Genomic DNA, 125,239 nt, shown 5'->3' with positions numbered 1-125,239 from the left:
AATTCTTTGTAGACCAGGCTGGCCTAGAGCTCATAAAGATCCACTTGCCTCTGCCTCCAGAGTGCTAGGATTAAAGGCCTGTGCCCCCACCAACCAGCAGGCATTTTTTTTGAGACATTTCATTTTATTATATAGCTCTGCACGACTGACCAGGAACCGACCATACTGGTATTGAACTCACTGAGATCCACCTACCTCTACACCCAGCTATGGAGAAAATTATGCACACGGTGAGAAACAGAAACAACATTGCTAAACAGGACCTCAGACCTGTATTGGTACAGTCCTCAATCTGAAACAGAAAGGTGTCAGCTCAGGTGGAAACCAGCACAGACACAGCTCTGAGCCCACAAGGTGTGGCTTCTCCAGCTCAGGGCCAGTGCCTTTGGGGTGTTTTCAAGAGCTAAGGTCCTGTAAGTTACACTTTGACAGTGTCTCATCCTACTGCCTCTACCTCCTAAGTGTTGAGACCACTGGCTTGTTTCACCATGTCCAAACCTCAGGTCCTGTACACAAGAGGCAAATGCCTGTATCAGTACCCTTCGCTCCAAATGGGGCTGGAAGAGTGAGTGCCCTCAGCTCCATCCCCATTTGAGAGGAACAAGGGGAGCAGACCCCCAAGGAAACAGTAATCCACCTGATGTGAGACGTCAGAGGGCCATGGCGGGTGCAGCCCTCACCTGTGCTCACCTGTCAACATGGATGTGGTGCTCCAGCAGAAATCAGCCGCCTCCAGGGCTCCTCCTAGCAGAGCTCAGAAGCCCGGGTAACATGGATGAACAAGACCCCTTCCCTTTTCTTAAGTGGACCTAGACCTTTGGGAGGTCAGTCTCAGATGTCCTCTTGGGGATGGTTTATATGTTTTACCTTCCTCAGATTCTCTAGTCTAGATTTACTCCACCAAGATCTGTTAAGGAATAAACTCTTGGGGCACGAAACAGACCTAGAGGACCTAGGTCCAATCCCCAGCATCCACATGGCAGCTTGCAACGGTCCCTGACTCCTGTTTCAGGGAATATGACTCCCTCACACATGCAGGCAAAACACCAATATACATAAAAGAAAAACAATTTAAAAAAAGAGAGTTTTTCTTGATTTGCAGAGGACCAGAGTTCACACCTGCACACATGCACGCATGCACGCACAAAAGCATTTGCCTGGTGTACGGTTTGGACGTGGTGAAACAAGCCCATGATCTCAGTACTCAGGAGGTAGAGACAGTAGGATGAGACTTTCAAAGCCATCCTTGGCTACATAGGGAGTCTAAGGCCAGCCTGGGCTACATGAGGCCCCCATCGTAAAAAATCAAAATGAATTTGGCTTAGCTCTGGTCATCCAGCAAACACAAGTGCGTGACATGGTCTTTATATCCCCATGCCAGTTGACCCTGCTTCTGGCAGTTTTGAACTTGAAACAAGCTGGAAAAAACTCCTAAGTTGCTTCAAATCCAGCAGCCTTGGGAGTTGGTAGTCATTTTATGAAAAGGAGGCTCATCCAGATGAGGAGGGGGTAACCTAGTTATCTTATTAGGAGCCGGGTGTAGCGCAATCCCAGGACTCGAGAGGCTGAAGCAGGACAGACAATAAGTCCCTAGCTGGGCTGTGCCACATAGCAAGACCCACTTGAAAAAACACAAAAGAGCATCGGGCAATGAGGGGTGCAGGCTGAAGAGCAAGGAGGAGCACCTTAGAAACCCAATAGAAACCCAACCGTAGCTCTCCCGCGCCTGCCTTACCCTTAGGAGTAAGCGAGCTGACCATCGTCTACAGTTAGGAGGTGGAGAGGCGGCTTACCTCATGTTCCAAGGGAAAATAGGATTTATACGATCAATAACTTATCTGACATCTTTCTTTCATGCATAGACAATGCACCCAGTAAGGAGAATGAGGGAAGAGGGGGAGGAGGGGAGCGAGGAGAGAGAGAATATTACTATAAATAAAAGCCTGCATTTTGGCTTTTCTTTAGGATATGGCTAGAACTGGAGGCCAGATGTTTGAACAATGCCCCTCATGCACAGAAGGGAAAGAAACCTGTCACTCCTAAGCACACTCAAGTGACAGGGCCGTTGAAGCTATTACCTTATTGTTGCCTGCTACTCCATCTGACTTATATAATTAGGAAATGAGCTATAAATACCTTCCCAATCTGAGGAGGGAGGCTCCTCCTCACAGCTTATCAATGTCACAGATCCAGCGTGCCAATGAAGTAGCCTACATGTGTCTGAGCGGCGCTGAGCTGACTACACCATCCCCTCCAGTCTGGTCCCCATCCACAGTGCAGGCTTTCAGCTACAAAAATGGTCTCGACTCCTCCATGTTAAGCATTCTCATGTCCTTGAGCCTGTCTCAGAATAAGCCTTCCGAGGCACCTTTCTCTGACACACCATCTAATGAACCTGCAGCCCCAGGTCCTTGGTGGTTTGATCCATGTGTGGACACCATGAAGGCTGCAGGAGCCAAGCGCCTTACTTGTCAGTACGTACACACTGCTGTCACCCTCAAATTATGCGTCTATGAACCTTCAGTGGCAGCCAGGGGCACAATCTGTTTACCAGGGATCCTAACAATATGGAGAGGGGCAGGCCAGCGAGGGAACCCTTGGGACTGGAGGAACTGTGCTAGTGTCTTGTTGAAGGGATAGGACTTGGGCTGGTGACACTGACAGGTCCCCAGTACACTAATTCTTCTCTAGGTATTTTACACAAGTGGCTGCAGATATTTTATGCCCCTTTTCACCGTGGGGATAGCTCTGCAAGCTTGTATTTGTGACACCTTTGAGCAAAGATCCAAGAACCAGTTGCATAAAACCCTTGCCCATGAGGATTTCTCAGCAGCTGCCCTGACTTCATTTCTTCTGTAAAGTTTCATGCACTTTGGTTGCCTTTTCCTCTGGAGTCAAGCGGAACGGACCCGGTTCCCTTTGCACAGCTTGGTAGGAGCTGCCTTCTAAGAACTGCTGAGAGGCAGCAGAGAGCAGAGGCTTTGGAAGGGGACAGCAGGCACCAGCACAGAATCCTGAAACGCCTTTCTGTAGTGTGAGGAGATAAGCCTAATTGATTACAATTCACCTACACATTCCCGAGCAGGTGTCAGCTCTTGTTATGAAGCTGGCGACTGACTTCCATCTAAGCCGTTTCATTGGCAGGAGGAGTTAGCTGTGTGGATGCTTGCATGCAAGTTGCAAAGACACATGATAATTTCCCATGTTATTTGTGAGTGGTGTTATGTGTGTGCACGTGCACGCGAGAGTGTGGCTATTAATCAAACCCAGGGCCTTACACAGGGCCGGAGGGATGACTCAGTGGTTAAAGTGTTTGCTGCTCTGTTGTGCAGACTGGTACCCATGTCAGGTGGCTTAGAGATGCCTGGAACTTCAGTCTCAGGGGATCTAGTGCCACCAGCCTCCACGGGCACCAGCTTGTTCTCTCACGGATGCACATTAATTAAAAATTAATCTTCCAGCTTTTCTTCTGGTTTTTTTGTTTGTTTGTTTGTTTTGTTTTGTTTTTTTCAAGCTGGGCTTTCTCTCTGTACCCCTGGCTGTCCTGGAACTCGCTCTGTCGGCCAGGTTAACCTCAGATTCAGAGATCTTCCTGCCTCTGCCTCCTAAGTGCTGGGACTAAAGGTGTGCTCCACCATACCCAGTTTAAAATCTTAAAAAATTAACTAAGACCCCATTCCTTTAAATCTAAGCACTCTGAAGGCAGGAACAGCAAGATTTCGGTGAGTTCAAAGTCAGCTAGGCTCATTCATAGTAAACACCAGGCCAGTGCGTGAGTGATATACAGTGAGACAGACCTTGCCTCCAAAAATACAAACAAGAAACAAACTTTGGGATCTGAAGAGATCCTCAGTGGTTGAAAGCATTTGTTACTCTAATAGAGGACCCGAGCTTGGTCTCAGCACCCAGGTGAGGCAGCTCACAAACACTTCTAAGGCCAACTCCAGGGGCTCGAACCCCTTTTAGCTTCTATAGGCATCCACCTATATGAAAATGAACTTAGTGAACTTAATAATTTATTATTGCATTGGGGTTTATCACCTTATATCTCTCTCCATATTCTCTGTATTTTGAATGGAAGTTCGGCAATATGGAGGAAGCCCTTTAACACGACGATCTCTAAGTCACTGTGTCTCATAAGACTGCTTCTTTCTTTGCTTGCAAACGGAATTCCTTTTTTTTTTTTTTTTTTTCCCGGAGCTGGGGACCGAACCCAGGGCCTTGCGCTTCCTAGGTAAGCGCTCTACCACTGAGCTAAATCCCCAGCCCGCAAACGGAATTCCTATCGAATCCCATCCTGGATGGTACTCTCTAGATTATTTTGAAAGTTAGGAGAAAGACGCTTCCTATTACAGACAGCAATGAGTATTCCAAATGTGCCAGGCACTGTACAAAGCTCCTTATAGAACTCGTTTGCCTGCCTACAGAACCACCCACAAGGAAGCAGAACACGGCCTTATCTCCACAAACCAGGTGAGGGGGCAGAGAGGTGGGTGAGGGAGCAGAGAGGTGGGTGAGAAACAGAGGTGTATGAGGCAACAAGGGGCAGAACTGAGCCCTCCTTTGCCATTCACCGCCATTGTTTCTTCAGACCACAGAACTGTATTACAACACTGGTGTGGACCCAGGGACTAAGAATAACAATGGTAAAGGAGCCTGGGAAGACAGCTCTGTCCATATCAGCAATGTTTAATTAGCGTTGGGACCAGGGGGATGCAGAATCTGGAAGGAGCCAATGCCAGGAAGACAGGAAAACAGAAGATAAGTGAGAAGTTAGGACATTCTAGAAACTTCAAACAAAACCTCACAAGATCATTCTGTATAGAGAGGTAGAGCCTAGGGACTTAGCAGTCAACTAGCAAACATTTGCTGAGCCCATGGACCGGAAAGGCCCACATAAGGGGGTGCCACATTCTTGAGGACCTGAAATGGATTCAGCATAGATGTCTATTACCAGAACGGATAATTAAAATGTGGTACATACAGAAAACAAAATTGTATCCAGCCATAAAAGAAAATGAAATTATGAAAATGGATCATTAAATTAAGTGAGTTATCCTAGGCTCAGAAGACAATGGTGGCTTATTCACTGCTGCATGCAGAGTCTAGCTTCTGTTAAATAGGTATATCCAGGTGGGAGGAAACAGGAGCAAAGTCAGGAACCTAGAAAGGGGCCCATGGGAGAGGGAAGGGGTGGTAATAGCAAGATAGAAGGGGGAAAAAGATTGCGGGGGAAAAAGATTGCGGGGGAAAATCAACCAAAAGAAGTGCACACAGACACACACAGACAGACACACACACCCCAGTAACAAAAACCAATAGCACTAAGGCAATGGTTCAAATGGGTCAAATGGGAATCCCAAATATGTCAAGACAAACTTTCATACAAGAATCAGCAGTCCCTCTGTGGAGTTCAGTCAGACAGGAAGGTAAGAAACAGGAAAGCAAGTCTACCTCCCCGCCCCCTTAAACAACAGATCACAAGTGCCTCTTGCTTCTTTAGCCCCAACCCTGACACATCCATTGGATAGATGGCCAGGGTCGACATTCTACTATTGTATCTAGGTCTACCAATGTCACAGTGTACGTTTCAACACCAAAGTAGCAAAATTATTTCATTTATTCTGTGGACTTTTACTATGTAAATAGGCATGATTTATGTTAATTTATACATGATCTGAATTAAGGCTATGAAAGGCTTTAGAGAAACTTCCACTATTTCTGAAGCTCTTCAGGGCAGGCACAGACTTTCAAGACTTCTCTGCACACTTCCTCAGTGGGCCTGAACAGACACTGGCCAGACAGAGTAGCCTCTTGGAGATGGAAGATCTGGAAAGAAAAGCAGAATGAATGAATGAATGAATGAATGAATGAATGAATGAATGAATGAGTGAGTGTTTTCTCTAAGCATAGCAGTTTCCTCTCTCCTTCCACACTTCATCATTTTCCAGCTACATCTCAAAGCTGTTCACACGTACAGCCTTCCCTCTGGGCGAATCTTCCAGGGCCTGTCCACATATGAACTTGAGAACAACCCAGAGTGTGATGGTTGTGTGAGCACTGCTAGATGGAGCAGAGAGCTGGGACCATGTCCTAGAGTACACTAACCCTGTGCCGGAAGTGCTTCCCTACACCAAGTGCTCTTCTTACTCTCCTCACGTGGTCAGAATGAAGGCCACGGCTGGCCTCCTGGATCTCCACTTTCTCAGGGCAGGAGGTTACCTTATTATTACCCTGTAGCACCCACTTCCCAGCTCCTTTCAGTCTTCCTGCCTGCTCTGTACTAGACCAGAAACTCATAGCCATGCACTCTTGTCAGACCACTGGCCCCATTTGCTACTGTCCAAATCCGTTGCCCTAAAATTCATACCTTCCCCTTGCTTTAGTTCCTCATTTTGCTGGAGTAGATTATATCGTTAAATAGCCTCCTAGCAGAAGTGGGGGTGGCAACCCTTTACCTTGGCAGATTTGGCCAGGGGTAAACACAGGATGAAAGTTATCTTCCCCTCACACATTTAGAGACATTCCTCTGCTGTCTAAAAGCTCCTTGTTGCTGATAAGACAGGCATTCTGTTCTCTTCTCATTCCATGGCCCTGACTGCACCAGATAGGCTGGTCACATCTCATTCTTCCACTGACAGGCTGTTTTTTAATTCCTTGGAGAGGAATGTTGAGGATTTTCCTGCTTGACATTTTTGAGATCTGAATTAAATGTGTCACTGTGGTGAGTACATAGGGTCCAAGAACTCCAGAATTGGTTCTCTTTTCTTCTCTGCTTTCTGGAAGACTAGCCAACTTCTGTCTCTGTGAGTGTATGAGTGCTTTCCTGGGCACTGAATGTGGCTTACACAGGCTGCTCCACCATCATTTATACCCCAGCCTAACTCCTGCCTTCTGTCCTTCTGTCCTTCCTTCCGTCCGTCCGTCCATCCTTCCTTCCTTCCTCCCTCCCATTTTTGTGAGGCAGGGTTTCTGTGTGTAGTCTTGGCTGTCCTAGAACTCACTCTGTACACCAGGATGTCCACATGGCTTTGCTCCGAGTGCTGAGATTAAGGTGTGTGCCACCACCACCCGGGCTCTGTCTTTTCAAGGCACAGATGGACTTGGGGCCACTCCTGCCTCTACTACATCACCACCTCTGAGCCTCCTGGGGATGCTGCAGGGGGAAGCTAACACCCGCTGCAGGCCTCCATAGTGGCCAGGCTGTCCACTTTCTCCCTGCACTGCCATGGGCATTGGAGCCCTCCTCTTCCAGACTGGAACGTGGGTGTTTAATTCACTGATTATTGTCAAGTATCTTTCCTGATTACCACTGATTCCTTCTCAATGAATCTGGTAGGAAATATTTGATACACTTTCTGCAGGGCAGGCAAGACTGCCGGCACCGAACCAGTAATCTCAGGACTCCTCTGACCTCAACACATACCCTCCCCACCACATACCCCTCTCTGTTCCCATAAAATCAACAAATACACAAATGTAAAAATAAAGGCAAACAAGAAAACCCCAGTAATAGCTCACCTGTTTAAAACAATCCATTCACTTGTTCAGTTTCAGGGTCCAAATCGATATCATAAAAACAGGGTCGAGTAGGGAGTCCAGGCATTGTGCTCATCTATGAGGCAAAACAGCATTACAAAGGAACTCAGGGGACCAGCAGGATGGATCAGTGGCTTTTATTTTTGCCACTAAGCCTGACCAACCTGAGTTTGATTCCTGGGACCCACAGAGTAAAAGGCAAGAATCAACTGTTACAAGTCATCTGTGAGCTCTACACATTCAAAACACACAGACACACACACACAGACACACAGACACACAGACACACACACACACACACACACACACACACACACACACACACACACACACACCCTGTAATAATTATTGACCTTCCCTTTGTGCCTTGCAGCAGCCACAGGACCAGACACACCTTTTAAGCCATCAATGCAGGGGTATTCTTCTTCTTACATATTAAAAACCCAGTCACCGATCCAGAGATGAACTCAACAAGAAACCCTCACATCCCTCTTCAAGCCAAAGCCCAGGCCTCACTCTGACCTTGCACGGACAGTGAGGGCTGACGTGGACACGGTCCTGCACCTGCACGGCACTGTCAGATGCTGGAGAAGCCGGGAAGCTCACCACTCACTTCCCTATGCTTCACTCGACCAAAGGGAGCTGGGACGCCCTGTGTTCCCAGCACTGGGGAGGCTCAGGGAGGACTGCTGGGAGTTTCAGACCAGCCTGGGTTAACACAGACCAGGGCTACCTAGCAAAACCACCTCTCAAAACAGCTACACAAAGCACCAAGAAGAGGCACAGCACTGGTCTGCTTTTGAATTTTCCTTCAGTGATTTTGCTTGCATAGAAGCCCATGTGATTTCTGTTGCAGTGACTTGACATTGCGATTCATATCCTTTAAGTCGGCCAAGACATTTCTACATTTAGCCTGGACGGACTGATGGTCTCTATTCTTATGATCGCAGGCTTCTGAAGCTAAACTTGACGCTTCGCGCTATGCTTGTGCTTGCCTCTTTTCTGAACACTTGGCTCTGTCATTTACCAGCAAATTCGCATGGCTTGTAACTGAGAATGTGGTACATGTTTTCTGTCACACTGCCTATATAATGAACATATACACGCTCCAGACCAGACCCAGGAAGGAAGACAGCTCAGACTCCAGTTCTAAAACTTCACTATACAAATGTCACAAAACAGATGAGTCATTTTCTGTAGCAAAACATCAATATTTGGGAAAAACCTAAGCCTGACATCTGAGCACACCGATCAATACACTCTGAGGTGGTACACGGATCCAACAACTGGCTTCTGTCAAAGCATTCTGTAGGAAGGAGGGGACAGAGGGGAAAGGAAAGAACTGGTCTTCAGAATAGCCTGGAAGTCAGCATCACACAGGCAAAAGCTGGACGCCACTGAGCCAAAAATGCATGCGTGTGCTAGCACAAACTTCTAGATGCGGCTGCCAAAGCAGCAATGGGTAGGACTTTCAGTGGTTTTATTCTTTCTCAAAGAGAAAGACCTGCCCCTGTAAACACTGGTCACCGAGAAGCAGGAAATCAAATGAGCAATGGCATGTATACTTACACACAAACCTAGATATGAAACTCTGAAAAGCCACCACACGCTGAAGTATCGCTCACCTAACTCTGCCAAGATCCCAATAGCAAGCAGGAGTCGCTAAGGTTGTTTGACTTTGGTTGTTTTTTGCTAGACCGAGATCGAACCCAGGTCCTTGGGCATACCAGGCAGTGAGTTATATCCCCAGACTCCAGCAAGTATTAGAATACAGTTATTAAGAATAATTAAGGTGGGCCACATATGCCTTTAATCTATGCACTCTGGAGGCAGAGGCAGGCTGTGCTCACAGAGGATCTCTGTGAGTTCAAGGCCAGCCTGGCCTACAAGTCCAGGTACACAGAGAAATGCTGTCCTGAAAAAAAAAATTAAGGTGACTCTTGAAAACCTGTGTCATTCTGAGACTGTGACAACCAAAGTTATGTTTTAATGACTGTGCCTAAGAGCTCCATGAAACAAAAATGCCCCTAACCCGGAAGCCCAAGAACAATGGTTCCCGGGATGCTGGAGGCTGTTGTTTATGGAGACAACAGTCCATGTTTTTACTCCCCTAGCAAGTCTGTTTGACCCAACTGCAGCCAATGTAGACCACGTATAGGCTGGAGGTATGCAGACAGAACTACATCGCTTGCTGACTGGACCTGACAGGAAATACAGTGGCTTCATGGGTGCCTTTGCAAGCCTCTGCAAAATGTCATTTGTTATCGTTTTCTGGGAACCCAGGAATAGAACTGGCTAAAGTCCATGATCCTGGCCAGTATTAAATTAAAGCTTGATTTATATTAAAGCTTGCTTGAAATTTGGTTCAAAATTATGATAATTAGTCTTAATCTCACCTGGTGGGATTAACAGCAAAATACTGCCCCTTTCCTATTCTTTCTTTCTCTTTGCTTTTTTTTTTTTTTTTTTAGAATTTTTCTTTTTTTATTTATTTTACGCATATGAGTACACTGTCGCTGTTTTCAGACACACCAGAAGAGGGCATCGGATCTCATTACAGATGGTTGTGAGCCACCATGTGGTTGCTGGGATTTGAACTCAGGACCTCTGGAAGAGCAGTCAGTGCTCTTAACCGCTGAGCCATCTCTCCAGCCCTCTTTCTTTCTCTTAATGTCCATATTTAAATCTATAATCTATAAATAAAAAAAAAGTAATATATTTAGTCAGCCAGGCATGTTGGCATTTTGGAATTTGGTTTCTTTTAAAAGAAACAAACAAACCAAACCCAGGAATATAGAAAGAACTACTTCTGTTTAATCCCAGGTGTGCAGATATGGGTCACTTTGGACTGCAGTGGCTGAGTGTGATTTGCCCTGTGCTCTAGCTGAGGCATAATTTTGCCAGCTGTAGATGGTTTCTGAGACTGTGTAATGTTTGGAATTCTAGGAACTTTTCAGAAGATATAAATGCCAGAACCCTGAGAGGCAGGGTTGTTGGTGGTCAGTTGTTCAAGGGGTTTAGCTGTGGTTTGTTAGCAGTTGTACTCAAAGAAGAAAGCAGAAGAAAAAAATTAAATTCAAGGAACTCCCCTCCCCCAATCCTTTTACTTTCCCACGCCTATCTAGTGATAGGAGTTGAAACCAGGGTATAAAGGGTGGGAAAAAGAAGAACCCACATAGTAGCAAAGACTAGCTACACTAACCTTTTTGGGTACCAGGTACACAAATGATACACAGATATACATGCTGGCAAAATAACCACACACACACATTAAAAAACCAAAAAGAAAAGGCTGTAAGTCTATCAGGGAGATGCTGGATGGCACAGGCTCTGATCTTAGTCCTGGGGCTGCAGGGAGGATCTATGTAACATGCTCAGTAAACAAAACCGTGAGGATAGGCTAATATGGCCATAGCCTATGCACAGCTGTATACTTCAAATCACCTCTGGACAACTTGTAACACCCAACACGATGTAAACACTATATGAACAGTCATTGCAGGACATTATTTAGAAAACAGTGAATCTATAAATACTCAATACAGGCACTCTTTTTTTTTCCCCCATAGCAATGTTGTTTTGGAAACCAAGTTAGAAGTTTTACTAAAGATGCTTCAGTATAGGCCTGAGCAAGAGCACTGAATGGAAAGGAGAGGCCGAGATAAGAAAAGGGCATATGGGTGGTGAACTTCTCAGAGAGTAGCAGCAGTACACATACCCGAAGGTGGGCACTGGCTCTTTAAGGGAGAGTTGCTGGTTTTGTTTGAGACAGGGTCTCACTATGTATGCAGCCTTGGCTGACCTAGAACCCATTAAGAACACTACAATAGCCTCAAACTAACAACAGACCTCCTGCCTCTGCACCCCAGGATTACAGGCGTGTGCCACCATACCCAACTCCCATTATCAACCCACAGACAACTGAATCAGGGGATGCTGAAGCCATGTACACAGAGAGCAGACTGAGTTTTGGCATTATCCGAGTCCAATTAGACCCATGCTGGATTTAAGCAAGAGCAAACTGTCACTGGGAAATAAGAGTCTTACTCAACAGAGGTAGGAGCAGTGTTGTTACTGCATGGTCCATATCAAGACCAGGATTAATCAAGACAGGCCTGGTTACACCTTTCTCCTACACAAGGACAGTCTGGCACCTTCTGACAGCCTGACACATTCCAGAGGAGAAAGCAATGAACAGGTTCTAAGTGCAGCCTCCACTTACCGTTCCTACTAAAGGGTACAGGAAACCAGCCCCAACGCTGGCCCGGATGTCCCGGATGGGCAGAACGAAGCCAGTAGGCACCCCTTTTTGCTCTGGGTTGTGAGATAAAGACAAGTGTGTTTTGGCCATGCAGATGGGTAGATTCCCAAAGCCCTGGGTGGGAAAAAGGAAACATGGGTGTGACTACACAATGAAGAACATCTAGATGTCGTCCTGAGACTGAGATGGCGATCTCCCTGCACACCACCCCTGCCTTACTAACTATCCTCCAGCTTAGTTACTGCAGACCAAAACAAAAGAGAATCCCTGTACGGGAAGGCGGGAAGTACGTAACTATAGTCTACAAATGACTGTTTGACTTCCATCCAGATAATCACGCCCAGTACATCCCAGAGTTGTCTTAATATTCCAGAAAGACATTCTGTAATTCCTCCCAGCTTTTCTAGATGCTCATATACACTTACAGGTAAATACAGAATTTAGAACCTCTAACTCATACCCAGCATTCTGGGAGAGGAGGTTGCAATCTGGAGGGTTACCGTGTAGGAAGTCAAAAGACTGGGGAAGTTCAGGGTCCAGGCCTCAGGTACGAACACCTACCTGCTTTGTGTAGATTTCTGCTTTGTTTTGTGCTTCAGGGAGCAATTCGATGTCATCGGCCCCGTAGATCTTCTGTGCAATAATCCTGATTTTATCTTCAACTGAGAGCTGGTGTACAAGAGAGAGGGGGACTGTGACTGGACGCATGTGAGGATTCATGGCAAGGACATTCTAGATCAGTGCCCCCAAAAGGGACACAATGCATTTTATGTGCTACAGGAGTGCAAATAACTTCAGAGTTTTTGGGAGTCAAAACGTTTAGCTAATTTGACTATTGGAGGTGATGAGGATAAAACCCAAGGCTTCGCATAGTCTAGAGTAACACTAGCCCTAAGCTAGAGGCATAGCTTAGGGCTAGAAACATTTTCTTATAATTAAAAACAAACAAATAACCTACTTACTGCCTGTGTATAGGCACGTGGGAATGCATTTCCCATTGCTCCTGTGCCAAGACCAGAGGATAATTTGGAAAAGTCAGTTCTCTTTCAACAGTGTGGGTTCTGGGGATTGAACCCAGGTCATCCAGTTTGCTGCAAGTGCCTTTATGTGATAAGCTATCTTGCCAGCCCAGAACCACTTTATACAAAGTTCCAGATTTGGTAAGTGGAAAATATCTCACAGATGAAAAGAGCAAAGTTGTACCTATAAAATACAAACTTTACTTTTTACTAAACAGTGACTGCTTGGGGGTGGGGGGAGCTTCAGAAAGTGGAGACAGAAGTTCGCTCTCAGTAGTGGCTTTAGAAAGATGCAATGACGTTCATATGCGTCTTATAATTGCAACTTCTTAAATGCCAAGGCACATTTAGAACTTCAGAAGCAAAACCACTCTGGCTGAGGGGTGATTTAAGACTCACAGATGTTGAATAATACAAAGTGGCAGCCTCCCGTTTCCAGAACAGAGAAGAGCTCCCAGAGAAGTGGGTCCTATTCTCTCCCCTTTTCAGGTCACCTGCCAGTCCTGAAGGTCTAGGGCTCCTGACTCTGGACAGTGGCTTGGAGAAGGGCCTTCCAAGTGCTTCTTACTTGTGTGTATTTATGTTTATAGCATTTTCTAGAACGGTGACTGTTCGAATAAATTTCCAAAGCCATTTACAAAACCAAAGCTCAATCGGAGAATGTCATCACCAACAGAAGTATGCTAAGAAAGTCTCCATGTATTATGCAAATGTATGTGCACAGCGTAGAGAACAGACATGTTATTAAAGCTGCAGAATAGGGCTGGAGAGATGGCTCAGTGGTTAAGAGCCCCGACTGCGCTTCCAGATGTCCTGAGTTCAATTCCCAGCAACCACATGGTGGCTCGCAACCATCTGTAAGGAGATCCGATGCCCTCTTCTGGTGTGTCAGAAGATAGCTACAGTGTACTTGTATATAATAAATGAATAAATCTTTAAAAAAAAAAGCTGCAGAATAATAGGATTTCTTCCTTCTAAGTGTGTGTGTGCGTGTGTGTGTGTGTATGTGTGTGTGAACAGAGAGAGGCTTCAGGATAACCTTGGGTTATCCCCCTTATCCCCCTTCACCTTGTTTTTTTGTGTCAGGGTCTCCCTGAACCTGCAGCTCACTGATTTGGCAACACTGGCTGGCAGTTACCTCGACAGATACCAGCTCTGGAGCTCACAGACATAAACCACTGCATCTGGTTCTTACATGTATGTGGTGCTGGGGATCTGAACTCAGGTCCATCCCATGCTTATGTGACACTTTAGTGACTGACTCATCTAATCCAGGCTCCAACCTTTCTTTGTGGCTATTTCCCAAAGTCTTTGAAAAACCATGCCAAAATGTAGCCTAGAGAATACCAGAACTCTAATGTACACCTCAGGGTCCAAACAAAGTTTCTAATTACTGTTGACAGGCTAACACCCTGTCAAATCCTGAAATGCAACTTCATGTTAGTAACGGCATTCTCTGAGCTAACTGTAATGTGCCACGGGACAATCTGCTTCTTCTGTAAGGCCAGATGCGAGCTACCGGACTTGGTGATGGGGAGTATGATGAAGCCCGTGGAGGTGCTTTGGTTTAGGTACTGGGGTTTTTCTGAACTTGAGGCAACATGATACCAGGAAGCATTATTGAGAAGTGGTCAGAAAATTTTCCAGAGCCAGATATAGCCAGCCCCTTGTCAATTTTTTACTACTTGGCTGATGTGGTTGTGAAAGGCTTCAATGTAGTGAGTCACATGGTTGGCTCCACCCACGAGGGATGTATATATTATAAACTTTACAGAGTTAGGATGTGAGGTCATCTGTGTTTTGAGGTCTTGAGCTCAGAGTCCAGGCTGTGGTTGTGGGTGACTCACCTGTGAGGAACTCAGACTGGTAAGGCTACCAGTAGCTGTGTGCAAGTTCCACACTTGAGGCATTTTGCACTCAGAGTTCACTCCGGTTTGGTTCTGTTTGCATAGAGGGAGCAACCCACCTTGAGGTCATAGAGGAGCTGGAAGCTGCTGGGGGCCTGTGAAGCTCTCTGGACAGCCTGAGCCAGGGCTAAGGCTCCCTGGCCCCCTTCTGCCCAGTGGGTGCACTTGACAGCATCGAAAGCCCCATGCTCTCTGGAGAGGCGGCCGATGAGGTCCAGCTCAGCATCTGTATCTGTCCTGTACAGGAGGGCTTCATGTTAAGGAATGGAAGGGCTGGGCAGGGAGAGCATGTCTAGCTTATGCCACTAAAGCCCACAAGGATTACTGCCTGAGCAGTGGACACTATCCAGTCCTGCCTGCTTTACTCAGCTCTCTGACCTTTGGCCAGTTATATTATCTGTTCTTATTTGGTTCCTACAAAGGAAAAATGGAAAGAGTCACAGCAGTGCCACCCAGGGATGCTAGGAGGCTTAGACAGGAATGCGTTTAAAGTATGAGGAGCAATCCCAGTGCACCACTGGGAATCGGTAAACACTAGCTTTAAAGATTGCTGCTTCCCAGCGCGCTGCGTTGAGGCATTATTGTGCAACCCTAGACAGCGCTGAACGACCCACGCAGCTCCCGCACGAACACTTCAGGCTCAGTGCACTCAACTCTCAACACAACGTCCCACCTGACCCAGAGAAATGAAGACGTTCTGCAGGCTGTGCTCTCCTGTAAGCACAAAGGGCCTTGGAACAACCAAAAAGAACATTTCTTGTCGAGCCTGCGAGTTCTTCCCATTGCCAGTAAAGAGGGCCGTCAGGAGCAATTCTGACTTCTGGACCTCAGTGGTGAGGCAGCTAACGTGTGTCTGCTGTGACACGCATGGTCCCTGTCACACATCAAGCAGTAACCAAAGGCAGTAAGTGAAGAGCTAAACAGAGCTGAAAGCAGCATGGCACTCACTACGGGAGCTATTGTCTGGGATTTTCTACGCTCCTCCTTTCTCTGCATTTTGCACTTACTTGAATGCATTCATGGCCACCACGACAGGCACTCCAAACATTCTAGCATTTTCTATCTGTTTCCTCAAGTTACTGAAGCCCTTTTCCACCAGGTCCAGGTCCTGTAAAACAATAGCAGACCCTGTAAGGTCCAAGCTGACCTGAAAATAGCTGCTGCCTCCGGTTAAGACACAGCCTTTCCCCGGGGCCTGGAAGGCGCACTGCAATCCCAGCATTCAGCAGGCTGAGGCTGGAGGATAGACAAGTTGAGATTAGACTGGGTACACATTGAGTCTTGCCTCAAATTAAATAAATAAATAAAAAATAAATAAATAAATAAATAAGATAAGATAAAAAAATAAAAACAGGACAGGGTGTCTTTGAGCTGGAAGTGCAAGAAGGGTGAACACCAGGAGGGCCAGCGATGCATACCCCGCATGCTGCTGGTGGAGGAAGGAGAAGCAACCCCTGTCTACAGTACCGGACTGAAGCTGTGCTGTCTCCCTACACCTCGAGTACAGGCAATGGCCTCTTTGCTCTTTGACGAGTTTAATGCCTCTGCTTAAATTACATCCACAGCTTGTGTGTTTACACAGCAGATTAACTCCCAAGGTGCGTGACAAAACGGTGAGACTCTTCTCAGCGGGAACCATTTGATGCTGACAGAGCCCAGCACAGGACCCAGCAGCCATAAATCCTGTCATGCAGTAAGCCAGTGAAGTTTCAGAGGACTTAATGAACTCAACCATGAGCCTTCCCGAGGCTAATAAAATAAGGAAATGCTATTTGGATTGAGCAGGACCGATAACTCAGTGGTTAAATGTATACTTCCTCTCCTTCCACAGGAAATGAGTTTGGATCAAACGCCCAAGTCAGGCAACTCACAACACCCTGTAACTCCAGGTCTACGGCTCATCCTCCTTTGGTCTCTTCAGACACCCCTCCCCCCACCCCATGTATGTGGTTGATTTCTTCAGACGTCCCCACTCCATGTATGTGCTTGCACACAGAGACACATGAATAAAAATAAGCTTAAAGGAAAAGCCGGGGCTGGAGAGATGGCTCGGCAATTCAGGGCACTGACTGTTCTTACAAGGGGCCCTAAAAACCACCTATAATTCCAGTTCCAGGAGATCAGATGCCCTCTTCTGCTTCTGAGGGAGCCAGACATGCATATGGTACACATGATCCAAGTAGGTACTTCCCACATACATGTAAAAAACAGAGGTTAAAAAAAAAAACACACAGTGAAAATGATTGTTAGAGGATGAGGCTATAGCAGAGTTGGCAGAATACTGGCTTAGCATGAAGCCCTGAGTGTGACCTCAGCACTCATTAACCGGCTGTGGGGGCACATGCCCATGACGAAGGAGGACCGAAGGATACAGAAGCAAGCAAAATATTCCTGCACATAAAGCAGTCTTGGAAATGAGTTTGTTCTGGCTGCGCACTGGTATTCTCATGCCACTCCCTACAAGTACCCCACAAAACTATAAAATCTAAAATATAAAGGGAATAAGTGAAAGAAACTAGCAGAAATATTACTTATTTAATTAGGAAAACCTCTTATTTGTGCATTGGTGTTCTGCATGTCTGTGTGTGAGGGTGCCCCATCCCCTGGAACCGAGTTACAGATAGTTGTTGAGCTGCCGTGTGGGTGCTGGGAAATAAACTCAGGTTCTGGGAAGAGCAGCCAGCGCTCTTAACCACCGAGCCATTTCTCTAGGTCCCTACTTATTTCCTCATGAGACCTTACTATATTTTCTGGGCTCTTGTGATCCTCCTGCCTCACCCTCTTAAATGTGGGGATTATAGGAGTGTGCCACCATTCTTGTCCTTGAAGTATACCTTAAGGTATACTTTTTTTCTTTCTTTTTTTTTTTTTTTCACTATGTAGCCCTGGCTATCCTGAAACTCACTATGTAGATCAGACTGGCCTTGAACTCAGAGATCTGCATCCCAAGTGCTTGCATTAAAGAAAGCCTGTGCCATCAAGCATTGCTACTTGTTATTTTCAAATTACATTTATTTGTGTGTGTCCCCCACTGTTGCTTGTACCATGGCATTGAGTGTGGAGATCAAAGGTCAGTTTGTAGGGACTGGTTCTCTCCTTCCACTAGGTATATCCCCAAAATTTAACTATCTATTTATAGATAGATGGATGGATAGATAGATAGGTAGAGGGGGCTGGAGAGATGGCTCAGCAGTTAAGAGCACTGACTGCTCTTCCAGACGTCCTGAGTTCAATTCCCAGCAACCACATGGTGGCTCACAACCATCTGTAAAGAGATCCGATGCCCTCTTCTGTATCTGAAGACAGCGACAGTATACTTATATATAATAAATGAATAAATCTTAAAAAAAAAGATAGGTAGATAGATAGACAGTGGTATATAGATTGATGGATGGAAAGGTATAGGGTCTCACGTTGCCCAGGCCTTCCTCTGACTTGCAATATAGTCAAGATGACCTCACGTTTTGGATTCCATTCCTTCTACTTTCCAAGTGTGCCAACACTGACACTCATGCACTAGCTTGGCTGGCCTTGTGAGGTAGTAGGGATTAAACCCAAAGCTTCGTGTGTGCTTGACAATCATACAACTAGCCAAGCTACTTCCCCAGTCTAAAGAATATGTACTAACTGTTAAAGGAAACCCATTTAAAAAATATTCTTATAGTGCCTATTTTTTTTTTTTAAAAAGGGCATACCACTTAAAAATTTTAGGTAGCATGCATGAGATCTATTTAGTGTTGGGTCTCATCCCAGTACTAAATCAAAATTAAAAAAGTAATTGTAACATCAAAGTATGAGTATTTTTTTTTTTTTTTGGTTCTTTTATTCGGAGCTGGGGACCGAACCCAGGGCCTTGCACTTCCTAGGCAAGCGCTCTACCACTGAGCTAAATCCCCAACCCCAAAGTATGAGTATTTTTAAAAATAAAAAATATGGCCAGGTATAGTGACACCACCTTTAATCCCAGCCCTCAGGCAGAAGAGGCAAGCGTATATATCTGGGAGTTCAAGGCCAGTCTGGGCTGCAGAGTGAGTTCCAGATTAGTCAGAGCTATAATGTGAGACCATGTCTTAAGAAAAACCAATAAATAATAAAAACATGGTTGTCTTCATAGAAACATGTTGGATCACGAGAATAAGTTAGCACTATGATTTGGTGCTTAGATGCCTGAAATGTGGGGAAGGAAGGAAGGAAGGAAGGAAGGAAGGAAGGAAGGAAGGAAGGAAGGAAGGAGGGAGGGAGGGAGGGAGGGAGGGCGGGCAGGCAGGCAGGCAGGCGGGCAGGCAGGCAGGCAGCATGGAACAAGCACCCTGTGATTCCCCTTTACTGTTATCTGAGACTAGACTCATCTGATGGTGTAAAACACACTCGTGTTCTTACCACTAGGCACATAAGAAACAATTAATATATAAGACCGGCTGAGAACAGTTTTAAATAAGCTGAATTTCTTAAATGAAGACACCAGCTGGGCCAGTTCGGGGCAGTCACTGTAATTAGACACAGGAAAGGCTGTGGGATAGCAGGAGGGCCAGAGCTGTGAATTCCCCTCCTACGCTTGAATCACACAGATGACCATAAAAGGCAAATCACAGTTCAGAAGACAGGCAGACTCAAGGCACCAACCATTTTTTTTTTCCCAGTCAATTTTGCAAACTTCATTTGGGGGCTGTACACTGACCCTGCACCGCCTGATAATGTAAGAGCCTCCAGGAGGACAGAGAAATTGAATCACCAGGGACAACAGCTGACCCTGCATCTTATCCCCGTCGGTTATGTAATCACTCACAGTGGCCCTAGGGAAGTTTCTCTGATGGTAAATGATATCAGTATGAAGAAGAAAAAAAGAGCTCAGAACTGTTCCTTGAGCTCCTGCCCAATAGACCAAATCCATTTCCAGAAGATGGCCTCCAACCCAACCAGGACACTTACTGGCTCTACCCCAGGTCTTTAATTTGGGTTTGCAGAGAGAAGGTTATTTCTAAAGCTCTCTTCTTGCTAGATTTAAATGGCATTTAGGCCTTCTGCGTGACAGAATGGGTAGGGCTTCGTAACTCCAGTACTACTGTCATTTTTATTACTGGGGTGGGGGTGCCTTACGCACCCCGGCTGTTTAACAACCATCCTGTCTTCTACATAGCAGATGCCAGTATCACTTCTGGAAGCAGTTTTAACAATCGGAAAGGACTCTCTCCAGCTCGGTATGGGGGCCTGTAATCCTAGTCCTGGAGTTCAAGGCCAGTCTAGACTACGGAACAAGACCCCATCTCTCACAAACGGCAGCGAGCGAGCTTCCAGATGCAGACTTGTTCCCCAGGAGCAAACTGCCCATGACTCAAGACTGGTCTAGGGCAATGGCTTTCCGCCCTCCTGTGAGCCAATTTTACTCACTGCTACTCCCTAATGTGATTTTCAGTGCACTGCAGGCTTTGTCTCCGGCACCCCTAGACCTGTCTCCTCTGTCTTCCAGATGAAGACGTGCTGATTGGGGAACGGTTTCCTAGGACAACTGATCAGAGATAATGGTAGTTACCTCTTCTGTGTAAGCCTTGGGAAGAGGCAGTCCAGCGGTGACCTGGAAGAAAGGAAAGAAAGTCAGGTGTGCTTCCTGTTTACTGGTTGAGCTAAGGTGACACTCATGGCACAGAGACAGGCAAGTGGCTGCACGCTCCAGAGGATAAATGGCAGCAGTGTGAAGCTGTTTCCTGCCCCAAGGACTTGGAGCGTGAGACCGTAGAGCCGTGAGTAGTCAGGCGGTTCTTCGTGAGGTGAGATGAAGGCCAAGGTAGACAGAAATATGCTTGGGGCAAGACACACAACAGTGGAATGGAAGGTGAGTGTGGGGAAGAGACAGCCACCTCCCTGAAAGTCACCATGGATGTCTAAGGTCAGGCCTGGAAGGCGCATGGCAGCTCAGGCCTTGGCGGGAGGGGCGGGGGCTGAGCTGTTGAGACAGAAAACAATAGAGCCAATGTGTGCCTGGACCCCTGGGTGACAGCAGGAGAACACCACAAGCTCCTCATCAACACACAGTTGGAGGCCAGCCTGAGCCCAAGAAAGGGGCTTGGGGCACGATGGCGAGACTTTCTTCCTCTGAGGTAGCGCAGACTTAGAGGTATAAAGCAGTTAGACGAAGGGCCTGTCCTGATCTGGGAAGCTGGCTCAACCCCATTACATGGTACAAGCAAATGGCTCAAGGCTGACCCAGTGGTCACTGTAGGCAACAGTGATTCAAAAGCCTCCAGCTGGGACTTCTACTCTTCAGGAAGACTGAGGCCCGCATGTCCTGTCTATGGTGTTGAGATGCTTGAAGGCCATGTCGAGGATAAACAGGAAGCAGTGGCCTTCCACACAACTTCCCACAGGTCTGGCTCCGGAACAGCGGCGGACATGCACAGTGGCGGACATGCAAAGCCTCCTTTCAGGACTGCCAGGATAGGGGCTCAGACTCCCAGACAGGTCCAACCGTTTCACTTTTCAACATAATATTGTCACCTACACAGTTCACACTCAAAACTGCACAAGTGAGTTTAAAAAAAAATTTCTCCTCCCCTAAGGGTTCATTGTTTTCAGTGAGTTTAAGGCTTCACTCACAGCTGCCCTTGGTCACGCTATGGTGTGAGGATGCTGACTGAAGTGTATTTGAGACAGGAATGCTGGGTAGAATCAGAGGAACACAGTCCATCTAGCATTCCTAGCAGAAAGGGGTGTCCGAGGTTGGGAAAGTCAGGGCAACTGGCTAAGGGGCGCCAGATGTGATGGTGGGGATTAGGAAAGTGCCTTCACAGTGTGGTGAGGGGACCCAAGCCCTCCAGGGGGCCTGGGGCCAAAGCTCTTTCCCCAATGGAGCCTTCACTTTCTCACTGAGTGGGCTATGATCTCTGCAAGGGCTACGTGCAGAAGAAAAATCCACTGTTTCTAGTGAACCAGACAGGAAAGATGGGAAGAGTGAACAGTGCCTATGTTTTGTTTCAGAAAATACAGTAGCTTTTCATTTAAAGAGCTTTTTATGTCAATGTGGAACTTAGTTCTAATTTCAAATATATTAAATATTAAACACCATAAATAAAAACTTCTTTGGCCTTCAATAATTCTTAAGTATACAAAGATGCGTTGTAAGGGCATATAAGTAAATATTTTTCAGGCACGTGCAAAGCTGCAGGCTTAATCGCCAGTGTAATACCTGCTTCCCCCAGACAGTGAAATACTTGTCGGGCACGTGCAAAGCTGTGGATCCAATCGCCAATGTAACCTGGAGTACAGGTACAGGCCTCCACAGACTCTCCTGTTAAACGCTTGACCACAGGAAATGGCCCTATTAGGAGGTGTGGCCTTGTCGGAGGAAGTGTGTCACTGTAGAGGTGGGCTTTGAGGTCATTCATGCTGAAAGTCTCCTGCTGCCAGTGGATTAAGATGTAGAACTCTCAGCTCCTTTTCCAGCACCATGTCTGTCTGCATGCCACCGTGTCTGTCCCACCATGGTGATAACAGACTGACCCTCTGAAACTGTTAGCCAGCTCCAATTAAATATTTTCCTTTATAAGAGTTGCTGTGGTCATGGTGTCCCTCTCTTCACAGCAATAGAACCCAACTAAGACATCCCCCTATCCTGAAAACAAAGAAAAAAAAATCTAAAACACTCAGGAATTGCTATGAGAACAAGTGTGTGCCACCGAACCAGAAAATAGATTCTGTTCTGTAGGAAAGGGAGGCCTTGTTCCCTAAGTTACAATACCAAAGCCTAGAGGACAGAAATGTAACAACAGTTTACCCAACTTTGCATGCTGGTCTGAAGGAAAGATGTGAAGCCAGGTGTGCTGCTACATTTAACCCCAGCACTCAGGAGGCAGACATGGGAGGAGGAGGGGTTCTGTAAGGTGGAGTGAGGCTAGCCTGGTCTACATAGTGAGTTCTGGGACAGGCAGGGATACACAGAGAAACCCCGTCTCAAAAGGCAAGCAGACAAACAAAAAAAGAAGAGATTACTATAGGTGTAATTTCTAAGCAGCGAGAGTTCAGGAGAACATACAAAGTGCAGGTTGGAGCGAGCAAGCCCTCCCTTTGCCTGTACCAACCGGAGGTCCTGTCATTCATTCTTCACAGCCTCTGTCTGGCAGCCACATCAACTTACTGCAGGCTCTTAGAGCCCTGTCAGCCAGGACTGCTACTCACAAGCTGACTTCTGCTTCAGCTCAGTGCTTGGCTGGCTGCCTGCCAACGTCAATATTAAGAAGGAAAATTGGATTTGGATTTATAAATAGCTGGTTGACACTGTTTTTTTTTTTTTTTTTTAAATATCAACAGAGCCAAGCACAAGCCCTTCGAGGGGGTTAGATAGGTAGTCAAAGACAGTTTGCATCTCCTCAAAATGCCTCAAGGGGCTCTGTCCCTGAGGGTGAGGTGGCCTGTATATAGCCACCCCTGGCCCTTGGCACCCTGTCCAGCGTGAGGATAAGTAAGAGCAGTGGAATGCAGGCAGACCCAGAGACAAGTCATGACATCTCCTTCCCAGTCCTTGGTCCTCACCGTGGGGCCACCCCCGTGCATCTTAAGAGCCCTGACAGTGGCAACAAGAACCACCACATGAGGCTGGAGACCAGAATACCGGCACTTGATGTTGAAGAACTTTTCCATTCCTATGTCTGCTCCGAATCCTGCTTCTGTCACTGCAAGGAAGAGGAACAACTGTAAAATCACCACGGCCACTGTGTGATATAAGATAAAGACACGGCCGCCCACTGAGGATGCACGGGAACCTACCTACAAAGCCCTCAGGGCCAACCAGCTTGAGTGCAATCCGGTCTGCAATGATGGAGGAATTCCCATGTGCAATGTTGGCAAAAGGCCCAGCATGGACAAATACCGGCGTGCCCTGTGGAGACCGTGACATCATGAGCAAAAGCTTCACAATGGGGTCACATAGGCCAAAGGGCTAGAATTTAGCTGGAATTTGGGGAAGAAAAACTCCAAAAACACCACCCCCTTTCCATGGCAGTGCTGGGAGTCAAATCCAGGGCTTTTTGCGTAGCAGGTAAATGCTGTCACTGACCTACACCTCTAGCTCCAAAGGCATACACCCTGTCACCCCAGCTACAATAAGAAAAGAAGGAAAGAGATGAGCAATAGAAAAAGTTTCTACGGGATGACAAGACGGCTCAGTGAATAAAGGAGATAGCCTCGCAAGCTTGGAGACCGGAGTTCAAATCCCAAAGTCCACGTCAAAGTGCCAGGAGAACACTGGCTCTATGAAGTTGTCCTGTGACTTCTACATGCATGCTGTGGCACACGCACGCAATGCTCCCATAACAAACTGACTTTGGAGAACCTTTCAAAAAAGGCGTCTGGTTCTGCAAGGAAAGGTTGGGCTATAATAACTCCGGACCCGGGAGGTTCCCTGCTCACCTCTAAGGTCTGCATGAGATTGGGCTTGATCGCATCCTTCATGAGCACCGTCAGCGCCCCGCTCACGCCCTGCAAGACAATCCCATGAAGCATCAGCTAGTGCGAGCAGAAATCCAATCTCCGGAAACCAAAACTCAGCACTCCGGGGCTTCTCATTCACTTTAACCATCTTGGAGCAATTAGTGCTCACACCTAATCTCAGCCATTCATCTTTAGTTCTTATTCTTCCTGGCTGTACTAGGAAGCCACCAGTTATCTTAGCAGGGAGAGGAAGCAGAATGAAAACGGCTTTTGCATACGATTTTCTGAAAAAGCATGTGGCGGTGAAAACAAGCGCCCAATCAAGCTCTGCTGCCGGCTGATGTGGGGAATCCATTCAGACCAGTTTAGAGTGGATGGCACTTCCAGCAGCAAGGAGTTATTTATAACTGTGGTATCCAAGCAGAAATGGTATATAAATCAAATTCAATGTATGTTTCCCAAAGCGGAAGCCAGAATACTAGCCAGAAGTCTAATTTCAACTCCAAAATCCAGCTCCCTCTTTTAAGGCATCTAATCATGGCTGAACAGAACCAGTGGTGAGGTAAAACGGAGCAGTGGTTCTCATTTAAACTCAACATTGATGCAGTTCTAAATCTAAGGTCTGGGTGTTAAAATTTAAAAAGCAAATTAACTGTGAGAGCAAAGTTAATATTTCCCTCCTTTCCTAAATTTGTCTGCCATCACGCCAGCTATACCGCGGTGTGTTGATACAAACAGTCCTTTAAATTTTGACCTACATACAACAGGTGCGGTGGGTGGCACGTGCTGATTTAGGATTCATAGGTTCTCGACTTGAGCGTGATGACCCCTTGGCAAACCTCTATCTCTAAAAAATATAACACGATTCATAACAGTAACAAAATTACAGTTATAAAGTAGTAACAAAAATAATTTTATGGTTAGGGGTCACCACAATGTGAGCAACTGTATCAGAGGACGGCAGCATTAGGAGACTGAGAACCATTGTTATAATCCCAGGCCTCGGGCTGGGGGCCTAAACTAGGAAGGTTGCTACTGATTAGGGAGTAGCCTGGGCTACAAGGGTATAGTGGCCGACACTTTTAATCTCAGCACGTGGGAGGAACTCTGTGAGGTTCAGGCCAGCCTAGTGTACATTAGTCACACACACACACACACATAGTGTTTGTTCTAGGACAGCCAGACATATATATAAGAGAACCTGTCTAAAGAAACAACAACAACAAAAACAGAACACCAAACGAACAAAACAGAAAGAGGTTCACTAGAAGACTATTGGCCACACTGGCCAATGAGTCCTCCCAAGCCAAATGTTCTGGGAAGGCACCAAGGGTGACAGTAAACACTTGGACTCTAGGTGTCATCAAACTTTGGTCAGGGCTTGCTCAGGAATCTCCCTTGATTCCTTGAAGGAAGAAGGCACCATTCAAGGCACCTGGCACTTGTGGCCCATTACAAGAGCCCAACACCTCTACCATCATTCGCTATGAAGAACTTTTAAAAATATAAATTTCATAATTTTTGCAATGAGCAAAATCAGTCAATGAGTTAATTGCAACATTTTAAGAAGAGCATAATCTCTGTTTTTAACAATCACCGAAAGACCCCGGGATGCTAGGTGCTGCCTGTCACTTACCAGGTCTTCACAGCTGATAGGCTCCCCTTTCTTACTGGACGCTACCACCATTTTGCCCAGCCTTGCTCTCATGTCTTCCAGAGAACTAGTGAGGGCCAGGACTGCCATGATTTCACTGGCCACAGAGATATCAAACTGGGCCTGTGGAAAAGAGATAGAGAAGACCCTTTGTGTCACAGCAGAAGAATTATCGGAGGCATCTCTTTTGGCTTAGACAAATAGCTAACAAGGATGGACTAGAAATAACTAAGTAATCTTCCAACTGTCAAAATGTATAACTGTTCAGAAGCCTTGAATAATCGTTTTTTAAGTCAGTGGTCTAAGGGTTGTAATACTGGGGCAGTGCACTTGAGTAGCATGCACAGAGCTCTAGGCTTCATTCCCAGCACCTCATAAAACAGGTGTGGGGGTACATGCTTATAATCCCAGCTCACGGAGGAGCAGAGTTCAAAGTCATCCTCAGCTCTAATAAATTTGAGACCAATCTGAGCTACACAAGACCACCCTTAAAAATAAAAACCTGTAGCACAATCAGTAAGCTATCATTTTACCCCCATGAAAGCAGCCTGAAGGGAAGAATTGGTTACAGCTTCCCTAACACAAGGGGACAAAGCAGGTACTCTGATACCGAGGACATGTACTGTCAAATGGCCACAGAAGAGAAACGGTTTTAATTAATTTATATGCAAGAATATTCACTTGGATTCTCCACCTCCGGGAAAGAATGCTGGGGGAAAAGCACACAGGTGACACATGGATTTATTGCACAAGCTGTCAGGAGTGCTCTGTGCCACACCCACTCACTTCCATTTTAAAAGGGAGAAGGCAGAACAACACCTGCCGGTGTAGTCGGAGGGGAGGCGATGGAGGAGGATGGAGGCAGCGAGAGCTAGTTCCCATGGAGCAGTTACCGTGCGTGTGTGGCCTTTCTCGGTTGGAGCCTGTCCAATGGTGATCTTCCTCAGGAATCTATCGTTAGTATCCAGCACTACAGTGGAAAGAGAGGGCAGGAACAGTTTTTAAGAAAAGGTACATGAATGAAGGAAAGGGATATAGTTCAATGGTAGGGCAATCTTGCTAGTCAAGAAGGGAGGGAGGAAGGGATAAGGGAGGAAGGAGAAGCACTAGGGTAGATAGCACACAGCTGGAACACCAGTACTCTGAGGGCTGAGGCAAGACAATAACAACTTCAAGGCTTCCCCAGACTAAGGAGCACTACCCTATCTCAAAAGTAAACAAACAATTCCATAAAGACAAGGGACCATAAAGCTAAAGGGAGAAGCAGAATTTAGTATGTGTGTGCACATGTGAGTGTGTGTGCTGTTCCAGAGACACGGCTGTCTCAGTTCCAGAGGCCCTAGAACGTACTATGTAGTCCACACTGGCCTCAAATTTACAGATTCCCCCTGCCTCTGCCTCCTGGATTCCGAGACTGAAAGTGTGCATTACCACGTTCGCTTTAGCAGCAACAGAGTTTTTAAAACAAATCTAGCCAGGGGGCTGGGGATTTAGCTCAGTGGTAGAGCGCTTACCTAGGAAGCGCAAGGCCCTGGGTTCGGTCCCCAGCTCCGGAAAAAAAAGAACCAAAAAAAAAAAAAAAAAAAAAAAAACAAATCTAGCCTAACGATAGCTTATTAGTACTTGGTTTCAAAATGGACTACAAATAGACTACGGTGTAAGAGACACAGCCACACACCAGAAATGCAGGGGGATGGCACTTAAAGCAAAAGGAATGCAGAGTGCTTAAGCTTCGTTCCTTCTAAAGAATTCAAACAATTATGAAATCTGGACTCTACTTCAAAGCACATTCTATATCAGCAGAGAAACACAGAGCGACCCAGTTTATGAAAAAGCTGAGGTGTATATTGTTCTGTGGGTGACTCACTGACCATACACCCATAAAAGAGCTGTCAACTCAGACCAAGTGCAAATGCTTGTGAAGCACTCCAGGTCTCAGGCCTGGCCTCTCCTTAGCACATTCTCTGGTGATGACAGACTATATACCCACTTGTACAACCTCAGGTAACCTGGACAGATCAACCGCCAGCTGACCCAAACTTCACTTCCTGGGACTCAGTACCCCTCACTGTTGACCTCACTTCCTGGGATCAGTACCCCTCACTGTTGACCTAACCTCTGGGACTCACTACACCTCACTGTTGACCTCACTTCCTGGGACTCAGTACCCCTCACTGTTGACCTCACTTCCTGGGACTCACTACCCCTCGCTGTTTAGTGGACTCCTCCTTTTTCTTTCCCTATGCATAGAATCCAAAAATACATTATCTCATCTTTGCCATGGATTTACAGAATCAGGCTCCCAGAGCCCTTAGAGCCTCAGGAGGGGTGTGGTCACCAGCAAGGACAAGCAATTGGAGGGATGCAACTTTCCGCTCCATCCAGAGAAACTGACCCCACCCCCTGCCCCCACTGCACTGAGGAAAGAGAAGTTGAAGACCTATAAAACCATCACTATCACTATCACCATCACCATCACCATCATCATCATCATCATCATCATCATCCCTTTTTATTATTAATATAGTTAGTGGTATAAAACAATGAGTATGTATGTAGACCTTATGTAAGTCTCCATCAGGCTTTTCCCTAATTCTTTCCTTTGTAGCAAACCAATAAGCACCAGGAAAGGAAAAGTAGCCAGATGTGGTGCTTCATGCAGGGCTGAGAATCAAGAGTTCAAGGTCAGTGAAAGCTACATAGTAAAACACACTCTACATGTGAACCCCCCCCCCACACACATGCACATGCTAAAGGAAATGACTAAACGATATATTAAATTCTCATAACAGATGGTGAGCATACTGCAGTAGGGTCTGGAGAGACGGCTCCATGGTTGAGAGCACTTATATTGCACCAGGGTTCCGTTTCTAGCAGCCACATGGCACTCACAACCATTCACAGTAAGTCCAGTTCCACGGATCTCAGGCTCTTACCCAGTCTCCTTGGACACTAGGCTTGACATGGTGCTCATACATGTGTGTAAGAAAACATCCATACATACAATAAATAAGTAAATTTATTTAAGATATTAAAATGGGGGCCTAGAGAGATGGTTCAGTGACGGCTCAGTGGTTAAGTGCACTAGCTGTTCTTCCAGAGGACCCAGGTTCAATTCCCAGTACCCGCATGGCAGCTCACACTGTCTGTAACTCCAGTTCCAGGGGATCTGATGCCCTCTACTGGCTTCTGTAAACACCATATAGACATGGTAAACAGACATAGATGAGGCACCCATGCACATAAAAACCTTTAAAGAGCGGTATAGTGCTGGTCCACAGCTATAATTCAGGAAATCAGCCTCAGCTACACAGAGAACCCGAACCAGCCTGGGTTACACGATGAAAACAAACACCAAAAACTCCAAATAAACAGGACATTAGCAATCGCTGTGCCAGAAAACAAAATAAAACAAAACTAAACAAAAACCAAAAAACAAAACAAAACAAAAAAAAACCCACCAAAAACCAAAAACCAAAAAACAAGAGAAAAGTTGGTAAGTCGGGCTTCTGGTGCATTCTCATGTCTTGATGGAAATTTCTTCTCTGCTGTGATACAGAGATGGATAGAAAATAAAATCCAAAGCTATGCTAATTGTACACAGAGAAAAACAACATATGGCCATGAAGTCAGGCAAACGTCTAAAGGCTGGCGAGTGTGTTACAACGAGTTAATAAAATGAGAAATGATTAGTAGGATAAGGAGATATATGAAAAATCAAGTTGCTGGTGCCAGAGAGTTCTCAGAATAAAAAGCACACATGATTCAAGTGATTAGACATCACTTTCCCACTTCATGACACCCAAACTTTTTGCATAAAATTGAAACTTAAGAAATGTTATTTTTGGTTTAAGCATGAACTTCCTTGAAATCCTCATTTCAATCAACACTGAACAGACATTCAACCAACTCCACAAAGGGACGTCTACAGTGCAGCTAGGGGTGACAAGCAAAGCAAAGGATATGTCCACTCTGCACAGCATCCTGACCCAGGAGCATCCTGGAGACGGGAGAGAGGTGGGGTACCAAAACACAGGGGGCTGGCAGCCTGTCTTGGGTACATACCTCTCTGCCATGTTATGGTTTCTGGATCAATATCTAGTCTTGCAAATCTGTTTATCTCATCATCTGTCAGCGCAGCGGGGTCAGTCTTCTCAATGCCTAGCCTCTGAAAAGAAAGGAAGTTAAAACATAGAATAAGACAAGAGGCAGCACTTGGGAAGGAGAGTTTGAGGTGGTCTGGTCTACATAGTGTAATCCAAGACAGCCAGGGCCACGCAGCCAGACCCCGTCTCAACAAAACCAAACCAAACCAAGCCAAAACTAAAAGAGCACCCATTCATCCATCTTTTCATTCCTGATTCCTGACTATAGATGTGACGTTACCAGTTGCTTCAAGCCCCCCGCTGCTTCAACTTCCCCACAATGATGGACTGAACTTTGAACTGTAAGCTAATATAATCCCCCTCCATCCCCACAAAAGACAAAACAGAGAAGCATACTATTTTTTTTAAAAATTGACTTTTATCTTGAGATAAAGAAATAAATCCAGCCTGTGGCTCACCCTTGGAATGCCAGCATCTTAAATCCAGAAGGGAAAACTGTGACTTGACCCCCTGGCTAAGCCTGGAGGTCGCTTCCTGTTCCCACTTGGTCTGTCTGCCTCTGTAACTGAGCTCCAAGAGACTTCCCTCGACCCAGCCAAAAGCAGTCACAACCAAGAATTACCACAATGCATTTCTGGATTCATTAATATATTGAAATGAAAAGCAAGATGCACAGGTTTAAAAACAAGACTGAGAAACCCAAAAAAGCCAACTGAAGTCAAATTTTAGGCAAGGCAAAATTGAACAGCTATCAATTAAAAAAAATACATTTAAACTCTTTTACATGCTTTTCTATGGTTCAATACGCTGACTTCTTACTGTTCTAAAGAGACACAAAAAAGGCTTTTTTCTCCTTACACAAGGAAGGTACTTTAAAAATTTATTTAGTGTCTATAAGGATCACTTCTCAAAATGGAAAATGTTTATCAAACAGTGCCCTTTTCATGTTTGGCAGTCAGGAGTAGAGTCCCATCCAGTAAGACCCACTCTGCCTGGGGCCCTTTTCTTTCCTTTCCTCTTTTCAATCTCATCTCTCTTCTCTCCCCTCCTTTGAGACAGGGTCTCTCTGTGTAGCCCTGGCTATCCTGGAACTTGTTCTGTAGACCAGGCTGGCCTTCAAATCAGAGATCTGTCTGCCTCTGCCTCTGCCTCCCGACAGCTGGGGTTAAAGGTGTGTCCACCACTGCATAGAAACATACAGATCTCACATGCCCCATGAGCTTAGACCTTGACGCTATTCAAAGAAACCCAGGAACAACCTGCTGTTGGAGGGGATGGTCAATCTCAACTGTCAATTTGCTGAGGTCTAGAATCACCAGGAAGATAGGTCCCTGGGCGTGCCCACGAGGAACTTCTCCTGATTAAGTTTTTGAAGTTGAGAAGACCCAGGCACCCACTGTGGGTGATAAGCTTTGAGTTGTGACTCTGCACAAGAAAAGGAAAAAGTGAGCTGAGCAAACATTCTCTGCTTCTCCACTGAGGAAACCATGTGATCAGCTGCCTCATGCTCCTCATGCTCATCTACCTGCTCATCTACCTCATCATCTAACTCCACCACGGTGGGCTCTCGATGATCACGATTCCTATAGTGAGTCAAAATCGAGTCCTCTGTCTTCAATTGCTTTTGTCTGGGTATTTTTATCATAGCATCAGGAAGAGTAACTAAGGCAGTAACCCACTTGTGACTGAGGACTCTGGGCAGACTATGAAAACTCTGTCCCTGGGCATGGTGTCACCTTCAGTTCCAGCACTTAGGAGGCAGAGGCAGAGGCAGGTGGCTCTCTGTGACTTTGAAGCCAGCCTGGTCTACATAGAGTTCCAGAACAAGCCAGGGCTATACAGTGAGACCCCCATTTCAATCACACAGACACACCCACACACCCCACCATCACTATTAACAGCAAGGAAGCAGTATGCAGGAGAGTGGCTGGGAAGGAGGGATAAGAACCTAGGGTCTAGTCTGATTCCTGTAAAGGGAACTGCAGCATCCAGAAACATCTCTTGATCGGATTTCCTTGACTGAACTGTTCCCTCTCCCTGCTGACAAAAGGTCCCTTTATAAAAGGTAAACGGGTCATCTGGTCCTCCCATGGTACCCCAGCAGGCCACGGAGCACTTGATATACCCAAAGCACAGGTGTCGGGGGAGACATAAAAACACAAGCTAAGAACATGCTTGAAAGCTGGCCAGTATATTCTCAGTGCCCACAAAAACCACAAACAAAACCCGGATACAAAAATTATTGACAGAGTTGCAAGAAGAGCAACATGTAAACAACGTATCCGGGTAAAGGGACCTCCATGCCTACTTGTGAAGCATCAACAGAGTTGTTCAGGGCAGGAGAGATGGCTTAGGCTTTGAAAACTCTTGTTGTTCTTACAGAGGACCAAGGTTCAAGTTCCAGCACCCATACGGCAGCTCACAAGTGTCTGTTAACCTCAGTTCCAGGGGTCCAGATGCCACACGCACGCGTGCGCGCGCACACACACACACACTGTTCCCTTACGTCGGTAAGAGTTACACATGAACATCCCTGTGCTGTTCCTTTATAGTTGCACTTCCCTGACCCATGACTCTGGGCAGACTAGTCTGATGTTCTATCTCACTGAGGGTACCACATAAACGGAAGCAAAGCCTATGACCTTCTGATCCTGGCTTCTTCTATAAGACAGAACGCCTTTGAGAGTCAACCAAATCACTGTGCCTATCAGCAGCCCAATCCTTTTCACTGCGCAGATGCACGGCAATTTGTCTAACCATTCATCCATTGAAGAACACTGAAGATTTTTCTCACTTTGGGGAGATTATTAATAGAGTCATTAAAACATGCATGTACAGGTTTTTGTGTGAATGCCAATTTTCATTTTCTATGTAAAAATATCAGGGGATTATTAGGCTGTGTGGTAAAAACATGTGCTTGCTGACTATAGAGCTCTGGGCAGACTATTCAGAATGTAAATGCACTTGCTTCAAAAGCCCAATGACCTGAGCTCAATTCCTCAAACCCAGGTAAAGTCAGATGTGGTGTGCACATCTATAGTCCTAGCACTCCTACACAAGATGATATTCTATATAGCAGCAGAAACCAGAGTGACTGCCACAACAAAGTGGAAATTAAGAACTGATCCCCACAACTTGTCCTCTAATCTTTATACAATGCTGTGAATCACACATGACTACACTCAATATGCATAAATATTTTAAATATATATATATTACAGAAATTCAAATAAAATAGAAGTCACTAGTACTGAGATTTTTTTTTTTATGAAGGGTAAGCATGATTAAGCTTGTTTATAGAGGACTGAACCACAAGGTGCCCCACAATGAATATGAACCCAAGATCCCAGGGATAGGGAGAGCAGGGGTGCAAACTCCAGAAGCTGCACATCTCCATGATGGCATCCTCAATCGGCACATTAGAAAGCCTCTGTCCTCTCTTAGCTGAGGACTAATTATCAGCTCTATTTACTTTAAGAGCAATCACTTATAATTCATAAAGAACTGAGGGAAACCCCTACCTTCAATCCTTGTTATCTTTAATTAAATTTCTTATTATATCAACCATCAAGCAGGCAAAAGCTTACCCGTAACCTGCGGATTTGGATGTCAGAGAACTTTCTTACTCCATTTACTGAGGGTACCAGACGATTAAAGAGAGCCTTAAAGAAAGAGAAGGAAAGAGCTTTAGATGAGGGATCATGGCACCTGCATCAGCACCCAAGGGACTAATGTTAATTCAGGTATTTCCCCCTTTCTCACACACACACACACACACACACACACACACACACACACACACACACACGCCCTCTGCTTCCTACCTTGTCTGTCTGGGTCAGCTCATGAAATATCCGAGCGTCAATAGCAGCAGCCACAAGGTTATTAGCGGCAGTGATGGCGTGGATGTCACCAGTGAGGTGGAGATTAAACTACAAAAGAGCAGAGGCCATAGCAGTCTCTAGCAGATCTGTCTGTCCAATCTGCAGTCTCCCACAACCAACCCAGTCTCTGCACTACCCCCAGGGGATGCTGGCTGAAGTACTGCTGGTGGGCAGGCTCACCAGTGGGCTTCTGTGTGCAGAGCAAATGTTTGACACCCTCGGGAGGCTGAGGGAGGACTGCCACCAGTTCAAGACCAGCCTGAACTACATAGTGAATACTGGAGAAAAAACAATGCCCAGCTAGCTATCTGTCCCTTGAAACGACTCCCAGTGAAGGAATTAGCAGTTCTCCACATAAGTGTCCAGAGAGCAGAGCATCCCCGTCACTCACCCCCGACCCCTGCCAAGGTCAGAGGCTGCACAAAGGAGGAGCATGGGGTTGTTCCCCTCTGGGTCCCTACACTGTTCCTGAGTACTCAGGGCTCTGATGCTTCTGGAGACCATGTGGCATGTGGTCCTCATTGAAAGGTAGAGCTTGAGTCCAAGTTGTTGTCTCAAGTCTATAAATAAAGATTTTTTTGTTGTTGTTGAATACATTGCTCCTGCCAGGAAGCAAGTGGAGTGCCCACTAAGCATTCTTCGGAAAAAAAAAAATCTCATCTCCGGAAGGGAAAATCTATCATACAGGGTAGGGTAGGGTTCAGTCAAATCCTGGGCTGCTTTACCTCTTCCATAGGAATGACCTGGGAATAGCCGCCTCCTGCAGCGCCACCTAGGGGACAGAGCGACAGCAGGGACTCAGGTTAACTTGCTAATTAGAATCCGAAGACCAACAAACCCATTTTCCTAACTACTAAGCAGACTGTTTGTTTACTTTCTCCAGTCACTAGGACAGATGTGAGCAGGTGTTTTCTAATTTCCTTTACTGCACTGAAACACTTGATCATGTTCATGCTGAACAGTCTCTCAATTGAAATCAGAGTGCAAATGACAGAACCATGCACACACACATACATACCTACTCATTATCTTTAGAAGCAGGCTCCCTGTGATTCCTAACACATTAAAAACCCAGATGACAGCTACATAAAGGCAAGCCCGTGTAATTCCCTACTCACAAAGTTACTCTAGCTTCCAGAAAAGGAATCTTGAAGTACACACCAAGCAGAGACACCAACTCTTCTAGAATAGAAAAACAGCTGAACCGTAAGAGTTCTGTGGCCCATGTGGTCAACAAGAAGCCGGTCAAGATGTCCACGATGCCATAGCATCAGTTAAGATAAATGTCAGCGTGAAAGAACAGGTTTCGTTTTTTGCGAGGAAGACTATGCAAGCAGGAAAATTCAAACAGGGAAAGAGAACAATGGGTTCTGGAATCAGAATAAGGGACAAGGCTCCTGGAGTCAAAGGGGTTATTACAACAAGCTCAAAGGCCGGCACAGTGGCACATAATTCCAGCACTCAGGAGGCAGAAGATAGCAAACAGGCCAACCTGAGCTACACAGTGCGGTCCAGGCTGGAAGACCTTGTCTCAAAGACAAAAGGAAGCTAACGAACAGAAGGAAGTCAGACGTGGCAGGAGGGAAGGGGTGAGCCTGCTAAAAACATTTCCATTAATTACCAGAACAAGCAGGACATGATACCTTGTTAGCAAATGAAAAGGCCGCCTCTAAGAACATATTATAATTAATAAAACCAGGTTTGATTAAAAGAGCATGTTTTGAAAACAGAAGCAAAGTGGTCTAGGAACACAGGGAGGAGTAATGGCAGGGGAGGAGAAAGGAGAAGGGATGGTCCGGGTTTGAGGTGTGCGATGTACACATGTCAAAGCAGCATGAGGCGGCATGGCACCATGTACATTGAAGACGCACAGTGGAAGCGAAGACAAACACAGAAGCATGTTTGAGTGTATCAGTGGCAGTGTGCGCCTAGCATGTGTGATGGCCTTAATTTAATCTCCACCAATGAATACAGAATAAATGCATAGTCAATAAATAACCTGAGGGAAAAAAGGGCATCGCTACAGAACCACAGTGACCGAAATTAGGAGGCTAAATCTGGTGACCCAGTGTCCTTACCTAGTCAAAAGTGTTGTATGTAGAGGCTGATGTGGTCTGAGTTATAAGGTTCTCAACCTCCCGATGCTGGGACGCTTTAATACAGTTCTTCATACTGCAGTGGCCCACAGTCATAAAATGGTTTTTGTTGCTATTTCATAACTGTAATCTTGCTACTTATGAATCATAATGTAAAGAACTGACTGCGACACAGAAGGGGTTGTGACCCACAGGTTGAGAACGGCAGGACTAGGGGCTAGGTGAGAGAGCTAAGTGGGGTAATGGTGCACACTGCCACGCCCGACAACCCAAGTTTGATCTCTCGGATCCATACAGTGGAAGGAGAGAGCAAACTCAGCAGGTTGTCTGTCTTCTGACCTCCACAGGTAGGCTGTGGCATGAACTAAGTCATTCACTCACTCCCTCACAAGCAAACTAACAGGTGAACTAACAGACTAACTAACTAACTAACTAACTAACTAACTAACTAACTAACTAACTAAATACATAAATAAATGTGTGATGGAGTCTTTAACCAAACTACCAGTGAAGTCCCACTGCTGCTATCATAAACCGGGCTGGCATCTTATGGGAGGAGAGAATGACGAAGACACAGAGTGCTCAGCACAGTTCCTAGCATTCACTAAACGAAGGCAGGCTTTTCTCATTCCAGACAGGGAGACAATCTGTGTGGCTGGACTATTTCAGTGTAAGGCTGGACCAGCAGCTATGATTTCTTTTATGTTACTGTGACAGTAGAGTGGATATTCGGGTCAAATAGAAGTCCTTTGAACTCCATTTTACACATCCGAGAATCCCTGTGTATGTCAAAGTGATAGACCAAAGTGATAATGAAAGCCTTCCTCAAACGCACTGCCATACACATGTCTGAAGGAAATGTTCCAGCTATCTAAAGGAGCTGAAGCACCCGAGGGTAAAGAATCAGTCTGGGAAGACTAAAGGAAAGGCCAGAGGCAGGTGCCTCAGGCCACAGGTACCTTTTATCCCAAAGGTGGGGCCCTGAGAAGGCTGTCGCACACACGCAAAAACATTCTGATGCAGGTGGGCGCCGAGGGCTTGCACAAGCCCGATGGTGGTTGTGCTCTTCCCTTCTCCCAGGGGTGTTGGAGTAATTCTTCAAGGAGAGAGCAAGAAACAACAGAATTAACGTGACTCAATCACTGCACGGTCTAATAATGGTCTAATCTAAATAATAAGAACAAGGGGCTGGCAAGATGGCTCAGTGGTCAAGGACACCTGCTGCACTTCAAGAGGACTGAGCTTGGGCCACCTAAGCTTGTAGCCATCTGTAACTTAGCCCCAGCGGAATCTACGAGGGGTGGGGTGCGTGTACACGTACACACCCTTGCGAGAGTGCGCACGCATACCCACACTCAAGATTAAAAAAACAAAAACAGAAAACAAAGTATCCTGAGAGACCTTGGCTGAGTCCCAATTGTAATTTTCAAAATCATTATAAATAAAAAGCAGGGTCTCCTAGATGCCTCCAGCCTCACAGCCTTACCCTGAGTTTCATCCAGAACTCACATAGAGGTGGCACGCAGGAACCAGCCCTACAAAACCACCCTCCCGCTTCCACACTTGCACCCCTGTGTACAGATATCACTTACGTACACAATAATATATACAACTGCAAAGAACGTTAGCTCTACTCACTGCAGGAAATACAACTGACGCTTGACCCTGACATCCCATGATTTTAAGTTCTTTCCCCAAAAAATTGACATAGTTTTATTTATTTATTTATTTATTTATTTATTTAGTGCATGGGGTTTTGGACTGCATGTCCACGACATGCAGTGCCTGTGGAGGCCAGAAGTGTGGGTGTCTGGGATTCAAGCAGGGAGTAAAACAGAGAAAAAGACAGGGATTCAAGCCCTAGTCTTCTGGAAAAGCAGCCTAGGCTCTTTTTTTTTTTTTCCAGAGCTGGGGACTGAACCCAGAGCCTTGCGCTTCCTAGATAAGCACTCTACCACTGAGCTAAATCCCCAGCCCCAGCCTAGGCTCTTAATCACTGAGCCATCTCTCCAGCCCTGTCCCCCACTTTATAAAAAGTCATATTTATTTGTTTTTATTTTATGTGCCAAGTGTTTTGCTTGCATGCACCTAAGTGTCCTGCATGCATGCCTGGTGCCATCAGAAGCCAGGTGAAGTCACCAGATCCCTTGGGATCCCCTCTTTAGGAGGTTGTGGGCACCCACACTTACACTCACTCACACATGCGCTCGTGTACATGATTTAAAACAACTAAAAGACTAAGCTGAAGGCTCTTCCACACATGTGCCAATGCCTCCCTGGTGATGACCCAGTAGCTAAATGTGACGCCTGCTGGCAACAGAACCTACTCACCCAGTCACCACAACGTATTTCCCATCTGGCTGATGCTTCAGGCGATCTAGTGCTGACAGTAAGACCTTGGCCTTTGTTTCTCCATACAATTCCACCTCCTCAGTGAGTAGCCCAATTTCTCGGGCCAGGTTACCGATGAGCTTGGGTTTGCAAGATCGTGATATAGCAATGTCACTTTAAAAACACAAGGATGGGTGTTAATCCTCAGTCACTGCATTTAATTAACCCCACACGAGTAACTCGAGTAACTCGCGTTGTCCTCCCCACCCACAATCAACGACGCTGTCAGGAGAGGCACATAAGGTTCCATTGTACCTAGCAGTTAACCCCGACTGGCCACCAAGTTCTAACCAAGAACATTTCACTCCTACCTTGGTACAGGCGTCTTGAGGTTCAGCTTGTTATACTGAATTGTCCACTTCCCTGGCTTAAATTTCTTCAGGAAGCGCTGTGCGCTCTCTACTGTGCTCTGGACAGAGTGCGAGGAATGAATGGAGAAAGAAGCCGTGAGTAGTTTAACTTCACATGTCAGGTCTAAGCCCCAGGTCATGCCAGTTCAGTCTAACTGAATCAGTTCACAACCCCCCTTGTAAATCACCTCAGCTAGAAGGGATTGGGGAGTCCGTGCTGAGGCTCTGTCTCGCCCACACCAGCAGGTGTCTAGCCAGCTAGCATGTTTGTGCCTCAGTTCTAGATTCCAGAGGTCTTAAGAAGTCCTCTATCAATGGGAGGGACCCCATTGCTTTGTTCTCTCCTCCCTTTTTCCTTTAATAGACTCCTATCCAAGTCTGATTTCTGAGTGGGTCTTAGTGGTGTCTTTGGGTAGAAAAGTCTTTAGAACAATCCAGAACCTTCTACGCCATACCTGCATCAGCATTGCCACGGTCATGGGCCCCACGCCACCGGGGACAGGCGTGATAAAGCTCGCCTTCTCCTTGGCCTCGTCATATGCTACGTCACCCACAACTTTCCTTCCATTTGGTTTTGTATCATCTGGTTGAGGAGGGGAGAAACCAAAGTAGAGGCTGAGAGCCACAATAACGTAATTATCTCCACCTTTAGTAAATGATTATGAGTTTGGCTCCCCGTCTGCAAAAAGATCTATGTAAAACATAAGCAGGTATTAGTCCCATAAGGCTTGAGTGTGTACTCTGGACATGCCTTAGGTACAGTTCTGTGTAGAGCACTGGTCCAGCACAGGGTGGGCCCTGGATTCTATCCTGAACCCCAGTGCTAGATAGATGGCAGGTGCTCCCCATTTTCTAGGGAGAAGATTACCTGAAAAACCTGATGAGAAGTGTAAGTGGCAAGAAAAGAAAATTAAAATAATTTAATAAATAAATAAAATAAATACTTATAAAAAGGGGGCTTTTCAGATCCCAGAGAATCCTTTTATAGTTCCTCTAGTGATAAATAAGATATGTTTCTTATTCTTAAAATGCACGACCTTTTAAAATGTTAATTTGCCAAGGCCTACAAAGGAATTTTTTTTAGGTACACAAAGCTCCAGCTATGTCACAGCTGCCAGATACGTTTCTACAGCAACTGTCAGCAGCCACTGAGCTGCGGGCAGGAGCCGGAGGAACAATTCAACATCCCCTTCCAAAGACTGAGCAGTTACCTAAATGCTTGCTCAAGGCAAAGAATATAATTACACTTCCCTTAAAAGGACCAGAAGCACAAATCTCTCCAGCGAAGAATAGCTATTCAAGGGAAAAAACTCAGAGATGCACCACCGCTCACAGAAAGAACATCCTACACCCTGCTCTGGTGCACTTCCGGGGGGATGCTGGGGGACAGGCCTAGGCCTTGAAGCATTAAAGTTCCCAGGGAGGATCTGGTAGAATCTTAGGCACATTTCCAGTTCTCTTTGAGCATGTTGCTATGTTGGGAGAGAAAATTTTCAGATGTAGCCAAAAAATAAAACAATCACAAAACAAGAAACTTCTGTCTCTAGGATGAGCCCATTCACTGTAACTGTCCTCCACCCTTTGAGGCTCCCCACTGACCTCCAAAAATGCAAAGGCCTAAACACACTGACTACTGAAGAGGTTAAAGCAGCACACCATGGCAGGGAAGAGTCTCCTCATAGTTCTTCCCAAAGCCATTTCCAAATGCAGGAGGAGGTAGAAAGCAAAGGCTGGGCCATATAAGCCTCCCAAGCTCGGTGAGATCCGCAGAGTGCATTAGACGCTGGCTGCGCCTGTCCAACATTCCTAGGCTGAGGGGTTGATAGGGAAAATCACCAGGAAACCAGTGGGTCAGCTAGTCTTGGGGGTTAAAGGATGGTGGAAATGAAACTAACTCAACAAGGCAGAGGGAGGTAAGAACCAATCCCAAAAAGTTATTGTGACTTCTGCACATGCCCAGTAACATGCACACGCTGACTAAACACTAGGAGGGTTGACTTAATTCGATGCTGAAGAAGGGACAAGAGCCTCACCGATAGTGTGTGGTTGGTAGGAAAGTGACAACTTATCAGCAGTTATCTGGTCCTAGCTCTCCACTTTCACTTTCAAGGAAAATTTCCAAACATAAAGCTCAAGTTTGGCTGGAGTCTGGCTCTGAAATTCAGTCTGGACACTACTAACTATAGAGGCCGGTACAGAAGCTCTTAGACTGTGAGTGGGGATGGTGCGGTGGGAAATCTGCCCCTTCTAATAAAGCATTAATTAGCACCTCTCCAAGTTATCTTTACTGGCCCAGCAGGAAGTCACAGTCCCAGCTCCAGCCAGCCAATATTTTCCTCGATCCACTTGATTCCTGAAAAATATTCTTTTGAGGCGACTGGAGATGTGGCTTAGTGGGAGAGTGTTTGCCCAGAATCGACTCCCCAACACTGCAAATCGAAACTTAAAAACTGGAAAAATGTATGCCTTAATACATTCTTAACCTGTAAAGTGATTCATTCCTTTTATCCTTGGGTGGCAATTTATCTATCTATCTATCTATCTATCTATCTATCTATCTATCTATCTATCTACCTACCTACCTACCTACCTACCTATCTACCTATCTATCTCTATTAATTTTTGTTTTTTCAGGACAGTTTCTCTGTAGCCCTGGCTGTCCTGGAACTCACTCTGAAGACCAAGCTGGGCTTCAACTCATGGGGATCCTCCTGCCTCTGCCTCCTGAGTGCTGGGATTAAAGGTGGTGCTACCACCCCCAGGCTCAACTTTTAAGATAAAACTCAAGAGTCTCATGCTTGCTAAACTGTTCTCTACCACCGATACTCAACTCTTGGTTCAACAATTTAAAAAATATGAACCAAGAAGTGGACTAGATTGCTTCATCAAACGAAGATATTCAAAGATCAGTCTGTAAGTCTTGAGGCGTACTGGCCTGTAATAATGACTCCACCATTCCCAGGGAACTACACACTTCAGCCTTATTACTATTTATGTGTACACGGGCATCAAAACATTGATGACCACCTATACTGTTATAATAGCTACATAAGAAATCAATGTTTAATGCCAAAGTTTCAGGCATATCTACGGAATTCTAGATTCTGACCCAGTTTCTTTTTTTAAATCTCAAACAAATCTTTCCCTTCCTGAAGTAATAAGGATAGGATCCAGGGTGAGGCTCAGCTCGGCAGCTCTTGCCAAAGAACTTGGCATTTCGTATTTGTCTTGTGTCCTGTGCTCTTCTGGCTCCGAGGTCTGCTTTGGGGAGACTGAGCTGCACCCTCAGACCATGTTTTCCTCTTTTCTCTGTCTCGCTATTTAAAATGCCCATAGTAGTAGAGATGTGGGGACGTAAGCGGACTGATTAGATGTCGCACTGCAAGTATTCACAGTGGGGAGATGCAGGGAAGCAACGTCTTCCGCACCTGGTAGATAATTACACGCAGCAAATGAATGATCAATTATGAACTACTGTCTTAAAAGCGAGGCCGAGTGGGAGGGAGGTTAGAAACTTGACAGTGACGAATGCTCCTGGCAGCTCAGTGTCTGCATTTTAAACTTCTGAGGGGAGGGGAGAGAAAAAGATCCTTGCTGTATGTAACTGCCTCAACCCCACAGGTCTGAGTGCTAGTGTCAGGAGGCAGGATGCCAGCCCAGGCAGCGCAGACCACCAAGGAGCTCCCCAGGCAGACTGCAGAGCCAGAAGAGCACAAGACACAAGACACCCCCAAAATGTGTGTGAGTCCTGTAGGATTGGAGTGAGGAGAACAAGGATTTTCAGACGTCAAAGATCATCCCTGGATGAAAGAAAAATCAGATATGATTTAGGAAGAGCTGACACGGAGGAGAGGAACTGAAGAAGTTATCTGAAGTGAAATGCAGAGAACAGTTACAGAACTGCTGCTGTGGTTCAAAGGGAGAGGACTTGCATACCAGGCACAAGTTCCTGGGTTTGATTCCCACAACCAAAGATGAATGAATGAATGTACAGACTGATGAGTGAGTAAATGAATGAATGAATAGATGGAGTCCATAACCAGACCATACACGGGCTCAAAGCCCAAGGTCTGCCATACTGCTCAGTGCATATAAGTAGTGCATATATATATAAAATATGCATGTAGAAATAGTAACTATACATATTATAGTTACTATATATACTATATATAAAACTATATTTAGTAACTCTAAATCTATAGTTATATCTAGTTATATATATATATGTATATAAATATATAGTGACTGTATAGTTATACATATATAAGTATGTATTATATATAGCTATATATGGCTATATATACTTACTATATATTTATACATATATATACATACACACACATATATGGTTGTTTCTACATTTATTTATTTTTTTTTTTTTTTGGTTCTTTTTTTTCGGAGCTGGGGACCGAACCCAGGGCCTTGCGCTTCCTAGGTAAGCGCTCTACCACTGAGCTAAATCCCCAGCCCCCTGTTTCTACATTTATATACATGTGTGTATGTGTGTGTGTGTGTGTGTGTGTGTGTGTGTATGTATGTATATATGTAGATATTCCTGAACTGTTCTTAGCCATTTTTTTTGAGAGAACAGCCTGCCACATAGAAGATGCATAGGAGATGGTTCAGTGGATAAAACACTTGTCATCAAATTTAATGGCATAAGTTCAAATCTTATAAGCGAAGGTTACCAGGCAACTAACAGGCAACGTAGTATAGTTAACATGGATACTGGGGACAAAAGGGTGGCTCCTGTCTCAAGTGGGAAGAAGTGGGACAGAGAAGGACAGCACAAGACTTCTCAAGCCAATCTGGGTGGCAAACAATTTAAAATTCATTGGCTGTCCGGGTGTGTTGGCGCACACCTTTACTCTTAGCGTCATAGAGGGAGAGGCAGGCAGATCTCTGGGAGGTCAGGTCTAGCCTGGTCTATATATATATAATGAGTTCCAAGCCAGCCAGGACTACAGAGCGAGACCCTGACTCAAAATTAAAGAAACAACTTCACTGACAATTTAGGAGCTCTCCATTTAATATTTAATATTAGCTGACCTTGAGTAACTTAAACCAGAGAAAGCAAGATCACAGGCAAGGAAAACCTGTCACTAAGTCTGTCTAGTTAGAATACAGGGTGACAGGCACATGAAGGCAGGACAGAAGCCAGGTGAGGTCTTACACACCTGTAACCTTGCACTCAGGAGGCTGGCACAGGACAGTCATGAATTCAAGGTCAGGCTTGGCTACCCGAAGAGATCTTGTCCCAAACAAACAAGCAAGCAATAGACATCTGTCCCCTCGTCCACTCTCTCTGGACTAAGCCAACTGAGGATTAGCACAGAGCAGTGGGGAGCCCGCAGAAGACAGCTACCTCTCACCTACTCACAGCCAGGCTCACTAAGCCTTGCGACTTGATATAAAATGAGGGTTGCGGTTCTCTGCCCAGCACCACTCACCTGGAACATAATTGATCCCACAGTCTATGACCACAGCTCCAGGCTTGATCCACTCCCCTTTCACCATCTCAGGCTGTCCTGTTGCAACCACCAGAATGTCTCCTTTATTTACCTAGGGAGAGGGAGGGATCCAGAATTAAATTAATAATCAAAACACACACACACACACACACACACACACACACACAGAGAGAGAGAGAGAGAGAGAGAGAGAGAGAGAGAGAGAGAGAGAGAGAGAGAGAAAGGAAAATCATGAGTCGTGGTATTACCTTTTTAGTTATCAACACTTTCAGGGACACTGGGTAAGGTTTCAAATGCAAACCACAGAGTTCCTGCTGGCCCAATCTCACACTGTGCTCAATCCTATACAAGCCAGAAGCCCCCTTTCCCTAGGTGTTTTTCCTAACAGGAAAGACAATGAGAGCCAGTGAGGGCTGGAGGGAGCAGAGGTTTGGAGCCTCAGACTCAGGACAACACTCATGGTGATGTAACCCTCCTTTAAGGAATGCAATTGCTACCACCGTAATCACGGGACAATTTGAGTATATTAAAAAGGGGGTGCCAGGCTTCCATTTTGTTCTCTAATCACACATAAAACTACACTGCCCACGGGGACACAGCCATATGAACATTTTTGGACTCAGAAACCCAACATAAGGATCTGGAGCTTACTGCTGCTGGAGCCAAGAATGTAACTCAGTGGTAAAATACTGCCTACTCTCAGGGGTTCAACCCCAACCTAACAATAATAAAATAACTGAGAACAGCTAAAGATGCCCACGGTTCAGCCTCTTCTGGAGTACCTCCATCCCCAAGGCCAGCAACATGCCCAGGAGATCTGAGCATGGCACCAGTACACTGACGGCACTGCTAAACCCTGCCTGTCACCGGGCACGCTGGTGTAGAAGTCAGAAACATCTGGATAAATGGCGACATGCTTGTGATTTGAATTTGTTCCTTCCTCTTGGAAAATGAGACATGAAGTGCAGCATAGTTACTGGGGTGAAGAGAGACAATGTACGCACACGTGCACGCAGGCTGGATGTCCACACTACTCTGCACCTCCTACCTCCTTGTCCAGATCGGCAGTCTTGGAGTGGCAGGTGGTCACCGTGGCATTGTTCCACAGAAGCAGGTCGTGCATGGGTGCACCAACTATTTTACTTCGCCCGACCACCACGGCGTGCCTTCCTGCAATCTGCACTCCTGGAAGAGAAGCCAGCACACATTCGAGAGGGAGAAGCAGCGGCCCTCCTCCACACGCCCCCCGGATAGAACACAGAACAAAGTGCATAGAAGCAGGTTCTGGGTGCCAAACTGAAACCTTCCTAAGAAGGCTCCTTCGACAACCACAGTATCAGCACCAGCTTCAGACTGGGACTTGGGCGCCATCCTTCCTGCAGTAGGGTTTGGAGATCTGCTTAGGCCAAGATCTGTTCATTGAGTCATAAGAGAGTGGGAAGAAATCCTACACTCAAAAAAGAAACCTCAACACACAGCTAACAGCCATATGGAAGTAGCTATCAGATTAAACCACACGGGCAAAACAGTCGTGAAAACTACAGCGTGCAGAACAGGGTCAGAGCAAAGGAGGAAATTAGATTAGTATCAGTAAGACTTTCCAAATTCAGTGAATTTATTCATACAGTTTCTTATCCAAAGTTCTGTCTGGCTTAGGGCCTGAACCACAGGTTATATCTGTGGGGGAGTGAGAGCAGACGGCAAGAGGCCGGAGAACTTTTCGCTGACTCAGCAGCTGTACTCCTGGCACTGTGACAACATCCCCCACCTCACCCCAGTGCTGAGTGCAGGAGACCAAACTCAAGGCCTCACACAGGACAGGCCAGGGCTCTTCCACTGAACTACCCCAAGGCTTGTGCTTCTTTGAGACACTAGGTTGCCTGGATTGGCCCTGAGTATTCTCTCTAGAGCATAGGCAGGCCTTGATGTGCTTTTTAGAACTGAAACCTGCATCCCACAGAGGTGACCCGAGCTCTCCCTCATCCCCTGGCCTGTGAGATGCAGTCTGTGACTGTCTAGCATGAGACGAGAGCAGGGAGGGAGCGGCATGGGGTTATCGTGAGGGAGGGGCCTGAAGTGCGCTTCCCACATAGAAGGAAGCAGAGTGCTCTGAAATACTCTGCCTGGCCACTCTACCCCCCACCCCCGGCAAGGCTGAAAAATTAGAAACCCTCGCTCGATATTTAAACCATACTTCTTGAAACTTCATCAGACCAGCACTTAGAGAATGCTAACATCATGACTATACAAGAATTGAAGTCCTCGTAGTTGGAACCAATTAACAAGTATGATGCTGGGTTGAATGAATGGGTCAACTATTGAACTACTGTCTAACATGCTGGAGCCCCTGGCTTTCACTCTCTGCACTGCAAATCAAGCAATCAATCAATGACACTACTATACAAATTAGGACTCAGCAAAGATTTGAGCTACCTTAGGGCAACATTGGTTTGTGAGACATCAGGAAGCCACAGGTGTTAGTAGCTCAGGGGATTCTTTTCTATAAAGCTGTAATTAACATTGGCTAAACATACTGAAGAATATAAATTGTAGCTCTGAGCTTTCACAGCCGGACCAAGGCTTCCGGCTTGACCCTTTGCTGGCCAACCACAGACAACTTTCGTTACTAATGCTGGCCAAATGCCTCACTTGAAACTTCTGACCTACTTCTTTCTAACAGGATTCATTTCTTTGGAAAAAATAAACTCTGCTAAAAGCATGCATAAGGAAACTAAAATATGAAGGTACTAGCTAGGCAATGAAGTAACGTGGGGTGAATGTTCAGGAGATCCATTCCAGCCATCTGTCTAGTGTTGGAACCACAGTTGACTTGGGGCTGCTTCCAGGGACAGGAGCCCACATCTTTGCTCACTTTATACTGTTGGAGTTCTTACCGCCATTTAGGATTCCTAATCCACCCTAACCTACCCTAACCCACCCCACTCTACCACACACACACACACACACACACACACACACACACACACACACACACACACACACGAAATAAACTGCTTTGAATGCACATAACCCTGGGTTCAAATCTCGGTTCTTTTATCTCTTGGCAAAACTCTCTCTGGTCTTTTGTTTGCTTATTCTTGCTTTCAGTGCAGGGGGCTGAATCCTTGGGTTTTTTAAAGATCTATTTATTTATTATACATGAGTACACTGTCACTGTCTTCAGATACACCAGAAGAGGTCATCAGATCCCATTACAGATGGTTGTGAGCCACCATGCAGTTGCTGGGGATTGAACTCAGGACCTCTAGAAAAGCAGTTAGTGCTCTTAATCACTGAGCCATCTCTCCAGCCTTGAATCCTTGGTTTTGAGGCAAGTTGTCTTGAAGCAACAGGAAGGCACAGCTTCCTAAGAAAGAGCCTTCTAGGGGTTGGGGATTTAGCTCAGTGGTAGAGCGCTTGCCTAGGAAGCGCAAGGCCCTGGGTTCGGTCCCCAGCCCCGAAAAAAAGAACCAAAAAAAAAAAAAAAAAAAGAAAGAGCCTTCTAGATATTCAGTAATACAGAGGAAGTGGGTCATAGTCAAATGGACCTGATTCACAAAGATGCTCAGGAAAATGCCCCGTTTTCTCCTCAGCCCTGTGGAGTATGTATGCTGTGGTTTAACAGCTGAGGAGACAGGCTCAGAGCCAGTGTACTTGTAAAAAACACCCGCAACCCCAGTGTTTGGAAGGCAGAGGCAAGTCCTCGCAGTTCTCCTGCTGGTTTCCCTCATTCTTACCTGTCTCTTTGATGAGTTCCAAGCATCCTTTGGGTGTGCACGGAATGAAGCAGTCCTTTAGATCACCTCTGGCAAGCTTCCCGGCATTGATGCTCGTCAACCTAAAACAGTCAAATAAGGAGGAAGGAACGCTCGGAGCCCCTGTCCTCTAGAAACAAATGTGGTGCTTCCAGAACAGAAGCATGTGCTAAATAAAACCCAGGGATAGCACTCACCCGTCCACATCCTTCTCAGGGGCAATGGCATTGATGACTGCCTCTGTGTTAATGGAATTCTCTGAGTCTAAAGGCAGCTGTACTATGAATCCGTGCACAGTGGCATCCTCATTCAGGGAGATGACGTATTTTAACACCTAAAAGTAGGGCCACAGTTGATTTGCCTCTCAACAGACATTCAAAGGGGGAAGTGAGAACTGTAAAGAAATATATTCTGTCTGCAGAGCCTATCTCAGCCCCTAATGTCCCACCAAAGCAAGCAGAGAGGGAGAACCCTTGCCATGCGCATCCATTCGCTCACCTCCGACTCTGTGGAAGTTCTTGGTAATTTAATGTGAGTGGCTTTGATCCCGATCTGCAGAAATGAACACAAGAAACAGGGAAATGGTATGAGAGCCTGAGACCTAGGCCTGTGTGATGGTTTAATATATGCTCAGCCCAGGAAATGACACTACTTGGAGGTGTGACTTGTTGGAGAAGGTGTGTCACTGTGGGCGTGGGCTTTAAGACCCTTGTCCTAGCTGCCTGAAAGTCAGTATTCTGCTAGTGGCCTTCAGCTCCTCATCCTGTACCATGCCTGCCTAGATGCTGCCATGTTCCCACCTTGATGATAATGGACTAAACCACTGAACCTGCAAGCCAGCCCCAATTAAATGTCCTTATAAGAGGTGTCTTGGTCATGGTGTCTGTTCACAGCCTGCCCCTCTGAAGGACTGTGACTGAGACAATGGAGTATTGGGTGTCATTTCACCCTGTGTGTGGAGAAGAATCGGCCTGTCTGTCACCATCATACTCAACGCCATTCCTCAGCCACTCACGTGGCTTTCTCAGGGAAGAAAACCATCAATGAGAAGCATACACGGGGAAACCAGCAGGCTAGGTCACCTGACTGCTTTGCCCAATAGTTAAATCAGGATGTTGGCAGCAGTTAGTTTTGTGGGAGGGCCACACAAGGCAAGGGGTTACCAACAGGACTAGGGGTGGAAGTGGGGAAGGATACCAGCATTGCTGTTCTTGCCTTTACCTCTTGAGCAGCCTTCAGCTTCACATTTATATAAAGATTGGAATCATCTCTGTCGCCAACCTGGAAGAATAAATACATGCAAATCAGACAGTTAGGGAGAGGCAACGTGTACAGAGAAACTTCTGCAATTTTAGTTTGGATAAAACGAATGTTTGAACTCTCGATGAAGAGAACTTTTATGGAAGACAGAGGAGGCTGGGGAAGGGGAAGGCTGGGGTGAGTACAAGTGGCTTTCCTCTGTACCCTCTAACTTCCTTCACACAATCCGTTGACAACGCCAAAGGAAAGAACATGAGCAGGAAGTGATGACATGAACCTGTAATTTCAAGCTACTCACAAGGCCGATGTGGAGTTGCTTAAACCCACCAGATAACGACCAGCATGGACAGCAAGGGTTGTTAACCCTTGTTAACAACAACAAAAAGGTTATGCAGGTGTGCACTGTGCCTGCACTGTAAACAAGGCGAGAGTGCTATAGGCTACCAGAAATGTGGGATTCCTTAGAACAGGATGAGTGATTGAAATTGAGAAATTATCATCAGTCCAGAAAGACACCAGAGAGGCAGAAGTACCCACAGCACTGACCATCCACGGGCAATGGAAAATGCTCACGGTCAGCCGGACTGTGGTGACAGGATACCAGGCCAGCTTATACAGAACAGACACCACAGGGAGAGCAAGCCGGCACCCACCTGACAGAAGTTGGGGTGGGAGCCTTTGTACCTTTTGATTCCTGAGCCCATTACACCGTATACATTTTTCATCCTGACTATGCTCGCAATTCTTCCTCACATTAAGATATCTGTAAGGGGCTGGGGATTTAGCTCAGTGGTAGAGCGCTTACCTAGGAAGCGCAAGGCCCTGGGTTCGGTCCCCAGCTCCGGAAAAAAAAAAAAAAAAAAAAAAAAAAAAAGAACCAAAAAAAAAAAAAAAAAAGATATCTGTAAAAATGTATTTCACAAACATCTCCCCGTGTTCAGGTCAAGATCCCTTTGCAGTAGATTTTGCTTCTCTCCATTCTGTAGAGGGCAAATGATCCTACCCTCGAGATAGGGCCTAGGGTGACAGAGGATGGCCTTCCTAACAGCATTTCCAGAACTTTCTGTGTGCACAGTCTGATGCTGCCTTGGGATCTCAGGTACATAGTGTGGATCCCAGCTCTGGTTGTCCCGTATTCATTTGGTTCCTGGCTTTGCTGACTAATTTGACTTCAAAGGAACGAGGAGAGTCCTACAGAGGAACTTGAATCTTGGGGATTTAGCTTTGTTTTTTGGTCCTGCCTCCTGCATACTGAGCCTACACTCCATCCCCAGCTCCAGGCCTCTCATAGAGGAGCTGATTATGTAATCGATGATAGACTAGATAGATGTAAGAATGTTTAAAGAATTTAAATTCTTGACTGGCAGTCAAGTGGGTGGGTGGTAGACTGGTTCCCCAGAAGACATCTTAATCCCAATGATTTATCAAGAATGTTACTTAAGCAGTTCATTCTGAGTGCTAATCCCTTCTGCAAAGGGGTGGTGCCTCAAACTATCAGAAAGACCCAACAAGACAAAAAAGAAGCCAGATGTGTAATCCTAGAAGGCTGAGGCAGGAGGGAGACTAAAATGAGTTTGAGATCAAACTGGGTCTCAGGTAGCCCCAAACAGGCTAGAATCTTTTATGACCCTCCTGCCTGTGCCTCCCACATGCTGCAATTATAAACTCTGGTTCAGGGCCTTTGCAAGCACTTTTAATAACAGGCCAGATCATAAGCACACCCCATGATACCACTGGGCACAAAAGTGTAATTCAGGAATTTCTGAGGTGGCTGCAGATTTCAAGGCCAGTCTTGGCTGCCCAGCAGGTTCAGTGTCAGCTTCTGCTCTGTGAGGTCTTGTCTCAAAAAACCCACCAGCCAACCAAACAACAACAAAACCCAAAAAAACCCACCAGCCATCAGCTTCTTCCTCGGGAATATGGCAGGTGACACAGGAGCACTGGGGGCCTAGGCTTGGGAGGGCTCAGCTACCTCTCTTAGGGGCCATGGTGAGGTACTGCCATCTCATGGAGGTAAAACAAGACGAGAGGATCCCCATCACCAGGCTGGTCAAGGACACGAGGATCAAGGGGCTTGATGAGCTCTACCTGTCCTCTGCCTATCAAAGACTGATCACTGGTGTTTTCTTGAGGGTATCCCTAAAGGATGTTGTTCTAAAGATGGTGCAGATGTGGGCTGCAATGGTCACATTGGTCTTGGTGTTAGGTCCTCCAAGGAAGTAACCTGTGCCATCCCAGGGGCTATCATCTTGGCCGAGCTTTCCATCATCTCTCTGCAGAGGTGACATGCAAAGTGACAGCCATAGATAGTGACTCTGTGCTAACGTGCTTCATCTCTGTCCCCAGAGGCAATAGATCTCTATTTCTGTGCCCAAGAAGCTTTGATAGCCAGTACGGATGACTGCTACATACCAGCCAGGAGCCACTCTGCCACACTGGACAACTTCGCCAGGCCAGCTCTAACGCCATTCCCAAGATTTATAACCACCCCCAACTTCTGGGAAGAGACTGTCTTAACCAAGTGTCCATCCAGGAATTCACTTTGTGAAATTCCACCTTGTGAAAACTCATACCAGAGCCTCCATTTAGAAGACCCAGGCTTCTGCTATGGCTACCACACACATTTTTATAGCAGAAATCGAGGTTAAGTCTGAAAAGACAGGAGAAAAGAAAAAAGGAAGTCCAACAAGCACATACTAGGATCAGATCATGAACATCCCGCAGTTTGGCTTTTCAGTCTGGACTTAATTTACAGCTGTGCACCACTGCCCTGACAGCACCACCCTGGCTACACCGACATCCTTTGAGAGCACACTAATGTAATGAGCCAGATCCTGCCGACAGCCCACCTGGCTAAACAGAATGTTCTGAATGCGAAGAGACTGTTGCCAGTAAGAGCCCAAAAGACCTCTGGCTATCTTGACGGCTCCGATTGTCATGATTGTCATCTACCTTGTATCTGACCCCATAACCTCTAGATAAAACTCTAGAAATGAGCTTGACACGTTTAGCCTCCATTAACCATAAAACTGAGAACAAAGAGCATCTAAGTAATGTCCTTGCTTGGTGTAGCCCACCTAAGTGGCCCTATCTATGCATTTTGCAAGCATGTTGACTGATAACTTTTTCTTTTGTGACTATAAAAGTTCGTGTAACCTTTCCCTAGTGTAAATTCTTGCAGAACCTTTGAATCCAGTTTCCGACCTATTGCGGCTATTTGTAATTGGATCAGAAAAAACTATTTTTTCCTTAAGAGTTAATTTATATCGTGGCAAAAAAAGAAACGAGCAGGCTTTGTACCCAGTGCTTGGCTGGGGTGCCAAACTCATCCCTTCTGAGTGGCTTTGGGCGAGCCCCCAACATGTTTGGGCATCAATTACTGTTGGGACAGCTTTTATCTCATAGGGGTAATTTAACAATTAGCACATCACAACTATATACAGAGCCTTTGAACCACAATAAACATTTATCTACTGCCATTTCTTTTTTTAAAATTTATCATATATACATACACTGTAGCTATCTTCAGAAGATAGCTACACCAGAAAAGGGCATCAGATTTCATTACAGATGGTTGTGAGCCACCATGTGGTTGTGGGATTTGAACTCAGGACCTCTAGAAGAGCAGTCAGTGCTCTTAAGCACTGAGCCATCTCTCCAGCCCCAATCTACTGCCATTTCATCAGTAAAGATGGAGTGTAGAATTATGAGATTTGTATTTTAACAAGAGTGTGCTGATGGAGAGAGAGCTCAGGGGTTAAGAGCACAAGAATCTGGGTTTGATTATCAGTACCTATATGTTGGCTCACAACCATCTGTTCCAGGGGATTCCATGGTCTCCTCTGGCCTGTGTGGGCACCAGGTATGCACATAGTACAGACATACACGTAGGCTTACTCATACACTCAAAAAGAATGGAAGTTTTTAAGACTAGAAACGGAAAACCAGTGAACAGTCACAGGGAACCCAGAGTGGGAGGAACATGGATGTAAAGAAGGAATAGATTCAAGATCTAAGACATAGATTACACAGGACAACAGCCCCACGAGGATGACATTTTATTTTAGAGACAGCGTCTTTCACATGGGAGCAGACTAGCCTTGAACTCCTAGCCCTCTGACCTCCACTGTCTCATGCTGGGAACACAGGCATGTGCCACACAGGCTTTGAAGAGAGATGACCTTAGACCTCTGGCATGGGTGTGTAGGAAGACAAAACCTCTGGGCAAAAAAGATGGGAGGTCTGAGGATAAAAATGGGGTGGTAACATTTATTGTCCGAGAGCAAGGCTGGAACATCCACACCATTGCCTCACTGCCGAGACACAGGCAGCAGAAATTGCTTAGACTACAGTCGATACTTGCAAAACCAGTAAATATGAAGTCAAATTTAAAAAGTATGGCTGAGAAAAGGGTTGGTTGGGGCTGGAGAGATGGCTCAGTGGTTAAGAGCACCGACTGCTCTCTTCCAGAGGTCCTGAGTTCAATTCCCAGCAACCACATGGTGGCTCACAACCATCTGTAATGAGATCTGATGCCCTCTTCTGGTGTGTCTGAAGATGGTGACAGTGCACTCATATAATAAGAAAAGGGTTGGTTAAAAGAAGAACTGAAGCTGGACACTCAGCACTTGGGAAGTAGAAACAGAAAGATCTGAAGATCAAAGCCACGCTTGGCTACATAATGAATTAAGACCCAATCGAGATACATAAGGACCTTCCGTACACTGAAGGAGGAGGAAGGTGCCTGCTGGCTAAGTAAGTGCTCTACCACTGAGCTCCACCTCTAACCCAGAGTAACAGTTCTTGCCTATGACAATGCACTTCTTTCCACAACAAACAATCAAGAATGAGGTAAGAAGTAACCTGCCCCCAAATGTACCAGATATACACCCACCACACAGATCTTTGGTTCTTAGTTATCTGTGGCTAAAAAACAAAAAAAAAAGAAAAAGAAAAAAAAGAAAAGCTACCGCCCCTGGAGCACACCAGGCAGAGCCACCGCCTTCCGTACTTCGGCCCTGCTGAGGCTACGTGGATAAAAGCAGCGTGGGTGGGGGAGGCAGCACTGAACCACAGCTCCTTCTGAGTCGTTACACAAGGGACAGAGGTTAGCAAAGGACTAAATGGCGAATGTGCAGGCACGCACAGACAGAATGTAGGACAAGGAAGATGGTGATTATGAAGGAAGTCTCAAATGAAAGCTATTTCTGCCACCCAAATCAATCCTTCAGGCACCCATGTGTGCATTTGCCTAAGCACGTATTTGCCTCCCTATTGGATGAATCCGGGAGAAAACCGGACAGAGAGAAACCAGAGTTTGGCAATATTCACTCATGAAGAAAAGATACTGCATAGCCATAATTGTAGCACTTAAGGCTGAGGCAGGAGTTCAAGGTAAGCTTGGGATATATAGGGACTGTCTGGATGGTGGTGATGGTGGTGGTGATGATGGCTGAGTTCAAGATAAGCTTGGGTTACATAGGAAGTGTCAGGATGGTGATGCAGGAGTTCAAGGGATGTATAGGGAGTGTTTGCATGGTAATGAGGATGTTAGACTATGGTTGGACAGGCGGTAATCTGCTGAGTAGACAGCCTTGCAGAAATGTTTTCTGTATAAGATTGTGGTTTTGTAGAAGGTTGTGGTATACTAGTAGAGACTTTGATGATACAGTTACCAAGTCGTCATATGTAACTACTGTCAAGGTTTTTCATAAGGAATATCACTTTAAATTCTGACAACCTTTATATAGTATGATGTCATTTGTCTTTTTTTAAAAATTGTGTTGGCTTTTATATTGCTGGTACAAAAGTAACAGTGGGCAAGTCTGATGGTGGCAGCAAGTCTGATGGTGGCAGCAAGTCTGATGGTAGCAGCATAGAACAAGGATACCAACTCCATTATTCTCCATGTATCTATCCAGTCATAGTCCCTCAGGAAAAATAGTTGGCCATTTCTCTAAGGAATGCTCTTGGTGAGCAACACCGATTATTGATGTTATTAAACTTCAACCTGGGAGTCTTGAGGATTTTATGTAAAGAATCAGGAAGTTCCCACAGCTCTCCCGCTGTCTGTGAAGGAAGCTCAGTGGCTATTAATAGAGAAAGCATTTGTGTTATTTTGCCTTGCCAGATGAACCAGATGCACTTTTCCACAGAAAACCAACTTTTCTTGAAAGAACCAACAGGGATCACTCAGGCTTCAGTATTTTGCAAATATTTTCTAAAATTGAACAACTGAGCTGGCCTGGTGCTACACACTGGCAATCTCAGCCATCAGGAGGATGAGGCGAGATGACGCCACAAATCCAAGGCCAATTGACTTTGGCCACCAAATCTGTGTCAAAAAACAAACAAAAAACACTAAAAGACAAAACTGTTGATTCTGGGTGTGCTGACTAATCCTATGTCAACCTGACACCACCTAGAGTCACTTGGGAAGAAGGAACCTGAACTGAGAAAAATGGCCCCACCAGACAGTTCTGTAGGCAAGCCTGTGGTGCACTTTCTTAATTAGTGACTGATGTGGTTCTACAGAAAAGCAGCTCAGTAAGCCACGAGAATCAAGCCAGGAAGCAGCACTCATCCACGGCTTCCTTCTGCATCAGCTCCTTCTGCATCAGCTCCTGCTCCCATTGTTTATGCCAGTGTGTGTGCTCCTTCCCTGACTTCACCCAACAAACTGTGATTCAAGCTGTACAAAGCGCACAAGCCCTTTCCTGTCACGGTGTTTCAACACAACAACAGAAGCACTAACTAAGACAGCTCCTGAGAGTTCCCCTTTGAATGCCACAGGAGTGCCAGGGCACACGTGTTCACACACACACCAAATAAATGAACGTGTATGTTGTTTTTTAATTTTTCAACAGGTAATGCATGTCTTCCTACCAGAATTTACTACTAAAAAGTTCTAAACTGGGCATGGTAGTACACACCTACAATCTCAATACTCTGAAACTCAACGTCATCCTGGAGTTCAGAGCAGGGCCTGTCTCAAACACAGTTATTTCTCCATAATGTTTATGCTAGTACATCAGGAGTTCCCACTGGCATTTTGAAATAAGGATGTAACACTTAATCTGAGTCCTGGCTCAGCGGTTCCGAGGAATACAGTGTGTTCACAGCACCCACACAGGGGAGCTCACAACCATCACTAACTCCAGCTCCTGGGAATCTGGTACCTCCTCCTGGACTTGCTGACCTGCCTACATTCACGTGTGCACATATCTACACAAGGCACACACTTATACAGGTATTTAAAAATAATTAAATTATAAATAATGTATAATTAAAAATGAAAATCTTTTAGAGCAGGGCATGGTGGTGTACAGGAGGGCAGACAGATTCTCTGGGTTAGAAGCCTGGTCAACATAGGCAATTTCAGGCCAGCCGGTGTTGAAAAAATTTTAATCCTGACCTGGAGTATCTACCCCACCTTTAACCTTTTAGTTACCAAATAAAAGACACACAGAGCCTTTATATTTACAAAAGTCTTAAATAGCACAAGAGCTGGGTGGATACCCTCTAGTCTAATGAATCTACTTCTTATCAATAACCGATTGATTACTATGAAACTTACTGTTTCAAGGCAGGGCTGCACAGTGAGATCCAGTCTAAAAAACCATTTTTAAAAAAGATTTATTTATGGACTGGAGAGATAGCTCAGTGGCTAAGTGCACTGACCGCTCTTCCAGAGGTCCTGAGTTCAAATCCCAGCAACCACATGGTGGCTCACAACCATCTGTAATGAGATCTGATGCCTTCTTCTGGTGTGTCTAAAGACAGTTACAGTGTACTTATATATAATAAATAAAATAAGGGTATCAGATCTCATTATAGATGGTTGTGAGCCAGCATGTGGTTGCTGGGATTTGAACTCAGGACTTCTGGAAGAGCAGTCAGTGCTCTCAACCACTGAGCCATCTCTCCAGCCCCTAAAAATTCTTTTAATGAGTTAATGTACTTGAAAATAAGTAAATAGGGGGTTGGGGATTTGGCTCAGTGGTAGAGCACTTGCCTAGCAAGTGCAAGGTCCTGGGTTCGGTCCCCAGCTCCAAAAAAAAAAAAGAAAATAAGTAAATAAATAAACCCAAGTCGTATTCCCGATTCAGTAACTATTAATAGCTAAGTACTGTTTAAATTTTTCGAGTATAAAGGCTCCTACGAAGACCTAGTGGGGGGGTTGGGGATTTAGCTCAGTGGTAGAGCGCTTGCCTAGGAAGTGCCAGGCCCTGGGTTCGGTCCCCAGCTCCGAAAAAAAGAAAAGAAAAGAAAAAAAAAAAAAAAAAGACCTAGTGGGTTGGGCTAATACTGTAGCTCAGTGGGTGGAGGGCTTGCCCAGCATGCAGAAAGGCCAGAGTTCTAGCACCACACAAAACCAGGCAAGGTGGTGCATGCCTATAACCCCGGAGGCTGGGAGGCAGATCGGAGTCTTTACCTATCCATGTAGGCAGGCCATCCTTACCTACATAGCCTACATCGATACATCACTGGGGTATGAGACCCTAACTTAGAACATAAACAAGGAGAAAAGTGCCCAGGGAAAAAGCCCCCATACTGGCATAGAGCAAGATAAACAAACAGCACCTGGAAGCTGGGTACGGAAGCTGGGTACCAGAAGGGAGCCCACAATGAGAAGCCATGATTGCGTTTGAGGTTTCACAAGGTGGGAGGCAGAGGTCTGGAGTGCTGCAGCCTCTACTGCTGCAGAAGGCTGGGTAAGGATGGCGTTAAGGGGGTAAGGATGGTGCTAAGGGGGTAAGAATGGTGCTAAGGGGGTAAGGATGGTGTTAAGGGGGTAAGGGTGGTGTTAAGGGATTAAGGGTGATGCTCTCATACCTGCAGGATTGCCAGGCCAGGGGTGAAGCCAGGTACCTGCTCCTGCATCTGAGTAACCTGGGTCTTCAGTCGATTCCTGATTTGCCTAGAGGGAAAGAAAGGGGAGTTACCAGCTACTTCACGGCACGCGTAAGTGAGGCAGATCACTGGATACATCTCTTGGAAATTAAACCCACCTTTGCTGATGGACATTATCAGGTATGCATCTCATGGCCTTCCCACCAATTTCCCAGGCCTCAATTCACCTTAGATTGTTCTCTAAGTTCTAATGATATCAACTGAGCCAGAGGTAAGTAAGTGTAGGGAGAGATGTTTAAAATACCACAATTGGGGGCTGAAGATGTAGCTCAACAATTAAGGGAGAATTGCCATTGCAGAAGACCCAGCCTAGAGACCATCATGATCTTAAGGGCCAGGCATGGAGGCTCAGCTACTCAGGAGGATCAAAAATTCAAGGCCTGCCTGGGCTACGAGTGAGTTCAAGGTCAGCCTGGGCAACTTAAGAGAGCCTGTCTTAAAATAAAAAAGTAAAATCTGGGTGTATGGAGGAAACTCCTGTAATCCCAGTATTCAAGAGACTGAAGCAAATTACTGGGCGTTGGAGGCTGGACTGAGCTACATACAAGTATCAGGTAAGCAAGTACACAGCAAAGACTACGTCTCAATAAAAACAATTCGCTGTTTTACTTTATTCAAATTTTATTTCTAGTTAGTGACTTTTTTTTTTTAAAGCATTACTCAACACAAGAATACAGTTCAAAAAAGAACAGGCCATAGTTTTGGAGTTTCTGCTGTTGTTGCTACTGCTTTTCAGCCAGATTTGACCTGGATCATGGATGCTGCCCTACCGTGAAACAAGAACAGGCTGTCTGGCAGCTGCCCGTCTCCACATCCCTGGTCTCCACATCCCTGCTGTCCCCGCCTTTGCTGCTCCCAGGCAAGAGAAAAAGCTGTGGTGTGAGGACAGAGCTGAGGGCAAGCTTTGAGCTCTGCTGCCAAGTTCCCAGATTTGCTGCTTCTCCCCACTCCCCTTCCTCTAGCCTGCCAATCAAAGCACTTGAGGGCTCAGGTCAGACAACAGGAGCACAAAGTGCCTTGTGTCCAGCGTTCTACTGGGCAAACTGGGCATGGTACACACACCTTTAATCCCAGCAGCTGAAAGGTCGGAGCAAGTGGGTTGGGAGCATGAGGTTATCACCTGATGAGTTTGAGTCCAACCTGAGAATGTGTCTCAAAAACAAAGATGGGATAGGAAGGCAGAGGGGCAGGGTAGGCCAAAGTTTTTGTCTTATCCCAACCTAAGAAAAATCTATAATATGTAACTACTAGAAAGACATAAAATATGGCTCAAAGGGGAAGAGGGGGAGGAGGAGGATGAGAAACAACAGGTAGGCACTTCTGAGACGACTCCTTGTCAAGTAGCAAGGCAGGAGGCGTTCTGTACGACACTCACAAATGAAACACAAGCTCACAATAGTCCAGTGGCTTCCCTCGAGCCAACTGGCCAAAGGATGAACAAGTGCCAGGACATGGAGCAGGTACCTGGTGGCCACCTGGAAAACGGGAATGATGGCCAGCACAGAGACAATTTTACTCTGGTGTGATGGGAGGTCATCACACAGCCGGTCATGTGACGGGAGGTCATCACACGGCTGGTCATACACTGTTAGTTTGTTCTGGTTGCTGAACTGGAAACAACAGAGCATGGTACTGCAAGCTGAGGCACTGGGAAAAAACCACCACCATACAGCCACGGTTGAGAGCAGATTACATCACTGCTGACAGGTTAACCTAAAAAAAAAACCCGATAGGATTGTAAACCTATCTGCAGGAAGTGCGTAGATGTCACGGCTATGAGTACTCTTGAGCTTTGGGGGTTGTGAAATGGTAACAGAAAACTACGAACTGGGAGCACGCAGAGGCCCAGAGCAGATTTCATACCTATGCAGTCAAGCTACTTACCGATCTAAAGGCTAGTGGGCATTTGAGACCCACAGTTGGAAATCTAGGGAGAAATAAATAAAAATACTCAGCAGGTGGCAAAGCTGTGGGAACCGAGTGCCATAGGTGGTGAGCTGGAAAACACTGGTTTTACTCAGTAGGATAAGACCATAGGACAGAATGTTCCAGAGTTCCATGCTACCATTTAAATGAACCTAAGCTTGAAGTTTCCTTTTTAGGGGGAAAAAAAAAGGTGTTAGTTGGAAATCATTTACATTGACTCTCCTAAACTTTTCCTAACAGGCAACTTTTCTGTGACTAAGCATGTTTTCACATACACATGTATATGCAGGTACATGCATGTGCATGGACGTTGGAGGACAGCCTTGGATGGCTTTTTAAGTCTACTCACTTAGAATGGCTAACTAATGAAGCACAGAAATCTGCCAGATAAGTAAGAGTTTAAGGCAAGTCTGGTCTACAAAAGGAGATCCAGGCTAGCCAGGGTTACATAGTGAGACACTGTCTCAAAGACAAACTGATAAAATTTCTGTGTGTGTACACCATTGTCCATATGGGTCAGAGGACAATGTGAGGGGATCCGTTTTCCCCTCCCACGATGGCGGTCCTGAACTCCCACTGAGCCATGATAAGCTGTCTATATCTATTGCTTTGAGGAAGAAAAGGCACTCTGCCTCTTATCTTCTGGGGTGGCTACTAAGAACTCTAAAATAAAGAGGAGAAAAGCTAGGAGTCAACTTAGCTGGAGCAGCGGACGTTGAAGAGCCAACACAACTTCACCTGCCTTCACCCAGGAAGTTGGTCTCAGACTTAAATGGCAGTAATTTCTTCAATGTTTATAGCCCCAAATTTCCAGAAGTCTAAGTGCTGTGGTGGAATGACTTCTCCATCACTGTGGTCTTCACTTGTGGGAGCTCCCACACCTCTCCACTGCCCCCCACCTCTCCACTGCCCCCCACACCTCTCCACTGCCCTGGACTAGATCTTCCATGTAAGGACTTCAGAGCCAGGTGAGGCCAAAAGAAGCAACCAGAAATACCCAAGGTTCTCCAAATTCAAATATTCACGCCAGATTCATGGCATTCTTCATCAACCACCTACAATCTAAGGGAAGACATTTGTCAGTCTCTACGTTAAGAGCAATCATTATTGATAAGTGTGCACAAAAAACCGAAAAGTCAGAAAAGCCAGAGTAGCACTCAAGTCTCTCTGGATCTGATCGACGGGCACCATAAAATAATCACAACCAAGTGATATGATAGAATACGTGAAAACATAGACACCGATGCAGTTTTAAGATGGTACTGCCATCTAGTGGGTAGAAGCCAGAAGTCCAAGAAACAGATCAGACTAGGTAGATGGGGTGGACTCAGGAGGCAGAGGCAAGTGGGTCTCTATGAGTTCAAGGCCAGTCTGATTTACATAGACTTCCAAGGTAGATGGAGCTACATAGAGGAGAGACCCTGTTTCAAAAAAGCAGTAGGGTATAAGACTGGCTCAGTGGGTTAAGGAATGTCTGACAATCCCGATAACCTGAGTTTAATCCCTGGGACCCACGTATAGACTCCCCACCAGTTGTCCTCTAACCTCCAAGGCTGTGTCAGGACAACACCAAGCTCCTCCCCTCTGTCCTCTACCAAAAAGGAATAGCAGACCATGAACCCACCACACACACAAAATTAAGTGAAATAAAAAATTTAATTTCTAAAGAAACTATTTCATTAAAATTTAATTTCTAAAGAAACTATTTCATTTGTGTGCATGGGCGTTTTGCCTAAATGTAGGTATGCGTGCCATGTGTGTGCTTGGTACATGCAGAGGACAAAAGAGGGTCATATCCTTGCAACTAGAGTCATAGACAGGTGAGTTCTAAGCTACCGTGTGCTAGGAACCTAACCTGGGTCCTCTGGAGGAACAAGCAGGGTTCTTAACCCATTGTCCCAATAAAAACCTCTTAATATTTTTTAAAGGTTAAATAGCAAATTATAAACCAGCAGTGTTGGCCCACGCCTGTAATCCTAACACTCAGAAAGCTGAGGGAGAAGCGATATAAGTCTGCTATATGTTAGGTTAGCCCAGGCTACTGAATGAGAGCCTAATCCCAGGCTAGAAAGATAGCCCAGTGGAAGAACTTGCTGCCAAGACTGACAACTTCAATTCAACCTGGTGTGGTGGCTTAAATAGATATGGCCCCAGATTCATACGTTTGAATGCTTGGCCCATAGGAAACAGCACTACTAGGAGGTGAGGCCTTGTTGGAGGAAGGGTGTCACTGCAGGGGGTGAGCTTTGATGGCTCCTGTGCTTAAGCTCTGCCCAGGGTGGAAATGCAGTCTCCCCTGGCTGCCTTCAGATCTAGATGTAGAACTCTTGGCTCCTCTAACATCATGTCTGCCTGTAGACTGCCATGCTCCCTGCCATGATCAGGTTGGTCTCAAACTCACAGAGATCCACCTGCCTCTGCTCCCGAGTGCCAGGATTAAAGGCATGAACCTCCACTACCTCACAAGAATCTCTTTTCAGTTTAAAGTTAAAAAAAAATATTGAATATAGACAGATACACATGGATATACATGAGACAGACAGACAAACGCACTCAAAAATAAAATGAATCTTAATTCTAGGTGGTAGTGCCATACACCTTTAATCACAGCACTCAGGAAGCAGAAGCAGAAGGATCTGAGTTCAAGGCCAGTCTGGTCTACAGAGTGAGTTCCAGGACAGCCAGGGTTATACAGAAAACCCTGTCTTGAGAAATCAAAAACTTAGATGTTTTCCTTTATAAGAACTACCTTGGTTATGGTGCCTCTTACTGAGTTTTGGTCTATTGCTATGTATTGTTGGTAATCCTATACCTATAGGTCTAGTTTTGTTGTGCAACATTGTTCCTTAATTTAAAACTATTGGTTAAATAAAAATAGTTCAGCCAATTACTGGAGGAATGAGAGGTAGGCGGGTTTTGAGTTACCTGGCTAGCTAGGGGTAACGAAGAAAGGACAGAGGAAGCTGCCCGCCATGAGAGGAGATGAGCCATGAACAAGAGAAACAGCAAGTCATTGGGGTACACCGCTAGGGGAGTAGCCAGGCCAGCAGTTAGAAAAGTAGGAGTTATCCCCTAGTAATTGTCAAAGCCAAACAAAATAACCATAGTCTGGGTCTCATTCATTTGTAAGCTAGACAGGGTAAGTTTAAATTGGTTCAACTACAGTCTCTTCTCAGTAATGAAACCCTAAGACATCTGGAATCCACACACTGGAAACAGCGTGAGACTCTACTTCAAGACAGACAGACAGACAGACAGACAGACAGACAGACAGACAATCCTGTCTCCCTGCCTGCCACCCTACTCAAGGGGCAGATCACCACCTATTCAGGATCCCAAGAGCTCCTACATTAGGCATTCGGACCATAGGGCTGGGAATGGAGGTCAGTGGCCGGGCTTCTGCCTGGCACACACGGCCCTGGCTTCAATGCCAGTACTGCAAGAATACAGAACGGAACATTGCTAACTAAACTCTACGTCATCTCTCAAAGACTCAGGCATCCAGATTTTTGAGTATAATTACAGACATGAATGTGTTGTAATGTAATCTAATTTTTACAAATAATTCTGCAAGTCAAACAAAACATTTGGCTTGTAAGCTACCGGTTTTGTTACAAGTCAGAGTTAGAAGACAAGATGGGATGGCTCTGTATACTAAGAACCAAGAAGCTGCCACCAGCTATATGCCAACAGGGAGAATCGTGCCAGTGTGTCTGCCAGCATAGGGCGCACACCAGATTTAGTCTCCATATCTATCTGGCTGTCAGAGCTGGTTATGGTGACATGGGACAGCTACAAGCCCCCTGTAAACCTGGACATCACTACCAGTAAGAGACCCGGAAAGAGAGAGAAGGAGCTGGTACACGAAAATACTACCACAAAGCCCATGATTCTGTTTTGGAGACTAAAGGAAAACCTAAGGTAAAAAGAGCTTGGGGGCCCAGAGAGAGGGGTCAGCCATTAAGAGAAGCTGTTTGGTTCCTAGCACACACAGGCTGCAGAGGATCTGGTACTCTCTTCTGACTTCCATGGACTATACAGAGAAACCCTGTCTTGGAATAAAAACAAAAACAAACAAACAAAAGGGGGAGCCAAACAAACATCACACGAAACAGAATAAATCTCTGGAAGAACTGTGCCCTCATATAAGAACCAAGGTGGTTCTGACAATGGCAGACCTCTCCTAAGGGCTGAGGGCCCGGGCTGAAGCCTGGGGCAAATCTCACCTCCAAAGTCAGTTCTGCCACTCACTCATTCAAGGGCCACTCAGTTTGCCCCGGGGCCATCCCTGCTGACCCCAGGTGGTTATTTACTAACCACTGAGGTCAAAGGTCCAACCACAGACCATTATTATTCATTCTTGGTTCAGAGCCTCCTTCCCCATAACACTGAGGCTCACAGCCCACGTCCAAGCCTATAGGTAACTTTGGCTCTCATTAACACGGAGCCCACCCACAGAAACCCCAGCTCTCTCCGCACTTTCTATTACTGGATATCTGACTTATCAAGTATCTATTATCAGCAAACCCAACCAACAAGGTGAGATCTGGGCTATTTTATTCACTGTTAGTTTTGGGCTTTGAAGATGTCCTGGCATAGAAAAAGCACATCGAGTAAGAGAATAAATACACAAAGGACACATAGCTGTCTGTATCCCCAAGCCGCCCCCGCCTGCCAACGTACTAGGATAGTATGGGTTATATAGTAAGACCTTCCCTTCAAGAAAAAAGAAAAAAGGTTGAAGCTTGTGGCAGAAGGCTGTAATTCTAGCTGAGCAGCTAAGGCAGGAGGACAACAAGTTTGAGGTTCACCTGACCTACAGAATGAGTTCAAAGCTAGCCTGGGCAATTTAATGGGAACCATCTCAAAAAGTAAAAGAGAGCCAGATGTAGTGGTGAAGACATTTAGTCCCAGCACTCAGGAGGCAGAGGCAGAGGCAGGCCTCTGTAAGTTACAGAGGATCTCTGTAAGTTCGAGGCCAGCATGGTCTACAGGGCTGAATCCACAGTCAGGGCTACAGAGAAACTCCATCTTGAAACCACCCCCACCCCAAATAGGAAAAGAGAGCATAAGGAGCTCATGGCTCAGGGGTAAGTCCTGGCTTTACCAGGGAGAAGGGAGGATAGGATGTGTCTGGCTTAGCAGAAGGAAAAGTGGACAACTTCCTCCCTAGAGCCTCTATGTATACACAGCTCAAGCTGAAAGATCACCTCTGGTTCAGGATTCCCACAGCTACGGCCCATACATGCAGGTGCTGTAAGGACTGAGCAGGCCATCTCGCCTACCAAACAAATTCTTGTTCACTGAGAACTGTCAGCAGGTACAGCAGCTCCTAGGTCAAAGTGACAAAGAGCCACCATAGGAGAACACTGAAGAAAGCTGCCGAGGGCCAGTGAGGGCGCTGAGTGGATGAAGGTTCGAACCGATGGGCAAGCCTAAAGGCCTCAGTTTGACCCCTGGAGCCCTCGGTCAGGGGAAATCCGATTCTACAGAGTCCTCTGGTCTCCAGATGTGCACCATGACACAGTGCATCAGCACCCACACACGATGCCACATTAAATTTAAAAAGAAAGAAGAAAACTCCTAGGGTTGGCTGATATCATTCAAAAGTAAAACACTTGCCTAGTAAGGCCTTACATTTGAATCCCAGCACCCACCAAACAAAAAAAAAATTAATCATCACGTATTGGCACACGCCTATAATCCCAGCATTCCCAAGATAGGAGGCAGAGTCCACAAAGATATCATACACTACATAGTTAAGCTCAAGGCCAGCCTGGCTAGATTAAGATCCTGTCTCAAAAAAGAAAGGAGAAAAAAGTAGTTTGTAAGCACAAAGGAACCTTGGTCTTGAACCTGAGTCTCTGTAAGCTCTAAATGCTGAACCCTCTCAATGGAACCATATTGATAAGAACCGGCCACTCTTCAATGGAACAACGTAAAAAGTTAGCTTGTTAAATTATGACCTTGTGTGTCCCAGTCCCTACAATACTAAGACACATTTGTAGTGAAAATTTGGTTTCTTTATAAACCCAGTTGTGTTATGGGACTGTTTTAATCTCGGGTGTGGGTCATGGTGTTGCTTCACCACAGCAGCTGACTCGTGCTCTGGCAAGGGCGTGATTTTGCCAGCTGAAGATGGTGTACGTTTGGAATTCTGAGGACTCTTCAGAAGATATGAAAATGCCACACTCTGGGAGAGGAGGCGGCTGCTGCGGCTTGTCAAGTGGTTGTGAGCAAAGAGACAAGAAGAAATTGGATATCCTGAAGTCAAAGACCAACACTGCCCCAAAGAACAAGAGGCTGGACAGCTAGGCTAAGAAGAGACCAGCATCACTGAGGTGAAATCTTCTGGGAAGTGTTTTTTCTGAGAGCACAAAGATGGCCACGGATGTACCTCATGCTACAGTTAGACTTGGTATACGTAAGAGTCACCAGTGTGGTACTGGTTTTGAAGGTATAAAGGGGTCGTGAAGAGCAGCTGACATCCATGGACTGAAGGAGTCATGCAAAGATGTTAAGTCTTGGCACCGTGAAGAGAGCCTATGAGGCTAACTGGTGAAGCCTAGTTGCATCGGAAGACCCTATAGTAATGGAGATGCCAGTAACATGGATGATGGCAGGCCCAAAGCTTACCCTGCACTACAGCTTCCACTAAGTTACCGAGTTGACTAGATGTAGTGTCTACAGTGCCTAGACCAGCTACCAGCTCCACTTTGCCTCCTTCCCTTTCTCTTTTGTTCTCTTTCTCTCAGTCCTGGGACTGAACATGGTGCTTCTCTCAGGCTTGGTAAGCTATGTTCAGCCATCTTTTTTTTTAAATTTTGGGGCGATGTCTCATTCTGTAATCCAGGCAGCTGTGAATTTACCTTCTCCCAATCCCAAGCTTTCCAAGTAGCTAGGATTACAGGCTTGTACTACCAGGTCTCAAGCTTGAGATCATCCTGTCCTACCTAACCACACACACACACACACACACACACACACACACACCCAGGTCATGGAGGTTTTTGGGCCCAGGCCATTTCTTGACCTAAGAGGCACATTTGGCAGAGAAAGATTCATTGCCACATAAGCTTGTGATGGTGTACTTTTGTATCTTCTTCTCCCTGAAGCAGAGCCTTATGTCACTAGCCTGGCTAGGAACTCACTGTATGAAGGGGGATAGCCCTGAACTTCTGATTCTCCTGCCTCCACATCGTAAGTTCTAGACTTACAGGCTTAACCACCATGCCACACCTCAAGACCACATGAGAGAGAAAGAGAGAGAGCAAGCAAGCAAACAAGCTGACTTTTAATACATTTATTTACTTTGTGTGTATGGGTATGTAAATGAATTATCCTTAATATAAATATAAACAGTGAATTAATCAGCTGGCTGTATTTCTTTACTTATGCTATTCCCCAATAACCACGAGGAAAAAAAGATAAGATTCATTCAAAACTGCACCTCAATAACTGGGCAGTTAAATGATCTACCTTTAACTCCTATGGTTATCTGGCTACCTCCCAGCCCCATACTATGATACTTGTGTATTATTATTGATCTGGTTCTTCAGAACCTTCCTCATGGCTCCAATTCCTCCACCCTACCAGCTGATCTGAGTCTTCCCTCTCTTGCTCTCTTTCCTCTGGCTAGCGGGCATCCCATCCTACTTTCTCTTCTGCCCAGCCATTGGGTGATCAGCATTTATTGACAAGGCAGAGAATAAATGGTAAGAACAGTTTACACAAATGTTTGAGACTGGAGGTTCTTGGTATATGCATTACGATGTTGTGTCCAGATTAAAACAAGATATGAGAGCAGAAAAATCATCATTTGAATAACCCAAGGGTAAACTCTATACATCTTAAAAAATACTGTGCCTTTACGGCTATCCATTAAGAGTTCAGAGGACAACTTACAGGGGTCAGTTCTCTCCTTCATGTGGATTTTAGGGACTAAAAACTGAGGTCCTCGGCCTTGGTGGCAAGAGCCTGCTTTTAGGTAATTTCACTGGACCTCTATCCTATCTCTCACTTTGAATAAAGACAAAAACCTCCAATCGATTCTAATACGAAACCAATGTTGAAAACCACTGGAATAGATCTCAAGCCGGCTAATGCTTTCAAAAAGAAAACCAGGGTTGGGGATTTAGCTCAGTGGTAGAGCGCTTGCCTAGCAAGCGTAAGGCCCTGGGTTCGGTCCTCAGCTCCGGAAAAAAAAAAAAAAAAAAAAAAAAGTAAGCATTCATGTATACATCAATTATAGATTATCAATATAGCTAATGTATACTGAACATTCGATATGTGCCAGGAAGATTCATTTAAGTGTTTCTCTGTTAAGGACTCTGTAGGTAGCCGGCATGGTAGCACACACCTTTAATCCCAGTGCTCAGAAGGGAGAGGGATGAGGAGGGATGTTTCTGAGTTCCAGGACAGCCAGGGTAATATAGAGGCCCTGACTCACAAAACTAAAAGTATCATTTCATTTTGCTACAAACCCAATAATCTAGATATTACTTTTAATTTACATATGAGGAAATTACAGCGAAGAAGTTAAGAAATTTGCTTAAAGTTACAGTAAAAAGTGAAAAAGTTTCTAGGTATTTTAGATATAGACATAAACAAACTGCATAATGTACCTCATATCACTTAAGTTATTTTATTATTTTTTTGTTGCTGTAAAAATATAAAAAATAAAAATGCTGTCTTTTATCCCTCACTAGGTCTACACTTCAGTGCCAAGATATCTAGTAGATATCTTGCCAGAAGCCCACATTCCAATTCCTCGGCAGCACAGACCAGCCGCCCCACACTTCCTTACACTTAAATCTGCACATGAAAGAACACACCTTTGATCCAATCGATAAGATATGATTGTCCACCTAAACATACAAAGTCCTGTACACATCCATCCCTTAAGAACATTTATAACAACCTGTAAGAGTACAGCATGGAATCTTAATGTCAGCTCCCATGTTGTCCTGCCCTGGCTTCTCTGCACCTCCTGTCTCTTCCTTTCCATTCCAGTCTCCTCCTCTTCCTTCAATCTTTTCCCCGTCCTTGGGGCAGTAGAATTAGCATCAAAATACAGATAACTCCAGGACAAACCACAGCAATTTTTGATATGGGTGTTTATATGTGAGCTAGGAGTGTTCCTGATGCATGGGCCATCAGATCCCCTGGAACTGGAGCTACAGATGAGCTTCCAAATGGGTGCTGGTAATTGAACTCAGGACCTCTGGAGGAACAGTCATTGCTCTTAACCACTGGGCCATCTCTCCAGCGATTTTTGGTTTTTAAAGGAGCTTATATTTACTTTCCTCTCCACTCAACCAAAGCACACCCGTACCACCAATTCCCAGTCACCCACCAAGTCAAAACCTAAGTTATCTCTTTACAATCTAAAGGAACACTTCAAGAAAGAGCACAATAGAAGGCATGGATATATATTCATAACCAGAAACAGGTACTTTAGTAATCTACATGTTGAAAAAGACTCAAAGACATAAAACTAACAAGCAGGTGGGTGCATGTGTGAGCGCACGCGCCCCCCAAACACACACACACACACACACACACACACACACAAAGGGAGATCCCAGTACACTGTTGGTGGAAACTTGAATTCATATGGCCACTAAAGAAAGTAGCACAGAGTTGCCTTTTAAAAATCAGAACTATCCTACTGTGGCAAAAACCAAGAAGAAGCAATGGGCTAGGGGGTCTGGCTCTAAGATTTCACTAGTACCAGTGGCTGGTGGGGCCTGGACCTCAGTGTCACCTCTGTTGTCACAGTCAAGTTAGCATCAAAAGACTAAGGAACTGAATGACCAGTAAATGCTATCAATTCTAGCCTATAGTAAAATGGATAATTTATGTTGAAATTAAAAAAAAAAAAAAATAGACGGTCAGAACATGGTGGAGCTTGCTTTTAATCCCAGCACTCCTGAGGCAAAGGCAAGCAGATCTGTGAGTTCAAAGCCATCCTAGTCTGCAGAGTAAGTTCTAGGACAGCCAAGACTACACAAGAGAAACCCCCATTTCAAGCAAGAGTGTGCGCACACACACACAAAATTACATGATGAGTCTGGAGAGATGGCTCAGTGGTTAAGAGCACTGTCCACTCTTCCAGAGGACCCAGGTTCAATTCCCAGCACCCCTCTGACAGTTCACAACTGTAACTCCAGCTCCAGGTGATTTGACACCCTCACAGAGACATACATAGGGACAAAACACAGATATACATTAAATAAAAAAAGTGTTAACTAAATAAAGTTACAAAGTACTCTATGAATATGTCCTGATTATGTATCCATTTAAATTTTTAAAAATCAAATCAAGTTTTAAAAATTAAAAGCAAAATAGAATTATCAGAACAATTTCTTTCCTGGCTGTGTAACCAAAAAATTTAAATTACAACCTTGTAAAGAAATCTGTCTACTAATAACAATTGTAGCATTAATCACAAGAGCTAAAATATGGGAACAACCTATCTAGGTTGCAACCTTATTAATGGTTGCTCTTATGACATTACAGATTCTTTTGAAGCCAGGGCATTGCAGGTGCCAGTTCCTCTACCATTGAATAGCCATGGCTTCAACAGACAAATGGAGAAAAGAGAATTAGACATACGGTGAAATCTTACTCATCCTTAAAAAAGGAGGTCTGTCACATGGGTAGAACCCAGGACACTATGATTAAGGAAGCAACCCTGACATTATAAGAAAAATGCTACATAATTGCATTTATAGGGAAGTTAAATCCAAGCACACAGCTAGAAATAAAACAGGGCAGGGAGTTATTGAACCCCAAAGAATACAAAGTAGGAAATATGGAAGAGTAACAAGCCAGGAGCTGCAGGGTAGAACAGGACTATGGTAATGAAAGGATACTGTATCCAGGATTGTGCAAAGAAACTTAGTTCATTTTAGCAAGCCTTATAAGAAGTAACTACCCATGCATGCGGTTACTTTACTTTAGTAACCGTATACATTGTTACTACATATATGCATCCCATAATTTGTGGCCAATCTTAAATATACACAGTAAGTTTTTAAAAAACATTATAATTTGTGTGTGTGTTTTTAAGTGCATGCTATGCCTGTACATGGGTACCCAGAAGGAATCTTTCCCTTGGAGCTGGAGTTACAGGCAGTTGTGAATGGTCTAAAGAGAGTGCTAAGAACTGAGTTATATCTGGAAGTACAAAATGTGCTTTCATAATCCCTGAGACACCTCTCCAGCCCCCACATTAAGGCTTAAGAAAGAAGAAGAAGAAGAAAAAAAAAAAGCAGACATGGTGATATGTCTTTAATCCCAGCACTCAGGAGGCAGAGGCAGAGGCAGGTAGATCTCTTTGAGGCCAGCCTGGTCTACAGGGTGAGTTCTAGGACAGCCAGGGCTACTCGAGAAACGCTGTCTTGAAAAACAAACAAAAGCCTGAGTAGTGGTATAGACCTGTGAGGTCATCCTTTGGAAGGAGTAAGCACTGAGTCAGTAGTTCAAAGCCAAACTCAGATACATTTGAGTTTGAGGCAAGCCTGGGTTACCTAAGACCTTGTCTTAACAAAAGAAAAGAAGAAAAAAAGCACACAGATGTATTACGATTTCTAGTCCAAAAATCTGGAGTTCTTCCTTGCCTTAGTACAAGATTCACTACTTAATTTATATTTCTCCTCTTTTTTTCCCAGTCTTCAACAAAGGATCACTTTACCCTGAGGTAGGCTTCACTATCATTCTCCTCAATGCTTCTTCTGAAAAAGTCAAGTATTTACTGGACAATTACTGTTAGCCACAGCAGTTAATAAATACCCAGTGATACCTAATGTAAAAGCAACCTTCAGTTCACACCTTTCTCTCCTCAGCAGTCCCCAACACTCATTCCCTAAACAAAAAGCAAGGAACTAGCCCAGAGGTTAAGCACACTTACGGCTCAATTCCCAGCACTCTCTCCCAAAAAAGCAAAAGGGTGTTACTACTCTCTGGGAGGACGCTTGGCAAACATTTCCTCTAGTTAAGCATTTAAATCTGCAGGGCCAGAAGAGGTGGTCAAATGGAATATGAAATTGTCAGCACAGAGAAGCCAAACTAATAAATAACTTTAGTGCCAGGACAGATAGGGGGCTGTTATAGGGTAGAGCATGAGAGGGCTGGTGTTGTAGTACAGCGCTTGCCTTGCATGTGTGATACCTTAGAAGTGAAGCACGGACCGGAAGGAAGAAAGAGAAAGTAAAAGATAGTATTTGGTGTTAACAAGGAATTCATTGAATTAGAGGAAATCCTCTAGTCCAGGTGTGGTGGTGCACGCCTTTAATCCTAGCACTCCAGAGGAAGAGACCGGAGGGGATCTCAATGAGTTCAAGGCCAGCATGATCTACAGAGTGAGTTCCAGGACAGTCAGGGCTCCGTGAAGAGACCCTGTGTCAGAAGACAAACAAACCCGGGTCAAATCTTGCCACAATCGAATCACCACCAAATTGCAAGACAAGCGGCTATGCTGGCTTTCTGAGTTTGGACTTCACAGGCAGCCCATGTCTAAGCAGGATGATGCCAGCAGCTACACTTTTGAGAGCAAGATCAGGTCAGGACTTGCCGCCAAAACATAGGAATGCAGCCACCCCAGGCAGTCTATTGCAATTGCACATTGGGCCGGCATGTTTCTCAGGCTTCAGGAAACCAGTCTTCAGATTCTAGGGGCCGTGTCAATGTCCTCTCTTCCCACAAAGCCCATCTAAGCACCTCTCCTGCAGAGCCCGGGTGCTTGGGGATCCGCACGCCCAGCTCTAAGCCCACCACCACTATCAGCAGTGGCAAGTACTTACGCGGAGACCACTTTCCCGTTCAGGATTCCCGCTGGTGCCATGGCCCTTGCTAGTCTGCTACCCACGAAGAACACCAGCAAAATTCAGGTTCCAGTCCCTCCGCGCGCGTACGGGACAGCACAACCCACGTGCTCAGGGATCTCCCGGGGAAACTCAGTCAATGCGCCTGCGTCGCGCTCCCAGCAGCGAAGGTGCGCAGGCGACCGGAATGACGTCGTGACCCGCTGACAGCGGAGGCAGGAGAGTCTGAGGGAGCCGGTGGGCCCTGGCAGCAAGAAGACTGTCACCAAAGACTGGTTGGCGGCTGTGACTGGCTGTGGAAAGAGCCTGTGTGGAGCTTGCCTCTGATGACCTGGGAGCTTCCCGCGTCGCTTTTAGCCAATCAAAGATAGTGTATAGGGGGCGCGGTGGGGCGGGGTCTAGGCGGAGTCTGAGCAGAACCCCGGCAGGAATGGGCCTGTCTGAACCAGTTCCCCTGACCTAGGTTGCAGTGACAGTCTCCTGCAGAGCCTGTGTCGCGGCTTTGTCCTTTCTTTCTTTCTCTTTCTTTCTTTCTCTCTTTCTTTCTCTCTCTCTCTCTCTCTCTCTCTCTCTCTCTCTCTCTCTCTCTTCTCTCTCTCTTATTTATTTATTTATTTATTTATTTATTTATTTATTTATTTATTTATTTATTTATTTATTTATTTATTTATGGCTCGTCCTGACTTCTTCAGGCAGGAGCTTGGAGGCCTTAGGCTAATTACGGGCACTGACCTGGAGCGGGTGATGCGACTTTCCACGTTGTCATAACCCCAAGCTTTCAGAGTGTGGTGGGGGGCACCCGGGATAACTTTGCCTATCTGTAACCCTCTTAGCAAGAGTGAGGATATCTTAATGAGACAATTGTGTCCTTCTGGTTAACCATCTGCGGAGAAAGCACACCAAGGAATTGGATGCTTCCCAGAAAAAGATTTCAGAGATCACCTTGCAGGACTGATGCCTTGACAGTGATGGACGGGACCACACCTCGACCTTCACTGTTCAGCTCTGTTTAACTCTAACTCTCTACTTAAACCTTAACCTTATATTGGACCCAGAAGACAACTTCTCTTTGTCCCTCTTCCCAATGTATTCCCGTATTGAATAAATCTCCTTTTTCTATTTCTTACCATTACTTGTTTAATGGGCTTATTAAGAATGGTGTCTAGGGGTTGGGGATTTAGCTCAGTGGTAGAGCGCTTGCCTAGCATGCGCAAGGCCCTGGGTTCGGTCCCCAGCTCCGGAAAAAAAAAAAGAATGGTGTCTAACCTGGTTTATTGGATTGTCAGAGCCCAGGGTCTTACTCTCAATTCTAGTAACAGTAGGGAGGATCAATCCACAGCCTTGGCATAGAGACAAGTTCGTTATGACTTAACCATAACTCAGCCTTCCATAACTAAAATCGAACCTGTTATCCTCCCTGGGTTGAAACCCATAGGCAGGCTCAGCCCAGCAGCTGAGAGGGGTCTCAGAGCAGCAGCATGGGGCTCCATCAGTGTGGAAGGAGCAGAACTCAGAGCCAGGGATCCTTTCCTCTCAGCAGATCAGTATTGAAGCAGAGACCACTCCGGTAATAATTAGATGCCAGCAAGGCTGACACCCCTCCCCATTCACCCTGTACAGAAATGAGTTTCGCCATGTCCTTGGGAGCCTGGTGGTAGAGGAAGGCAAAGAAATTGGCTTTGCTTTTTCTGCTGCTGTTACTGGACTGGATTCTTACTGTTGGGTTTGTGGTAGAAGCATAGAAAACTTATTTGAGACACAGAAGCTTAAAAATGAAAGCTTGGGGTTGGGGATTTAGCTCAGCGGTAGAGCGCTTGTTTAGTGAGCACAAGGCCCTGGGTTTGGTCCCCAGCTCCGGAAAAAAAAGAAAAAAGAAAAAAGAAAAAAAAATGAAAGCTTTATTCTCTGAAAGCTCAGGGAGGCAGCCAGGTCGGGACCTGAAACATGTCCCAGAAAGGAGATTGTACGACATTTTAAAAGGTTGGGAACATAAAGTGAGGGATGAACTGGGGTGCGCTGCAGTGTTATCCGATTGTATTTTGTTTGACACTTTGGGTTAAGCAAGGGAGTATCTGTTGGAGACTGGACCATATCCATGGCACCTGGCTTCAAGGTCCTTAATTCATTCTCCTAGACACTGGGTGTGGAGCTCAGAGTGATAAGGGGACAAAGCAGGTCAGCTACATGTAGTTAATTAGGGCATAACAGGCAATTGATTATGTATTTTTACAACTTATGCACCTTGGTTTAGATAACAGCAATTGTTATATTCTTTATCCGTTAACATACAATTAGGAAAACATTTGGAGAAGTGGGATAGGAGTTCATTCCTAATCCTGGGACATGAACTTGTTTGATCTGCCAACAAGGTCCTTGGAGAATTTGTCCTTGACTTGCCAACAAGATGGAGAAGTTGTCCTTGAGATGGCTTGACTCAGACAGCTGTCTCCTTACAAGGTGTCCCTGAGATGTCTGAATTGAGACAACTGTTTACAACAGAAGCTGTTCAGCTATAGGGAAGTCCCCAGCTGCCTTAGGGTCTGGTATCTTGAATTTAGTTTTTCCCAATAAAATAAATGGAGTCTATAAACAAAATGTTAGTTCCTAGAATAAGTTTCTTTCTTTTTTTAAGATTTATTTATTTTACGTATATGAGTACACTGTTGCTGTCTTCAGACACACTAAAAGAGGGCATCGGATCCCCATTACAGATGGTTGTGAGCCACCATGTGGTTGCTGGGAATTGAACTCAGGACCTCTGGCAGAGCAGTCAGTGCTTTTAACCACTGAGCCATCTCTCCAGCCCCTAGAATAAGTTTTTTTGGCTTCTTCCCAATTAACCTTCTCTGGTTGCAGTTTTCCCCACATCATTCTAAAGAAGAGTCCTTCCTTAGAATTTTACCACTTGGCTGTTGATTTAGCAACCACTGTTAGAGAGGCATGTTTCAACGAATGGCAAGACACATGGTTGCCTCCCAACCTTTCTGCCAGGGTCTGGCATGCTAGGTAGGGGCTTCTATCAGCAGCTAGGTTCCCCCATGCCGGAGCAGAGCCTGTACTAAACTTGGGTATTTTTTTTTCTGCACTAATGTGTGTGTATGTATTTTAGTTTGTGGCTTTTGCCTGAAATCCTGGGCTGTTTTACATTATATCCATATATAGTTAGATATTCTCTGTTTTTCTTCATTAGCCCTTTTATTGAAGTCGAATGTGCAGGCTGTAGTAGTTGCCCACTTTTAAGAATACAAATGTATGATGTTTTTAGTTTACAAGGTTTACATTTACAGAATTGTGTAACTGTTACCATGAGGTAAAATGAGGAAATCTTCCCTGTCTTCATTGATGATTGGTTTTGTGGGGGGCTAGGAAGGGCTAACCAACTAATAAACTACAGCTCCAGCCCCTACTTTATTATTCTTTTACTTATTAATTGATTGATTGGATTTTTTTTTTTTTTGGTTTTTTTTTTCGGAGCTGGGGACCGAACCCAGGGCCTTTCGCTTGCTAGGCAAGCGCTCTACCACTGAGCTAAATCCCCAACCCCCTTTGATTGGATTTTTTTTTTAATTTATTTTTTTTAAGATTTTATTTTATTGTATGAGTACACTGTAGCTGCCTTCAGACACACCAGAAGAGGGCATCAGATCTCATTACAGATGGTTGTGAGCCACCATGTGGTTGCTGGGATTTGAACTCAGGACCTCAGGAAGAGCAGTTGGTGCTCTTAACCACTGAGCCATCTCTCCAGCCCGTGATTGGATTTTTTTAAAGACAGGGTTTCTCTGTGTAGCAGCCTTAACTGTCCTAGAACTCAATCTGTAGACCAAGCTGGCCTTGAACTCACAGAGATCAGCCTGATTCTGCCTCCTGAGTGCAGGGATTAAAGGAAAGAAAAAGAGAGAGGAAAAAAAACTTGGGCGATGGTTCAGTGGTTAAGAGTATTTGCTGCTTTTGAAGAAGACCCAGGCTTGGTTCCTAGCACCCACATAACAGATTATAACTACCTATTAACTCCAGTTCAAGGCAACCCAACTCCTTCTTCTGACGTCCAGGGCTCCTGCACACACAAAACATTACATACACAAACACATGCAATAAGGATTTGTAAATACAAGAAAATGGTCTCATAAATTGCAGGTAGTGCTTTTCTGTGTATTGCATTTCAAAGATTTTTACTATCTTGTTGGTGAGGAAGAGGCCCAAGCCTCATTTAACAGGTAGGGAAATGGTCTTAAGCCCCTAAATCAGTGCCCAAAGCTATAAGGCCCCAAACCTTGATGCTTCATCCCTAAGATTATCACCTCTGCCGTCTAAGCAGAAAGGGTTTTCAGCTACAGTAGCTTTGTGTGATCTGTATAATTTATTCATCAAGCAAGCAACGGTTGAACAACCATTTCCTACCAATAATTCTGCTCCAAATGCTGACAGCACCCTAGAGAACCCAGCAGCACACTGAATTATATTCTGGTAGAGGATACATACATCAATTAAATATTTAATTTTAGAGATGAAACAATAGCTATGGTATTATTTATTCATTTTTCTGTGCTAGGGACAAAAGTCAAGATCTTGTACCTGCTGGGCAAATGTTACACCTACTGCTAAGTGACATCCCTAGTCCAAAGACATGTTATTTAAAAAAAAAAAAAAAAAACCTAGATGAGTCAGTAACTTTTCTGTGTTAGTAACTTTTCTGTTACTGTGGCAAAACACTAGGACCAAAGCAATTTATAGGAAGGTTTTATTCCAGGCTTATGGTTTCAGAGGGTCCATCACCATAGGAAGCATGGCAGCAGGCAGGCATGACAGCTAGAACAGCAGTTATGAACTCACATGTCAAAGCCCTAACAGGAAGCAGATAATGCACAGGGAAAGGCAAAAGGCTTTAAAAGCTCAGAGCCTTCTCCCAGTGACACACCTCCTTCAACAATGCCACACTTCCTAATCTTCCACTAACCAGGAAACAAAGTATCCAACCATTGAGCCTTTGGAGGACTTTCTCTTTCAATCCACTGCAGCCAGGCACAGTGGTGCCCTCTTTAATCTCCGCACTTGGGAGGCAGAAGCAGGTGGATCTCTGAGTTTAAGGCCAGCCTGATCCACAGAGCAAGTTTCAGGACACCCAGGGCTTCACATAGAGAAACCTTTTCTTGAAAAACAAAAAAGAAAACCAATACACACACACACACACACACACACACACACACACACTAGCTAAAAGGATAGGTGCTCATATCAGTAAGGGATGGGAAGATGATATTTTAATGATTTTTTTTGCCTGTTTACACTGGGGAAGATTGAAACTCACACAACACACGTGTTAAGCAAGCATATGATCACTGTTCCGCATCTCACTCTAAGTGCCAGCTTACAAGTGTGGTAAGAGATTTCTCTGGGCATCTGATGTGAGAGAAATCGGATTCAGCAAGGGGCTTGGAGTGTGTGAGAAAGAGCAAGGACTTGGCCTGAGCCTCTAGGCAGGCAGGATTGCCATTTTAACTGTTTTGGTGAAAGGATCATATTGGGGGATAAAACTCTCAAAAAGAATCAATTAAATTAAAATGTTCTTTGATGCCTCCTGGACATGGAGTCCCTAGAACATTTCAATGTTTACAATTCCTGGAGATGGGCAGGGGAGATAGCCCCATGGGTAAAAACACATGCCAGGCAAGCCTGACAACCTGAGTTCCAACCCAGACCCAAAGTGAAGAGCAGGGTGCAGTAACCCAGTGTTCCTCCTGTGAGACTGAGGCAGAAACAAGAGAAGCACCTAGAAGCTGGACACCCAGAAACAATGGAAGTCTGCCTCAAAACAGGGTGGAAAGAAAACTGTCTCCTAAAAGTACACACACACAGACAGAGACACACCCGTTTCTGGTCCTGTTGTCTGTTTGTCTGCCCATTAGAAGATAGTCCTTCTAATCAATAATTCATCCCAGTGTCTCCTTGAGCCCCCACAAGAGACCTTTTGCATGCATTTTTTTTAATTTGTTTACTTTTATCTTACATGCATGCATGGGTATTTCACTGCATGGATGTCTGTGTACAGTTTGCATGTCTGGTGCCCCAGGAGGCCAGAAGCGTTTGTCAGGTCCCATGGAACTGGAGTTTCTCAGATGGCCCAGAGTCATCCTATACACATGCTCCAAATGGAATCCAGGTCCTCAGGAAGAGGAGCCAATGTTCATAACCACTAAGCTGCCTCTCTATCCCTCTTCACACAACTCTTTAAAAAAAGAAAAAAGCATTTCAGGAGATGAGGAGCTAGAGGGAAGAAAGAGAAAAGAGTCTAAAATGAGAGGAAAACCCTACAGCCCGTTGCTGCCTTAGAAAGCAAACAAGGATGCACTTCATAGAGAGAAAGGCAAACCTGTGAGATCCTGAGGACAGGACAAGTGAGTACAGACGAAAATGGCCACTTTTCTGAGACTAGAAAGATGAAATATTTAAATGCTAATAATGGAAGTCGCTATTAATGTTGTATATTATTTTTGCACAGGTCCCATTTTTAATTTCATAAATCTATCAAAAATTTAAATGTACCATGGTGGCACATACCTTTTATCCCAGCTGTTGGAAGGCAGAGGCTGGGGGATCTCTGTGGGTTCAAGGCCAGGGAGTTCTAGACACCCTTATGTATGTATGTATGTATGTATGTATGTATGTATGTATGTATGTATATGTGTGTGTAAATTATATATATTATACATATTATATTATATATCTAAATGTGTCAGGATGACATGGTACATGACTACTATAAGATCAGTACTAGACCAGTACAAGGCTGGTCTAGACTAAATAGTTAGATTCTTTGTTACTAAAAAAAATCTAAATGTATAATTACTTTGATTTTTCAGCTCTAAGAATTTATCCTACAGTGATATTAATCAGAATATTAATTTTAGTAGTAAACATAAAGTTTTCCAATATGACCTGTCTCTTTGTTAAAGAAATAGTAACTGGGGTTAGGGATTTGGCTCAGTGGAAGAGCGCTTGCCTAGTAAGTGCAAGGCCCTGGGTTCGGTCCCCAGCTCTGAAAAAAAGAAAAGAAAAGAAAAAAAAGAAATAGTAACTGGGTCGTGGTGGCACGTGCCTTTCTTCCCAATACTCAAAAGGTAGAGGCAGGTGGATCTCCATGAGTTTGAGGCCAGCCTGGTCTACATAGTGAGTTCTGGCACAGCTGAAGTTACATAGTGAAACTCTGTCTTAAACAGAAAGCAAACAGAAAAGAAAAATAAGAAATAGTGGATACAGGTATGTGGAATAAGAAATGTGAAGACAGGGGCTGGGGATTTAGCTCAGTGGTAGAGCGCTTACCTAGGAAGCACAAGGCCCTGGGTTCGGTCCCCAGCTCCGGAAAAAAAAAAAAAAAAAAGAAATGTGAAGACAAGTGACGTGTGTGCCATCAGTCTCATTGTATGGTCTAGGCTGGCCTCAAATTCCCAGTCTGCAAGTACACATATATACCAGATCCCTGGGTTTGTTTGTTTGTTTGTTTGTTTGTTTTTGAGGCAAGTTCCCATGTAGCCCAGGCTAGTCTTGAACTTGTCATTGTGGTGGGATGGTTACCATTTCAATTCCAGCCCTCCTGTCTCTCCTGAGTGCTGGAGTGATACGCATGTTATACACCTATGCTGGTAGGATGACATCATCTTGTGCCACAGGGCAACGCAATTCTCTGCCAATTTAAAGAATAAAAAGACAGGGAAAGTGCAGGATCTTTATGCTCCTAGGAAATCCTCTACCACTGAGCTATACCCCAAACCTTAGAGAGTATTATTTTTAAGAATTTGTTTATTTACTTATCTTTGAGGATTTATTTATTATTTATTTCATATATATGAGTACACTGTAGCTGTCCTCAGACACACCAGAAGAGGGCATCAGATCCTATTACAAATAATTGTGAGCCACCATGTGGTTGCTGGGAACCTCTAGAAGAGCAGCCAGGGCTCTTAAGTGCTGAGCCATCTCTCCAGTCCTAAGAATTTTATAGAGGAAAAATTTGTTTATCTGCGTTGAATATGTATTATTCTCATCTTTGTGAGTCTTAATTTCTTTCTATTTGTTGTTGCTTCGAGACAGGATTTTTCCATGTAGCCCTAGTTGTCCTAGAACCTACTCTGAGGACCAGGCTGATCTCTAACTCAGAGATCTGGCTACCTCTGCTCCCCTTAAGTGCTGGGATTAAAGGCCTGTGCCACCACTGCCCGGCTGTTTCTGCTTAGTTTTTATTGTACATAACTAAATAAAGACATGGACAGTCATTTTCAGCCCTAAATTTATATCTGAACGGACCTTATAGATTCAAAAAGATTTATGCAAAGGCTCAGACCCTGGACTGAGGTCTATCAGCATTCTTTGCTATTTGAAGTGTATTCTTGGCTATTTTGGTATCAAGGATACACACACACACACACACACACACACACACACACACACACACACACACAAATACACACTAGGGACAAGCCTTCTCTGCTATAAACGTATTTAACATAACAAATCATCTTTCCTTAGAAATAGATGGAATCATCAATTCTATCCTCTTAGGAATCAGAAGTTTTATATAAATAGATATGATTACACACACACACACACACACACACACACATGTTGATAGTGTTCGTTCACTTGGATAGGCTCACTTTCTTAAACATTTTTGTTTGCTTCTTGCTTTTCTCTATTTCTTTTTTAATGTTCACTAATATTTGGTGAAAAGTACTATGTGCTTTTAGGCCCTTAGGAAAATAACTGCACTGTAACCGCCACACTGAGCTGTCTCTGCCTTCCTTGCCGTCTGTGATTCGTTCACCTAGCAACGGTTTCCGAGGAGTGCAAACATTCTACTGGCAAATTGTACAGGATGCCCACTCACTAGGGGGTCTCCTGGGATTTGGGATTTTCTCTTGATCATATGATGGTAAAAGAAAAATTACGTTTTGTTCTTTCACTCATTGAACCATAGTAAGTTGTATCTTATGTGTAAGAAAGTAAGACATACAGAGAGTGTGAAGGTGGGATTTTCAGAGTTGTAAAACCTTAAAGCTATAACTTTAAACAACGTTAGATAGAACTCAGCTTCCATTTAAAAATATTTAGCTATATATGTGTTCATGTGTACTTACCATGGTGCACTATGGTGGTCAGAGGACAACTAGCAGGAGGTGTGTGTGACTCTGTGTGTGTGTGTGTGTGTGTGTGTGTGTGTGTGTGTGTGTGTGAAGGTCAGAGGACAACTTTCAGTTCTCTCCTAACAGGTGAGTCCCAGGGATCAAAACTCAGGTTTTAGTGGTGGTGGCAAGCAGTCTTAACTGGATGACCCTCTCATTGGCCTTCTTTCTTCTCTTAAACCTCCATAAAAGAAAGCTCTAAATAGTATTCGGGGCCTCTGATTACCCTTCCTTGAGAGGCCTGCTGCTCTAGTGTGTCCTGATCTGATCTGTGCTATTGCTCTGCTTAGAACAGTTTTCTTTGTGTGTGCTTACTTCGTGCTTTAAATAAGACACCAAGGACCTCGGAACCTGGGGCTTGGATAGACAGCTCAGTAATGAAGGACACTGGCTTCTCTAAGAGAAGACACATGGCTATTCACAACTACTTGTAACTCCAATTCCAGGAAATACAGTACCCTCTTCTGATCACCAAGGGCTCAGGCACACACACACAAATAAACATATAAATAAAATAAATATTTAAAAAGAGAACCTGGAAACACCCCGCCCAGACCTGGGCCTCCAGTAACAGTAGCACACTCAAGGACCTTGGTTTTGACCCTTCACACTGAAAGGAAAGTAACATGTGATTGCATTTATACTTTATTCTGGGGCATAAAGAGCTCTGTAAACTACAGTATGTACATTATCAATCTGCATTTGAATTTTTGTGGTCTGGTTGTTTCTTAAGTGCTATAGTTAGCATTTATGACAGGTTGAAAATTTCTAAATGGGAGAAATTCACAGGTCATAAAGCTATGACTCATATATTAGCAAGGACTGACATATAAGTATGTGTGTTTATATATAATTATATGTATTTTTAATATATAATTAAATGCATGATATAATGTAAATAAAATATTTTAGAAAAAAGTATATTCATGTATGTCTAATGACACTTCAACTATTTTACACTCTCTTTAGAAACTAGGTCCACATTGTCTCCACAAAACAAATTCATCAGGCAGCTCCTCCTGAGGGCTAAGCACTTGAGACACTCCTGGAACTTTCTGAAAGTCTTTGCTGTTGGCCCTGAGAGACCTCAACCTCTCTTCCTGAGCTCTATACAGAAACTTTCCTTAGAGACACCGTGGGTCACCACTGCTGGATCTGTTGTACACTTCCTGTGTCTCCAGCATGTCAAGGCCACTCCAGCCTGTAAGTCATTCGGATCCAGGGAGGCTTGCTAATAGCCAAACCCAAGAGGCCTGTGAGGCTAAGCCACCAGAAGCCAGACACCAGTCACCTCTGTCAACTCTGGAAAACGTCCGGGTGGTGAGTTGGACTCTGGGGTTTTGTCCTCATTTTCACAAGCATGATATTGTTTGTGTATCATCGAGAGCTAATCTAAGAAAGGGAAAGTCCACCCTTGATTGCCTCTTTGCTGGTGTTCTTAGCACTTCTTTGCTAGAGGATGATAAAAAAGATAAATTCAGGGGTCTGTTGACAGAACTCAGCAGGTAAAGGTGTTCAATGCAGACACCTGAAGACCTGAGTTTGATTCCTGAGATCCGCAAGGCACATGGAGAGAACCAAGTCCCAAAAGTTGTTCTCTCACCACCACGTGCAAGTTTGGGCACACACTCGGTCATACACACAAAAAACAATGTTAAAAAAGGGAGGGGGAGGGGCTGGAGAGATGGCTCAGCAGTTAAGAGCACTGACTGCTCTTCCAGAGGTCCTGAGTTCAATTCCCTGCAACCACATGGTGGCTCACAACCATCTGTAATGAGATCTGATGCCCTCTCCTGGTGTGTCTGAAGACAGCTACAGTGTACTTACATAAAGTACATAAATAAACCCCCCCCCCAAAAAAAGGAAAGAAAGAAAAGAAGGAGGCTAAGTGATATCAGACTTCTTTTGCTTGCTCTTTGAGACATCATCTCACCCTTTAGCCCAGGTTAGCCTCACATTTATGTCTCCACCTGCATCAGCCTCCAGAGTTCTAGGATTGCAGGTGCGAGCCGCCATACCTAGCTCTTTGATTTTTTTGAGACTGTATACATGACTGACCTGACGCTACATAGTCAGGAAAGCCTCGCACTTTAGATCCTCCTGCCTCAATTTCCCTAGTGCTAGGATTATACATAGGCCATCATATCAGTCCTCTTCCACTTACATTTTAAAATTTTTATCTATTGGTCTATCTACCTACCCACCTACCTATTGTATGTGTGCTGAGATCAGAAAACAAACGGGGAGAATCAGATCTCTCCTTCAATAGTGGGTCCAAAAGCAGCACTCAGGTCTTCAGTACAAGCAGCAGGTGCTTTTACCTGCTGAGCCATCTGGTAAACCCGTCCACTACTGATTTCCCCAGAACAAGAAGACATGAAACATCTGGATCCAACAAGACCTCCAGTGAGTTTGGGTTTGCCCTTTTTTGGTGGTTGATTTACTAGTGCCCATTACTCCCAGTCAGGAAGAGAGCAGCCCAGCAGAGGGGCTCTGATCTTCCTGTTCTGTAGATGAGGATAACCCACCAGGGAGCAGCTATGCTGATTTAGCAAGGCAGGTGGTTCAACTCCCTCTAGTGTACTATACTACTATGGGTTTAGACTTCTTTCAGGACCTTAATGGGGATTTTTCTGGAATTTAAATATCTTCTTGAGCAAAAGATGGCCCCTCCATTGACATTTTAAGAGCACCAGAAATATCTACCCAAGTCTTTATCTTATTATCACTAAAGCAGTGGTCCTCAACCTTCCTAATGTGCAGCCCTTTAATGCAGTTCCTCATGTGTGGTGACCCCAACCACGTAGTTATTTTAGTTGCTACTTCATAGCTGTGGTTTTGTAACTGTTATAAATTGTAATGTAAACACTGATATTCAGGATATCAAGGTCATTCTTGGCTACAGATGGAGTTTGATGCAAGCCTGAGATACGAGAGACTGTTTCAAAAAAATATTTGGCCACATTTCTACAACCGTATTACATGCAGTCTGATTATTACATGCCACTTCAGCATGAGAACTCTGACTGCCGTGTGTGTGAGTGTGTGTGTGTTTGTGCATGTGTGTGTTTGTGTGTGTGCTTGTGTGTATGTGTGTGTTTGTGTGTGTGCTTGTGTGTGTGTGTTTGTGTGTGTGTGTTTTATTTTTTGCATGCCTTCCCCTTTTACTATTTGTGTAGAAGTTATACATGACATTATTTTCACAGCTCTAAAGCTTTTATTATTGTGATGGATTTGATCAAAACACATTTTATGCATGTATGAAATTCTCGAACAATAAAGTTTTATCATATTAACATACACATATATGTATATATACATATATATATATACTTTTCATAGTTAACTCAAATCTTTATTAATTTGAATTCTTTAGTACTGAACTTTTGTAGTATTTTAACTTGTTTTTCTGTTCTTACTTTTATGTCCCTTTAGAAAAAGAAACTTCTGCAGGGCATGATGGCACACACCATTAATACCAGCACCTAGAAGGCAGAGGCAGGCAGATCTCTGAGTTCAAGGCTAACCTGGTCTATAAAGTGAGTTCCAGGACAGCCAAGGCTACACAGAGAAATCCTATCTCAAAAAAACAAAACAACCACCCCCTCCTAAAAAAAAAAGCCAGACAAACAAACAAACAAAACAAAACACAAAAAAAAAAAAACCAGCCAACCAATCAACTAGCAGACTGACAAAAACAGAAGAGCAACTTCTTGTGTCCGGGGTGGTGGAACCTTTAATCCTGAGGAGGCAGAAGCAGGCAGATCTCTGTGAGCTAAAGGTCAGCCTGATCTACAGAGTGAGTTTCAGGACAGCCAGGGCTACATAGTGAGACCATGTCTCTAAATAGATAAATGAATACCAAAAAAACTTAAAAAGAAAGAAAAACGACTGCGTGTATTAGTTGCTTTTCTGTGGCTATGCTAAAACACAACAACAGAAAGTAACTTATGAGTTTATTTCTGTTTACAGTTCCAGAGGGTAAGAGTCCATCATGGGGGGCGGGTGAAAAATGGCAGCGAGCGAGCAGGCATGATGTTAGGAGCAGGAAGCTGACAGATCACATCTCAGCCACAAACGAGGAGCAGAGATCCAACTGTAAGTGACAAGAGGCTTTAAACTCACAAAGTCCTCACACAGTGATGTTCTTCCTCCACCACCTCCACCTCTCCATAACCTTCCCAAACAGCACCAACAAGTGTTCTGATGCTTGAACCTAATGGGGTTGGAGGAGCATTCCTTGTTCAAGCTCTCACACTGATTTTCATGTGTGTGTGTGTGTGTGTGTGTGTGTGTGTGTGTGTGTGTGTGTGTTGTATGTAATTATGTATGGGGTATGTAAACATGTACCTGTGAGTGTACAAGCCTGTGCTAGGCTAGAAGCCAGCAACCTCAGCATTCCTGTCTCTACCTCTGCTAGCCCTGAAGATAACCACTGAGCCATCTCTCTAGCCCAGCCTTTTCTTTCCTCCTCCTCCCCCACTCCCCTCCCCCATCTCCCTCTCTGGCCCAGAATCTTTATTTTCTACCTAAGATACTACGACTTAGTGCTCACATCTTTACTATTCCCCCCTCCTCCTCCTCCTCCTTCCCTCCTCTCCCCTCCTTTTCTTCCTTCCCCTCCCCCCTCCTCCTTGTACTCCCTCTCTGCTTTTCCAGTACTACTCTCTGGTCCACGTTGATCTCAGACTCATATCAATCTTCCTCCTTTAGCCTCCCAAGTGCTGGGGTTACAGCTACCAGTCACAGTACCCAGCAAGTCTTCTCCCCATTTCTTCTTGTATTTCATACTTGATACGTTTGTTTTCTTTCTTTGCAGAGTCTGTTTTTAGAAGCTTTCTAAAGCAAGGACACATTGTATAGTAAACTTGGTTTGTTCCTATAAAATGTCTTTATTCTGTTCCTAATCTTAAAACATAAACTGGGCATGTATTCCAAGTACTTAGGATACAATTCGAGTCCAGCTTGCACTGTGTATCTAAACCCTGTCTTAAACAAACATAATTTAGCTCAGTATGATATACTAGATGACAGTTCTGGTGTCCCATTGAATTTTAAGAAATACTTATATTATGCACTACTATAAACTGAAAGTATGTTTCCAGCTAAGTGTGAACAATATGAACTGTCTGTGCTTTATCTGCCACTCCAACTGCCATGTGGGAGGCTGGAGAGATAGTTATATCGTAAACATGAGGACCTGAGATCAGTTTTTGGCATCCACAAGAAACCCACAGGCACAGTCAAATATGCCTGTAATGCTAGCACTGCAGAAACAGGCGCAGGTAGATTCCTAATAGAGGAGCAAAGAGCCAGTGAGAGAAAGACATCTCAAAAAGCAAGGTGGACAGCACTTAAGGAAACACACACACACTCACACACGCCACATACACACCTCCACATATCACACACACACACACACACACACACACACACACACACACATATACACACCAAGAAGAAAATCAGAAAAGGAGAATTTGAAAATGTGTGCCTTGAGGGGATGGCTCATCCTTCTACCTCCTGAGGGCTTGGATCACAAGTATATGCCACCATACCTGGTTTTCCAATAGCTCCCTTATTTTCCTTTTCTTTTTAGAAACTGCTTTTTTCCCCCCCAAAGAAACAAGAAGAGTTTATTTTCTATTTAAGTATGTTTGTGGTTTGTGCATGTGAGTACCTCTTGGACTAGATTTACAGGTGGTTGTGAACCCCCCAACTCCGTTTTCTCTGGAAGAATAGCAAGGTGCTCTTAAGATCTCTGTAGCCCCTAGAAACTATCTTTCTCTTTCTTTTTAGGTTTATCTTATTTACATGATTGTTTTTGCTTTCTTTTTTTTCTTTTTTAAAAAGATTTATTTATTTCATGTATGTGAATACACTGTCGCTGTCTTCAGACACACCAGAAGAGGGCATCAGATCCCATTACAGATGGTTGTGAGCCACCATGTGGTTGCTGGGATTTGAACTCAGGACCTCTGGAAGAGCAGTCAGTGCTCTTAACCATTAAGCCATCTCCCCAGCCCCCTGATTTTGCTTTCATGCATGTATCTGCACCACGTGCCTGCCTGCTGCCCTGGGAGGTCAGAAGAGGACCTTTGATCCTCTGGAACTGGAGTGACAGATGGTTGTGAGTCGCTATGTGGGTGCTGGGCATTGAACCCAGTTCTTCTGCAAGAGTACCATGTGCTCTAAACTGTCGAGTCATCCCTCCAGAACCTACTTTTAAAATTCTTACTGTGCATACATTTGGGCATACATGTATGTGTGGTGTATGTACACATATGTGTACATTTGTGTGCATGTGTGAATGTGCTTGTAGGTCAGAAGAGTGTGTCAGGTGTCCTCCACCCTGATCCCCTACTCTATTCCTCTGAGGAAGGATCACTCCTTGAACTTGGAACTTGTGGGGGGTTTTTTTGTTTTGTTTTGTTTTGTTTTTCTGTCTAGACTGGCAGCCATCAAACCTCAGAAATCCTCCTGTCTCCACCCTGGCCTGCCCAGTGCAGTCTACAGGCCTAGTCAAGGCCATGATTTGCTTTTTATAGGGTGCTGGAATCTGAACTCTTGACCTCATGCTTGCATTCTTAGCCATCCCTCCTGCCCACTCTACAGTTATTAGATTCACATGGAAATGTCTCCAGATATTTTATGTACGCTGTCTTGATTCCTATACTCTCAGGGATCACAGTGCACAATTCAGATGGGCTGCATTTGCTTCTCACTAGTGGAAACTGTTGACAGGCGAGCATTGGGTTTAGAAGAAGATAAAGCAGGTCAGCGTGATACTTGCTGTTTTCCTGGAAACAGTTTGGTTTGCTAAGACGGTATCTCAGAATAAATACCTTAAAGCTGAGTCCTGTTGGCAACTCCTTATTGTGAGTGTTTCTGTGGGTTTGTGGCTTTTGATCCACAAGGCATGCATTTAGTTAATTAACTGGCCGTTTCTCTCTATAGGCTTGCTTTGATCCTCCACCTGAAGTGGTTCCGACCAGGAACCCAATCATACACAACAAAAAGGCAGCCGACCCCGTCCATTCCGACCTTGCCAGCTTGTGGGTGAAAAACAAGACTCTCTTAGCTGAGGTAATGAAAATGAAAGGGGGAATTATATCTTCTGAAAAGTTAGGAGAGAGAATTCTGCTCATGGCCCGAGGCGTTACCTTGGTTTTGCCCCGCCTCTCACTGAACTCCCTCCTCACGGTTTAGAGTCACGCCTGCTTTAACACTCCTACTTAGGATGGTGCCTCGTTCAGTGCTTTTGGAAATCAGAATATTGCTTACGGAACATCATGCTCAAAATGTATGACATAGGGGCTAGGGAGATGGCTCAGCAGTGAAGAGCATTGACTGTGCTTCCAGAGGACCCAGGTTCAGTTCCTAACACCCACATGGTAGCTCTCAGCTGTCTGTTACTCCTGTGCAGAGCATCTGACGCCCCGTTCTGGTCTCTGCAGGCATCAGGCACACAGACATAGAAGCAGACAAAACACCCATATACACACAATTTTTAAAAAGTTAAAGTAAATAAAAAATTGTAGCATAATAAATAACTATAAGCATCTCTCTCTTTGTGTGTGTGTGTGATCAGCCTGCCCCTCTGCCTCCCTGTCCTATATACTTTTATGGAAAGGATGAGCTCATATTTCCAATACACCACCAGATAGCAAATATCCACTAATCTTACTTAATACTTGCTAATATCTGAGTGCATCGCACAATCCACATTTGTGGGAAGAGCCTTGACTTTTACTCCCGGTGATGAAGCCTGGGGAGAGCTTGTAGGGATTCTCTAATTGAGCCTAGCTCAAAGCCTCAGGATTTGTTGGCTGTGACAGCCTTCTCAAAAGCATGGCGGGAGGCTCACTGGTCTTTGTTATTGTGAAGGGCGGTACACTGTAGCTGCTCATGTCTGCTCTGCCTCTCTACGGTTACTTTCAAGTAGAATTCTCAAAATGCTTATCAAGGCCACCCCTGGGTAAGCAGCTCTCCCTGTGGCTGCCTAAGGCCACTATAGCAAAGTATTTGACTGGGTGCTTAAACAGCAGTGTTTCTAGAGCAACTAGAAATACATGACAAGGTGTCAGCAGGGGTGGTTCCTCTTGAGATGTTTCTTCTTGGGTTGTAGATGGTGATCTTCTCCTAGAGTCCCCCTGCCCCAGTATCTGTGTTCAAGCTCCCTCACTCCTCCTCCTCTCCCTTCACCTCCTTCCTTTCTGAAGATGCCGAGGCATCTACCTAGCAAGGTAAACTGACAGCTTAAGTTTGATCTCCAGAATCCATGTGAATTAATTTAGTCACGTCTTCGTTGCTGTGATAAAATGCCGTGACCAAACGCTACTTAAGAATTTATTTTGGTTTACAGTTCTAGGGGCCTAAACGTTCATAGTGACAGGGAAGACGTTGTGGCAGGAGCAGGAGGCTGAGATCACACCTCAACAGTATATGGGACTCAGACATCACACTGGAAGTGGGGTAAAGCGGTGAACTCTCAAAGCCTGCCTGCAGCGACACACTTCCTCCAGCAAGGCTCTACCACCTAAAGGTTCCATAACCTCCCCCAAACAACACTGCTAATGGGGCAAGTGTTCCCATACAGGAGCCTTAGGGGACATTTCTCATTCAAACCGCAGTACTGTGTAAAGGTGGAGAGGAAAGACTTCACAGAGTTGCCCTCTGACCTCTACATAAACATATACCATGCATATGTGCACAGGCACACACACATGATAGCAGCAATGACAACAATAATATTTAAAACAAAGTGCAGAGCGTGTGAGGTGAGAAAGGCAGCTAACATTGACCTCTAGCTTCTGCGGTACACACACTTGGGCATATGCCATCACATACACGGGATCATGGAACACATGCACATGTACAATACACACCCACAAACTGAAACAGAGTCGAATATATGTTATCCTAGTTCGCTTTCTATTGCTGTGATAAACGCTATGGCCGAGACCAACTTGGGGAGGAAAGGGTTTGTTTCAGTTTAGAGATCACAAGTATCGAAGGCAAGTATTGAAGGAGAGACCATGGAGGAATGCTGCTTACTGACTTGTTCTCCATGACTTGCTAGGCCTGCTTTCTTATACAGGAGTGGCACTGCCAGCAGTAAGCTGGGCCTTCCCACACCAATTATTCATCAAGAAAACGCTCCTCCCCTACTTGTCTACAGGCAATCGAATGGAGGCGATTTCTCAGTTGAGGTTCCCTCTTTCCAGGTGACCCTAGTTTGTGTTCAGTTGACCAAAAAACTAACCAGCACATCAGGTTCTTATTATAATTAATAACACGGCAAATGGATTTTCAGGACTGAGGTTAATAAAATATAACCCATTTGTCATGTTTGATAAGGAGCCAGGAAGTAGGTTTCCTGTCTGAGAGATCAGATTTCCTATGGTATAGGGACAGAGTCCTCTTTTGTTCTTGATGTGAAGTGACTAAAGCCAACACAGGCTTGGGATGAGGAGAGAAGGAGCAGAGAGACGAGGGGAGGGGGGGGGCAGGGATGCTTGTAGGAAGAAACACTAGTAAATATCACAGTTCTGCCTGCAGGATCCAGGCCTACTCCTCTCCACCCACCAGGCCGTGGCACAGACTGTGGTGACATGGAGACAACGTGTAGTGTCTATCAGTCTTCTTGCCTACAGTATGTCTCAGTGGTCATACTTGAAAAGTCTGTGGTTCTGTTAAGTTGGATGCAATTGGTAGTAGTAGTAGTAGTAATAGGATGTTTGGTGTGTGTATTCACCCACTGGTATATGTAAGACAAACACTCTACCAACCGAACTGTAGTCAGGGTCTGTGCCCTTTTGTTTGTTTAAGGCTCTCAGTATGTAGCTCAAGCTGGCCTTGAACTTGGAATCCTCCTACTTCAGTTCCTGAGTGCTGGAGAGAGTCACTTCATGACGGTGGGTCTTGGAGCTGATGCTTAGGCTGTTGACAGTGCCCTTATCTGCAAAGCCATCTTTCTGACCCTTAAGAAGCTTTTAAGCCATGAGAAAGGTTCCAGGTGCCTTGCCTAATGGAAATATGGAAATTATTTTCAAGAATTTCCAAGATTTTCTTTGATTCCTTGTTTTGAGATGGAGTCTCACTGTGTCACCCTGGCTAGCCTTAAACTCCTGCATTCAATTGAGTCGCCCTCTAGGATCCCGAGTAGCTCAGGCTACAGCCATATACCATAGTGCCCAGATTACTACTCTAGCACACCTGGCCTTCAAAGTAGTTTTTTTTTTTTTTTTTTTTTTTGGTTCTTTTTTTCGGAGCTGGGGACCGAACCCAGGGCCTTGCGCTTCCTAGGCAAGCGCTCTACCACTGAGCTAAATCCCCAACCCCTCAAAGTAGTTTTTAAAGCTACTCTGTGTACGTATAAACATCTAAAAGGTTCTTATCATTTTGACATGGTTTTGAACACTATATACATTTTAAAAACATTCCAACCAGGCAAGCCCAGTGTTCAGGAAGCTCTGGGAGGAGGATTACCTCAGAGGCCAGCCTGGTCTACACAGGACCTAGGGATAACTCAACAGTGAGGTGCATGTTTAGCAATGCACACATCTCTGGGTTTGCCGTCCAATCACACCTCCTCCCCCAAGAAGTATTCCATAGTTCCTACTGTGCATTTTCTAATTTAATAAAAGTTACAAAGTCAAAGTCAGAGAAGTGGTTCAGTGAGTAAAAGTCTGTTGCCAAGACTGACAACCCGAGTTTTGTCTCCAGGACACACATGGTGGAAAGAGAGAACTAATTCCTGCAGGTTGTCCTCTGACCTCTGCATGTGGGCTGTAGCATGTATCTCCCAAACACACATATACACATGCCCGCGAGCGCGTACACATGGTTCTGTTTTCTTCCTTTGCGGGGGACTGCTACACACCAGCACACAGATGGGGAAGGATCAGAACGGGTGTGTTAGCAGGATCCAGTTCTGGCTGTGAGTGCTGGAGGGAGAAGGCCTTCTCAGAGTACTTTAGTGTTCCTGTGTTCTTAGATGCTATTCAATGAAGCAGCTTTTAAAAACAAAGTTCAACAAACAGCTTATGTTCATACACGTTATTTAGGGTGAATCAAGGGATGTACACATACACATACAAATATACACACACATACACACATACATATACATATACACATAGAAAATACATATACACATGGAAAGTGAGAAGGGGGTTCTCCGTAGGGTGAAGTTTCACTGGTTGAGGTTTAAGGTTCTGGGGGCCCCTCATTTGCATGGAGAGGCATTCTAGGAAGTTGAACTTGTAATTTTGCCAAAGATTACATGACACTGCTCAGGTAAAAGGATTGGGCTTCCCAGATCAGGCAGAGAAGAGGAAGCCTCAAAAGAAAGGGAGTCCTCCATTTTGCACCAAGCTAAAAAAGCTGAAAAGCTGTCCTGACATGGTAGATTACAACCTTAGTATCGAGGTACAACACACACACACACACACACACACACACACACACACCACTACCACCACACAAATAAAAATAATTTAAAAAATAAAGAAGTTCAAGCCAGGCATAGTTACACACTCCTAGAGAGCCTAGTACTCAGAAGCCTAAGTAAATAAGATATGAGGTTAAGATCAGCCTGGGTTGCCTAATGCGACCTTGCCTCAAAAAATAAAAATTTAGTGACAGTTATTAATACACAGTATCCTCATGTTCATGTTATAAAAGGAAGTTTAGTGATTGCAGCAAGATACCTGAGCCCCAGCATGAGTCATTTCTTGCTTCCCAGGCAACCTACCATTTAGTCCCACAGGGACACAATTGTCTTGATCAGGTACTTTTCCTCTTCACAGTGTGCGTTTCAATTTTTTTGTTATATTTAAACTTATCTCTTTGTGTAACATACAAAAATAATTGCAATGTGTTTCTGCCCTAAATGGAGGAACAGGTGCACGAGAGCTATATTTGGGTGAGGCAGGATACAGAGAGGATAACTATGAGCCTGTTCAGTTGGTGGTTGTGGACTAGTTTAGGAAATACGGTATTGAGATAAAACTCTTGTATAGGCGGGCTGCAGGAATCATGAGTTAAGAAGTCATGGGTAACATATAAAGTTGAATATTGTAAGTCAAATACAAATTCAGTGTGTTTTAACATTTTTTTCTTTATCTGTATGGGTGTTTGACATGGTTGAAAGAGGATGTCAGCTCCTCTGGAACTGCAGTTACAGAGAGACCACCATGTGGGTGCTGGGTGCTAGAAATAGAACCTGGGTCTTCCAAGATTAGTGGTGCTTTTATTTATTTTTAAGATTTATTTTATATATAATATATATACACATGTATAAAAACCATATATATATATACACATGTATATACATATATATGTATATATACTGTATATTACACACATGTATATACACACATATACAGTATGTATACAGTATACATACATATACATACAGTATACACACACACACTCACACACACAATAGCTGTCTTCAGATGCACTAGAAAAGTGTTGGGGTTCAGCCTTTACACAGGATCAGAGTTCTCAGCTGGAAGCAGGGATATCTGGAAGGCGTTTAATAAATAGACAGAGACAACTTTTTGGGTACAAACTGACAGGCAATTTTTCAAGGTTTAAAGTTCCACATCTCACCCCCACCCCCCACTGGCTCGCAGCTTGAAGTTTCACACACTGTATTCTCCTGTGCACTCTGCTTTTCTCCTGTGTGCTTTTCTTTTCTCAAACTCCCACACTCCTACACACCTCTATTTGTCCCCCTTTCACTCTCACACCCACTCTTCATACACACCTCACACACATCTCTCACACACCACATGTACTCTCCTTTCACTCACACACACTCTCCTCATCATCTCTCACTCCACACCCTTCTCGTGCACACCTCATGTGCACCTCACTCTCTCCCCCACTCGTTCACTTGCTCTCTTGCCCCAGTCTTTTACTGATACTCCAAAAAGCAGGTAGGAAAAAAGAAGACGCTGGGTTGGGGATTAAGGCCCTGGGTTCGGCCCCCAGTTCCGAAAAAAAGAAAAAAAAAAAAAAAAGAAAGAAAGAAAGACTCTGCCAAATCAAATTCAAAAGAATAACCACATCCCAAAAGAATCGAGAATTACAATTGTTCCCCAAAGTTTCAAACTTCCCCTATTCCCAGGCCTGTGACAAAAATAATAATTGCAAACTTATCATTATTTAAACTTTAACTTTTGACATATTATACTTCAGAGCTCAGAGCTCCAAGGTCAGCTACTTGCATTTTCCTGTGAAGCTCTATGATAAATGACATGGGCGAAGCTGCCAGGCAGTGGCCAAAAAGAATAAAGTTAATCAAGCTATCTACTCTGCACATTGCACACAATGACTCTCCTCAGAGTCCTAGTGTTTTGACTTAGTTTTACGAGTATAAGATTTTAGGTATTCTATTCTTGCTTATCCAGGAACCACTCTCAAATGTTGTGCAAAACTTATTTCATAACTTCTATAGCTCTTTTCTTTCTTGGGGTCCCAATGTTTCTGTTTCATTTTCTAATAATTTCTTCAAATTTTCTTTGCAAGTCAAGCATTAATCTGGAACTACCATTGTGCAGTTATTACATTGTTTCCAAGATGAGAACACATAGCATGCACCTGGGCCATTAGAACTGTGCTGTGCTGTGCCCTATGCCTCAATTTTTTATTGTTTAAGAATCATTACATCAGGGTTGGGGATTTAGCTCAGTGGTAGAGCGCTTGCCTAGCAAGCGCAAGGCCCTGGGTTCGGTCCCCAGCTCTGAAAAAAAAAAAAAAAGAAAAAAAAGAAAAAAAAATCTGCAAGAATCATTACATCAAGGAACATCTAGTTTCACAGAATCCACCAGAGCAGGAGGAGAAAGAACTAGGGAAGTCAGATATAAGAGAATCATTATGCATACCAACCAGGCCAACTGAAAAGCAGTCATGCACAAATGAAATGTATACAGCCGTTGTCCAGAGCTAAGGTGAGGAGAAATGGGAACAACTGTTTTTTACAGAGAGCTGCCGTGGGCTACTGAGATGTCTCCATCCCTGCCTGCTGCGGGCAGTCCCTGTCATGGTATGTCCCCAGCAGAAGAGGGCATCAGATCCCATTACAGATGGGTTGCTGGGAATTGAACTCAGGATCTCTGGAAGGGCAGCCAGTGCTCTTAACTGCTGAGTCATCCCTCCAGCCCCTAATGGGTGCTTTTAACCTGTGCAGGAGGACTTCTCAGGTGGCTGTGTGCGCACTATGGAACCATGCTGACTATTCCAACAATCTGAAACCTCAATGTTTATTAGGTACAGCACCGGGGAGTGGGGGGTGGGGGAGGATTAGCAGGTTTCCAAATCAGTACCTGCAGAGGAGCCAGCTCTCAGGTAGTAAACATCCAGAAAGACAAAGCTGCAGTAGCTGCATAAAACATGCTTGCCCAACTCTGACCAGCCAGGACTGGTTATCCAAGGTCACAGGAGTGTAAGCCAGCAGCTATTTACCAGAGCCATGGCCTGACCCTAGGAGAGGGGAGAGATGCCCGTGGAGTCAGCCTGGTGTCTAACGCCACTAAGACTGTGCTGTGACTGTCTTCTGGGTTCTCTGTGATTCTGGGCTCTGGGGGGATGGGGAGTTGGGAGGTGAGGTGAGCTTCTTAGCCCATGGAGGACTAGTGAGCAGCATGTACCATCTCTGTCTGGCTGATGCATCTCAGAGAAAGAGCCCTGAAAACAGGCAGGTAGATTCATCCTAGACGTTTGAACCACTGAAATCAAGCACAGAAATAATGTTTGAAGACAAAGTGCAGTACACCTGGGTTTCAACCCCCGAGAGCTGGAGACTGATGTGTTAAAAGTTGTTCAACAATTTCAGTTCTAAGCACAGGCTTAAAACTGTCACTGTGGCTATATTTATTGTTTATTATTATTAATAATAATATAATTATATAATAACAACTATAATGATAATAACTATTATTATTATTATTATTATTATTATTATTATTATTATTATTATTATTGACAGGCTTTCACTATATGGCCTTAAGCACCCTTAGTTTCCTTCAGGTTCGAACCACCACACCGCACTGGTCTCCTCCTTCACTGCCCTATGCTGTTCTTAGGCTTTCTTTTCTTCCAGGAAGCCATCTTTCTTGCTTCTCTTTATAACTTTATGGTCTTTTCTCCCCTTTATCTGTCTTTTAAAATATCTTTCAGTTTTATTTTATCTGTGTGTGTGTGTGTGTGTGTGTGTGTGTGTGTGTGTGTGTGTGTGTGTGTTCCCCCTGGAAATGGAGTTGGAGATGGTTGTGAGGTACCATGTGGGTGTTTGGAATTGAACCTGGGTTCTCCAGAAGTACAACCAGTTCTTTTAACTGCCAAGCCATCTCTCTCCTTTAGTTCACAGCTAGCCCCCCAACTTTTGTTTGAGATAGTCTCTTTACGTGGCCCTGGTTGTCCTGGAACTTGGTCTGTAGACCAGACTGGCCTATGACTTCACAGAGATCCTCCTGCCTCTGCCTCCCCAGGGCTGGGATTCAAAGCCTGTGCCACGATGCCCAGCCACGGTTAGTCATAAATCTTCCTCTGGGTTCTCCCCCTTTTATTTTTCCCACCAGCACAAATGAGATCAGGAACTGAGACAGACCTGTGAACATTGCCACACACCAGAGAGCAAGACATCTAAGGCTATAGCATCGCTCCTTTTGGGTGGAAATTCCCAAATCCACTATTCCTGTAATTTAGTTTTAATGTTGGTAAACTGTTTATTTCAAACTTACTGTGCCACCATGTTTTATCTTAAATGGCTTTTAAACATTAAGATACACTGTTAAGGAATAGCCTGGAAAGGCTTTGTTTTACTCTCTAGCAAGATGAACTCATATTCGCAGTGACCTAACACCATGACAGTTAAAGCAAGAAGTTAAGTATTATTTTCTTTTCCCTACTCCTTAGCTGAGAAATCTTCAAAACAAGCTCTACATGAAAGAAACGTCTTTGCACGAGATGAAGACAGAGTTAGAGAGTTACAAAGAAACTAATGCCCAGCAGGCGCTACAGATAATGTCCCTGAGAGATGACGTCAAGAACCTTCAAGACCTTATTGACTCTCTAATGAAGGTTAAGATGTTGAAAAACACAGAATCTCAGAGTTTCGGAAGACATAACTGGGATCTAACTGAGCGAGTTATAGACCTAGAGAACTGTCTAAGGTAGGGATATCTATATCTATATCTATATCTATATCTATATCTATATCTATATCTATATCTATATCTATATCTATATCTATATCTATATCTATATCTATATCTATATCTATATCTATATCTATATCTATCTATCTATCTATCTATGTATATGTATATTGTTTGTCATATGTGTTCAAATTGTATATAAAGCTCATGTTCCTGATCAGATAATTTAATAGAATCTCATTACATACCTGATACTTTGGGAGTGAGCTGATTAGTTTTGTTTTTTTAATTTTTGTTTTCTGTCAACTTGATTCAAGCGAGGATAGTCTGGGAAGAGGGACCCTCAATTGAGAAAATCCCTTCTTAAGCCTGTACTGTAAGCACATCTCTCGGGGGATTTTCTTGATTAATGATTGATATGGGAGGGTATAGGGTCTCGAGTTATATAAAAAAGCAGGCTGAGCAAGCCATGGGGAGCAAGCCAGTAAGCAGCATGCTTCCACGGCCTCCGTTTCTGTCTCCAGGTTCCTATCTAGGATTCTTGCCCTGACTCACCTCAGTGAAAAAATGTGACCTATAAGCTCAAGAAACCTTCTCCTCCCCAGGTTAGCTTTCGTCAGGGTCTCATCACAGCAGCAGAAACCAAACTAAGACAGGAGGTGAGGGGTGTCTCTGTTGGTAAAGTGTTTGTCTTGGCAGCATGAGGACCTGAGTTTACTCCCCTGCACCAACTCAAACTATTGAGTGTGGCAGTGTGTGTGTGTAAGTGTCCAGCACAGTGATGCTGAGCCTGATGGATTCCTGAGGGCCTTAATGGCTGGCCCCCAAACCTGACCTTGTTCATGATCCTTGTATCTCAGTGAGAGAGCCTGTCTCAACAAAAAGAGACGGAGGGCTCTTGAAGAATGCTATTGTGGGTTGACCTCTGTGTGTACCTGCACACCCACCCACCCACCCACCCACATGCTTTCCTAAGCAGTATACTAGCCACCTTGAAGCAGATACACGCTAGTGGTTGGCCAACCATCAGCACTGTCTAGTTTTAGAACACCTCCATCACCTCCGATGGAGATTCCACACCCATAGAAGCTATGCTTCTCCACCACTGGCCCTCCATCTCCACAGATGCTCCAATTCCAGACATTCAATGTGAGTATAACCATAAAACAGGTGACCTCTTGATTTTTTTTACTTTCCCTTACCACTGAAAGGACAATATAAACCCCATTTGTCTCCATTTTGAGGACCAGGCCTGATTTCAAAAAAGGCCATAATGTACCAGCTTCAGGAATAGACCATAAGTCTCAGAAACTAGGTTATGCTCCTTGGGATTATGCAGACTATAAAAGCCAGAACCAGGTCATAAAACCCTCTCCCAAAGAACACCCTGGGATAACCACAAAAATGGGGAAATATCTCAGAATGGGCCGTCTGTGCTGGGCAGCCCTATTTCATTCTATGGTTGAACGTTCATGATATAGGAATGGAGCCCACTGATCACCTGTGACCCCCCCCCCAGTACCCACCAATGAAATTGTAGATTACTTAATCCTTCTAGAAAGTTCCTCCAGTTCCCTATTAGAAGACCTTCATACCTTTATCTGGGGTCCCCATTTTAAAGAATGGTTGGCCCCCGCATGCTGGTGGTTTCTGCAGAATAAACACTCTGGTTTTGCATACTATCTGAGTCTGGGGTCTTCCTTCAGCCATTTTTGGACCCCTACACCACAATGTTCTCAGGGTCCCCTGGATTGCAGCATTAATTAGTGCCTTAGCTCCTCTTACATTGAACTTGGGCATCACATGCTGTTTAGCCATTTATTTTTTGAAGGACATGGGTTAGCTCTAGGGGTCTTTCTGCTTTATGACTTATCCTGCTATAAACATCCTTGTACAGACATCGACATCATTCTCCCCTCAGGTATTATGAGGCTATAAAGCAACTGTTTGATATTTTTAATGTTACTTGTTTTGTTTATTTGTGTCAAGATGGAGATCTCATTATAGTTCAGGTTGGCCTCAAATTCTCTGTCTCCTGGAATTTGGATTTGCACTGCAATCCTCCTACCTCCCACACGCTGGGATTACATGTATCCACACCGAGCTTCTTTGAAGTTATTTTTAAGGCATTTCCAGACGGCTTTCCAACAGCAGCAGCTGCACCTTTTACATTAGGGTCACAGTGTACACATATTCTTACTACGATGAGGAAGGTGGGTCCCCTGAAGCCAGAGTTATAGGTGGTTGTGAGCCATCTAATACGGGTGCTGGAAACTGGACCCAGTCCTCTGCAAGAGCATTAAATACAGCCATTGAGCTCCCTCTCAAACTCTCTGGTCTTCTCCCCATTTCACCTAGGGTCTCACTACGTAGCCTTGGAAGTTGCTATGTAGACCAAGCTGGCCTTGAAGTCAACAGAGGTCCATCAGCCCATCTTTCGGCAGTTTAAAATATTGAACTCATTGGTTTTTTTTGTCAACTTGCCATAAACCTACATGTTTCTGGGAACCTTAACTGAGAAAATACCTCCATCAGATGGGCCTCCAGGCAAGTCTGTGAAGCATTTTCTTAATCGATGATTGATGTGGGAGGGCCCAGCTCATTGTGTCACACCCCTAGGCCACTGGTCCTGGGGTATATAAGAGAGCAAACTGAGCCAGCCAGGAGAGCAAGCCAGTAAGCAGCACCCCTCCAGGGCCTCTGCTCCAGGCGCTGCTTCTAGGCTCCTGCCTCGAGCTCCTCCCTACCTTGCCTTGATGACACCTCTGAGCGGAAATGTCAGCCGGAAAAGCCTTTCTCCCCATTCGCTTTGGTTGTAGCCTTTGTCACAGCAATGGAAGGGAAATGAGAGATGCTCTCTTCTGACATTTATTATTTCTGTAGGAAAGGGAGCCAACTGCCTTCCTCTTCCTTGAAGCTAACTTGTGCCTCTCTTGCTGTTTTTTAATTGGCAGTGGCTTAACCGTGATGTGGCTGTATATTTAGGCTGTTTCAGAGTTGCAAACCTTCTTGGATTTACAAATAATGTCTTTGATTTTTATTAGAAATCTAGGGTTATTTTTCTTACTGTTTCTGTTTCATCCTGTCTCTTGACTTACAGTGCTGCTGAACGTATAGATTTGTTAGATTTTTTTTTTTACTTGATTCACTTATTTAATGTATTTTAGATGTGAAATTAAAAAAAAAAAAACAGTAGAGCTGGCGTGGACGGTGCACATCTTTGATCCCAGTACTTGGGAGACAAAGGTAGACAGATCTTTTTGAGTTTGCCCCTCCTACCCCACCCCCCCCCAATCTACAAAATAAGTTTAATGGCAGAAGGGGATGTTACACAGAGAAACTTTGTCTCAAAAAATTATTTTAGTCATATTGAAAATTGTTTGAGCTGGTTTCATTGCTTCGTTGACCACTGCTGTCCTACCCAGGGAGCACCTGACGGGAAGAGAGCCCGCATGGAGAAAGGCGGAGCTTCTGGAGAAAAGGCGGTCCTGCCCCTGCAGATTCTCTCCTCACATGAACCTGAAAGGACTGGAAGATTCCTTGGATATTTTCCCTGTGAAGGTGAGGGTAAGTTTTGACTATTTCCCCGGGAGAAAAGGGTTAGTATTTAGTAGGGTGCCAATCCTCTTGTGAATGGAAGATCCAAAGAAGCATGGTGGACCAGATGCCATTGGGGCTGCCAGGAGAACGGCAAGGTCTCTGATTTTACAGAAGATTTGGAGGTGAGGAATGGGCCATGAGCTACGGGGAGGGATGATGAGGAAGTGAGAGGTTGGAGTTGTCCGTTTCTGGTTCAGATTGGCTGCTGAGTACACCGGGCTCCTTTCTGTCTCTGGATACAGACTGGGTGAGTCATCAACTCTGGTCTTGACATCTAGCTCTATGGATCTTCCAGAAGGAAGTGCTCTGAAAAGAGAAGGGGAGGAGGCAGACCACTGGCAAGGGAGCTATGAAAGTTTATTGTGAGCTCCTCACACCATCACAAGTTATTATGTAAAACAAGGACCTATGTGACTCAGTTAATGTGGGAGATCCCATTGGGGAACAAAACAAAACAAGGGCTGAAGAGATGGTCCAACAGTTAAGAATGCTTGCTATGCAAGCATGGGAACCAGGGTAAGGATCCTAACATCCATGTAACAAGCAAGGCATGGTCAGGCACACACACATACAGCACACCACACACACACACCACACATACACATGCACACCACACCACACACACACACCACACACATACCACACACAGACATACACACCACACCACACACACACACACACACACCACACAGACATACACACCATACCACACACACACACATACATACACACCACACACCACACACACACACTCACACCATACACACACACACACACATCACACATACACATCACACCACACACACACACACATACATACACACCACACAACACACACACACACTCACACCATACACACACACCACACACACACACTCACACCATACACACACACCACACACAGACATACACACCACACCACACACACACACCACACACAGAAACACACCACACACCACACACACCACACACACAAATACACACACCCACCACACACACACCACACACCCACCACACACACACCACACACACACCACACACACATCACACACACACACAAACACACACACCTCACACACACAAACACACACACACATACCACACACACACAGAAACACACACATACCACACACACACACATACATATCACACACACACATCCACCACACACACACACCATACACACACACACCACACATACCATACACACACACCACACACACACACACATACACACACACACACACACCAACTACTTTCAGTGTAATTCCAAGTTTTGTTTGCATCTCGAGATTTTAACACTTTCCCCCACCCTTTGAACTTCTGCTACAAATCTCTCCTTAAAAAAAGAGATTCTCTAAGAGCTGGAATCTAAGCAGGTCTGGCAGTTTGTCCCTGCTCCTTCCCCCTCTAGGTTTTTAGTGATATAAACTCATCATTACCTCCATTATTATTCTTAACTTTTTATAATCTCTCAGCATCACCCAGCAACAGCTACAGCAACAAAATCCACTGAACTTGCTGACTCAGTGAGGTGGACTCCTCCCGTGGGAGGAGCTTAGCAGGGCCAGCTGGGGGTCTCAGCTGGTTGTAAAGTCTGGTCACCATTGTTCAATCCCCAGACCTAATGGTGGAAGGAGAAGATTAACTCCCAAAAGTTGTCCTCTGATCTCAATCCTCACGCCGTGACACATGTGCTGTCTACATCCACCCACACATCAATCATTACATGTGCCACAACAAAAAAATGTTTTAATTAAGAAATATCAGCGTTCTCTTTTACTCTTGTCATCTTTGCAACAGAAATAGGCCGGGAGGAAGAGATGTGACTTCTTTGACTTACATTATCAAGGTTGTTACATTTGTTAAGCATTGATTTTTGTTTTTAAGATTTATTTATTTATCATATATAAGTACACTGTGGCTGTCTTCAGACACACCAGAAGAGGGCATCAGATCTCATTACAGATGGTTGTGAGCCACCATGTGGTTGCTGGGAATTGAACTCAGGACCTCTGGAAGAGCAGTCAGTGCTCTTAACTGCTGAGCCATCTCTCCAGCTCCATTCTTTTTTTTCTTGTTGATGTGTTTATAAAAAGATAAAGAAAGAGGGGATACGTTCTATGAAGGTATGGTGAGGTGTGGGGGAAGGGGGTGCCTCTACAGGGGCCCATGCTGAGGCATCCCTTCTCCCTGAGGGACCAGCCAAGGGGGTATAGTATAGAATAGAGTTTATTCAAGGCATGGGGTGGGGAATTAAGAGGTTAGTAGGGGTAGAGAAAGAGAGAGAGAGAGAGAGAGAGAGAGAGAGAGAGAGAGAGAGAGAGAGAGAGAGAGAGAAGTAGAGCAGGACATGAGCATATGGAGAAAGAGGGGACAGGAAGGGAAGAGCAAGAGAGAGAGGAGCAAGAGAGAGTGAGGAGAAGGAACAAGCAGCCCCTTTTATAACAGCCCGCATACCTGGCTGTTGCCAGGTAACTGTGGGGCGGAGCTTAGACAGAATGCGAACACTTGTAGTATTGGGGATTGAATTTAGGGCCTCCACTGAGCTACAGTTTCAGCCCTACATGAATATAATGTTTCATGAAAACATGTTTCCTTGATAGCTCTTTACCTAATGGCTTCAATTTTCATTGGTGACCCTTGCCCAAATCAGTTATTTCATTATGAATTAAAAAATGCTCATTTCCAGCTGGGCATGGTGGCACACAGCTGCATTCCCAGCGCCAGGGAAGGATCTCTAGCTTGGACTGTACAGCAAGACCTTCTTTTTTTTTTTTTTTTTTGGTTCTTTTTTTCGGAGCTGGGGACCAAACCCAGGGCCTTGCGCTTCCTAGACAAGCGCTCTACCACTGAGCTAAATCCCCAGCCCCACAGCAAGAGCTTCTTGACAGGCTATTTCTCCACCACCCGTGAAACGAGCCAATTCAAGGCCGGTTAGATTACATTAAAGGCAGGTTTAATTGGGAGGCTGATCTCAGGCAGGCAAGTTCACTGACTCCAAGTACTGAGGCCAGGGAAGTCACTGTGGGCTAGGGGAAGGGGTGGGGAGGGAGAGAAAACGAGAGAGAGAGAGAGAGAGAGAGAGAGAGAGAGAGAGAGAGAGAGAGAGAGAGAGAGAGAGAGAGAAGCCTCTGGGGGAACCCCTGGACTGGGAAAGTTCAAAGTTGGAGGTAGGGTATGCCAGGTAGGTTCTGAGGGATGCTGGGAGAACCTGGAGGCCAGATCTGCTTTGATATGTAAAATATGCACCAACCACCTCAAGAAAAACAAAAACAAAAACAAAAACAAACAACAACAAAAACAAAAAACAAAACAAAAAAACACCCCCCAAAAAGAAAGAAAACAAAAAGAGGCAGTGCGCACGCAGGCTCAGCAGGTAAAGAAAGGCACAGTTTGTGCAGTCTGACGACTTGATCTTGATTCCTGGAACCATGTGACAGGAAAGAAGGGATTCCGGCAGGTTGCCCTCTGATCTCCTGATGTATACGCTGGCACATGCCTCCTCCCTCATAACAATAAACAAGATAAACAATAAAATAAAATGATAATTTAAAAAATTCCTTGTACACTGCACTTGAGTGTTCTGGAGTTTGCTCTCACAACAAGGGCTTGTTTCAGTTCCTCCTTTTTGCCATTATCATCTCTTCTTTTAAGCCAGTGCCCTTGTTTCTTTTTTTTTTTTTTTAAGATTTATTTATTTATCACATACAAATACACTGTCGCTGTCTTCAGACACACCATCAGATCCCATTACAGATGGCTGTGAGCCACCATGTGGTTGCTGGGAATTGAACTCAGGACCTCTGGAAGAGCAGTCAGTGCTCTTATCTTTTTTTTTTTTTTTTTTTTTGGTTCTTTTTTTTTCGGAGCTGGGGACCGGAACCCAGGGCCTTGCGCTTCCTAGGTAAGCGCTCTACCACTGAGCTAAATCCCCAGCCCCCAGTGCTCTTATCTTATGTGACTCTTTAATGTTTCAAATTCAGGGTCTTTTCTCTCGAGGTGGTTCTTTAATACTGAAGTCACAGCTCATGAGGAGGGACATAGACCTTTTCATATTGAATTTCACATGGAAAGTTTAATCCTTGTGTTGGTACATTTAGGACAATAATAAAGTCTGCAACTCTGAGAGAGACAACATTGTTTACTCGGAAGGACCAACTGAGGGGCAAACCACGGTCGATAAAGGTCAACAGGATTTGGTCTACAAAGAAAAACTAACGTCTGAATTGGACAGAGCTCCGTATTCCTGTAGCTGGGACCCCACCCATGAGCATTCCCACCACCAGGACTTCCTCGGTCAGTTGGCTACGCTACTGAGTGACAGCATTGGCCCCATAGTAGCCACGGAAGAAGCAGTGAAAGAGAGGATCCAGGAAATGGGTGCAAACGAGCAGCTGTGGAAATTTGTAAGTGTACTCAGAAAAGTTATTCTTTTCAATTGAATGGCCACCTCTTTGCTGATTCTGTTTGACCCCGGTGCAGCCGTACTGCGATGCTGAAACCTGGCCTACCTGGCACCACATAGAAAGTCAAGCCATAGATGCCAATGCTGGGGTCATATTTGATGTCCAGGTCAATGTGTTCCTGAATCCCAAGGCTGAAATTGACAGTATCTGAGAAGTTATTCTTCCATAATTCGTACTCTTGCACCTTCAGGCCTTTCTCCAGAATCTCCTCTGCCTTGGCTCCATGGACTGTGCAGTGAACAGCAATGTTCTCATTTTTTGGATGCCAAAGGACCTGACAGTGTATCTAGCTTTGGAAAACACAGGGGTCTGGCCTGTGAGCTGCTCCAACACCTTGGCTGAGAGGGTCAGCCTGTCTCCACTCTCCCCCACGCAGATATTGAGGCAGAGCTTGCAGATACGAAGTTCCCACATGGGGTTCTCCTTTTCACCCTGATCTTTCGTCATGGTGGAGAACAGGAAGAGAGAGTGAGACTTCCGGCCCCATCTCTTTGTTTCTTTTTCTTTTCTCTCCATCTCTCTCTTTCTCTCTTTCTCTGTCATTTTCTTAAGACAGGGTTTCTCTTGGTAGCCCTGGCTATCCTGGAATTTGCTCTGTAGACCAGGCTGGCCTGGAACTCACAGAGATCCTCTGCTGAGATTAAGGGCATGCACCACTATTGTCTGACTGATTCTTATTTTTTTATGTATGTGTTTGTGGGAGTGCACCTAAATATGTGGACATGCATTCATATGTGTGCCAGTGCATATGGAGGCCAGAGGCTGATCCTGCGTGTGGTATGTTCACTGACTGGTGGGGTCTAGGGAATCTGCCTGCCTCTAGCACTTGATATGCACTAAGCCTTTTATATGAGTGGTGAGAATTCCCACTTGGACCCTTAGGCTTACACAGCAAACATTTTACCATCTGAGCCTCTCTCCAGCGCCCCAATTTTATTAGTTTAATATGTAGATCTTGATATTGGCAGTTAGTAACCTCTTTTGCTTCATTTGTAATTTTTCCTTTTTTTTAAAAGATTTATTTATTATATATAATAAGTACACTGTAGCTGTCTTCAGACACACCAGAAGAGGGCATCAGATCTCATTACAGATGGTTGTGAACCACCATGTGGTTGCTGGGATTTGAACTCAGGACCTCTGGAAGAGCAGTCAGTACTCTTAACCACTGAGCCATTTCTCCAGCCCCTTGTAATTTTTCCAAGACAAGGTTTCTATATGGAGCCCTAGCTGTCCTGAAACTCACTCCGTAGTCCAGGCTGGCCTCGAACTCACAGAGATCTGTGTGCCTCTGCCTCTTGAGTGCTAAGACTAAAGGTGTGCACCACCACTGCCTAGCTTACTTGTAATTTTTCATAAAGATTTGTTTTTATTTTATTTATGTATATGTGCATGTGCCTATGTAAATATAAGCTACTTGTGTGCATGCCTGTAGAGGCCAGAGAATGGCCGCAGATCCCCCAGAGGTTGTGTTACAAATAGTTGCGAGCTGTCTGATGTGAGCATCTCTTTGACCTCCACAGCCAGAAACTGATGATCCAAGGGAAGCAAGAAGGTAGTTCAGTCCAACATAGTTCAGTAGCTGGTGTGGTTCAGAGTCTGATCCCGACTCATTTATAGTAGGCATTAAGCACAGCACAAGTTGGTAAATACTTTCTGGTGATAATTAACCCAGTCCTGTGTGCACAATAAAGCTTCCCGAAAGATAGGATCGATACATTGACAAACTCATGACAATGGTCTAGGGAGGCCATACAGATAGTGCAAAGGTCTTGTGGTTGGAAAACAGGTTATATACCTCTGCCTTTGAAGAGACAACCCAGAGTGCTTAACATCCCTGGCTCCCCTTGTGCTTCTCTTTGAGCACAAGAACCTTCTTCCGTGCCGCCCACACCTGACCTGGGTGTTGGGAACTTAGCCTGGATGGTCAGCGAGTACTTTACATGGCCGATCCATTTCTCCAGCTCCTCACTGTCATTTTGACTGATTGCCTTTTTATTACTAAGGGGAAGAAGAGAACAAGGTGTTCTTAACTGTCCTGGAAACAGTAACTCCGTCAGAGCACAGAGCCCTGCTAGGACCCTGAGCTCCACCATCTGCAGGCTGTGCGTTCTTGGGCAGGTTATTTATGTCCACTGCGTTACTTCCATTTGTAAATTGGAATTAAGAGATGTCATTCCCACTTTTTAGCATGGTTAACACATGATACATGCTTAGTATAGTTCTGTATAAATTCAATAAATGTTAACCTAATTAGTACTATATTAGCTAGGCATGACAGCATATGTCTATAATCCAAAGTGAGGGTAAGATTATGAGCTTTAGGGCAGCCTGGGATACATATGGAGACCTTGTCATAAGGAACAACAATAAAATTATTAACACAACTTTATTTCACACTATGAATATATCTTATCCTAGTGTTTTAAGATTTTTCTACTTATTTCTTTCTTTTTTAAATAAGATTTATTTATTTCATGTATGTGAGTACACTGTCGCTGTCTTCAGACACACCAGAAGAGGGCATCGGATCCCATTGCAGATGGTTGTGAGCCACCATGTGGTTGCTGGGATTTGAACTCTGGACCTCTGGGAGAGCAGTCACTGCTCTTAACTGCTGAGCCATCTCCCCAGCCCTCTACTTATTTCTTAAAATGACAACTATATCCAGATGTATGATCCTTAACTATAATACTAGTATTTGGGAAGCTGAGGCAGGAGAAATGCTGTGAGTTCAAGGATAATCCTGGCTAACAGAGCAAGCTGCTGTCTCAAAACTCCAAACAGCCAATGCAGTGGAGATGGCTCAGTGATTAAGAGCACTTTCTGCTCTTGCAGAGGACCCCGCTTCAACTTCTAGCATCTACATGATAGCTTATAACTATCTGTAACTCCAGTTCCAAGGGATCTCTGGTCTTCTGGTGTCCGTGGACACTGGGCATGAGTGTGATGGAGGCACACAGACACCCATACACACAATAAAAAGGTCCATGTCAACTCTACTCAACTATCCAGTGACCCAGCGTCACAGCAGCGTCCATAGAAACAGAGCTTGTTTATGTTTGAGATGACAAGGGAAGCAGGCAGCATTGCTAAGTGTTTACTTAATGCCATGTGTTGCAGAAAACTGAAGCCCTGCAGCAGGAGATTCAGATGCTCACCAAGAGGCTCGAGCAGCTGCACCACCTTTATGAAGAGGCTGGTGAAGGGTCACCCCACACTGAAGAAAATTACATGGAGCAGAAAAGACCCTTGGGATACCTGGACGCAAAGGTTTCTGTCAACTGCTCTCTGAGAGGCTTAGATGTGGGCAGGAAGAAAGGAAGAGCTTCCCGAAGGCGACGGTTTTTCTGAGAATGGTCACATTTTGGGTTGTTTTCTCAATAGCTTTAACATTACTAAGGCTGTTTATACTAGTTATGTATATAGTGTGTGTGTGTGTGTGTGTGTGTGTGTGTGTGTGTGTGTGTGTGTGTGTGTGTGTGCACCTTACTGTGTAGTTCTGGATGTACTCAAACTCTCAGCATCCCTACCTCAGCCTCCCAAGGGCTAGGATCATGGGTGTGCACACCTGACTTACACAGAGTGTCTTATTCTGCAGAAGTCCAGCACGCTGGGGTCTCCCATTACCAAGATAGAGAGACACCCAAGTGAGCTCGCAGGCCAGATTTAAAGCACAGTAAGGGAAAAATTCCAGGGTAGTGACCTTCATCTTACTCCATCTCTAAGGACATCCCAGAACCATTACCAGGGCGTGTGGGCTGGAAACTACTGCTGGGGAGGTCTGGAATCTGTTCCTGAGGACGTAGCTGAGGAGGTCTGGAAACTGCTGCTTACTGTGTTGTCCTTGTGTCAGGCCAGGTGGCGGGGCAGCTTCTTAGGCCTGGACTTACCTGGACTCTCCCAGTTCTTGGAAACAGAGATTTAGGCCTTGTCTCCTGAACTGCCAGTTTGAAGCCTGTCATGGAGTCAGCCTAGCCTTCTCAGAGCAAACCTCCTGCATCTGCTCTTGAACAGTAACGATTCATGTCTACGGTAGACATTTAAACCATTTATTAAACTTTAAGAAGACACAAATAATCCTTTTCTCCATCCCTTTAAACGGTCTCAGGAAAACAGTAATAATCGTCCCATCCCCCTTTCTGCCTCTGTCCTCCCAGGAACCAATTATTTAGGCGAGCATCTTTCAGAGGTGTTCTTGCGGTGCCTTACCACTGCAGTAAGCAAACATCACAACCAATTGAGTCTGGTGACATTTTTTGTTTCTCAGTGCATATAAAAATTGTAAATTTTTATTGTAGTCTATTATGTTTTCATTATCTATAATATAGATGTCAAAATAAACTAGTAAAATGTTCTTTAGAAAGATAAAATAGACAGCTAGGCAAGCTCATTTAAGGAAGATGAAAATATACAATATTTGTGTGGTGGTTTGAATGAGAGTGGCCCCTATGGGTGCATATGTTTGAATGCTTGTCTCTTAGTTGATAGAACTGTTCTGGTAAGGATTAGGAGGCGTGGCCTTATCAGAGGAGGCGTGTCCCTGGGCCTAAACGCTGCCTCTCTCTGTCTCCAATTGGTGAATAAGATACAAGCTCTTAGCTACTGTTGTGGTGAAGTGCCTGCCTGCTGCCATGCTCCTCACTGTGATGGCTATAACTGAGCCTCTGAAACTGTAAGCAAGCCCCCAGCTAAATGCTTTCTTTTTTTTTTTTTCCCTCGGGGCTGAGGACCGAACCCAGGACCTTGCGCTTCCTAGGTAAGCGCTCTACCACTGAGCCAAATCCCCAACCCCTAAATGCTTTCTTTTATGAGTTGACTTGATCATGATGTCTCTTCATAACAATAGAGTAGTAACTAAGAAGGAAAATATAAAAGGATATTTTGTCACCTAGAGACAATAAATCACAAATCTAGGGACTCTTGGTGGATCTCAGAAGTAGAACATGTGCATATTTAAAAATCTTGGTTTGAATTCCATCACAGTGGGGATGGGGAGAGGGCAGAGAGGGGGGAAGAGGAGAGAAAAGGGGAGGGGAGAAAAGGGGAAAAAAAGAGGAGGGAGAAGAGGGCATCTAAAAGAAATATATTATTATAAACAATATAAGGAGACAAAGTCAGACCTAAAATAGCCAACATTTTCAGAATACCAAGAAAGAAAACTGTTGGTCTTAATGAGACACCCCAGTAAGGTGGCAGATAATTAATACAAATATAAACACGTGGGCTGAGAAGCTCAGGCCGTGATGTGCTTGCTTTGCATAAAGGAAGCCCTGGGTTCCATCTCCAGCAACACATGATCCAGGCATGGCAGCACATGCTCGCAATTCCAACATTCTGGAGGCAGAGGCTGAAGTTCAGAAGCTCAGAAGTTCAGGGCTATCCTAATGGTGAGTTCCAGGCAGGTCAGGAATACATGAGCCCATGTCTAACAAACCCACCTCCAGAACACAAATAAATTCTAAGATTTGAGACAATTGGTGTTTTATGGGAATAGTTTCTTTTGACTATCTTCTAGTTATACTTGTGTGTGTGTGTGTGTGTGTGTGTGTGTGTGTGTGTGTGTGTGTGTGTGTGTGTGTATGTGTGTGTATGTTTTTGAGGCAGAGTTCTATATGTAGCTATGTTTTTTTGAGACAGGGTATTTCTGTGTATCCCTGGCTGTCCTGGAACTTATTATGTAGACCAGGCTGGCTTCAAATCAGAAAGATCACCTGCCTTTGCTTCCAGAGAGAGGGGGTTAAAGGGATGTGCTACCACCCCCTGGTAATCTATGAATATTTTAACATAATTAAAATAAGCATAGTTTCCTTTATATATTTTTTCTTTCTTTCTTTCTTTTTTTTTTTTTTGGAGCTGAGGACTGAACCCATGGCCTTGTGTTTGCTAGGCAAGCGCTCTACCACTGAGCTAAATCCCCAACCCCTTATATTTTTTATTTACTATATAACCATTATTTTAACATATTTTAGAAGTAATTCATGCATATTTTATCATGCATATTTTAAATAATCTAGTATGACCTTTGCACCATTTCTATTTTTTTCCATTACAAATATGCTGAGTGTCAAAGTGCATGTGAATCTTTATCTAAATCCTTAACACATTTTAATACTTTCCCAGAGAAGATGGACAAATCTACGCTAACGCACACTTGATTTTCCTGATTATTTTATTAGTTTATATTTATGCTGGCAGATACTCTACTTATGCAATTATCATTAAACCTCACCCAGAAAAACATCTTAAAGTACAGTTTTCAATTTCAATACTGTTAATGTCTACAAAGGAAAACTCCAGGACCCGGACTACCCACACAGATAAACGCAGCAAATTCAAACGGTTAGAGATGTTATTGGATATTGAGCGGAATTCCAAGATGGCTGCAGCCCCAAAAATGGAGGAGAAAATTCAGAGACTTCAGAAGCAGCTTAGTGATTTGAAATTGTCAAATAAAAACATGAAGACTCAACTGACAAGAATAAATGTCCTTAAAGTAAGTGCAGGGGCTGGGTTTTCAAATGCTTTTGGATCTTCCTGTTTTCTTGAATGTCTCCCAGTGAGCTTTTATACTTTTATACATACAGTAATGCGTGGTTTGCAGAATAAAGTGGGGTACTCTTGAGGGATCAGGGTAGGTCAAAGGGACTACTGCGGTGGAAAAGAGCCAGGTTAACAGTGTTGAGTTAAAAGAGCTGCCCTAAGAGCGGAAAGCTAAAAGATTTATTTGGCCACATCGTGAAGAAGCACAAAGAGATCTAGTGATAGCCCTCACCCCAAGACCATCTTTGGGGTCGTGAAGTGAGATTATAGTTTAAGTCGAGTTTAAATATGCATAGTTGATGTACACATCCCTGGTCAAGGCGTGGTCCTCCCCACAATGGACTCATCATTGTCTGCATCTCTGTCTCATTGGTCTGACAAGTCATTAGAATTCTATAAACTCTCCTCCAAGGAGACAGGCTCTCTCTCTGGCTGGTGACTTTTCTTCTCCCAGCAGGAGATTTCTGTGGAAATTCCCATTTCTTTGGAGTCATTGCTGGTATAGTCTCATAGTCAGATGGAGAGACACAGTGTCTCTTTAGAACATCTTCATTTCTTCTAGGTCATTTCTTCTAGGTCATGCCACTGTGCTGTGGTATATGGGCACACACAAATATGCATGCACACACACATGTGCATGCACACACTCATATGAATGCATACACATATGCATGCACACATGCATGCACATACATGAACATCCACACATGCATATACACACTAGAAATGTCTAAAATCTATAATCTTAAAATGATTTTGTGTACATGCAAAATAATATTAAAGCCTATAAGACTCTATAAGGTTCTCGTCCCTCCTAATACAGTTCCTCATGTTGTAGTGACCCCAACCATAAAATTGTTTTCATTGCTACTTCCTAACCGTAATTTTACTACTTTTACAAATTGTAATGTAAATAAAATGTGTTTTCCAGTGGGACACCTGTGAAAGTGTGTTTGTTTGTTTTCAAGACAACGTTTCTCTGGGTAGAGCTGGCTGTCCTGGAATTTGTGCTGTAGACCAGGTTGGCCTTGAACTCACAAAGATCTGCCTACCTGTGCCTCCTGAGTGCTGGGATCTGGGATTAAAGGCACCACCTCCGGGTTCCCATGTTTTGGTTTGGTTTGGTTTGGTTTGAAGTCCTATGTGCCAGGAGTTATATCACAAGTATTTAATTCTAGCACTTGGAGGTAAAGGGAAGAGGCTCTCTATAAACTCAAGGCCATCCTGGTCTACATTTCAATTTCCAGACCAGTCAGGGCTACAAAGTAAGACCCTGCCTCAAAACAAAGAAAGATGAGTTGTCTTGTCTGTTATTTCCAGAAAATCTAAGTACATTCTTCTCCTTCCTTTCCCTTACCTTTTATCCTTACACAGGACAAAACAATTGAGCGGCTCAGGCAATCAGTAACAAAAGTTGAAACAGTGAAAGAGAAGACAGCAGCCAAAACGGACAACTTGAAAATCCCATCTGATCCCGTGGAGCAGGCAGCAAGACCAGAGGAGAGGGCCCACCAGACGCCAGCCCGGAGCCTTCCCGAGCCTTCTACAGTCAGAAGCATGCTGAAAGGGGTCTCAGGACGAGAGCAAGAGGTCTCTTTCTTATGACTGTTAAAAACTAATGTCAAGGGCTGGAGAGATGCTCAGTGGTTAAGAGCACTGACTGCTCTTTTAGAGGTCCTGAGTTCAAATCCCAGCAACCACATGGTGGCTCACAACCATTTGTAGTGAGATCTAATGCCCTCTTCTGGTCTGTATGAAGACACCTACAGTGTACTTATCTATAATAAATAAACAAATCTTAAAAAAAAACCCTAATGTCATTGACGTGATAACACTCACCTCAACTTAAGACTTTACCTAGCTTTCATAAAGAGGGATGCATTGGCTAATGGCATTATAGATGGTTTGAACTCCTGAGCCTCTCAGACGGGTCGATGTGTCCCTGGACACCAGGATCAGCACCTAACATCTTACAAGGCCTTTTCCCTTCTTTTCTTGGTGTTCGTGTGACAGCTTGTCTGTTTCAATAGCAGCTGTTTTCCCATGTGACAGGATATATGGTCACTGAGAGGCATGTAGTTTTTATTTAGGTTCTGTGTCAGCAGCCATAACCCCAAGAGAAGTTGTTCTGGATCCAGGTTGGGTCGAATGCATCTCCATGTGAATCCAACATGGCTGGGACTGGGATGGATGCTGATTTTAACTTAGATTTGTGTACACAACTTCTAACCAGGATGGTTGGAATATGTAAGACGTGAAGCCGTGTTTTGTGTTCTACGTCACAGTCTAGAACTAGCACACCCAAACATGCTTACATTTTTTCCCTTTTGAGACAAACCCCATGGCTGTCACCTCAAAGGGGATAGGAGACACGACATGTTCTGAAGGCAAGCACAAGTGACCATGGCTCAGCTATGATTTAGTCTACCCCACACACCATGCTCCAATGTGCTAGCAATTTCCTGATCTTTTTATAGTAGCAGAACAAAGAACATTATAAATTAAAGACATTTATTATCATTATTATTTATTAAATTACTGTTTGTTTTGAGACAGTGTCTCCCTATATAACCTTAGTTGGCCTCAGCTCTCTAGGTAGACAAAGCTAGCTCTGACCTTGTAGAGATCTTCCCGCCGCTGCCTCCCAAGTGCTGGGATTAACAGTGTGTGCCACTAGCCTGACAAGACATTTTAAAAAATTTATTTATATTTATTTTCATGTGTGTGTGTGTGCTTGTGTGTGTGTGTCTGTGTGTGTGTGCTTGTGTGTGTGTGTGTCTGTATGTGTGCTTGTGTGTGTGTGTCTGTGTGTGCTTGTGTGTATGTCTGTGTGTGCTTGTGTGTGCGTGTGTGGTGTGTATGTGTGTCTGTGTGTGTGTGTCTTTGTGTGTGTGTGCTTGTGTGTATGTGTGTCTGTGTGTGTGTGCGCTTGTGTGTTTGTGTGTGTGTCTGTGTGTGTGTGCTTGTGTGTGTATGTGTGTGTGTGCTTGTGTGTGTATGTGTGTGTGGTGTGTATGCGTGTGCTTGTGTGTGTGTCTGTGTGTGTGTGCTTGTGTGTGTCTGTGTGCTTGTGTGTGTCTGTGTGTGTGTGCTTGTGTGTGTGTGTGTCTGTATGTGCTTGTGTGTGTGTGCTTGTGTGTGTGTGTGTGTGTGTGTGTGTACCCTGTGTTGCCTTTGGACGCCAGAAGTGGGTACTAAATCCTCTGGAATTAGAGCTACAGATAGATGTGGATATTGGGAATTGAACTTGGGACCCCTGGAAGAGGAGATGGATAGGGCTCTTAATCACTGATTCATCCCTGCAGTCAGTCATTCTGTCTGCCTGTCTGAATGTTTTGTCTAGTGAGTGTATGTCTGCATACCACATGTTTGCCTGATGCCTGAGGAAGCTGGAAGGAGTCAGATCCCCTGGAACTGCAGTCACAGGTTGTTGTGAATCGCCATGTGGGTGCTTGCAACCAAGAGCAGCCAGAGCCCTGGGCACTGAACCGTCTCTCCAACCCTCATTGTTAAAATACCTTGGTTGAGGTTTGTTCCGTTGCTATGTATTGTAATACCAAACTCTATACCCAAAGGTATAGGCCTTGATTTAAAACTATTTGGCTGCTTTTGGTCTCAGACGCTATCTGATGACATTCATAGCCTTTGCATTGGTGGAAGCACGGGGCCTGTTTGTATGTTCCAAAAGAATTTCCCTAATAGTCACAAGGTTGTCAGGTGGCACATAAAGGTGGACAAAAATTGGCACTCAAGAGGACAAGATCGCTAAGGATAGTTTGACTCTGCACCCACAACAGTCAGTCTTGGATAATGTTTAACACAGGTTTGGTGCTTTTTTTTTCCTCTGAGAGTTTCCAGTTAACATCGCTTTATTTATAAAACAAAACGTGGGGGCCTGGAGAGATGGCTCAGTGGTTAAGAGCACTGACTGCTCTTCCAGAGGTCCTGAGTTCAATTCCCAGCAACCACATGGTGGCTCACAACCATCTGTAATGAGATCTGATGCCCTCTTCTGGTATGTCTGATGACAGCTACAGTGTACTTTTACATAATAAATAAATAAATCTTTAAAAAATGTTTAAAAACAAAACGTATAAACCCATTTTTGGCAGTATTGGGGATCAAACCCAGGGCCTCACTGATAGTTGGGGGTGATTAGGTTTATGTCCTATTTCCATAGTAGTTGCTTAAGTAATTAGAAATTGACCCATCGCTGCAGGATACACCGATGGAAAGCTGTGTCGGCGTTTCCTCTTTCCTGTTCTCTTTTGTGTGTGTCTGTTTTCTAGCTTACTTTTGCCCCCTTTGTACCTTCAGTCACATCTCCTCCTTGGCCACACTGTTTCCCGCTTCATTTCTGAGGCCATTTCCTGCAGCTATTGCTTGGTTTCAGCGATCCTTATCCGAGAGGCACTTTGGTCAGAGTCTTTAGCCATTTCTTTTCCGAATACATCTCAGACTTAAAATATCCTCTCCCTGTCTGCAGATTCCTACATGACAATTTCATTTCTGCCCAAGTGCTGCATCCGAACACGGCTACCGAGTTTCATGGGTGTCTTGTTGTGTGTGCCCGTGCATGCATGTGTATATGTGGGTGCACATATGCTTGTGTGTACGTGTGCTTGGGTGTGTGTGTATATGTGTGTGTATGTGTTTGTAATGCAGTGCATTTTATCACCTGAGCAGGTTACGTGATAATACTTTTCCATTTCTGTCCCAAAGTGTTCCATATAACTTATCATTTGTCTATTCACTTTTTATTTCTTACAGGATTTACTTTATCCTTAAAGGATTTACTCTACTTTTAATCACATGCATGTCTGTGTGAGCATATGCTTCGAATGTGTGGCTAGAGTCACCTTTCAGTCACAGACGGTTGTGAGCCCCCCAGTATGTATGCTGGGACTTGAACTTGGGTCCTCTGGAAGAGGACTGTGCTCCTGACTGCTGATCAGCCTCCAGTCCCTTATGTAAAATTCTTGTAGTTACCCAGCTTCTCCATATTTCTGGTTTAGAGCACTTTGCACATTTCAACAAGGATATATGATTATTTCAGCTGAACACTGCCCTCTTCTGTTGTCAAAGCAAGGGTGCCTTTTACTTTCCTTGGTTTTGAGGAGCTGCTGCTGCAGGGCCTTACAGATGCAAGGAGAGCACACTGCCTCTAACCTCTCACTCAGTCGTCAGACCTGGGCTTGAACTCCTGTAGCCCAGGCAGCCCTTGAACTGTGGCTGGTATTGCAGGTGCAAGTGGTTTCTAGACGAGTCTGTATTTGGAGGTGGAGGGTGTATGTGACGTCATCAGTCCTCTTTTCTGCCAGCCATCTCTCCCTTAAGCACTCTACAGCCTCCCCTCAGAAATGTTGCTGTTTAGAGCTGCTATATCTGGTCTCATACGCTTTGAAGCCTCCATCTTCTCATTTCCCATGAGTCAGTGTGCTGATCCTACAGGTCTCAGGCTTGTCCCTGGCATTGTGTCTGTGTTCCACACCAGTGGATATTGAGTTCACCACCCTCTGGTACTGCCTCTGCTGGCTTGGGATAACCATGTCCCCTGTTGCGTGCACAGTGAAAGCTGTAGTTTTCTTTCAGTTGGCTTTGTGGCTGTTTTCTTGTTTGCTGTCCTTTTTGATCTCTTTGGCCTTGGATGGAGGACTGGGAATATGCATTAAAGACGGCTATTATCATTAAGCAAATAAGTAGCTCAAAAGGAAGTTTGTCAATTCAGTGGCATATGTGGTCAGTCCCCACTTTGGGAGACTGAGGCTCATGAGTCCCTCCAGCCCAGGAATTATAGGCTAGACTGAGTAACAGAGCACCCCGCCATGCTGGCAAGATGGCTCAGTGGGTAAAAGTGCTTGCTGCTAACCCTGCCAACCTGTGTTCAGTCCCTGGGCCACACATGGTAGGAGAGAACTGACTCCTGAAAGATGCCCTCTGGGGGCTGCAGAGATGGCTCAGTGGTTAAGAGCACTGACTACTCTTCCAGAGGTCCTGAGTTCAAATCCCAGCAACTACATGGTGGCTCACAACCATCCGTAATGGGATCCAATGTCCTCTTCCGGTGTGTCTGAAGACAGTGACAGTGTGCTACAATAAATAAATAAATAAATAAATAAATAAATAAATAAATAAATAAATAAATAAGAAAGATGGCCTTTGACCTCCCCATGCATACTGCATGTACAAATAAATGTAAAAAAGTAATTATGTTATGAGCAAAATATGGTAAGTAGTAGTAAAGTTGGGGACAATGAAAGAGATACAAATGCATAAGAAGGTGTAAAGAATTCTTGTAATAGAAAGGCTTTTTCTAACTTGAAAATACCACTTCGCCCAGGCACACAGTGAAGCCTGGCTGTAGAGCAGTGCTTGGCAGACTGGGAGGAAGAGGGTGGGTTCAAGGCCAGCTTAGCCACACGGCGAGACCATTTACTACCCCTAAGATGTATTGCCTTTAGGAAATGTTTCATAAAACTGACTTCCGACCCACACTCATTTCATCGTACATGAGGAGTGGGTGACTCACAGCGGTCACATACCGATTTGTGTGGTGGTTCTTTACAGCTCGCCGACTTTCGGGAGACCATTATGAAGATGTTGGGATTTAACATGAAAACAGCGGACAAGGATGTCATTAATCAGCTGAAGCTTGTCGTCCAAATTTATGAAGTCTCTAACAAATCAAAGATGGATTCTCACAGTGAGCCTGGACCCGCCAAGTGAGCAAGTTGTGCTTATTCATGCTGCTTATTCATGCAGTTATATACGGCTGTACCTACAGCTCCCAGAGTATAGCTATATTGTGAATAAAATTGGAAAGTTTCATCTAAAATCTCTTCTCTCCCGTGCTTGGTATTTAACTCCACTTTGGAATGATCTATTACTTCTGGCTTAGTCTGTATTGTCACTTGAGATTATATGACACTTATCTAATTACTTTTACTGACTGCAGTCAGGCAAGATATGAACCATAAACATATAATTGGCAGTGATATTTATAACTATAGCTAATAGTCCAAGTCTTGGATGGGTAATTTATTGGCTAAACAATCCTCCTCAGTTCCTGGGGCCCACCCCAGCTTTTCGGAGTTTGGAGCTGAGGTGTGAAACACAGTGGATAGAAGCCAAAAAAGACTGACCTTGTAATCTCCAGCCTTGTAATTCTCTCTAACCTTGCTGGGGGCTAGAAGATGATGGCTGGCTTCTGGGAACAACACTCTCTTCTTATTCTGTGGCTGAAAACTGCTGGCTTCTTTTCTCTTTAACTCTCTGTGCTTAAATAAACACTGGGAAAATGTAACACTTAGTGCTTAAATGGGAACTTAACTCTTCAATAAGCACTGACGAAACTTGACTCTTTTTTTTTTTTTGGTTCTTTTTTTTCGGAGCTGGGGACCGAACCCAGGGCCTTGCGCTTCCTAGGTAAGGACTCTACCACTGAGCTAAATCCCCAGCCCCGAAACTTGACTCTTAATGCTTAAACAAACACTAGGAAATTACAAAAAGGATCTATTGCTAGTGCTCCTTTCTCTCGAGAGTCAGTCAGAAGCATTTCACTGGCTAAGCGAGAGGCTCAGAGCTTTTTTTTTTTTTTCTTTTACCAGAGAGAAAAGAAAAAGGGAAAGAAGTCACACACACAAACACACACACACACACACACACACACACACACACACACACACACATACACCACACACTGGACAGTGTGGAAAGCAGCTACACCACCTTTCTTTATTGCTATCAGCCTTTTTGTAACATTTTAGACAAAAAGTTCTCTATGTAAGAAAGAATTACCTTATAGATAAAATGTTACATAAAGGGGGAGTTTCAGAAAGTCATCAACGACAAGTTCAGAGCAGTGTTCCATTCTGTAAGCTCATGAGTGCAAAGCAACCCTTCTCACATGGTCTTGCCTTAGCATGTGCATACCTGTGGCTTCAGCCTCGGAACTGAATGTTTTTCCTTGAACACAAGTGTGCCCCACGCCTATCTCTCTTTAGTGTAATTATGAAAACTCACTGCATGTCTTTGTATGCAGCACTCACTGACTATTTATGAGGAGCGGGCACATTCTACTCTTGATTCTAACTTTATTGCATCTTTCTAGCAAAACAACTATAACCATTTTAGAACTTTCTGCCCCGGCCTGCAGGGGTTCAGCAGAGACCTGGGAGGGGGTGAAAGAATGGGGGACAAGAGTCGCAAAGAAGGAGAGCAAGTCTGTGTTCTGATCAAGCTCTCAAACTTTAATTAAAAACAGTGGCTTATAGGGGTTGCGGATTTAGCTCAGTGGTAGCGCTTGCCTAGGAAGCGCCAGGCCCTGGGTTCAGTCCCCAGCTCCGGAAAAAAAAATTAGAAAACAAAACAAAACAAACAAACAAACAAACAAAAAACAAACCAGTGGCTTATAAAGACAAGCAGGCGGGAAGGTCACCCAGGACCCAGGACCAATTTCACAACTGTCACCACCCTCCCTATAGCCCTAAACCGTATATTGCAGGTATAGACTGATAAGAACAGACAGCTGGAGACAGGAAGCTGTAAAAGTGATGAGAACAGACACCTGGTTAGGTGTCCCAGAGGGTGTAAGTGGGCTTGACATTCCTGAAACATTCCTGAGACAGAGGTGGTATAAGCGAGCTTGGCTCCCGGCAAATTTCTTCCTAAAATTATTTGAATCAAATCAGGAATTCTATGAAATAATTTATTCATCTAAACGGTATTAATTCACAAATCATCTTTCTGTTGATCTGCAGGAAGTCTGCTCAGTAGGATGGGCTGATGCCCAGGAATCATTAGTCTATGTAAGAGTGACAGGAAAGGCAGATCCGCAGCAAGAAGCAATCCTGGAATGACGTCTCTTGGGGCCCAAGTTATACTGTGCCAGTCCAGTCACCTTACTTTATTAACTAAGCATATGGATATCAAATATGACCTGTCAAGGGGTTGGAACATCACTGAGAATTCCTGTAAACAGAATGGGCAATAGACTGTATTGTGGTGATTGTCCTAGTATTTAATCTTTATTTTAATGCAATTAAATTGTTTTAGTTAATTAATAAACATAATTAGGCTCACTTTCCACTTTATAGTAACTTCATTTACATCTGTGTTTTGAGAGAGAATCTTCTCTCTGTAGCCCAGGCTGGCTTCACTGCCTTTCCAATTTCTAGACTCTAGAAACTGACTCTGGAATCTAGATGCTGCTTCCTTTGTGTGTGTGGTGTGTGGGGTGTGTGTGTGTGTGTGTGTGTGTGTGTGTGTGTGTGTGTTTGAGACAGAAACAGGCTAAGTAGCTCGGACTGGCTCCAAAGTCATGATCACACACCCTGAGTGCTAGGATTGTGGGCTGTACCACTCACTGTCCCTATGCTGTGTGTAGTTTTTGCTACCCTGCCTTAACTCTGGGAATGAGTCACAATACCAGCTCCTACCCAGAGAATATTGGATCTATGGACGGGGACACACACACACACACACACACACACACACACACACACACATACACACATCCACACACGTGCATGCGTATGTGTGACAGTTAATCTTAAAATGACTGGGCACTGATAAACCTGTCCTGCCACCCCACGCATAATCAGATAGAGTGGCCATTGGCACTCAAAACCAAAAGCTCACATGGCTGGTTGCCCTTATCTCCTGCAACTACTCTTCCTCTCTTCCAGCTCTTTTCCAGCTCTCTCAATTGTGCCTGTGTCCTCCCACACAACTCTTAAGTGCCCCGCCCCATCCTCAGTCATTGGTCGCTGGTATCTTTATTGATGGCTCAAGAACCAATTGGGGGCTGCACCAATGGGAGGAGAAGCCCTTGGACCTGCCAAGGCTCTAGGCCCCAGTGTAGAAGAATGTCAGGGTGGGAGGCAGGAAGGGGTGGGTGGTTGGGTGGGGGAACACCCTCATAGAAGAAGGGGGAGGGGAGATGGGATGGGAGTTAATTGATGGGAAACTGGGAAAAGGAATAATAACATTTGAAATGTAAATTAAAAAATACAATAAAAAAATAAAAAGAATCAATTGGGGAACAGGACCTTAGCATCAGATCCAACCCCTACATTTCACCTTTTCTGTCAAAAACAAACAAACAAAAACTCTTCTGCCATACATAAAGTGAGTAAAAGCATAACACCATGTAAATTACACAGAATGGTATACGGATGACATCCACTCCATCATATTTGTCAATTAGATGAAGTACTCTACCGTCATTCCTAATCTAAAGAAGTACGATTCTCTCCCTGGATTATGTTTAGACTATAGCTGGTAACGCCATCTGAAAACCATGTCTTCCGCTCTATAACCTCTCTCTCAAGGCTAAACAGCTTGAGTTTGATTATGAGGTTTAACGAGTCTTCAGCCCCATCAGAAATCTGAGAATGATTTAAACCTTACCTAGGTATATAGGAGGCACCAAGTACAGCTTCTCAAATTTAAACAGTGGTAGAGACAGCTGACTACCTTGACAGCTCCGCAGTGTCTTAGACTATCAGAGCATCCATCTTCAGCCTTTGGCTCAGCACCAGCTGACAGACGTTTGCAAAGGAGGATTATGAAGAACCGTTTACCCTGTCTTGCCAGAGCTATTAGTCAACTATTCTGCATAGCGTGCCCCTTTTTCCCAGACAGTATTTTGTCTGCATATGAAATAGGCAATTTCTGCTCCATGGCTACCTTGCCACGATAAAAAACAAAACAAAACAAAACAAAACAAAAAACAAAAAACAAAAAAAACCCCAAGAGGTGGAAGGAAGATGGAGCAGAACCACATGGCCTGGAGAAGCTGCGAGTAGCAAGGGATGGGGAATAGATTAGTGTGGTGGCGAATCTGGCCAATCTAGAGTGCAGCTTATACATATAACTGAGTTGTGGGTTTTCGCGTGGGCCTATTAGGGTCGGAGACTGCAACAAATTGGTGCCCGTTGCATTGCTTAGAACCCAAATAACCTGAGATAGAAGTCCGCTGCCCCGACCCCCACCCCCGAATAAATGGTGAGGGCAGCGGTCTAAGGCTGCAGCAATGTGTAGATTGAAAGATGGATCTGAGGGGTCTACAGAGAGCCCCAGGCAGACAGCTACAGCCAGAGGCAGCACCCTAGTCTGGAACTGGGACTTGGGCAGCACCAGTGTCAGTTTCACTGAGCCTAGCACAGGGACCCTGGAGTGCAACTGCCTGAGAGGTAGTTTTCTCGCAGAGATAGTGAGCTGATCTGGGCATTTATGCCCAAAGGAGCCTTTCCGTGCTCGCTCTCCCATATCCGCCACATCTACACAAGGACACAAGACAGCCAGACCGGGTCTCCCGACTGCTTGTGCTGCAGTCTGCCTGAGATCAGTGCACAAGCTGCCAGCTGCAACCCAAACAAAAGACAGAGAAGCTGCTCAGAAGCATAGAAGTCAACCTGTGAATAAAAGAAATCAGAGAGGACTGCAGTGTCCTGAATCAAACAGCAGAGGGAGACAAAGGTACAAAAAGCTCTGGATCAGGTAATAAGAATTTTGTGTGTGTGTGTGAGATATGATACTTAAAGATGAGAAGCACATACCTTTGGAATGATATTCTGAACGGTTCTACAGGGATAGATTTAAAGGAAATAGACACCTCATCATTTACTGTTACTGCAATATTTATTCTCTTGATTTGCTATGTCTTCTCAAAAGACAGGGCCCTAGATAAAAAGTTATGTGCCTTAGAAAGGGGATTAGAAAAAACACCAGGATTAAAGGTTCAGGAAATTATAGATCATAATAAGCGACAGGAAGAGGAGAATAAAGGTTGGAGACAGAAGCTAGAAAAAATTTGCAGAAGTTCACAGATGAGAAGCGCAGAGAGATAAACTTAAGACTTGGTAACACGGCCTAGAGGGAACACGAGAACTGACCTTATCCATTTCTGTCTTTGAACTCAATACAGTCAGGTTCAGTAACGACGTTTTGAAGCCATTGTTTAGCGTCCACTAGAACTGAACACATGTATGCTTTATAAGCAGGCAATTCCACACCTACACATGCAACAGATGTGTATACATATTCTAAAAAATGTATTTACTAGACTTTTATATGGCAGTATATACTGAAATATACATTATCCAAATGACCAGCCATAGCCTAGGTATGGCAACAGATCCATCGGTTCAGATTTCCTTTTAGGCCGAACAGGGGGATGTCGACTAGAACGCTCGATTTTCTTACCGGCCAAACCAGTGGCTCTAGGACCAGAAGCAGAGAGGCAGACAACGCTGTTTTGAGCGGGTCTCTTTAAGAGAGGTAGGAAGACAATCAGTGAGAAACACAGTATAGCTGTGTTTAGTTCTTGCTGAGCCAACAGCTTGCCTCAAGGCTGGAGCTGCTTAGAAGTTTAACATCTCGAGATTAGACAATAAATGTGGCTTGGGTCTCTGAGTCCTATGATGGGGTTGTAGGCAGCTTCAAACACTCTGACAAAACACTTTCTGTGACTACAGAAGCTTGTGGTACAGAAGCAC

The 125,239-nt window shown here is 44.6% G+C and overlaps 2 protein-coding genes and 1 pseudogene across 16 annotated transcripts; 1 reads left to right on the top strand and 2 right to left on the bottom strand.

The window, feature by feature from the left end:
• Positions 1-5,602: 5,602 nt before the first annotated feature.
• Positions 5,603-73,106, bottom strand: Mthfd1 (methylenetetrahydrofolate dehydrogenase, cyclohydrolase and formyltetrahydrofolate synthetase 1). 2 transcript variants are annotated; one of them, XM_006240249.5, is made up of 28 exons: positions 58,797-58,937; positions 57,949-58,033; positions 49,075-49,134; positions 48,352-48,405; positions 48,051-48,187; positions 47,836-47,936; positions 45,147-45,283; positions 44,078-44,189; positions 39,083-39,210; positions 38,589-38,686; positions 38,218-38,391; positions 36,846-36,982; positions 34,516-34,562; positions 33,731-33,838; positions 33,494-33,568; positions 29,866-29,968; positions 26,694-26,770; positions 25,783-25,923; positions 24,126-24,194; positions 23,484-23,595; positions 23,250-23,389; positions 20,257-20,298; positions 15,734-15,834; positions 14,786-14,963; positions 12,362-12,469; positions 11,762-11,914; positions 7,522-7,615; positions 5,603-5,829 (listed from the first exon to the last, which is right to left on the bottom strand). In XM_006240249.5, exons 1-27 carry the CDS (start codon positions 58,853-58,855, stop codon positions 7,526-7,528), a joined length of 2,826 nt encoding a protein of 941 aa, XP_006240311.1. In that variant the 5' UTR covers positions 58,856-58,937; the 3' UTR covers positions 5,603-5,829; positions 7,522-7,525. The 2 variants fall into 2 exon arrangements, with proteins under 2 accessions (XP_006240311.1, NP_071953.2); NM_022508.2 differs by lacking the exon at positions 58,797-58,937 and adding an exon at positions 72,759-73,106 and having other exon boundaries at positions 5,616-5,829.
• Positions 73,107-81,558: 8,452 nt separating this feature from the next.
• On the top strand, positions 81,559-121,634 carry Tex21 (testis expressed 21). Of its 14 annotated transcripts, none has more exons than XM_063261717.1 (11): positions 81,559-81,705; positions 82,925-83,275; positions 88,913-89,041; positions 97,886-98,142; positions 101,553-101,694; positions 105,831-106,136; positions 109,320-109,469; positions 112,486-112,692; positions 114,114-114,329; positions 119,307-119,461; positions 121,499-121,630. In XM_063261717.1, the coding sequence occupies exons 2-11, from the start codon at positions 83,138-83,140 to the stop codon at positions 121,512-121,514; spliced, it is 1,716 nt and encodes a 571-aa protein (XP_063117787.1). In that variant the 5' UTR covers positions 81,559-81,705; positions 82,925-83,137; the 3' UTR covers positions 121,515-121,630. The 14 variants fall into 14 exon arrangements, with proteins under 14 accessions (XP_063117787.1, XP_063117789.1, XP_063117792.1 ...); XM_063261719.1 differs by having other exon boundaries at positions 101,553-101,688; positions 121,499-121,629; XM_063261718.1 differs by having other exon boundaries at positions 81,620-81,749.
• On the bottom strand, positions 106,165-106,661 carry Rpl11-ps7 (ribosomal protein L11, pseudogene 7; annotated as a pseudogene).
• Positions 121,635-125,239: the final 3,605 nt, after the last annotated feature.

This window comes from Rattus norvegicus, chromosome 6 (genome assembly GCF_036323735.1).
Source record: "Rattus norvegicus strain BN/NHsdMcwi chromosome 6, GRCr8, whole genome shotgun sequence".
Taxonomy (NCBI): domain Eukaryota; kingdom Metazoa; phylum Chordata; class Mammalia; order Rodentia; family Muridae; genus Rattus; species Rattus norvegicus.
Note: the sequence above shows the minus strand (reverse complement) of the source record. Positions and strands in the feature narration are given on the sequence as shown.

Excerpts from the sequence above, each read along its gene's own strand:
- Mthfd1 (XM_006240249.5), bottom strand. The coding sequence starts at position 58,855 with ATGTGGAGACCAGGGATGTGGAGACGGGCAGCTGCCAGACAGCCTGTT. Across the intron at positions 34,563-36,845 it reads CCCCACCTTTGGGATAAAAG|GTGGCGCTGCAGGAGGCGGC; the intron begins GTACCTGTGGCC and ends TCTGTCCCCTAG. Across the intron at positions 15,835-20,256 it reads CCAAGGCTTACACAGAAGAG|GACCTGGACCTGGTGGAAAA; the intron begins GTAACTACCATT and ends ATTGTTTTACAG.
- Tex21 (XM_063261717.1), top strand. The coding sequence starts at position 83,138 with ATGTCAAGGCCACTCCAGCCTGTAAGTCATTCGGATCCAGGGAGGCTT. Across the intron at positions 98,143-101,552 it reads GACCTAGAGAACTGTCTAAG|GGAGCACCTGACGGGAAGAG; the intron begins GTAGGGATATCT and ends TGTCCTACCCAG. Across the intron at positions 106,137-109,319 it reads ACGAGCAGCTGTGGAAATTT|AAAACTGAAGCCCTGCAGCA; the intron begins GTAAGTGTACTC and ends CATGTGTTGCAG.